Below are 144,179 nucleotides of genomic sequence, written 5' to 3'. Positions count from 1 at the left end.
AACAAAATACGAGGTTACGAGAGTAAGCTTGAGTGGTAAAAGGCTAGAGTGTGAGAACATTTGAGAGTTTGAAAAAGCCTAAAAACGAGTGCAAACACGAGTGGAGTGTTCATCAATATTTCTTTGCGAGTGAAATAGTGAGATTTGTGGTGAGGTACTTGATTTTTTTTTATTTTGTTTTGTAACTAACATTTTCTTTTCAGCAACAAAAATCATGTCACGCGAAGAGTTCACCGAATCAGAATACCAATACTTGGTACAAGAAATGCGAAAAATGATGGAGTCCAACACTAAGAACATACACGAGAGATTAAATCATTTGGAAAAACAAGATCAAAGTGATAGAGTTTCTTCGAGTCGAAAAATGGAGACAAGAACCCCACTGAGATATACCCCTGACTACTACTTAAGAAAAAGTTCCTATCGTGATTCCTTTTCGCCATCTACTTCGAGACAAAGAGATTCATACTATGACTCATATTCATCAGCGAATTCGAGAAGTGACTTCAATCGAAAGTCCTTTTCATCAAGAAATTTGAGAAGACGAGAAGTCGATTACGATTTTGATTTGTTCCAAGATGGCGTTCGGAGAGAAAGACATACTCCTACTAGATCGTCAATGAAATCTTACTCGGAGTATTCTTCACGAAGTTTTGATTGTGAATCATATGCAAATAGTTCTTCATCTTTCGAACAAGATTTGTATTCTCATCGTTCTTTTGTACATCCTTGTAAAGAGAAAACAAAGAAGAGAAAAGAAAAAGAAAAAGAAGAAAAAGAAAAAGAAATAAAAAGAAAAGAGAGGCAAGAGGCAAGTAGGAGAGAAAATGAGCGAATCTTGAGAGAACTTGAAAAAGCCTTTGAAAAGCAAGAAGAAAATGAAAAAGAAAATGAGATTGAAAAAGAGAACGAAAAGAAATTTGAGAGTGAAAAAGAAGATGAAAAAGAAATTGAAACAAAAGAAACGAGTGATTCAGAGGAAAAAGAATCGAGTGAGAAAACAAGTGAGCAAGTGAGATTATTTCTAGTAACCCACATGTTCGATCTTCTTGTGAGTTAACTTTTCAGGTTCCTAGAAGTTTGTGCGACCAATTCCATCTACATTACCTTCCAAACGAGAGGTGTTTTAGGTTGTTCGAAAAAGGTAAGTTCGCGAATGACTACCACCCACTTGCGATTGAAGGTAAGAAAGGTAAGGATTCTTTGTTTATCGGATCAAAGTCACTTGATTTGGATAATTTTTGTTCACTTACTGTTGTTAACGAATTTGTTTTAAAAGGTGCCATATACAGCTTTTCTTATGACAATTACTACATTGGCAAATTTGTTGACAACATTGGATTAGTTTGCTCTAAGCGAATTTTGAACATGTTTGATCAAAGTCTGTCACGTAAAAATTCTGATATGTTTGACCCTGCAAACTTTTTGAACTCATGTGTTAAATCTTTATGTTTAAATATGCCTGCTCAATTTATTTGTGATAAATCTGCTTGTTTGAAAAGTTGCATGTTCGTTAAAAATTCTTTGTTTGGCATCCATGTTAAAAGATCTTCACATGATATGTGCAATTGTGTTCTTCATGAACAATCTTTGAGTTTTTGTGCGAAATTTCCATGTAGTGATTTGCATTCCTGATTAATACTCTTGAAGTATGAATCTTTGCATTTTGGTATGCTCGGTTTTGTCAATTCAACATGTGTGTTTAAACTAGTGAAATATAATTCGTGTGGTGAGTTGATTATATCTTTTTCTAATATGTTGCTTGTTGGAATTCCTAAATAAGTTCGTGTGTTCAAGCCTGGTATTTGCTACATGAATTCATTTTATAGAAACATTAAGCACTTTGCATCATTTGCAATGAAAATATGTTTGCTTGATGTTCAAACTTTTGATAAGAAGGTGAAATTCAATGATTTGGATTTCAATTTTGATTCATTTATTAATCACCTTGTTTGGCCACATCTGAAATTTTCGTTTCATTTCGAGAAGGTAAGGCCAACCTAAGTTTTTGGAATTGAATCAAATTTCCATGGTAACTTTCCTTTTCCATTTAAGTCCATAGTTTTCGATAATACTAACCAGTCTTATTTTTGTGAATTCCACCCCTCGAGGAGCAAGACATGTCATGGTGTGTCACCACCTATTCAAATTTATCGGAGTAGTAGGTTTGTCTTACGTTACCTGTCCAAAGAGAGAAGATTCATTTTGACCGAGAAAGGTAAACCCAATCCTCAATTGTCTTCTCTTCATATTCGTCAAGGTAAGTCATCTGAAAATTTTCAAATATCTTTGCTCAATTCGATTGAAGTTGAAAATTCCATTGATTGGTTGTTTGGAAATTATTTATACTTTGATGTGATGGATTTTCCTTTTGGCATTGTGATGATGTGATTATTACGTTGGAATTTGGAGACTCCCCTCATGTTGTTCAAAAACGAAAGGAAGAGTTAGCATACCTTTGGCCATGGCATACCTTGCATGAGCAAGACAAGGGACCAAATGAGTTACTATATTCGATTAAAGAAATTAAAATGTTTTGGATGAGGAATAATGTGTTTAAGTGCCTACCATCATTTTCAACCAATTATCCCTTGATCCAACTTAGTTTTCATGTTTGTAACGATGGTCTAACGAAACTCTTTGATAAATTTACGTATGCTTGCTTTGTCCAATTGAGATTTTTGGCATATGTTTGATTGAATGAATATTTTACGAACTATCGAACACATTTGAATTTGACTCCTTTGAGTTTCTTTTTATTGGCTGTGGTAAGAATTTTTCAGGTTTGTGTGACATCTTCCATCCCATTTGACTGAGGAAAACCATGCAAGAGTCAAAGTTCTCCCATGGATAAACAGCTCGACTTGAGGACAAGTCGCCTAAAAGAGGGGGGAATGATACGAGCACGCCCCGCGAACTTTATCGAGCAAGTCTATCAAGCCGAGCAATGACATGTTGGCAAGCTGATCCAAGCTTGTTTCCAGCTCCACGAGCTCCGTCCAGCTCAAATCCAGCTTATTCGAGCTCAATCCATCTTGCCTGAGCTAAACCGAGCTCACTCCTAGCTCACTTTCAACTCACGAGCTAAACCTTAGCTCAACTTCAGCTTAGGAGTTTAGCCTCAGCTCAACTTTAGCTCACGAGCTAAAGCTTAGCTCATTTTAGTTTAAACTCAGTTTTGTCTTTAATACATTAAATAAAAATTTGTACATATTCATTTAAGCATTAAACTTGTCTTATATTAATATTTGTTATTAATATTTCATTGTCATTATATAAATTGATTATGTTCACATAGCCGAATTAATGCATGACATTAATGTGTTCACATCATGCCGAATTTATGAGTGTTCATGAGATGTCTTAATGACTTGTTTATTTCATGTAGGTACATTCCTTTGGACGGTACAATGTATGGATGAAGAAACATCTCTTTTGGGCATTCCACACTCATGAATGAAGAAGTATTAAATGCTGGTGCATGTACGGCTAGATTCAATGTTTCTACAAATTCATGCATGTGTCGAATGCATGTATGGACATTAAAGGCTGGTCCATGAATGGATCAAATGCATGGGATGATAGAATGCATGAATGGCTTAAGTGCATGTATGGTGGCTGTCTCCTAACTTTCCAAGGCACTTATTCGGCCAAGAAGTAGCTGCTAACTAATTCTATGTTGACCATAGAGCTCCTTGAACATGTTCACACTTTGAATTGACCTATAGGCTACTACACATGCATGGATGGGTTCAAGAACGTCCAAGGGAAGGAATTAACTCAATAATTCAACACATTGATTGAATTAAGTGCATGCACAAAGGGGAGAACGAATTTACTAGGTTCATGCTGCCATTTATGAACTTACATGCCATTAAAGTGTTTAATTATGAAGATACATGTTCCATACAAGTGCATGAACGTCCCAAGGAGATGAATGCAACCTTTTGGTGCACATACAAGTCACTTGAAGCCTTTCTTTATGACTAAGCATTCATGCACAAACCAAGGGGGAAGAAAGTGTCCATTTAGCTAGTGCATGAATCTGCCGAATTTATGAACTATTTTAATACATTAGTGTGAACGTTTTTATTATTGTGTGAACACCTAGATGCCGAATTTGAATGGTCATCTATGTGCCTATAAATTTGTTTTCTTTCATTTGTAAAGGACTTTTGCCAAATTTGTTAATGAACATTTGTTCTTGTGAGGTTGCTTCCTCTCATATCTCGTACAAGTTTCGAAAGACTTATCTGGCTTGTGCTAGTGGCGTCAATCGTCTTGTTTGAACTTATCACCAATCTTGGTGTGGCGTTCACCTATCCATCTATCCATCTTTTCACCTTAACAATATAGGAACCGGGGTGACACTTCTTAGTGTTGAATCATTCCTGACGTTAAGTTCATTTTCCATTCCCATCCTTCGAATTATTTTCTTGTAACCAAACCGACCCATTTATCCATCTCCCATCTTTGCTACACATAACCAAACCTATTACTAAACTTACCCTTCTTGAAACCTTCCGCTTATTTTAATCCATTATTTTACTTTTATTACTAAAATCCGAGGCACGAACGACTCTCTCGAACTACGATCGGGCAACTACGTGAATTCGACTCATCTACCCGGGCCGAATCACATCAAGAAGTGTCACCTCGGTTCCTGTATTGTTAAGGTGAAAAGATGGATAGATGGATAGATGAATGCCACACCAAGATTGGTGATAAGTTCAAACAATACGATTGACGCCACTAGCACAAGCCAGATAAGTCTTTCGAAACTTGTACGAGATATGAGAGGAAGCAACCTCACAAGAACAAATGTTCATTAACAAATTTGGCAAAAGTCCTTTACAAATAAAGAAAACAAATATTTATAGGCACATAGATGACCATTCAAATTTGGCATCTAGGTGTTCACACAATAATAAAAACGTTCACACTAATGTATTAAAATAGTTCATAAATTCGGCAGATTCATGCACCAGCTGAATGGACACTTTCTTCCCCCTTGGTTTGTGCATGAATGCTTAGTCATAAAGAAAGGCTTCAAGTGACTTGTATGTGCACCAAAAGGTTGCATTCATCTCCTTGGGACGTTCATGCACTTGTATGGAACATGTATCTTCATAATTAAACACTTTAATGGCATGTAAGTTCATAAATGGCAGCATGAACCTAGTAAATTCGTTCTCCCCTTTGTGCATGCACTTAATTCAATCAATGTGTTGAATTATTGAGTTAATTCCTTCCCTTGGACGTTCTTAAACCCATCCATGCATGTGTAGTAGCCTATAGGTCAATTCAAAGTGTGAACATGTTCAAGGAGCTCTATGGTCAACATAGAATTAGTTAGCAGCTACTTCTTGGCCGAATAAGTGCCTTGGAAAGTTAGGAGACAGCCACCATACATGCACTTAAGCCATTCATGCATTCTATCATCCCATGCATTTGATCCATTCATGGACTAGCCTTTAATGTCCATACATGCATTCGACACGTGCATGAATTTGTATAAACATTGCATCTAGCCGTACATGCACCAGCATTTAATACTTCTTCATTCATGAGTGTGGAATGCCCAAAAGAGATGTTTCTTCATCCATACATTGTACCGTCCAAAGGAATGTACCTACATGAAATAAACAAGTCATTAAGACATCTCATGAACACTCATAAATTCGGCATGATGTGAACACATTAATGTCATGCATTAATTCGGCTATGTGAACATAATCAATTTATATAATGACAATGACATATTAATAACAAATATTAATATAAGACAAGTTTAATGCTTAAATGAATATGTGCAAATTTTTATTTAATGTATTAAAGACAAAACCGAGTTTAAAATAAAATGAGCTAAGCTTTAGCTCGTGAGCTAAAGTTGAGCTGAGGCTAAACTCCTAAGCTGAAGTTGAGCTAAGGTTTAGCTCGTGAGCTGAATATGATCTAGGAGTGAGCTCGGTTTAGCTCAGGCAAGTTGGATCGAGCTTGAATAAGCTGGATTTGAGCTGGACGGAGCTCGTGGAGTTGGAAACGAGCTGGGATCAGCTTGCCAACATGTCAATGCTCGGCTTGACAGACTTGTTCGATGAAGTTCGCGGGGCATGCTCGTATCATTCCCCCCCTTTTTTAGGCGACTTGTCCTCAAGTCGAGCCGTTTGTCCATGGGAGAACTTTGACTCTTGCATGGTTTTCCTCAGTCAAATGGGATGGAAGATGTCACACAAACCTGAAAAATTCTTACCACAGCCAATAAAAAGAAACTCAAAGGAGTCAAATTCAAATGTGTTCGATAGTTCATAAAATATTCATTCAATCGAACATATGCCAAAAATCTCAATTGGACAAAGCAAGCATACATAAATTTATTAAAGAGTTTCGTTAGACCATCGTTACAAACATGAAAACTAAGTTGGATCAAGGGATAATTGGTTGAAAATGATGGTAGGCACTTAAACACATTATTCCTCATCCAGAACATTTTAATTTCTTTAATCGAATATAGTAACTCATTTGGTCCTTTGTCTTGCTCATGCAAGGTATGCCATGGCCAAAGGTATGCTAACTCTTCCTTTCGTTTTTGAACAACATGAGGGGAGTCTCCAAATTCCAACGTAATAATCACATCATCACAATGCCAAAAGGAAAAATCCATCACATCAAAGTATAAATAATTTCCAAACAACCAATCAATGGAATTTTCAACTTCAATCTAATTGAGCAAAGATATTTGAAAATTTTCAGATGACTTACCTTGACGAATATGAAGAGAAGACAATTGAGGATTGGGTTTACCTTTCTTAGTCAAAATGAATCATCTCTCTTTGGATAGATAACGTAAGACAAACCTATTACTCTGATAAATTTGAATAGGTGGTGACGCACCATGACATGTCTTGCTCCTCGAGGGGTGGAATTCACAAAAATAAGACTGGTTAGTATTATCGATAACTATGGACTTAAATGGAAAAGGAAAGTTACCATGGAAATTTGATTCAATTCAAAAAACATAGGTTGGCCTTACCTTCTCGAAATAAAACGAAAATTTCAGATGTGGCCAAACAAGGTGATTAATAAATGAATCAAAATTGAAACCCAAATCATTGAATTTCACCTTCTTATCAAAAGTTTGAACATCAAGCAAACATATTTTGATTGCAAATGATGCAAAGTGCTTAATGTTTCCATAAAATGAATTCATGTAGCAAATACCAGGCTTGAACACACGAACTTGTTTAGGAATTCCAACAAGCAACATATTAGAAAAAGATATAATCAACTCACCACACGAATTATATTTCACTAGTTTAAACACATATGTTGATTTGACAAAACCAAGCATACCAAAATGCAAAGGTTTATACTTCACGAGTATTAATCAGGAATGCAAATCACTACATGGAAATTTCGCACAAAAACTCAAAGATTGTTCATGAAGAACACAATTGCACATATCATGTGAAGATCTTTTAACATGGATGCCAAAAAAAGAATTTTTAACGAACATGCAACTTTTCAAACAGGCAGATTTATCACAAATCAATTGAGCAGGCATATTTAAACATAAAGATTTAACACATGAGTTCAAAAAGTTTGCAGGGTCAAACACATCAGAATTTTTACGTGACAGACTTTGATCAAACATGTTCAAAATTCGCTTAGAGAAAACTAATCCAATGTTGTCAACAAATTTTCCAATGTAGTAATCATCATATGAAAAGCTGTATATGGCACCTTTTAAAACAAATTCATTAACAACAGTAAGTGAACAAAAATTATCCAAATCAAGTGACTTTGATTCGATAAACAAAGAATCCTTACCTTCCTTACCTTCGATCGCAAGTGGGTGGTAGTCATTCGTGAACTTACCTTTTTCGAACAACCTAAAACACCTCTCTTTTGGAAGGTAATGTAGATGGAATTGGTCGCACAAACTTCTAGGAACCTGAAAAGTTAATTCACAAGAAGATCGAATAGGTGGGTTAGTAGAAATAATCCTCACTTGCTCACTTGTTTTCTCACTCGATTCTTTTTCTTCTGAATCACTCGTTTCTTTTGTTTCAATTTCTTTTTCAGCTTCTTTTTCACTCTCAAATTTCTTTTCGTTCTCTTTTTCAATCTCATTTTCTTTTTCTTTTTCTTTTTGCTTTTCAAAGGCTTTTTCAAAGGCTTTTTCAAGTTCTCTCAAGATTCGCTCATTTTCTCTCTTACTTGCCTCTTGCCTTTATTTTCTTTTTATTTCATTTTCTTTTTCTTCTTTTGCTTTTTCTTTTCTTTTCTTTGTTTTCTCTTTACAAAAATGTACAAAAGAACGATGAGAATACAAATCTTGTTCGAAAGATGAAGAACTATTTGCGTATGATTCACAATCAAAACTTCGTGAAGAATACTCCGAGTAAGATTTCTTTGAAGATCTAGTAGGAGTATGTCTTTCTCTTCAAACGCCATCTTAGAACGAATCAAAATCGTAATCGGCTTCTCGTCTTCTCGAATTTCTTGAAGAAAAGGACTTTCGATCGAAGTCACTTCTCGAATTCGCTGATGAATATGAGTCATAGTATGAATCTCTTTGTCTCGAAGTAGATGACGAAAAGGAATCACGATTGGAACTTTTTTTCAGGTAGTAGTTGGGGGTATATCTCCGTGGGGTTCTTGGTTCCGTTTTACGACTTGAAGAAACTCGATCACTTTGGTCTTGTTTAGTCGCCATTCTTCGCATTTCTTGAACCAAGTATTGGTATTCCGATTCAGTGAGCTCTTCGCGTGACATGATTTTTGTTGCTAAAAAGAAAATGTTAGATCACAAAACAAAATAATAATAAAAATTAAGTACCTCACCACAAACCTCACAATTTCACTCGGAAAGAAGAAGAAAAAAGGTGTCACTCCCGCTCGTGTTTACACTCGTTTGGCTTTTACCTCCACTCGAATGATCTCACTCGCTCTAGCCTTTTATCACTCAAGCTTACTCTCGTAACCTCGTATTTTGTTTCTTTCGACTTGTCTTGGGGTCGGCTTCAAAATCGGTTACAAGGGATAAGATGTATAGGTTATGGGTAAGCTAAAAGAAAATTTTTCTTTGGTGTAGTGTGGCGTTTTGGAAATGGGGTGCAAAGTTGATGAAAAGAACACTTTGTCGATCGGGACAAAATATAAACAAAAGAAGAACTTAATCACTTCACCTTTTTTTCCCTTTTTTTAAAATAATTTTTGTACCTTTTTTTTTACAACTTCAACATATCACTTTTACAAAGATAAAACGAAAATATAACTTAATAATTTTTTTTCAAATTTTTTTTACTACGAACCTAGTTCGATCTTGATACGAACGTCGACGCCTCTCGATTTACAAGCTCTGATACCAAATGATGTGATCCAGCCCGGGTAGATGAGTCGAATTCACATAGTTGCCCGATCGTAGTTCGAGAGAGTCGTTCGTGCTTCGGGTTTTAGAACTAGAAGTGAATGAAAAGATACGGGTAAGCGGAAGGTTTCAAAGTAGGGTGAATTTAGTAATAGGTTCGATTTAGTAGCAAAGATGGATGATGGTTAAATGGCTCGGTTTGGAATAATAAGAAAATAATTTGAAGGATGGGAATGGAAAACGAACTTAACGTCAGGAATGATTCAACACCAAGAAGTGTCACCTCGGTTCCTGTATTGTTAAGGTGAAAAGCTGGATAGATGGATAGATGAATGCCACACCAAGATTGGTGATAAGTTCAAACAATACGATTGACGCCACTAGCACAAGCCAGATAAGTATTTCGAAACTTGTACGAGATATGAGAGGAAGCAACCTCACAAGAACAAATGTTCATTAACAAATTTGGCAAAAGTCCTTTACAAATGAAAGAAAACAAATATTTATAGGCACATAGATGACCATTCAAATTCGGCATCTAGGTGTTCACACAATAATAAAAACGTTCACACTAATGTATTAAAATAGTTCATAAATTCGGCAGATTCATGCACTAGCTGAATGGACACTTTCTTCCCCCTTGGTTTGTGCATGAATGCTTAGTCATAAAGAAAGGCTTCAAGTGACTTGTATGTGCACCAAAAGGTTGCATTCATCTCCTTGGGACGTTCATGCACTTGTATGGAACATGTATCTTCATAATTAAACACTTTAATGGCATGTAAGATCATAAATGGCAGCATGAACCTAGTAAATTCGTTCTCCCCTTTGTGCATGCACTTAATTCAATCAATGTGTTGAATTATTGAGTTAATTCCTTCCCTTGGACGTTCTTGAACCCATCCATGCATGTGTAGTAGCCTATAGGTCAATTCAAAGTGTGAACATGTTCAAGGAGCTCTATGGTCAACATAGAATTAGTTAGCAGCTACTTCTTGGCCGAATAAGTGCCTTGGAAAGTTAATAGACAGCCACCATACATGCACTTAAGCCATTCATGCATTCTATCATCCCATGCATTTGATCCATTCATGGACTAGCCTTTAATGTCCATACATGCATTCGACACATGCATGAATTTGTAGAAACATTGCATCTAGCCGTACATGCACCAGCATTTAATACTTCTTCATTCATGAGTGTGGAATGCCCAAAAGAGATGTTTCTTCATCCATACATTGTACCGTCCAAAGGAATGTACCTACATGAAATAAACAAGTCATTAAGACATCTCATGAACACTCATAAATTCGGCATGATGTGAACACATTAATGTCATGCATTAATTCGGCTATGTGAACATAATCAATTTATATAATGACAATAACATATTAATAACAAATATTAATATAAGACAAGTTTAATGCTTAAATGAATATGTGCAAATTTTTATTTAATGTATTAAAGACAAAACTGAGTTTAAACTAAAATGAGCTAAGCTTTAGCTCGTGAGCTAAAGTTGAGTTGAGGCTAAACTCCTAAGCTGATGTTGAGCTAAGGTTTAGCTCATGAGCTAAATATGAGCTAGGAGTGAGCTCGGTTTAGCTCAGGCAAGTTGGATTGAGCTTGAATAAGCTAGATTTGAGCTGGACGGAGCTGTGGAGTTGGAAACGAGCTGGGATCAGCTTGCCAACATGTCAATGCTCGGCTTGACAGACTTGTTCGATGAAGTTCGCGCGGCGTGCTCGTATTATATTCTTAGCTCCTCCAACGTTATAGAGCTGGTTATCATCCCAAATGCACATCACAAAGGCTGATATAACATCTTGAAGTTGCTTGGTTCGAGCTCGGGTCATGGGACCTTTTGGTAGCTCAATAGATCCTTGGTGTGCATTCGAGGATGCCCCGGGGTGCTCACATCGAGCTAAACCATCAGCTCACTTGCATTCAAGCTGCCCCATGTATGTAGCTGCACCATTTAATTCAACAAATTAATTTAGCTTATGACACATTAGTCCGGTAGCAGCTAGGACACATTAAAAGCATGTTTTAAGCTAGGACATATTAATAACATGTATTTAAGCTAAGACACATTTAAAACATATATTAAAATAAGACACATTTAATACCAAATTAATAAGTTAAAATTAAGACATTAATTACTTAAAAATAACTAAACTCATTTAAAGTTTATTCTAGCAACTTTTTAATTCAAAAAGAAAATTAAAATTCAGCTCGTAATAAGTTTCATGGGACTCTTATTGAGCTGGTCCATGTGTGATCAATAAGTTCAGCCACTTCCTCTCCCCATGCCCGATCAATGTAACTTGCAAGGGTTTCTTGGAACTTCTTAGAATGTGACTGAGTAATAGATCCTTGGGGAAGCTCTATGGGATCGGCAGCAACTTCCCTAGCTAGGATCACATCAAAGGGTCAAACCAAAGTGAAAGACAGTGAGGTCCAAGGAACCTAGGCCTTAGATTGAGGGCGAGTGGACGACAACTTGAAAAATATTAAACTCTCCATCCCACCTATTCAAGGCAAATCTGATTCAGAAGCTTACTTAGAGTGGGAGAAGAAGATTGAATTTGTTTTTGAATGTCATAACTATTTCGAGACTAAGAAGGTGAAGTTGGCAGACATTGAGGTTTTTGACTACACCATGACTTGGTGGGACCAACTCACCACAAGTCAAAGAAGGAATGGAGAAAGGCCAATATCTACTTGGGCCGAGATGAAGGCGGTGATGTGAAATGATATATTCCATCTTACTACCACCGGGAACTCTACCAAAAACTCCAAAACCTTACCCAAGGTATGAGGAGTGTTAAGGCTACTTCAAAGAAATGGAAATTGCAATGATCTGTGTGGATGTCCAAGAAGATTGTTTATGCGACCACGGCCTCGTTGAGATGTCTGAGTCATTTTTGTGCCTGATCGTCAAATGAAGAAGTATCATTCTAATTTTTAAATAATGTCGAATTTAACTAAGTATGGAGTTTTGGTGAGAAAAAATAGGTTCAAAATGGTTAAGTATAGGATGATATAAGTTCGACTAACAAGGGAAACAAAAGAAAGGAAATAGTTTGTGGTGATGGAACGAAATGGAGTTAAGGTTCAAGAATGAACCAACACTATATATGAGTGTTGTCCCAAGACTTATAGGACTCGTAAGGAGATTTAGGAGGTAGGATAGGACCTTGACCCATTACCTAGGAAGGTAAGAACCGAAGGTATAGTTTTGGTGAATGCCACACTACAAGAGTGATAAGTTCGGATAAAAGAAACAATTTGATTCCACTAACAAATAAGTCAAGCTGAGTCTTAGACAAAATTTGAGAGTCTGAAATGCTTACAAATAACTCAAAGTTCATTAAAAATGGAAAAAGTTTGAAATAAAACTCAATTGGTTCATATTTATAGCTAAATTCCTAGGCTAGCCGAATAGGCATTAAGGTAGCTAAATGGTCATTTGAATTTAGCTTAAATGAGCTGAAACTTCTTGGAAATTTCCTAGCAACTTCCTTGAAGCTTCCAGTAGCCTTGGAGATGCAAATGGGCAGCCTTTTCAATGCCTTCTAGTAGCTTGTTATTTAATGAAATGAAAGGTGAGCTGAAATGAGGTGAATGGTCATGCTTAAATTCGGCCAAGGGGCTGCACTTGATTAATTAAGCTGCCTTGATCAGTTGAATAGTGTTGAGCTAATTAAAGACAGCTTGGGGCACTTCTATAGTCTTTAAATGTTAAAACTGAATGTGAGCAGCCCTCATGTGTGAATACACAAAACCGAACAACCTTGACATGTGAAAGAAATATTAAACTGGTGTGAAGCTTTCAAGGCTGCTTTGGAGACTTAGACAGTCAGCTTGGGAAAATAAATTAGCAGCTCTCTTTGTGCCTTGGCATACACGAAGAGGTGCTTGGAAGAGATGAACCATTAGTAGTCCTTCATTCAAGCCACTCCTTGTATGTAGCTGCACCTAATAATTCAACAAAATTAATTAGTCTTAAGACACATTAATTCAGCAGCAACTAGGACATATTAAACCTGCACATTAATTCGGCTAGAGCTAAAACGTATTAAAATTATGTAATAGGCTAAGTGATGTGATCCGGCCCGGATTAATTGAGTCGATTCACTTGATTGCCCGATCGTCGACGAGGAATAGTTGAGTTATCGGAAATAGGATGAAATACGGCTAAAGATGCGGAAGCTTTCAAATGGTTTTAAAGGTTGGCTAAGGTGATGGTAAATTTATAAGGGTAGTAGGCTCGATTTAAGGATAAAAATAAGAAAAATGGAAGTTGATAAATGAAGGGTCGGTTTAGTAAAAAGATATTATAGTTGGGTAAAATCTAGGATAGTCGGTGGAATGGATAAATGAGCTTAAACACCAGAAACGATTCAACACTAAAAAGTGTCACCCTGATTTCTATTCGGTTCAAGGTGGGATTACGGAATTGTAGAAGGGTTGAACGCCACACCAAAACAAGGTGATAAGTTCAAAAGAGAACGATAGACGCCACTAGCACGCTAGATAAGTCAGATCGAAACTCGTACGAATTTAGAGAGGAGAAAACTCACTCTTTGAACAAAGTTCATTCAAATGATCAAAAGTCAAAAGTCCTTTACAAATGAAATCAACAAACTATTTATACTAGTTTCTTATGCTAACCGAATAGTCCATTCATGAACTTAATGATTAAGTAATGAACCTAAATTAAGACATGAACCTTCTAGAAAAATGACCAATGGTGTCCTTGTCCATGTTCGGCCGAATGGGAGATGAATGGGCAGCTTCATGTATGAGCAAACTTTGGAAGCCAATGGGATTGTCTAGGTTCGGCCATGGGATGCATGAAACTCCCAAAGGGTGTCTCTTGGCCGAATAGGTGCTTAGGAAACTCCAAGGGTCCTCCCACATGCATCGATTGTACATGGAACTTGGAAGGGGCCTTGAACCTAGCCATACATGCACTTGCATTGATTACCCCCCATTAATGCATGTGTGCCGTCCAAGGGAGATGCACCTTTCAATATGCATTAACCTTCCATGTACATGAATGTATGTCCTCCAAACATTGAACCGGTCCATGCATGTATCCTCCCGTTCAATTAACTTTCCCATGGACCTTGCATTAAATGCCATGAATGTATCTTCCAAATTCGGCTAACCTACAAAAGTAAATAACATAATTAAATAACACACAACTATTCATATAATTATAATTTAAAATAATAACTAAATAACTTAATATCACTAACTAAATTTGAACACAATAATTATAAGTCAACTTATAATAAATTCAGCTAGCTCAAAAATAGTCAAAACACTTAATGAGTTGAAATTGAGCTAGGGGTTTCGGCATGAGCTGTAGCAAACTTAATTATAAACTAAATTAAGATTTAGTTTATTGAAAGAAAGAAAGAAGGAGCTGAAAGTAAGCTCAGTTGAGCTCAAACGAGCTGAAACAAGCTCAAACGAGCTGAAACAAGCTCAAATGAGCTGAGTTGAGCTGGACGGTGCTCGAGGAGCTAGAAATGAGCTAGGATCAGCTTGCCAACAATGCACGGGTCCTTTGGATAGTTGCTTCAAGCTGATTTTGTGAGCTTTGGCCCTTGTTTCGAACCAAGGTTTTGCATTAGAAGCTAAAATAGCTTCTAGGAAATGTTTAGCATAAGCTTGAGTTATAGGTCCTTTAGGCAGCTCGTTTAGATCTTGGTTTGCACTCGAGGATGCCCCGGGCGTGCTCACATCATTCCCTCCCTCTTTAAAGCGATTTGTCCCCAAATCGGGCCATTTTCTCGAAAAAAATTTTACATCGTCACCAGCCCTTTTGTCGATGGAATTGGCATAGTTGCTCCCAAAAACCTGCAAATCAGACATGCCTTGAGTAGGACACAATTTATGTTTATACCCTCCCTCTTTAGGAGGGAACCACTTCGAAGTGTCACCTACACAAAAATTAAATAGATTAGTGACACCTTGGTTTATAAGTTCAAAAGGTCTTCTTAAGATCTTATGCATAAATTGAACAAATGAACCAATGCCGGGATCAAAAGTGAAAGTTGATTTTACCTTTCCGCAATGAGTTAAGAATTTCTTCGTTGGAGATATACCAAAAACAAGAAGCATTCGGGAATTATAATTTTGGACAACAAAAATCCATGACTTAAAAACTTTGAACAATGATGTAGAGCCAAAGCTTCGATTTAGCGTTTGCAACTTGTCATAGTTCAACAACTTCGTTTTCAAATTTAAAGTCATAACATCAAGCAAGCACAAATGGTTCACACATCTATTCACACATAGCGATAAGATTCGGAAAAGATGAGAAGATTCAACATATTTATTCCAAACAAAATTAGAGTACTCACCTTTATTTATCAACAACTTAAGATAACTTGCTCCGGGCTTAAACACACGGTTTTGGTCATTCTTTGTTAAAAACAGCAAAGGCTTTTTCAAACATGCAAAATTTATACAACAAGGCAGATTTGAGACACCATCTTCAACTTTAAGTGCACTAACCATTTTACATGTCATCCTCGTATCAAACAAACAAATCAAAGACATGCATGTTTTCAAGCATTCATGCATCTCAAATCTCATACGTACATTCTTGTTTAGACAAAGTAGTTTCTCATAAAAGATCAATGAGTGCACATTTTTACTCAAATCAAGCAGATGGAAAGGCTTATATGTTTTCTTATCTTGCAAATGCCGAATATTTATTATTTCAATAACAAACTCATCAGCATCACAATTTCCAAAAACATTATTCTTCTTGCCATCATTCCACGCAAATATGATATTATCAATCAAAGAATGGCAAGTAACCACATCAAAATTCAGATCATTTTTAAAGGACAAATCATCAACAAGGTTTCCATCAACAATCGAATAAGGCAGAGGTGCTTTAAAATTTTCAACATTCATACCTTGCTCCTCTTTTGGCTTAGGCGAACTACGATCATTAAGAATGTTACCTTTTTCAACCAAGGTGAACCCTCTCTCTTTCGAAAGGTATTGAAGTCGAAACTTGTCAATCGATTCCTTGGAAACCTGGAAAGAAAAAAATTTACACGGCAAACTTGCAAATGGGTTAGTTAGAACATTCCTCACTTTTGCTCGATTACTTTCTCCTTTTTCACTCTTCTCTTTTTCAAACTCTTTTTCAAATTCTTTTTGGCTTTTTCTTTTTCAATTTTCTTTTCTTCATTTTCTTTTTCTCTCACTTTTTTGATTTCTTTTTCTTTTGCAATTTCTTTTTCTTTTTCGTTTTCTTTTTGTTTTCTTTCAATTTCTTTTTCAATCTCTTTCTCCTTTTCTCGCTCAATGGATTGCTTCATTTTGAATTGGTCTTCTTGCACTTGTTCCGGTGTGAGCGGCGCTAAAGTGATTTTCCTTCCTTGATGCTTGAAGGAATACCTATTGGTACGTTCATCGTGAATGACCTTGCGATCCGATTGCCATGGTTCTCCTAGCAACAAATGGCAGACTTGAATAGGCACAACATCAAAAAGGACTTCGTCTTGGTATCTTCCAATGGAAAATGCAACACGCACTTGTTGAGTAACTTCAAATTTGCCTTCAACACCAAGTCCTTGCAGTTGATAGGGTCGTGGATGCTTGGTAGTGGCCAAGCCAAGTTTTTTTTACCGTTCGAATACTAGCCATGTTTGACCTACTTCCACCATCAATAATGAGGCAACAAACTTTATCGTGGACACGGCAACGCGTGTGAAACATATCTTCACATTGTGGTTCATTTTCCAATCTTTGAAGGATTGCACTAATCTTGATGTCAACGATAGTAGATGTCAAATCTTCTTTATCTTTGTCGAATTGTCGAAATTCAGATCGCATTATCCTTTGCATTTCTTGTCTCCACATTTGGAATTCAAATTCAGAAAATTCTTCAGACATGCTTCAACAAAATATTAGAAAACAAAAGTTAAATTAGAAAGAAAAAAAATAATTCTCACCACAAATCTCTCAAGTTCGCTCAAAAAGAAAAATTCACTCACTCTCGTGTTTGAACTCTCTTTTAGGCTTTTTTTCGAATGAACTCACGCTCTCTTGCCTTTTACCACTCGACCTCGTCTCACAAATTCGTAATTCATCTCGATAGACTTAATTTACTGCTTGAGGGTCGGTTTCAAAATGGGTTACAAGGGATAATGTCGGGTGTAGGGTAGGCTAAATAAAGAAGAAAATTGGTTTAAAGTGTGGCGTTGGGATGGGTAAATAATGGTAGGAAGGGAAACTTGATGATCGGAGTAATAAGTGATAATGATAAAAACTCGCAAGACTTTTCACTTTTTTTTTCTTCTTTTTTTTAACTCGATTTTTTTGTCACTTCTTTTTTTTTTCTTTTTTTTCGATTTTTTTGAATTTTTTTTTGAATTTATTCTCTTTTTTTTTAAAATCCAATACAATAGTAAACAAAATACAAGGAAGAGAAAAAAAATTAAATTCCAACTCAAATTTTTTTTGATTTTTTTTGGCTTTTTTTTACATTACGAACCTACTCCGAGCTTGATACGAATGTCGGCACCTCTCGTTTTAGTAGCTCTGATACCAAATGATGTGATCCGGCCCGGATTAATTGAGTCGATTCACTTGATTGCCCGATCGTCGACGAGGAATAGTTGAGTTATCGGAAATAGGATGAAATAAGGCTAAAGATGCGGAAGCTTTCAAATGGTTTTAAAGGTTGGCTAAGGTGATGGTAAATTTATAAGGGTAGTAGGCTCGATTTAAGGATAAAAATAAGAAAAATGGAAGTTGATAAATGAAGGGTCGGTTTAGTAAAAAGATATTATAGTTGGGTAAAATCTAGGATAGTCGGTGGAATGGATAAATGAGCTTAAACACCAGAAACGATTCAACACTAAAAAGTGTCACCCCGATTTCTATTCGGTTCAAGGTGGGATTACGGAATTGTAGAAGGGTTGAACGCCACACCAAAACAAGGTGATAAGTTCAAAAGAGAACGATAGACGCCACTAGCACGCTAGATAAGTCAGATCGAAACTCGTACGAATTTAGAGAGGAGAAAACTCACTCTTTGAACAAAGTTCATTCAAATGATCAAAAGTCAAAAGTCCTTTACAAATGAAATCAACAAACTATTTATACTAGTTTCTTATGCTAACCGAATAGTCCATTCATGAACTTAATGATTAAGTAATGAACCTAAATTAAGACATGAACCTTCTAGAAAAATGACCAATGGTGTCCTTGTCCATGTTCGGCCGAATGGGAGATGAATGGGCAGCTTCATGTATGAGCAAACTTTGGAAGCCAATGGGATTGTCTAGGTTCGGCCATGGGATGCATGAAACTCCCAAAGGGTGTCTCTTGGCCGAATAGGTGCTTAGGAAACTCCAAGGGTCCTCCCACATGCATCGATTGTACATGGAACTTGGAAGGGGCCTTGAACCTAGCCATACATGCACTTGCATTGATTACCCCCCATTCATGCATGTGTGCCGTCCAAGGGAGATGCACCTTTCAATATGCATTAACCTTCCATGTACATGAATGTATGTCCTCCAAACATTGAACCGGTCCATGCATGTATCCTCCCGTTCAATTAACTTTCCCATGGACCTTGCATTAAATGCCATGAATGTATCTTCCAAATTCGGCTAACCTACAAAAGTAAATAACATAATTAAATAACACACAACTATTCATATAATTATAATTTAAAATAATAACTAAATAACTTAATATCACTAACTAAATTTGAACACAATAATTATAAGTCAACTTATAATAAATTCAGCTAGCTCAAAAATAGTCAAAACACTTAATGAGTTGAAATTGAGCTAGGGGTTTCGGCATGAGCTGTAGCAAACTTAATTATAAACTAAATTAAGATTTAGTTTATTGAAAGAAAGAAAGAAGGAGCTGAAAGTAAGCTCAGTTGAGCTCAAACGAGCTGAAACAAGCTCAAACGAGCTGAAACAAGCTCAAATGAGCTGAGTTGAGCTGGACGGTGCTCGAGGAGCTAGAAATGAGCTAGGATCAGCTTGCCAACAATGCACGGGTCCTTTGGATAGTTGCTTCAAGCTGATTTTGTGAGCTTTGGCCCTTGTTTCGAACCAAGGTTTTGCATTAGAAGCTAAAATAGCTTCTAGGAAATGTTTAGCATAAGCTTGAGTTATAGGTCCTTTAGGCAGCTCGTTTAGATCTTGGTTTGCACTCGAGGATGCCCCGGGCGTGCTCACATCACTAAGACAAATTAATAACATGTATTAAAATAAAACACATTTAACACATAATTAAGATGTCTAGATTTTGACAAATTAAAACACATAATAATTATTTGAGCTGAACTAACTAATTTAACTAACAAATTTAGTTTTATTCCAACAACCAATAAAAAGCATAAATTAAAAAAAATGAGCTCAATTAAGCTGAACTAAGCTAAGTTCGGCTTGCTAGAGGTTCCAAGGTGATCTCATTGAGCTAGTCCAAGCTCTCTCAATGTGTTCAACCAATGTCTCTGTAACACCCCTAACTTGTATCCATCGCCGAACTAGGGATAAAGGCATTACTAGACGAGTCAGAACATTTAACTTTCATTTCATAACATTAAAGCATCAGAGATCAACATCAATATAAAGTCCCTTATATAGGTTTTCAAGACCTAAAACATGCATCAGAAAAGAGTTGGGACTAAACCGAAGACATACAAAATTTTCCCAAAACTTAAAAATTTTTCAAACAAGTACAGGTCACACGCCCGTGTAATCAGACCGTGTGCCTTACACGGCATTAGACACGCCCATGTGTCTAGGCTGTGTCAGAATAGGGAAAACATACTACTTGCTCACACAGCCACAAGACACGCTCGTGTGCCTTGGCCGTTGATGCGGCCGCGCCTCATGTCCTACCTAGTTCGAGCAAGGAGCCTTTGGAGCTACCTCAAGGTCCTATCACCCGATCACGAGCCAAACAATTTAAGGAGGCAGTTTCGGCCTTAGTAGATCAAGTTTGGGGCGAGACTTTAGTTGGACACATCGAAGAAGCTTGGACTAATCCGATGAGCTTTTCGTGCACTTTACTACGAGCTGAATTAAATTCCATTTCAGCTCAATGAGCTCGAATCAGCTCAATTTCAGCTCAAATACTTACGATTCAGCTCAATATCAATTGGACATTAATTTAGTAGCTGAATAATTATTTTGAGTCAATTTAATTAGTTTATTACAGCTCAATTAATTTTAGTTGTTTGCATAATTTAAAATCTGGAGAAATTTAATTTTGCATCTTAATTGAGTTATTTTTACATGTCATTAGTTTGTCTTAATTTTTACAGCTTATTAATATGTTTTATGCATTTTTAATGAGTCAAATTTCATTACATGTTTTAATGTGTCTTGTCCAAACTAAATTATATGTGCAGATTTTTAGTGCCGAATTAATGTGTTTAACTTGTCAAAGTTTTATTTTAATTATGTTCAGCTAATATTACATTAATTTGAGCTCATTCATGTTTTATGTAGGTTGGCCGAATGTGGATGGAGCATTTAAGCTTGGTGCATGCACAATAGATTCAATGAACCTGGAGATACATGCATCAAATTGGTGAGCTGAATTTGGCATTCCTAGGTGACTATTCAGTCAAGAGAGCTAATGTTTCCAACTCCAAAGCTGTCAATTAATCCTTTCACATTTGCTGGATGCATATTGGCTTTTCGGTTCCATGTGTTCACACTCCATGACTCTTCAATGTTGAGCTTTCACACTTGAATTGGCTGCTCATTACCCTCTTAATTGCTGGTCACTTTTCAGCCAAAAGTTGCAACATAAATGAGCTAATTTATGCCCATTGGCCGAACCTAGCTATCCATGCATCATCCAAGTTTTTCCAAGTCCAATGCTGCATCTAGAAGGTGTCTAATGGAGTTCCATGTTCAGCCGAATCTAGCTAGTTCATTTAAGTGATTCATTTGCTTAATTTTAAGGAATGTAAGTGACCATTAGGCTAGCTTAGGTGTTGCTTATAAATAGCTGAAATTTTACTTTGTAAAGGACTTTTGACAATTTTAAATAACGAATTGCTGCCAAATTTGTGAGGCATTTTCTCTCAAATTTCGTTCGGGACCCGTAAGACTTATCTAGCTTCTAATGGCGTCTTTCCGAGTCTTTCTTTCGAACTTATCACTCCCTAAACCCGAGTGTGGCGTTCACCTTTGATACCTTTGGTTCATACTTTACTAAGTATCGGGTCAAGGTCCTTATCAACCATTTCCAACTCAATTTGGTCCTATAAGTTTCGGGTCGACACTTTTCTTTAGTGTTGGTTCACTTTGACCTTTTTGAACCATTACCATTTCGTACCAATTCCCAAATACCAAAACGTACCAAAACCAAATACCATTTCTTAATTAATCCTAAACCGAACTCGACCATTCTAGTCATACCATTTCGACTTAAACCAAATGCACGGACTTACTTTACTTCTTTGAACTCAAATATATTCTATCTTCTTCTTGTCTAATATACTTCTTCGTTTACGATCGGGAACTAAACGACTCGGGTTCAACTACTAAACCGAGGTCGTATCATTTGGTATTAGAGCTGGTAAAAACGAGAAGTACGAGCACTCAAAGTCAATTTGAAATAGGTACGTAAAAAAAAGAGTTCGAAAAAAAATTGAAAAAAAAATAAAAAAGAAAAAAATTGCATACGGTTTAGGTGCGGACGAAAAGAACGTGAAAGATCCGTAAAAAAAAAGAGTCTGGAGACACTTCGATAGAAATTTTTCCAAAATCTCATTCTACACTCTTTTATATCCCCCGTAGTGAAATTTCACGCAATTATAAAAAAAAATTTGATATAAAAAAAAAGTGTTTCGAGTTTGTAAGTTTGGCATTCTCTTCTATTCATCTTCTAAGCCACACTTAGCCTAAAGCCTTTCTTGTTTCTTTTAGCTTACCCATAACCTAACATCAATCCCTTGTAAAGCCTTTTGAAGCCGACCCACTGAACTAAGACTAAGTCACTACGAGTTGCTTACGAAATCACGAGAGGAAAGTGAGTGGTAAAAGGCACGAGAGTTACATCAAGTTAAAAGCCGAAATTGAGTGAAACACGAGTGGAGTGTTTATTCTTTCTGTGAGAGATTTTGTGAGGTTTTTGCTGTGAGGTTTTTATTTACATGTCTCAAAGTCCTGAACGAAATATGGCGGAAGGAGGTGGAAGGCAACCAATCTGAAACATTGCGCCTGGAGGAGGTGGAGTGCCGGATTTGGCTCAACAAGCCTTGTTACGAGAAATCCAATGCATGATCCAAGGTGAGTTAGAATCTATTAACGAACGGCTGGATCGAGTTGAATTGGGAAATCAACGAGAGCGTACACCCCAAGGGCCGCAAAGAGGGCGAGACCAATTGGAAATCAATCAAGACGACCTATATGATCCGAATGAAGTCGAAAGTGATCAAGGATCAAACATAAGTGAAGGACAAAGAGGTCGAAGGAACCGAGGTAATCAGAACCAAAGACGTATGGATGACGACTTAAGGAACATTAAACTATCCATTCCATCCTTTCAAGGAAAGTCTGATCCGGAAGCTTACTTGGAGTGGGAAAAGAAGATTGAATTGGTCTTCGATTGTCACAACTATTCTGAGATCAAAAAGGTGAAGTTAGCGGCCATAGAATTCTCCGATTATGCTATGATATGGTGGGATCAACTCACTACGAGCCGAAGAAGGAATGGGGAACGACCAATATCCACTTGGGCCGAGATGAAGGCCGTGATGCGACGTCGTTTCATTCCCTCCTACTATCATCGGGAACTCTATCAAAAGCTTCAAAATCTCACTCAAGGTTCAAAGAGTGTTGAGGATTATTTCAAAGAGATGGAGATCGCAATGATCCGAGCCGACGTCCAAGAAGATCGTGAAGCAACAATGGCGCGATTCCTTGCTGGTCTCAACCGAGATATCGCGAACATTGTGGAACTCCAACATTATGTTGAGATAGTGGACATGGTACACATGGCCATTAAGGTGGAGAAGCAACTCAAGCGAAAGAGTACCACTCGAAGTTTTCCTACCCCAAGCACAACTAGATGGGGGCAAAGTTCGAGTAAAACTAATCCACCAATCCGTGCCAAAGAGCCAATGGTGCCTACCAAAGCAAACAAACCTATGGGCGATACGAGCAAAGGTAAGGCAACCGATTCATTTGCTAATCGTTCAAGAGATATTAAGTGTTTTAAGTGCCTGGGAAGGGGCCATATTGCGAGTCAATGTCCCAACCGCAATGTCATGGTGGTTCGAGCAAATGGAGAAATCGAATTGGAGGAGGAAGAACTTGAAGACGAGCCCAAAATCATTTCTGAAAGCGATGAAGAAGTTGAACACGCTCTTGATGGAGAACTCCTCGTTGTTAAAAGAATTCTAAGCATCCAAAGCATCGACGATGAACAACAACGAGAGAACATCTTCCATACTCGTTGTCAAGTACAAGGAAAGCTATGTAGTGTCATCATCGATGGAGGAAGTTGTACGAACGTAGCAAGCACTCTCATCGTGGAAAAATTAAATCTACCAACCACCAAGCATCCAACTCCGTACAAACTTCAATGGCTCAACGATGGAGGAGAGTTAAAGGTGACAAAGCAAGTTCTAGTCTCCTTTTCCATTGGAAAATATTTCGATGAAGTGCTTTGCGATGTTGTTCCGATGCACGCGGGTCACTTGTTATTGGGCCGTCCATGGCAATTCGATCGTCGAGTTATGCACGATGGTTACTCAAATCGATATTCTTTCAAGCATCTGGGGAGAAATGTAACCTTAGCACCATTGACGCCAAAGCAAGTTTATGAGGATCAACTTAAGTTGAAAAATTCTGTAGAACAAATGAGAGAAAAAGAAAAGAGCAAAAATACAAAAGAAAAGAAAAATGAAAAAAAAAGAAAATTCAAAAAAAGAGAATGAAAAGAGAGCGATAAAAGAAAAAGAAGAAAAAGAAAAAGTGAGTGAAAAATTGAATGTCTTTGCAAAAGCCAATGATGTTCGAAAAGCGTTTTTGGCAAAACAATCGATCCTTGTACTTATGTATAAGGAAAATTTGTTTAATACTAATGACTTATCCGGAGATCCCCCTTCTTCTGTTTTGTCTCTCTTGCAGGATTTCAAAGACGTTTTTCTGGATGAAGTGCCAAGTGGTTTGCCACCACTTCGTGGGATTGAGCACCAAATCGATTTAATGCCCGGAGCTGTTATTCCTAATCGGCCAGCATACCGAACCAATCCCGAAGAAACCAAAGAGCTTCAACGTCAAATCAACGAACTCATGGAAAAGGGCTATATTCGAGAGAGCCTTAGCCTATGCGCTGTACCGGTTTTGTTGTACCAAAGAAGGACGGAACGTGGCGCATGTGCATCGATTTCCGTGCCGTAAATAAAATCACCATCAAGTATAGGCATCCCATACCGCGTTTAGATGATATGCTCGATGAGTTAAGTGGTGCCAAGTTATTCTCAAAAATTGATCTCAAAAGCGGATACCATCAGATTCGAATGCGCGAAGGTGACGAGTGGAAAACCACTTTTAAAACGAAACGTGGTTTGTATGAATGGTTGGTAATGCCATTCGGCTTAACCAACGCCCCTAGCACTTTTATGAGACTTATGAACTATGTTTTACGAAATTTCATTGGTAAGTTTTGCGTTGTGTATTTTGATGATATCCTCATTTATAGCAAATCGATGGATGAGCATGTAATTCATTTGCGAGCTGTTTTGGAAGTTCTTAGAAAAGAGACTTTGTATGCTAATCTTAAAAAGTGTACCTTTTGTTCTGACAAAGTTATCTTTTTAGGTTTCGTGGTTAGCTCGGAGGGCCTCGAAGTAGATAGCGAAAAGATTAAGGCGATTCAAGAATGGCCGAGACCGACGAGCATAAGCCAAGTGCGAAGCTTCCATGGCCTAGCAAGTTTCTATAGGCGATTTGTACCCAACTTTAGCACGTTGGCTGCACCGCTGACAAGCACTATCAAGAAGAATTCGACTTTTCATTGGGGCGAAGAGCAAGAAAATTCTTTTAATATTATTAAAGATTGTCTTACTAAAGCTCCGTTGTTAGCACTGCCTGATTTTTCTAAAACATTTGAAATTGAGTGTGATGCCTCAGGTGTTGGAATAGGTGCCGTGTTAACTCAAGACGGGAGGCCGATCACTTACTTTAGTGAAAAGTTGAATGGTGCCGTGCTAAACTACCCCGTTTATGACAAGGAGATGTATGCACTTATCCGCGCTCTCGAGACTTGGCAACACTATTTGTGGCCGAAGGAGTTCATGATCCATTCGGATCATGAAGCGTTAAAGCACATTAAAGGACAACACAAATTAAACAAACGCCATGCTAAGTGGGTAGAGTATTTGGAGTCATTTCCCTATGTCATTAAGTATAAAAAGGGTAAGGAAAATATTGTAGCTGATGCTCTTTCAAGAAGGTATACCCTTTTGTCGTATTTGGACTCTAAACTGCTTGGTTTTGCATTGTTAAAAGATTTATATCTTGCTGATGATGATTTTGGAGAAATATTTGTTGCTTGTGAAAGTGTTGCTATTGATAAGTTTTATAGGAGCGACGGATTCCTTTTTAGAGAAGGAAAATTATGTGTGCCGCGGAGTTCCATACGAGACCTATTAGTACATGAGGCGCATGGCGGATGCCTTATGGGCCATTTTGGCGTTGGAAAAACCTTAGCAACCCTCCAAGAGCATTTTTATTGGCCGAAAATGAAAAGGGACGTTGAACGAGTGTGTGCGCGATGTGTGACGTGCAAGAAGGCCAAATCCAAGATTAAGCCGCACGGGTTGTATACGCCGCTCCCTATACCCGACGCACCTTGGGAGGACATTTCCATGGATTTTGTCCTTGGATTGCCTAGGACTAAAACGGGGAAGGACTCTATTTTTGTTGTTGTTGATCGTTTTTCCAAACTGTCTCATTTTATTTCTTGTTCAAAAACTGATGATGCCATTCACATTGCTAATCTTTTCTTTAAGGAAATTGTTCGTTTGCATGGCATCCCGAGGACGATTGTTTCTGATCGAGATGCGAAGTTTTTGAGCCATTTTTGGAGATCGCTTTGGGGAAAGCTTGGAACTAAGTTGTTGTTCTCAACCACTTGCCACCCTCAAACAGATGGACAAACGGAAGTGGTCAACCGAGTGCTATCAACTTTGTTACGAGCCATCATACGGAAAAATCTTAAGTCGTGGGAGGAGTGTTTGCCACATGTAGAATTTGCGTATAATCGATCCGTTCACTCGGCAACCAAACACTCTCCTTTTGAAATTGTTTATGGATTTAATCCGTTAACTCCTTTAGATTTAGTATCTTTACCTAACGATCAACTTATTCATGCAGATGCTAAAAAGAAGGCCGAGTATGTAAAGGAGTTACATCGGAAAGTTCGAGCAAACATTGAAGCAAGAACCGAAAGTTATGCTAGGAAAACGAACAAGGGTCGTAAAAGAATTATCTTCGAGCCTGGTGATTGGGTTTGGGTTCACATGAGAAAGGAACATTTTCCCGCCCAACGAAGGTCAAAGCTACTACCGCGTGGTGATGGCCCTTTTCAAGTCTTGGAACGAATCAACGAGAATTCTTATCGACTTGATCTACCAGGTGAGTATAACATAAGTGCAAGTTTTAATGTCTCTGATTTATCCCCTTTTGATGCAGATTCCGATTTGAGGGCAAATCGCTTTGAAGAGGGGGAGGATGATGCGGTCGCGCCTCAAGTCCTACCTAGTTCGAGCAAGGAGCCTTTGGAGCTACCTCAAGGTCCTATCACCCGATCACGAGCCAAACAATTTAAGGAGGCAGTTTCGGCCTTAGTAGATCAAGTTTGGGGCGAGACTTTAGTTGGACACATCGAAGAAGCTTGGACTAATCCGATGAGCTTTCCGTGCACTTTACTACGAGCTGAATTAAATTCCATTTCAGCTCAATGAGCTCGAATCAGCTCAATTTCAGCTCAAATACTTACGATTCAGCTCAATATCAATTGGACATTAATTTAGTAGCTGAATAATTATTTTGAGTCAATTTAATTAGTTTATTACAGCTCAATTAATTTTAGTTGTTTGCATAATTTAAAATCTGGAGAAATTTAATTTTGCATCTTAATTGAGTTATTTTTACATGTCATTAGTTTGTCTTAATTTTTACAGCTTATTAATATGTTTTATGCATTTTTAATGAGTCAAATTTCATTACATGTTTTAATGTGTCTTGTCCAAACTAAATTATATGTGCAGATTTTTAGTGCCGAATTAATGTGTTTAACTTGTCAAAGTTTTATTTTAATTATGTTCAGCTAATATTATATTAATTTGAGCTCATTCATGTTTTATGTAGGTTGGCCGAATGTGGATGGAGCATTTAAGCTTGGTGCATGCACAATAGATTCAATGAACCTGGAGATACATGCATCAAATTGGTGAGCTGAATTTGGCATTCCTAGGTGACTATTCAGTCAAGAGAGCTAATGTTTCCAACTCCAAAGCTGTCAATTAATCCTTTCACATTTGCTGGATGCATATTGGCTTTTCGGTTCCATGTGTTCACACTCCATGACTCTTCAATGTTGAGCTTTCACATTTGAATTGGCTGCTCATTACCCTCTTAATTGCTGGTCACTTTTTAGCCAAAAGTTGCAACATAAATGAGCTAATTTATGCCCATTGGCCGAACCTAGCTATCCATGCATCATCCAAGTTTTTCCAAGTCCAATGCTTCATCTAGAAGGTGTCTAATGGAGTTCCATGTTCAGCCGAATCTAGCTAGTTCATTTAAGTGATTCATTTGCTTAATTTTTAAGGAATGTAAGTGACCATTCGGCTAGCTTAGGTGTTGCTTATAAATAGCTGAAATTTTACTTTGTAAAGGACTTTTGACATTTTTAAGTAACGAATTGCTGCCAAATTTGTGAGGCATTTTCTCTCAAATTTCATTCGGGACCCGTAAGACTTATCTAGCTTCTAGTGGCGTCTTTCCGAGTCTTTCTTTCAAACTTATCACTCCCTAAACCCGAGTGTGGCGTTCACCTTTGATACCTTTGGTTCATACTTTACTAAGTATCGGGTCAAGGTCCTTATCAAGCATTTCCAACTCAATTTGGTCCTATAAGTTTCGGGTCGACACTTTTCTTTAGTGTTGGTTCACTCTTGACCTTTTTGAACCATTACCATTTCGTACCAAATCCCTTACCATTTCGTACCAATTCCCAAATACCAAAACGTACCAAAACCAAATACCATTTCTTAATTAATCCTAAACCGAACTCGACCATTCTAGTCATACCATTTCGACTTAAACCAAATCCATATCCAACTTTGCACGGACTTACTTTACTTCTTTGAACTCAAATATATTCTATCTTCTTCTTGTCTAATATACTTCTTCGTTTACGATCGGAAACTAAACGACTCGGGTTCAACTACTAAACCGAGGTCGTATCAGCCGTGCTCATGCCTGACTTACAATTATAGGGTGCCCCAGGGGACACACGACCGTGCAACATCGCTGTGTGTCGCACATGGCTGAGACATACGCCTATGTCTCTACCATTGTGGACAAAAATAGGCCATTTGAATAGCCAACTTAACACCCCAATTGGGTCAAACCCACAAGCACCAAACCAAACATATTTGTACAACATTTTATAATCAATTCACAAGCAAAATATAATCCATACATGACATAACATTTCCAACCAAATTTCAATCTCCATACATCAGCCAAATCATAAAAAATGTAAAATAAAATCATACCCAGACATATATTTCAATTTCATATCAAAACTTATGAATTACCATATCTAACACATGCCAAAAGTTTACCAATCTTACCATTTCTTATATTCATACATAAACACACCAAATATATCATATTGCCTCATAATTCATATACCAAAACCATATCATAAGCACATCCATACCAATCTATATATCACATGGCTAAATATATATACAATCACAAAACATAATCTAAACACTTCTACCCTATATATGCCATATTTTAATATATACATTTTCAAAGTACCTAAATAAGGTTCGATAGTGTGGTGACGATCCTCAACAATCCCTGAGGTCACAGTAGCTTCGATATCTAAAACAATGCAAACACACACAAAGTAAGCTTTCAAAAGCTCAGTAAGCCATATAGAATTAAACATATCATTTAATGCATATAAACATCATCAATTTACTTATACTTTGGAGCCAAATACCAACACAAACCTCATATTCATATACTTGAATCATAGATCATCATTTACACATATACTTACCTTTCATTTTCAAATGTAATACACAATTCGAACGTACCTGAATCGGATACATATTCACTTATTCATTCATTTTCTCGAAATGCCCTTTGAACCGTTCGGAAATGTAAGGATACGCGGATAGCTCAAAGAACATATACAATGCAAACGTTATAGACCTGGTCTTACATGTAATCAAACATCGATGCCGCTGTGCTAGACAGGGTCTTACACGAAATCAGATATGATGCTGATGTCCCAGACATGGTCTTACACGTAAAATAGAAGTTGATGCCAATGTCCCAGACATGGTCTTACACGAAATCAAAAAACGCAATCCTATGTCATGACATATGTATCCTAACTATTCCTAAGGTTTGTACGTGGCTTTTCAGACGTCGAAACTTTGTTGATACTTTCTCGGGTAGCATATATTTAGCTCGAACATTCATTCATCACAATTCAATATCAAATGAATAATAATAATTCAATTTAAACACATTTATTGTTACAGATTCGAATGAATGAAATCAGTTACTAGACAACTTTCGGATTTTCCTGATCTAACTCCGTTTTCTTTAATTCTTGATCTATCTAAATTCAAATTTAACTTATTCAACCATAAATTCATTCAAAACAATCCATAAACACATATTTAGGGTAATTTGCAAAGTAGCCCTCACATTTTTACATTTTGACATTTTAGTCCCTAATTTACAAAATCACAAAATACACATAATTTTCTTGTACACAAGCTTAGCCGAATTTCCATAGCTCTCATACAAGTCCATACATTTCATTTATTTCACATTTTAGTTCCTCAAAATAACATTTTTACAATTTAGCCCATTTTACTCAGAATCATCAAAAATCCAAAGACAAAACATATAAACCTAACATCAAACTTTCATATTTCATCAATTAACAACATAAATCTCATGAATTCATCCATGGCACATTTCAAAATCATCATCAAAATCAGTAATTAAGACATGGGCTTGATAATATACGAAATAATGATTACAAAAACATAGAAATTATCAAAAACCAAGTTAAAACGGACCTTCAATCAAGCTAGATATTGGCCGAATGCTTCAAACACATAAACCCTAGCTTTTGTTTCTTCAATTTCGGTAAAAAAGATGATAAAATGCACCCTTTCCATGTTTTGTTATAACTAATAAACATTTATATTCATTTTACCATTTTAGCCTTGCTATTTTTATTAGAATTCCACTATCTAATGTTCAACCATGTCATTTAATTCATTGAATGGTCAAATAACATCATAAGGACCTCACAATTATAAAGCCACATCAAATAGGCACTTTTAACATATAGCAAACAACTTTTACATTTTACGCGATTAGGTCCTTTTTCAAAATTAAGCACACAAACATTCAAATTTCCATACGAGATATTCACACATGCTCATTCACATATCATAAGCATAGAAAATAATATTTAACTATTTTTCTGACTCAGATATGTGGTCTCAAAACCACTATTCCAACTAGGGTCAAAACTGAACTGTTACAATTCTCCCCCCTTAGGGATTTTCGTCCCCGAAAATCTTATCGTTAAATAGATTCGGATATTGTCGTCTCATAGAATCTTCAGGCTCCCACGTGGCCTATTCAATACCATGTCGATGCCACATTACTTTTACTAACAAAATTTTCTTATTTCGTAGTTCTTTAACCTCGCGAGCTAAGATACGGATCGACTTTTCTTCATATGTCATATCGAACTGAATTTCAATCTCAGAAGGAGGAATCACAAGTGAAGGATCGGATCTATATCGTCAAAGCATCGATATGTGAAACACATCATGAATCTTTTCCAACTCTGGTGGCAACAACAATCTATATGCTACCGGCCCAATACGCTCGGTAATCTCAGACGACTCGATGAATCTCGGACTCAATTTGCCTTTTCTACCGAACCGAAGTACTTTCTTCCACAGAGATACTTTCAAAAACAGTTTATCGCCGACTTCAAACTCAATGTCTTTTCTTTTCAAATCCGCATAAGATTTTTGATGATTGGAAGCTACTTTCAAACTATCTCAGATCACTTTTACTTTCTATTCTGTTTCTTTTATCAAATCAATTTTGTGAATCTTATTTTCGCTGAGGTCAGTCCAATACAAAGGTGAATGGAATTTGCGACCATATAAAGCTTCGTATGGTTCCATTTTAATGCTCAATTGAAAACTGTTATTATAAGCGAATTCAATCAAAGGCAAATATTGTTCCCACGGACCTTCAAACTCAAGAATGCAACATCTCAACATATCCTCAAGTATCTGAATGATTCGCTCAGACTGACCATCTATTTGCAAATGGAAAGCAGTGCTAAAATGTAACTTAGTACCTAGTGCATCTTGCAATTTCTTCCAAAACTGCGATGTACGTTGGATCTCTATCCGGAACAATAGAAATAGGCACACCGTGTAATCTCACAATCTGAGAAACATATAACTCAACAAGCTTGTCAAGCGAATAATCTGTACGAACCGGAACAAAGTGAGTCGATTTAGTCAATCTATCCACAATAACCCAGATTGCATGTTTCTTGCTCGGTGTCAACAGTAGACCATATACAATATCCATTGTGAATTTGTCCCACTTCCATTCAGGTATCATGATCGGTTGAAGCAACCCAGAAGGTACCTGATGCTCGGCTTTGATGTGCTGATAGACTAAACATTTTGAAACAAAGTTAGAAATGTCTCGTTTCATACCTTGCCACCAATAAAGCTGTTTTAGATCATTATACATTTTCGTACTACTCGGGTGAACAAAAAACCGATTGCTGTGAGCTTCATTCAAAATCATTTGAATTAACTCTGGATTTCTCAAAACACAAATTCTATCTCAGAATCTCAGACAATCATCATTATCAACTCTGAATTCTAAATCAGACTTTAAATCACACTGAGCTCGTTTAGCTAAAATCTCATTATCAATCTTCTGAGCTTCAATAATTTGTTGTAAGAACAAAGGCCTTGCTTTCAATTAAGCTAAAACTAAACCATCATCGGATAGAACCAATTGAGCATTCATCACACGCAAAGCAAATAATGATTTTTGGCTCAAAGCATCAGCAACAACATTTGCTTTACCCGGATGATAATCAATCACAAGGTCACAGTCTTTTAGCAATTGAAGCCACCTTCTCTGCCGTAGATTCAAAGCTTTCTGAGTCATCAAATATTTCAAAATCTTATGATCAAAATATACATGACATTTCTCACCGAATAGATAGTGGCACCAAATCTTTAAAGCAAACACAATCGTGGCTAACTCAAGATCGTGTGTTAGATAGTTCTTTTCGTGTTGCTTTAATTGTCTTGAAGCATAAGCAATGACTTTTCCTTCTTGCATCAAAACACATCCCAGACCGATCAACGAAGCACCACTGTAAATCACAAATTCTTTACCTGATTCGGGTTGTACGAAAATTGGAGCTTCAGTCAACAAAGTTTTCAACTGATCAAAACTATTCTGACACTTTTCAAACAATTCAAACTTCACATCTTTTTGAAGCAGCTATGTCAACAGAATCACAATCATAGAAAAGTCTTTTACGAACCTTCTATAGTAACTGGCAAGTCCTAGAAAACTGCGGACTTCAGAGACATTCCTCAAAGGTTTCTAATCCACAATAGCTAAAATTTTGCTCGGATCAACTCAGATACCAGATACTGATACAATATGACCCAAAAAACCAACTTCTTGCAACCAGAATTCACATTTACTAAACTTTACATATAATTGCTTATCTTGTAGAATCTGTAGCACTAGTCTCAGATGCTCGGCATGTATGGATTCATCATGTGAATAAATCAATTTGTCATCAATGAATACAACAACAAATTGATCTAGATACGGTCTAAAAATTCTATTAATCAAATCCACAAAGATAGTAGGTGCGTTAGTCAATCCGAAAGGCATAACTAAGAATTCAGAGTGGCCATACCTCGTTCTGAAAGTAGTTTTCTAAATGTCTGAGTCTTTTACTTGCAACTGATAATAGCCTAATCTCAAATCTATTTTCGAAAACACAGCAACTTCTTTCAATTGATCAAATAAATCATCAATTCGGGGTAGGAGATATTTATTCTTGATAGTCACTTTGTTCAGCTGACGATAATCTATACACATTCTCATTGTATAGTCATGAAAATAGAACCGGAGCACCCTAAGGTGAGAAACTTGGTCTAGCAAATCCTCTATCAGTCAACTCTTGCAACTGAGATTTTAATTCTTTTAATTTAGTTGGAGCCATTCTGTACGGAGCTATCGAAATCGGAGTACTACTAGATAATAATTCAATGCCAAATTCAATTCTCTAACCGGAGGTAAACCCGAAAGTTCTTCAGGAAACACATCAGAAAACTCGTGTACAATAGACACTGATTCAACTTTTTTTTCTGACACTTTTGAATCAATTACATAAGCAAAGTAGGCTTCATAAACTTTTCTCACAATACTCAAAGCTTTCATCGAAGATATCACAGCAGGCAATCCATTCAAATCACTATATTCAATTCTAACTATTTCATCATTTTTGCATATTAAATCAGTAGTTTTCCGTTTTCAGTTCACAACAGCATCATGCAAAGTTAACCAATCCATGCCCAACATTATATCAAATTCATCAAAAGGTAATAGCATCAGATCATCTGGAAAACAAGTGTCTCAAAACATTAACGGACAATTCTTGTAGACTTTATCAACCAAAATAGATCTGCCTAGGGGGTTCGAAACTCTAATTACAAATTCAGTAGACTCTACAGGCAAAGTCTTATTGTTCACTATGTTCATGCATACATATGAATGTGTTGATCCAGGATTTATCAAAGCAATACATACGAATGTGTTGATCCAGGATCTATCACAGCAATCACAGAAGTATCATAAAGAGTAAATGTACCCATAATCACATTTGGTGACGAAGCTTCCTCACGAGCTCGAATAGCATAGGCTCTAGCAGGTGCACGAGCCTTGGATCTAATAGCTGTATCTTTTGTCCCTCTTTGACTACTCGGGAAGAGTCGAGTCGTATGTAGATTGCCCGATCGTCTACGAGAAGTTACGTTAGGTTTAGTTGAGTTAAAGGAATGGTCGAAGTAGAAAGAGGGGTACGAATGGAATGGTAGGAACGAAAGGGTAGGAACAAAAGGATATGAACAAATTGGTCAGTTTAGGTTCGACTAGGTAAAGAAGAGAATGGGTTTGGAACTACTAAAGGTACTTTCAAGAACCAATACCGAAATGGTATCGATCCGTTGATTAAGCTTTTTGAGTTCGGTTATAAGTTTGGTAAAGGAAACCTCGACCCACTATCTAACAAGATAGGAACCTCGGTATGTTGAACGCCACACTATGAATAGTGATAAGTTCGGGTACGACAAAGAACACGGTTGACACAACTAGAACGCTAGGAATGCCAAACGAATCTTTGAACGAAATATAATAAAAGTATGCCTCATAATTTCGGCAGCATAACATTAACAAAAGTTTCAAAAGTCCTTTACATGGAAATTGAACAAGTATTTATAGGCCTTAGTCTAGGTAGTCGATTGGCCTTTCATGCTTACACATTAATTAAAGAAAATTCTAGAAAAATGACCCTTAATGTGCATGTCTAGATTCAGCTATGGTAATAGGAAATGAATGAATCTTCATGCTTAAGAAAACTCAAAGTGAATGCATGATGTCTAATGGTGATACGAACCGTCTCGGGAAGAGTCGAGTCGTATGTAAATTGCCCGATCGTCTACGAGAAGTTACGTTGGGTTTAGTTGAGTTGAAGGTATGGTCAAAGTAGAAAGAGGGGTACGAATGGAATGGTAGGAATGAAAGGGTAGGAACAAAAGGATATGAACAAATTGGTCGGTTTAGGTTCGATTAGGTAAAGAAGAGAACAGGTTTGAACTACTAAAGGTACTTTCAAGAACTAATACCGAAATGGTATCGACCCGTTGATTAAGCCTTTTGAGTTTGGTTTTAGGTTTGGTAAGGGAAAACCTCGACCCACTATCTAACAAGATAGGAACCTCGGTATGTTGAACGCCACACTATGAATAGTGATAAGTTCGGGTACGACAAAGAACACGGTTGACACAACTAGAATGCTAGGAACGCCAAACGAATCTTTGAACGAAATATAAGAAAAGTTTGCCTCACAATTTCGGGAGCATAACATTAACATAAGTTTCAAAAAGTCCTTTACATGAAAATTGAACAAGTATTTATAGGCCTAAGTCTAGGTAGCCGATTAGCCTTTCATGCTTACATATTAATTAAAGAAAATTCTAGAAAAATGACCCTTAATGTGCATGTCTAGATTCAGCTATGGTAATAGGAAATGAATGAATCTTCATGCTTAAGAAAACTCAAAGTGAATGCATGATGTCCAATGGTCACTTGTAGGTTCGGCCAACCTTGTTAAATGAAGCAATGTTTGGCCAAAAAGTATGAATTAATTGTGGACACTCCAAGGGCCATCATGTGTGTGAAACCGAATGTTGAAGAGTCTTCTAGTGTGAACAAGGTGAACCGAATAGTCTTGCCATGTGAACATAGGTGTGAACGATTTAAGGAGAGTCATGGGGAAGCTAATTGGCCAAGCTATCTTCATACATGTGTGAGTGTCCTTTGGCCGAATGGTCACCTTGGAGAATGAAGAGATAGCACACCATACATGAATGGAAACATTCATGAACCTTAAAGACATTGAATATGGTCATACATGCACTTGGCCAAACATGCACCCAAGAGATTCAAGTCCCCCAACCGTCCATGCACCTTCAAAATTCATGCTTGCTTTTAATCTCCATATGTCCATTGCGTTTCTACAAGAAATGTGAACAGAATTAATTCAAACTAATGTGAACACAAATATCAACATTAAATTCGGTTATGACAAATTTAATTATCATCAATAAACACTTTTAAGACATACTTAATATAACTAATGTGAACTAAATTTAATATGTAGGATATTAATTAACTAATTATTGAACTTATTAATTAAAAAGTCAATAGTAGTCAAATGAATTCAAAGTGAACTCCACGAGCTGATGGTTAATTCATGAGCTAAACTCGAGCTAGGCTTAAACTCGTGAGCTGATAATGAGCTGGTCCCGAGCTAATGAGCTGGTGTGGAGCTACATGGGAGCTAACTTGAACTGAAGGTGAGCTCGGTGAGCTGAACTAAACTTGTAGAAAAGTTCGGCATGGATTTCCAAAATGGCCACTAATTGGTTTGATAGTGATACGGCCACGCCTCGGGCACACTTTTGGACCAGCTCCCTAAGCATTGCTTGCAAATCCATGCAAGCTGAAATAGTTCAATTCCTTTTCGTTGAGCTCCGTTTATCTCGTTTCCAGCTCACTCGAGCTCAAGTCAGCTCAATCGAGCTCAATTTAGCTACAATTCAGCTCATTTATTTTATTGGTTGAATAATTAAAGTATTTATTAACTTAGTTTAAGTTATTACAGCTCATAATTATGTTTTGATTTATTTCATGTTTTTAAAGTTGTCTTAGCCGAATTTAATATGTTTAGCTTAAGACTTTATTAAATTTGTCTATTTTAAATTTATGTGTTAATTAATATATCTATTTTTAATTAATTTGTTCATGTTTCATGTAGGTACAGCCGAATGTGGAGATTCATTCAAGCTAGGTGCATGAACGTCTACTTACAATGCATGATGTGGGAACACAATTAAAGATGATTCATGAATGGGCTGGTTCAATGAACGTAAGGATGATGCATGAATGAGTTAATACAATGAATGGAAGAATGCATGAATATTCACTTACATGCATCGGTTGCTGTCCATTGATCTCCTAAGTACCTATTCGGCCAAAAGGCATCTCTTGGAGTGTCCATTCACACCTTGGCCGAACCTAGACATGTCCATTGCTCTCCCATACATTCACCAAGCCTTCAAGTTTATTTCCTTAGCCATGAAGCTGCCCATTGAAGTTCCATTCAGCCAAATTTGGACATAGCCTTTAAAGATACATTTCTAGATTAGTTTAATTCAATTAAAGCCAAATTTACTTAGTCTATTTGGCTATCTAATGTAATCTATAAATAGTTCTTTTCTCTTTGTAAAAAGGACAGACATTTCTGATTATTAAACTTATTGTGAGGTTACCTCCAATCCGATTTCGTTTGAGTCTCGTCTGACTTATCTAGCTCGCTAGTGGCGTCAACTCGACTTCTTGAACTTATCACCATCCTGGTGTGGCGTTCATCCACCTTTTTATACCTTTGGTTCCTACCTCTCTATAGGTAACGGGTCAAGGTCCATCTTCGACTTCCATTAAACCCACCTTAAGCAATATAAGACTCGGGCAATACTTTTTAGTATTGAACATTCTTGACGTTTAAGTTTTATTTTTCCATCTCCATCAATTACCTTTTTCTAACCTACCTTGTTTCTATTCTAAACCGAATTTATCAACACCAAACCACTCATCTAAACCCCCTCAAAGCTTTCGCAACCCTTAGCCTAAATCACCCAATTTTGACAACTCCAACTACTCCTCGTAGACGATCGGGCAATTACGTGAAACGAATCAATTAATCCGGGCCGAATCACATCATTTAGCTAGCTCTGATACCAACTGATGTGATCCAGCTCTGATACCAAATGATGTGATCCGGCTCGGTTGATTGAGTCGATTCACTTGATTTTTTTTGCTCACTTTTTTTTTCTTTATTTTTTTTGCTCGATTTTTTTCACTTTTTTTTTGAATTTTTTTTTTGAATTTCGATTTTTTTGATACTCCAATACAATAGTAAGCTAAATACAAGGGAAAAAATTAAATTACAACAAAAAAAAATTTTTCATTTTTTTTTCACGTTTCAAACCTACTTGCGGCCTTATTACGAATGTCGGTGCTCCTCGTTTTGCAAGCTCTGATACCAAATGATGTGATCCAGCCCGGATTAATTGAGTCGTTTCACGTAATTGCCCGATCGTCTACGAGGAGTAGTTGGAGTTGTCAAAATTGGGTGATTTAGGCTAAGGGTTGCGGAAGCTTTGAGAGGGTTTAGATGAGTGGTTTGGTGTTGATAAATTCGGTTTAGAATAGAAATAAGGTAGGTTAGAAAAGGTAATTGATGGAGATGGAAAAATAAAACTTAAACGTCAAGAATGTTCAATACTAAAAAGTATTGCCCGAGTCTTATATTGCTTAAGGTGGGTTTAATGGAAGTCGAAGATGGACCTTGACCCGTTACCTATAGAGAGGTAGGAACCAAAGGTATAAAAAGGTGGATGAACGCCACACCAGGATGGTGATAAGTTCAAGAAGTCGAGTTGACGCCACTAGCGAGCTAGATAAGTCAGATGAGACTCAAACGAAATCGGATTGGAGGTAACCTCACAATAAGTTTAATAATCAGAAATGTCTGTCCTTTTTACAAAGAGAAAAGAACTATTTATAGATTACATTAGATAGCCAAATAGACTAAGTAAATTTGGCTTTAATTGAATTAAACTAATCTAGAAATGTATCTTTAAAGGCTATGTCCAAATTCGGTTGAATGGAACTTCAATGGGCAGCTTCATGGCTAAGGAAATAAACTTGAAGGCTTGGTGAATGTATGGGAGAGCAATGGACATGTCTAGGTTCAGCCAAGGTGTGAATGGACACTCCAAGAGATGCCTTTTGGCCGAATAGGTACTTAGGAGATCAATGGACAGCAACCGATGCATGTAAGTGAATATTCATGCATTCTTCCATTCATTGTATTAACTCATTCATGCATCATCCTTACGTTCATTGAACCAGCCCATTCATGAATCATCTTTAATTGTGTTCCCACATCATGCATTGTAAGTAGACGTTCATGCACCTAGCTTGAATGAATCTCCACATTCGGCTGTACCTACATGAAACATGAACAAATTAATTAAAAATAGATATATTAATTAACACATAAATTTAAAATAGACAAATTTAATAAAGTCCTAAGCTAAACATATTAAATTCGGCTAAGACAACTTTAAAAACATGAAATAAATCAAAACATAATTATGAGCTGTAATAACTTAAACTAAGTTAATAAATACTTTAATTATTCAACCAATAAAATAAATGAGCTGAATTGTAGCTAAATTGAGCTCGATTGAGCTGACTTGAGCTCGAATGAGCTGGAAACGAGCTAAACGGAGCTCAACGAAAAGGAATTGAACTATTTCAGCTTGCATGGATTTGCAAGCAATGCTTAGGGAGCTGGTCCAAAAGTGTGCCCGAGGCGTGGCCGTATCAGATAGGTCTAGCATTGACATCATCCCACAATGCTGAACTAAAGCTATAACAGATTCTTTAAATTGTTTTGCACGAGCCCTTGTGATCGGCCCTTGAGGTAGCACCATCGGATCTCGGCTTGGACTTGACTTATGGGAAGCCGTGATCGTATCACCCAACATTATATCAAATTCATCAAAAGGTAATAGCATCAGATCAGCTGGAAAACAAGTGTCTCAAAACATTAACGGATAATTCTTGCAGACTTTATCAACCAAAATAGATCTGCCTAGGGGGTTCGAAACTCTAATTACAAATTCAGTAGACTCTACAGGCAAAGTCTTACTGTTCACTATGTTCATGCATACATATGAATGTGTTGATCCAGGATTTATCAAAGCAATACATACGAATGTGTTGATCCAGGATCTATCACAACAATCACAGAAGTATCATAATGAGTAAATGTACCCATAATCACATTTGGTGACAAGCTTCCTCACGAGCTCGAATAGCATAGGCTCTAGCAGGTGCACGAGCCTTGGATCTAACAGTTGTATCTTTTGTCCCTCTCTGACTGCCACTTACATTTCTCATATTTCTAGGAGGTCTACCATGAGAAGCGTTGCCACTCGGTCTCAAATTTTGTACACTTTCTTGGTCAACAGATTTAGGGAAATCATGAATAAAATGGTCTTAATCCACATCTGAAACAAGCCCGATCATAGAGTCTACAATTACCAGGATGTCTTTTACCACAATGCTTGCATTCAAGGCGATCAGATTTAGCATTTCCAACACTGGCAATAGATGTAGCTGGAGCTTTGAAGTTCGACTGTGATCTAGTACGATCTCTATTCGAATGCCCATATTAATCTTTAAGCGGCTATTATCATCTCTGGATTTCTTTGATACAGACTGAAATGATTTGCCCGATGATCTCTTTCGTACTTTTCTAGCTTCTAAATCAGCTTTTCTTTTGTCTTTCCTGAGATCTTTATCTTTACATGCTCGTTCAACAAGCACAACAAATTCTTTGATTTCCAGAATCCCAACTAATAGATGAATATAGTCGTTTAAGCCATCCTCAAATCTTTTGCACATTATTACTTCTGTAGATACACATTCACGAGCATACTGACTTAATCTTATGAATTCTTGTTCGTATTCTATAACAAACATACGACCTTGTTTAAGCTCAAGAAACTCTTGACATTTCTGATCGATGAATCTCTGACTGATATATTTCTTCCAAAACTCAGCTTCGAAGAAATCCCAAGTAACCTATTCACTCGAAACAACAAATGTCAAAGTCTTCCACCAATGGTACGCCATATCTCTCAGAAGGGAAACAACACATTTTATGCATTCCTCAGGATTCAAAGACAATTCATCAAACACTCTAATCGTGTTCTTTAACCAGAACTCGGCTTTTTTAGCATTATCATTTGTTGTAGCTCGAAACTCTTCAGCCTCATACGTTCTAATCTTATCTACTGGAGGCTTACTTAACTAAATATCAGTCACTGATGGCATAGAAGGAGTTTGTGCAGGATTTACCGGGGGTGGAGGTTGTTGAACAGCCGGATTGGTTCTAATATATTGGCTAAAGCAATCGTTCATCATCTAATAGAAGGCTTGTCTAGCCTCACCATCACGGCTACTTGTAGCCAATCTAGAATCGGATGGCGCTGTCCCTTGCACAGGAGCAGGCGCATTACTTTCGACATCATTTGCTATGGCTCGATTGGGATCCATTTGCTATATAAAAGCACATTTCAGTGTTAGGATTCATCACACTATCACAGTTCACAAATATGGCATCTATAGCTAGACTCACATACGCTACGGTAGTCCTAGAACCGACTAAACCATAGCTCTGATACTAATCAAATGTAACACCTGATGTGATCCGGCCCGGGTGATGAGTCAAATTCACGTAGTTGCCCGATCATAGTTTGAGAGAGTCGTTCGTGCCTCAGATTTTAGAAATAAAAGTAAAATAATGGATTCAAGAAGGGTAAGTTTAGTAATAGGTTCGGTTATGTGTAGCAAAGATGGTGATACGATCCGCCTCGGAAGAGTCGAGTCGTATTAGTGTGCCCGATCGTCAACAAAAAGTTACGTTAGGTTTAATTGAAAAGGTCGGATGAAGGAAAGAAGGATATTGGTTTTGGGTTCGAATTAGAATAGGTAAGAAGAATTTGAAAGTTCAGGTTTGGAGTCCGAATAGGTATGGATGAAGGAATTGGTTCAATTAGGTAAGGGGGAATTGAAGAAATGGACGTAATGGTATGAAGGGTAAGAACGAAATGGTATTATGAAATGGTTCGAATGGAATAGTCGGTTTAGGTACAATTGGTAAATGGAGAAATGGGGTTGAACAAAAAGTGCAAACAAGAACCAATACCTATTTGGTATCGACCCGTTGTTTATAAGCTCTTTTAGTTCGGTTTGGAATTGGTAAATGAAAACCTCGACCCACTATCTAACAAGATAGGAACCTCGGTATGTTTGAACGCCACACTACGAGTAGTGATAAGTTCGGTTTCGACAAAGAACAACGGTTGACACACTAGACGCTAGGAAGCCAATCGAATCTTTGAACGAAATTTGAGAAAAAGTTTGCCTAACAAATTCGGCAGCATAACATTAACAAAAGTCTCAAAAGTTCTTTTCAAAGTAACACAAGCCACAATTTATAGTGAATGCAAGGGATAGCCGAATAGGCTCTTGAGGTAGCTAAATGGTTGCTGAAAATTCTAGAATTTTTGATGAAGCTTCCTTGAAGTTTCTTGTGCATGGAGAACGGTAAGGGGCAGCTTCTAGATGCCTTGATTCAATAGAAAAATTGAATGAATTGTTTGGGAGCTGAAATGCCATCAATAGGTTCGGCCAAATGCTTGAATTTGGAATTAATGCTGCTGCTTGATTCAGCCGAATGTTCATGTGATTAAGGAGCTATCTAGAGCACTTCAATAGTCTTAGAATGTGAACAAACCGATTTGAACAGACACACATGTGTGAACAAACAACACCGAACAGCCCTTGGTGTGAAAGGAATAATTGGGTGGGTGTGAACAGCCTTAATTTTGTCTTGGGCAGCCAATCGGTCTTCTTGAAGAGTTGTAAGGTTTGGCTGAATGGTCACTTAGGGGACACCAAAGATCAGCACACCAATTTTAAATCATCCATGCACCTATGCCATCCAAGGGGTAATGTACCTACAACATTTAATTCAGCAAATTAAATCCCTTTTAGACACATTAAATTCGGCAACATAGACAAATAAATCTTGCACCATAAATTAGGCTGGACATAATTAATCTTTGTAATAGTTAAGACATATTTAATTGGTCCTAATTAATTAAGTACTTAATTTAGAACATAATTAAAACATGTCCAGATTATGACAAATTAATATTAAAACAAATAACTAATAAAACTAACAGCAACTTAAATGATTTATTCTAGCATAATTAATGCAATAATGAAATGAGCTGAAACGAGCTCGTTGAGCTAAGTTAAGTTGAAGTTGAGCTGATTTGAGCTTGAAGGAGTATGCATGGTTTGCTTGGCTTGCTGGTCCTGATACGCCCCGGCCTCGTTGATGAATCCGAGTCGTTTTCGTTGCCCGATCGTCCAAACGATGAAGTTTTGTTCGTCTTGAATCAAAGAGTTATATTTGTTCAATGAAGATGTTTATGGTTCATTTAAGGTTAAAAAGGAATTGGTTGGTAAGGTATTTCGGCTAAGAAGAAGGAAAAACAAATATTAAAGGTAGGGAATTTTTCGGTTTAAGGTGAAATGGAAAGAAAGGCTTAAAAACAAGAATGAACCAACACTAAGGAAAATGTTGACCCGAATCTTATATGTCTTTAAGGTGGATGAAACGGATGAAAAAAAGGACCTCGACCCACTATCTATCAAAGATAGGAACCTCGGTATCAAATGAACGCCACACTTTGGGTTGAAAGTGATAAGTTCGAGTTTTGCAAAGAGCAAGGTTGACGCCACTAACTAGTAGATAAGCCAACGAGTCTTTGACGAAATTGAGAGAAGAAAATCTCACAAATCTTCAATATATTATCAAAATGGCAAAAAAGTCCCTTTACAAGAAATTCAGCAACTATTTATAGCTTGAGTGACTAGTAGCCGAATAGACAAGTTCAAGACTTAATATCTAAGCAAACATTGAAATAAATTCAGCTTAAATCCATGTATATTGGCCAATGTAGATTCGGCTGAATGGTGACCAAAAATTAAAGCTTCCAAATTGATCAAATGAATTTCGGAGATTCATGTAGCAGCCAAGTTCACCTAATGAGTTCAATTGACTCATTCATTAGGCAACTCTTGATGAAAAACGACCAGCATTAAAAGAGGACTTGAGCAGCCTTTTTGGGGTGTGAATGGAAGGTTTTGAAGAGTCCCCATGGTGTGAACATGGCTGAACCGAACAGCCATGGTGTGAATAGCCTTTATGCTCCCTTGAGAAGAGAATCGGCCAAGCTTGGAGGGATGAACAACTTGGACACTTTTGGCCGAATAGTTGCCTTGAAAAACACTAAAATTAATCAACTTTAATGCATTAAACCAGCTGCACATGCACCTTCACATTCATTGAATCTACATGCATGAATCTGCCCAATGTATCTTCAAATTCGGGTGCACCTACATAAGACAAATGAACTTAATTAAAAACATAATGTGAACATCCTAATTAACATTGTGACAACTTGAATATTAATAAACATGACACATAAATTCGGCTGGACAGATTTAATGCATGTATAAATTTAGACAAACTAAATAAAATCAAGACATCTTTAATTTAACTAGATCAAGACAAATTAATTAACTCAACTTATTAATGCCGAAAATAATAAGACACATTAAATGACTTAAAGGCACAATTAACACCTAGTTAAATTAGTTAATTAGCTTAAACTAAATTAACTAAAATTTATTCCAGCAAAATAAAAAAATGCAAAACTAAAGGAAACTAAAATGAGTTTATTGAGCTAGTTCGAGCTCATTGAGGTTGTAAAGAGCTGGAAACAAGCTAATTGAAGCTCCACAAAATAAAATTGAGCTACGTAGAGCTTGCAAACACGATGAGCCTCGCTTGTAGGCTGAAACAATAGCCGTTCCCGGGGGCGGGTCGTATCAGGTCCAAGAGCTTTCAAGAAGTCCAGCAACGGTTTCACCCCAAACTCTATCAACTAAGGCTGTTGTTGCGTCTTTGAATCTCTTTGCTCGAGCTGAGTGATCGGTCCTACGGGCAATTCGGGAGGATCTTCATTGGCAGCCGACAACTCGGGAGGTGTGGTTGTATCATTCCCCCTCTCTTCGAAGCGATTTGCCCCCAAATCATCACCTATATCATAGAAAGAGAGATCAGCTACATTAAAGGTAACACTTACATTGTACTCACCTAGGAGATCAAGTTTATAAGAATTATCGTTTATTCGTTCCAAAATTTGAAACGACCCATCTCTTCTCGGCAATAACTTCGACTTTCGCTGAGCCGGAAACATTTCTTTTCGCATATGAACCCACACCCAATCTCCGGGTTCAAAAACTACTCATTTTCGGCCTTTGTTCGCATTACAAACATAGGACTCAGCCCTAACCTCGGTATTGGGCCGCACCTTGCTATGTGAATCCTTGACAAAATCTGCCTTTTTCTTCGTATCTACATGGACAAACTGATCAATAGATAAAGGCAATAGATCTAAAGGAGTCAAGTGATTAAAACCGTAAACAATTTCAAAAGGGGAGAATTTAGTCGCAGAATGGACAGAATGATTATACGCAAACTCAATATGGGGTAGACAATCCTCCCACGTCTTCAAATTCTTCCGAACGATGGCCCGAAGCAAAGTAGATAGAACTCTATTGACAACTTCCGTTTGGCCATCGGTTTGGGGGTGGCAGGTGGTCGAAAACAGAAGTTTGGTCCCTAATTTACCCTACAAAGACCTCCAAAAGTGACTTAAAAATTTTGCATCTCGGTCCGACACGATCGTACAAGGAATGCCATGTAGTCTAACGATATCCCTGAAAAATAAGTTTGCAACATGAACGGCATCTTCAGTCTTAGTACAGGCAATAAAATGAGACATTTTTGAAAATTTATCAACAACAGCGAAATTAGAATCCTTCTGATGTGATCCGGCCCGAGTAGATGAGTCGAATTCACGTAGTTGCTCGATCGTAGTTCGAGAGAGTCGTTCGTGTCTCAGATTTTAGTTATAAAAGTAAAATAATGGATTAGAATAAGCGGAAGGTTTCAAGAAGGGTCAGTTTAGTAATAGGTTCGGTTATGTGTAGCAAAGACGGGTGATGGATAAATGGGTCGGTTTGGTTACAAGAAGGAAAGTTGAAAGATGGGGGATGGGAAAACGAACTCAACGTCAGGAATGATTCAACACTAAGAAGTGTCACCCCGGTTCCTATATTGTTAAGGTGAAAAGATGGATAGATGGATAGGTGAACGCCACACCAAGATTGGTGATAAGTTCAAACAAGACGATTGACGCCACTAGCACAAGCCAGATAAGTCTTTTGAAACTTGTACGAGATATGAGAGGAAGCAACCTCACAAGAACAAATGTTCATTAACAATTTTGGCAAAAGTCCCTTACAATTGAAAGAAAACAAATACTTATAGGCACATAGATGACCATTCAAATTTGGCATCTAGGTGTTCACACAATAATAAAAACGTTCACACTAATGTATTAAAATAGTTCATAAATTCGACAGATTCATGCACTAGCTGAATGGACACTTTCTTCCCCTTGGTTTGTGCATGAATGCTTAGTCATAAAGAAAGGCTTCAAGTGACTTGTATGTGCACCAAATGGTTGCATTCATCTCCTTGGGACGTTCATGCACTTGTATGGAACATGTATCTTCATAATTAAACACTTTAATGGCTTGTAAGTTCATAAATGGCAGCATGAACCTAGTAAATTCGTTCTCCCCTTTGTGCATGCACTTAATTCAATCAATGTGTTGAATTATTGAGTTAATTCCTTCCCTTGGACGTTCTTGAACCCATCCATGCATGTGTAGTAGCCTATAGGTCAATTCAAAGTGTGAACATGTTCAAGGAGCTCTATGGTCAACATAGAATTAGTTAGCAGCTACTTCTTGGCCGAATAAGTGCCTTGGAAAGTTAAGAGACAGCCACCATACATGCACTTAAGCCATTCATGCATTCTATCATCCCATGCATTTGATCCATTCATGGACTAGCCTTTAATGTCCATACATGCATTCGACACATGCATGAATTTGTAGAAACATTGCATCTAGCCGTACATGCACCAGCATTTAGTACTTCTTCATTCATGAGTGTGGAATGCCCAAAAGAGATGTTTCTTCATCCATACATTGTACCGTCCAAAGGAATATACCTACATGAAATAAACAAGTCATTAAGACATCTCATGAACACTCATAAATTCGGCATGATGTGAACACATTAATGTCATGCATTAATTCGGCTATGTGAACATAATCAATTTATATAATGACAATGACATATTAATAACAAATATTAATATAAGACAAGTTTAATGCTTAAATGAATATGTGCAAATTTTTATTTAATGAATTAAAGACAAAACCGAGTTTAAACTAAAATGAGCTAAGCTTTAGCTCGTGAGCTAAAGTTGAGCTGAGGCTAAACTCCTAAGCTAAAGTTGAGCTAAAGTTTAGCTCGTGAGCTGAATATGAGCTAGGAGTGAGCTCGATTTAGCTCAGGCAAGTTGGATCAAGCTTGAATAAGCTGGATTTGAGCTGGACGGAGCTCGTGGAGCTGGAAACGAGCTGGGATCAGCTTGCGAACATGTCAATGCTCAGCTTGACAGACTTGTTTGATGAAGTTCGCGGGGCGTGCTTGTATCACCTTCCCCATTTTTGTGCGCAGAAGTCCGAGAACAAAGTCCATGGAGATGTCAATCCACAGTGCTTCAGGAATGGGCAATGGTGTGTACAAGCCATGGGGTTGAACCTTTGATTTAGCCTTTTTGCAGGCTATACACCTTTCGCAAACTCGCTCCACGTCTTTTCGCATCCGCGGCCAATAAAAATGTTCGTGGAGAGTGGCTAGCGTCTTATTGACCCCGAAGTGTCCCATAAGCCCGCCACTATGCGCCTCATGCACTAATAGGTCTCGAACAGATCCACAAGGAGTGCATAATTTACCTTCTCGGAAAAGATAACCCTCGTACCTATAAAAATTTTCAAAAGGACCTTTCTCACAAGAAACAAATATCTCTCCAAAATCAGAATCGTTTACATAGGAATCTTTTAATAATGTAAAACCAAGAATCTTAGAATCCAAATATGATAACGGAGTATACCTTCTTGAAAGCGCATCAGCCACGATATTATCTTTACCTTTCTTATATTTGATGACATACGGAAACGACTCAAGGTATTCAACCCACTTCGCGTGGCATCGGTTCAACTTATGATACGAGCCACAAAGGCCCAACCCAAGCTTAAGAAGGTGATGGGCTCAAATCAAGAAAATCAAGATTCACTTTCTTGTTTTCAAGAAAATCAAGAAATCGAATCTTGGCCCAATTTTGCTGTTCGGAGCGATTTTAAGAATCAAGAAAATCAAGATTTCAAATCTTGGAAATCTTGGTCCAAGAAACCGAATCTTGCAGCCAAAGCGCGTTGGATCTCCATTACGAGCGTCAACGACCCAATTTCGGTAGGAGATGGATCACAAGCCCAAATTTTTGAAGGCGAGGCCCAATAACCAAATTCCAGCCCAATCAAGAAATTCCTTCATACTTAGTTAAAAATCAGGCCAAAATGTCAAAGGGCCCAATTTGTAAACATCTTACTTGTTTAATTTAATTTTTTAATCTTTAGGAGCATTACATGTAAAATTCGGCCCAAAACAGCCCATATAAGTGCATGGCCGAATTTACCTTGTTATTTTATTAATTAGGTTTAATTTTTTAGTTACTTGTGAGATTAGGATTTGTTGGAAGCCTATATAAGCATTGGCCAGCCATCCTTTGTAAAACACATCTTATTATTATTTTTTCTATCAAATTTCAGATTTGTTGAGTGCAGAATTTTCTTTGGGGTTTTCTCCAAGAATTCTCTCTTGAGTTTGCTTTAGAAGTTGTTTTAACAATCTTTGGATTGTGGGAGCCATCTTCAACCTTCTTCTTGCCACCGATATTCGTTGGAGGGGAGATTAGAGCCGTTTGAAGAGATTTATGAAATCTTTCGGGATTTCAAGGATCTTTAGGACTTCAATTTACTTTCTTGCTGTTCATTCTTTTCTTTTAAATTCTGTTTATGCCGATTCTTTTGATCTAACTTGTTTATTCTTCTTGTGAATTTCCAGCCATCTTTATTACTCAAAAAGATCGATCGGTACTCATTCTTGGTAGCCAAATTCCACTAAACTTATCTTTTCCAATTAATCTTGTCGAATTCTTCTTGTCAAAACTGACTGTTTTAGGTTGCTGGAATTTTGGGAAAAATCAAGTTGCTGGAATTTGGGGCTTTATTCATCGATTTAGTTCTTTGACAGATCAGTTTAGAAATCAACCAAGAACACCCAAAATGCCCAAAATCTGATACCAAATGATACGGGGGTTGGTTGCGGACCAAGATCGAGTTGCCAAGTCACGAGAAACTCCTACGAAAGCTCTAAACGAACAGATCTGAAAATTAAAACAAAGAACAAGATTAAAAGCAAATCTGAATTGAATTGAAATTCCCCAAATTCAATTAAATGAGCAGCAAGGAACAAAGAACGAATGAATAAATGTATTCGGAGTTCAAGAAGATGAAGTCGAACTCCAATAGTGAAATCCCACCAGCCGAATCTGCCCAAGAACAAACCGACAATAAAACCCCCAAATTCCAGCAACTTGATTTCCCCAAAATCAGAATGTATTAATCGACAAGAACCCTAGGATTTAGGGATTTTGGTTCGAAACTTTACTGCCCAAAAGTAGACCGATTAAATGGAAGGATCTTAGAGTTAAACAAAGCTGAAACACAAGCAAGAACAGCAAAAAGATTAGATAATGAATCGGCACAAGTAGGAATAAAGAAACAAATTGAAACAGCAAGAAATAAAGAAAAGTCCTAAGAACCCTTGAATTTCCGAAAGAATTCACAAATTCCTTCAAACGGCTCTAATCTCCCCTCCAAAGAATATCGATGGCAAGAAGAAGGTTGAAGATGGCTCCCACAATCAAAAGATTGTTAAAACAACTTCTAAAAAAAACTCAAGAGAGAATTCTTGGAGAAAACCCCAAAGAAAATTCTGCACTCAACAAATCTGAAATTTGATAGAAAAAATAATAATAAGATGTTTTCACAAAGGGTGGCTGGCCAATGCTTATATAGGCCTCCAACAAATCCTAATCTCACAAGTAACTAAAAAAATTAAACCTAATTAATAAAATAACAATGTAAATTCGGCCATGCACTTATATGGGCTGTTTTGGGCCGAATTTTACATGTAATGCTCCTAAAGATTAAAAAATTAAATTAAACAAGCAAGATGTTTACAAATTGGGCCCTTTGACATTTTGGCCTGATTTTCAACTAAGTATGAAGAAATTCTTGATTGGGCTGGGAATTTGCTTATTGGGCCTCGCCTTTAAGAATTTGGGCTTGTGATCCATCTACCGAAATTGGGTCGTTGACGCTCGTAATGGAGATCCAACGCGCTTTGGCTGCAAGATTCGGTTTCTTGGACCAAGATTTCCAAGATTTGAAATCTTAATTTTCTTGATTCTTGAAATCGCTCCGAACAGCAAAATTGGGCCAAGATTCGATTTCTTGATTTTCTTGAAAACAAGAAAGTGAATCTTGATTTTCTTGATTTGAGCCCATCACCTTCTTAAGCTTGGGTTGGGCCTTTGTGACTCGTATCATTCCCCCCTTCCTCAAAAAGATTCGTCCTCGAATCTAAAAAATCAAATGAACTCGACTTTCCTCGATTGAACGGGACTAATGGCAATTGAGTCCACTGAAAAGAATAGCCATGAAATAGTAAATAGCAACGCAAACAAGCTTGTAGTCCATTTATAAGCATAATAGAACAAGTATAACGCATGTGAATGGACAGATTCAGATTACCATGCCTTAATCGACGGTCTATAGATTCACTCACACATTCATTATCAAAAACAAGAATCTTTTTATCAACCATCAAAATAGATTTATCATCAATAAATAAAATAGGACAGTCAAGCACGTTTCGATCTAAGTGTTCATCAACACGATCTTTGTCGCTATCCGAGGAGTACAAAAGTGTTTCAAAGGTTTCAAGCATCTTACCTTGATAAGCAAAAGAATAAGGGTCGATTTTACCTTTTTCATTTAAAACAAACCTTCGCTCATCGGGGGGATAGTGTAGTCGAATCTCCGTTGTTGAGTTAACCTTTGTCAAATGGAACTCAAACTTCATGTACAACCACATAAACTGTTTAAGGCACGAATATAAATTGAAAACAAATTTGGAAAATTTTGTTACCTTATTCTCCAAAATAGATTTGGACAAATTCGAGGATTTTACACAAGGTAAATCAAGAGAATAACAAGTCACGCTTCTTTTCGTAATGACTTTATCAACCACAATCGAAGAGTAACAATTAATCGGATCAAAATGAGGGGATCTTTTAAGAACTAAGTCACCAAAAGTTTGATCAATAATTTTTAAATCTGCACTGGACTCGGTTTCTAAAATTTCCTTACCTCGCTTACCTTCGGGATCATGTAGTGTGATTTCATCTTTGCCTAAGTTGATCGTATGAAAGCATCTTTCATTTGAGAGGTATTGAAGTTGAAAGTTATCTTTCGATCTTTCGGGAACCTGAAAAGTAGCAACACAAGAAAAATTCATATCTTGGTTAGTGGAAACATTCCTCACTACCCTTTCCACGTCTTTTTCTTTTGTTTCTTTTTCTAATTCATTTTCTCTTCTTTCTTCAATTTCTTTTTCACTCTCAATCTCTTTTTGCTCTTTTTCATTCTCTTTTTCTTTTTCCTCTCTTGTTTTAACAGAATTTTTCAGTTTGATTTGGTCCTCATGGACTTGTTCCGGAGTGAGCGGCACTAAGGTGAGTTTCTTTCCTTGATGCTTGAAAGAATACCTATTGGTACGACCATCGTGAGTGACTTTTCGATTCAGTTGCCATGGTTCTCCTAGCAACAAATGGCAGGCTTGAATAGGCATTACGTCGCACACAACTTCGTCTTGATACTTACCGATAGAAAAGGCAATGCGCACTTGTTGAGTGACCCTAAATTGTCCTTCGTTGCTAAGCCATTGTAGTTGATAAGGTTGTGGATGCTTGGTAGTGGTTAAGCAAAGCTTTTCCACTATCGTCGTGCAGACTATGTTTGAGCAACTTTCACCATCAATAATAACTCTACAAAGCTTACCTTGTACATGGCAGCGAGTATGAAAGAGATGTTCTCGTTGCTGCTCGCTCTTTGGTTTTGCCAAAGATGATTGTCCACGATCATGAAAATCATCATCCATTCTAGGGACACGTTGAGGGCTGCACCTATAGGGCTGGTTATCCCTATCTTCCTTAATTGGATCTCGATATTGATGTTTTTGATTCACTCGTACCTCATTCAAAGTAGTATTCAATGCTTGAAGTGTAGCATTTATTTGTGTGATTGCAGCAGTATGTTCGTCTAACTGTTGTTGGACTTTCATAAGTGCATCATTATTATCACCTTTAGACATCTTCAAAACCTATAAAAAAATAAACACTCAACACTCAAAAATAAAAGTTATCAAACCTCACCGTTAATCACTCAAAAAGAAAAATCAAATTCTCAATGAGGTCGAATTCAATCTTGTGAGTTCTTTATCAGAGTTTATATCAACCAATTAGAGAGTGTGAACCAAACTACCAAAGAATCCTAATTTGCACTAGGATGCCAAAAACTGACGAGACACCAATTGATTCGTGTCGCATCGAGGAAGAAGTTGTGCACACGTTTAAATCCTACTAACACAAGAAACAATAAGGTGTTAGATAACGTAAAGGAAGAATAAAGGTAAACAAATGAAAACCTACAGCTAAGGATCAATAAAAATTGCTGAAAACAGAAAACCCGAAAAACTGCGGAGTAACTTGACAACTTTGTTCGAGGTGTTCCCGATCTCCAAAAATCACGAAATTAAATCTGGAGTGTCCTTATATATTGAATTTTTGATCTGGAAATTTTGGGCACAAAATTCAACCCTCTGCACCTTTTTTTAAATTTTTATTGAATTTTGTATTTTTTGATTTTTTGACTTTTTTGACTGATTTTTTTTGCTGGAATAATTTTTTTATATTCAATCACAGTGCGAAAAACATGTATGTAAAATTTCAGATCAATCGGATAACGTTTACCCACTCAAATGAATTTTTTTTAACAATTTTTCTGGGTAAAACTGCTGTTTATGCTTTAAAAAATAGAGATCAGTTTAGAAATCAACCAAGAACACCCAAAACGCCCAAAATCTGATACCAAATGATACGGGGTGATACGAGTCACAAAAGCCCAAATTCTTGAAGGCGAGGCCCAATAAGCAAAATCCCAGCCCAATCAAGAAATCCATCCATACTTAGTTGAAAATCAGGCCAAATTGTCAAAGTGGCCCAAGTTGTAAAGTTTTATTTTTATTTATTTATTTATTTATTTATTTTACTTAGTTTAAATTTTTATATTCAGTCCAAGAGTCCCAAATAAAAGACCCTTGGCCGAATTTCCATATTAAAATAATTAGGAGTTTTTTTTTAGTTTTAGTTTTAGTGTTCTAATTAAATTAGGAAAACATTTGAAAGGCCTATTTATATGGCTTGGCCAGCCACCCTACATTACATTACAATTATATTGAAAATTTCAGATTTGATTTGAGTGAAAATTCTCTTTGAGTTCTTCAAGGATTTTCTCTTGAGTTTTCTTTAGAAGTTGTTTTAACAATCTTTTTGATTGTGGGAGCCATCTTCAACCTTCTTCTTGCCATTGATATTCTTTGGAGGGGAGATTAGAGCCGTTTGAAGGGAGTTGTGAGATCTTTCGAGATTTCAAGGCTTCTTAGGACTTATCTTTTAATTTCTTACTGTCAATTCTTTCTTTATTTCTACTTGTGCTGAATCATTATCTAATCTATTTTCTGTTCTTATTGTGTTTTCAGCCTTTTTCTATCTTAAGAAATCAGCCCAAAAAATCCCCAATTTCTAGGGTTTTTCCATACTCTTTTTGGGTGAAATTAGATTGTCAAAATTTGGGGAAAACTATCTGGGTGTTCAATTGGGCAGAATCGCAATCTCTTCTAGGGTATCAAGATTCCTTATTAACACTTATTTCTATTCTCTATTTGATTCTTTACTGTTTTGGGGATTTTATTTCAGATCTAAAAATTTAAAAATCTAATCTTTTAATTTTCTGTTTCGTTTCAGATCTAATTGTTTAGGGTTTTCGTAGGAGTTTCTCGTGACTTGGCAACTCGATCTTGGTCCGCGCGCATTCCTATATCATTTGGTATCAGATTTTGGGCGTTTTGGGTGTTCTTGGTTGATTTCTAAACTGATCTCTATTTTTTAAATTACAAACAGCAGTTTTACCCAGAAAAATTTTCGAAAAAAAATTCATTTGAGTGGGTAAACGTTTTCTGATTGATCTGAAATTTTACATACATATTTTTGGCACTGTTATTGAATATAAAAAAATATTTCCCGCAAAAAAATAAGTCGAAAAAGTCAAAAAATTGAAAAAATACGAAATCAAATTAAAAATTAAAAAAATATTCAGCGGGTTGAATTTGGTGCCCAAATTTTCCAGATCAAAAATTCAATATTTTAAGACACTCCAGATTTAATTTCGTGATTTTTGGAGATCGGGAACACCTCGAACGAAGTTGTCAAGTTACTCCGCAGTTTTTCGGGTTTTCTGTTTTCAGCAATTTTTATTGATTCTTAGCTGTAGGTTTTCATTTGTTTACCTTTATTCTTCCTTTACGTTATCTAACACCTTCTTGTTTCTTGTGTTAGTAGGATTTAAACGTGTGCACAACTTCTTCCTCGGTGCAACACGAATCAATTGGTGTCTCGTCAGTTTTTGGCATCCTAGTGCAAATTAGGATTCTTTGGTAGTTTGGTTCACACTCTCTAATTGGTTGATATAAACTCTGATAAAGAACTCACAAGATTGAATTCGACCTCATTGAGAATTTGATTTTTCTTTTTGAGTGATTAATGGTGAGGTTTGCTAACTTTTATTTTTGAGTGTTGAGTGTTTATTTTTTACAGGTTTTGAAGATGTCTAAAGGTGATAATAATGATGAACTTATGAAAGTCCAACAACAGTTAGACAGACATACTGCTGCAATCACACAAATAAATGCTACACTTCAAGCATTGAATACTACTTTGAATGAGGTACGAGTGAATCAAAAACATCAATATCGAGATCCAAATAAGGAAGATAGGTATAACCAGCCCCATAGGTGCAACCCTCAACGTGTCCCTAGAATGGATGATTGTCATGATCATGGACAATCATCTTTGGCAAAACCAAAGAGCGAGCAGCAACGAGAACATCTCTTTCATACTCGCTGCCACGTACAAGGAAAGCTTTGTAGAGTTATTATTGATGGTGAAAGTTGCTCGAACGTAGCCAGCACGACGATGGTGGAAAAGCTTTGCTTAACCACTACCAAGCATCCACAACCTTATCAACTACAAGGGCTTAGCAACGAAGGCCAATTTAGGGTCACTCAACAAGTGCGCATCGCCTTTTCTATCGGTAAGTATCAAGACGAAGTTGTGTGCGACGTAATGCCTATTCAAGCCTGCCATTTGTTGCTAGGAGAACCGTGGCAACTGGATCGAAAAGTCACTCACGATGGTCGTACCAATAGGTATTCTTTCAAGCATCAAGGAAAGAAACTCACCTTAGTGCCGCTCACTCTGGAACAAGTCCATGAGGACCAAATCAAACTGAAAAATTCTGTTAAAACAAGTGAGGAAAAAGAAATTGAAGAAAGAAGAGAAAATGAATTAGAAAAAGAAACAAAAGAAAAAGACGTGGAAAGGGTAGTGAGGAATGTTTCCACTAACCAAGATATGAATTTTTCTTGTGTTGCTACTTTTCAGGTTCCCGAAAGATCGAAAGATAACTTTCAACTTCAATACCTCTCAAATGAAAGACGCTTTCATACGATCAACTTAAGCAAAGATGAAATCACACTACATGATCCCGAAGGTAAGCGAGGTAAGGAAATTTTAGAAACCGAGTCCAGTGCAGATTTGAAAATTATTAATAAAACTTTTGGTGACTTAGTTCTTAAAAGATCCCCTCATTTTGATCCGATTAATTGTTACTCTTCGATTGTGGTTGATAAAGTCATTACGAAAAGAAGCGTGATTTGTTATTCTCTTGATTTACCTTGTGTAAAATCCTTGAATTTGTCCAAATCTATTTTGGAGAATAAGGTAACAAAATTTTCCAAATTTGTTTTCAATTTATATTCGTGCCTTAAACAGTTTATGTGGTTGTACATGAAGTTTGAGTTCCATTTGACAAACGTTAACTCAACAACGAAGATTCGACTACACTATGCCCCCGATGAGCGAAGGTTTGTTTTAAATGAAAAAGGTAAAATCGACCCTTATTCTTCTGTTTATCGAGGTAAGATGCTTGAAACCTTTGAAACACTTTTGTACTCCTCGGATAGTGATAAAGATTGTGTTGATGAACACTTAGATCGAAACGTGCTTGACTGTCCTATTTTATTTATTGATGATCTATCTATTTTGATGGTTGATAAAAAGATTCTTGTTTTTGATAATGCATATGTGAGTGAATCTATAGACCGTCGATTAATGCATGGTATGATTATGCAACTCTGTGACCATGTGAATCTTTTCAAATACCTACTTGTGACGATTATGTTTACCATTTGATTTATTACTCGCAATTTATTCATGGTTTGTGGGAACAATGTGAGACGACTGAATGCCTTAAAACATGTCCATCTTTGTTTCAAATATTTGACGAGGCAGTGGTGAGTAAATTAGATTGTTTGCATGGTAATCTGAATCTGTCCATTCACATGCGTTATACCTGTTCTATTATGCTTATGATTGGACTACAAGCTTATTTCCGTTGCTATTTACTATCTCATGGCTATTCTTCTCAGTGGACTCAATTGCCATAGTCCCGTTCGATAGAGGAAAGTCGAGTTCATTTGATTTTTCAGATTCGAGGACGAATCTTTTTGAGGAAGGGGGGAATGATACGAGTCACAAAAGCCCAAATTCTTGAAGGCGAGGCCCAATAAGCAAAATCCCATCCCAATCAAGAAATCCATCCATACTTAGTTGAAAATCAGGCCAAATTGTCAAAGTGGCCCAAGTTGTAAAGTTTTATTTTTATTTATTTATTTATTTATTTATTTTACTTAGTTTAAATTTTTATATTCAGTCCAAGAGTCCCAAATAAAAGACCCTTGGCCGAATTTCCATATTAAAATAATTAGGAGTTTTTTTTAGTTTTAGTTTTAGTGTTCTAATTAAATTAGGAAAACATTTGAAAGGCCTATTTATATGGCTTGGCCAGCCACCCTACATTACATTACAATTACATTGAAAATTTCAGATTTGATTTGAGTGAAAATTCTCTTTGAGTTCTTCAAGGATTTTCTCTTGAGTTTTCTTTAGAAGTTGTTTTAACAATCTTTTTGATTGTGGGAGCCATCTTCAACCTTCTTCTTGCCATTGATATTCTTTGGAGGGGAGATTAGAGCCGTTTGAAGGGAGTTGTGAGATCTTTTGATACGACCCGCCCCCGGGAACGGCTATTGTTTCAGCCTACAAGCGAGGCTCATCATGTTTGCAAGCTGGACGTAGCTCAATTTTATTTTGTGGAGCTTCAATTACCTTGTTTCCAGCTCTTTACAACCTCAATGAGCTCGAACTAGCTCAATAAACTCATTTTAGTTTCTTTTAGTTTTGCATTTTTTTTATTTTGCTGGAATAAATTTTAGTTAATTTAGTTTAAGCTAATTAACTAATTTAACTAGGTGTTAATTGTGCCTTTAAGTCATTTAATGTGTCTTATTATTTTCGGCATTAATAAGTTGAGTTAATTAATTTGTCTTGATCTAGTTAAATTAAAGATGTCTTGATTTTATTTAGTTTGTCTAAATTTATACATGCATTAAATCTGTCCAGCCGAATTTATGTGTCATGTTTATTAATATTCAAGTTGTCACAATGATAATTAGGATGTTCACATTATGTTTTTAATTAAGTTCATTTGTGTTATGTAGGTGCACCCGAATTTGAAGATACATTGGGCAGATTCATGCATGTAGATTCAATGAATGTGAAGGTGCATGTGCAGCTGGTTTAATGCATTAAAGTTGATTAATTTTAGTGTTTTTCAAGGCAACTATTCGGCCAAAAGTGTCCAAGTTGTTCATCCCTCCAAGCTTGGCCGATTCTCTTCTCAAGGGAGCATAAAGGCTATTCACACCATGGCTGTTCGGTTCAGCCATGTTCACACCATGGGGACTCTTCAAAACCTTCCATTCACACCCCAAAAAGGCTGCTCAATTCCTCTTTTAATGCTGGTCGTTTTTTCATCAAGAGTTGCCTAATGAATGAGTCAATTAAACTCATTAGGTGAACTTGGCTGCTACATGAATCTCCGAAATTCATTTGATCAATTTGGAAGCTTTAATTTTTGGTCACCATTCAGCCGAATCTACATTGGCCAATATACATGGATTTAAGCTGAATTTATTTCAATGTTTGCTTAGATATTAAGTCTTGAACTTGTCTATTCGGCTACTAGTCACTCAAGCTATAAATAGTTGCTGAATTTCTTGTAAAAGGACTTTTTGCCAAATTTCTGAATGAAATATAATTTTAGTGAGAAATTCACTCTCTTTATTCTCCAAAGCTCAAATTGACTTATCTTCAACGAGTGGCGTCAATCTGACTTTGTTCGAACTTATCACCCATTGGTGTGGCGTTCTTCATACCGTAGGTTCCTATTTTGCTAAATAGAGGGTCTCGATTTTTATCCTATTTCCATTTCTTTCTTTGAAACCTTAAGCCCGGGTCCTTATTTGATAATAAGGGTTCGATCTTGTTTCATCGAATTACCCAGCAAACAACAACCCATCAAACTCCTTTATTCCTAAAGCCATCCAACTTCAAACACCAAGACTTGAATTTGATTCAATTCCAACACTACCTAATTTCGATCAGGAAAGATTACGACTCGTCTTTACCTTCGAAACGAGGTCGTATCAGTTGGTATCAGAGCTAGTTAAATTAGGTACGTAAATCGTAGCTTCGAAAAAAAAAGTTAAAAAAAAGTTTCGAAAAAAAAAGAAGGAAAAAAAATTGCATACGGTCTAGGTGCGTACGAAAAGAACGTGAAATATCCGTAAAAAAAAAAAAAAAAAAAAAGAGTCTGGAAACACTTCAACAAAAATTTTTCCAAAATCATATTATACACCCTTTTATACCCCTTTGAGTGAAATTTCACACTATTAAAAAAAATTTCAATTCGTGAATTCATTTTATACGCCACATCTTTAAACCTTTCTTTCTTTCGAGCCTACCCTAAACCATACGATTTTCCCTTGTTTAGCCTTTGAAGCCAACCCACAAGTGGGATAAGTCTAAGGTAGCTTTTTAGAATATTGAGAGTTGGATTTGAGAGGTAAAAGGCAAGAGAGTACATCAAGAAAAAAGCCATTAAAGAGTGTAAACACGAGTGGAGTGCCGAATTATTTTTTTCTTTTTGAGTGACTTGTGAGTTTTTGTTGAGAGGTTATAATTTCATATATCAAGAAATCCTACAATAAACATGGCAGAAAGGCAACCTGTTCGAAATGTGCCGGACTTGAATTTGCAAGCATTGCTACGCGAGGTGGAACGATTGTTCGATCAAAAGTTAGAACCGATTCAAGATAGACTTGATCGTGTGGAAGGAAGAGCCCAACGAAGGAGAACTCCCTTAAGCCCTCCAAGAAATCGAGGACGACAATCTGATTTAGATGATGAATCTTTCGAGTCGATTGAACACGAAAGTGATCAAGGGTCCAATGCGAATGTTCAACGAAGAGGCCAACGCAACCGAGGCCAACGAAATCGAGGGAGGTTCGATGATGACTTGAAAAGCATTAAGTTGTCAATCCCTTCATTCCAAGGCCGATCGGATCCCGAAGCTTATCTCGAGTGGGAGAAAAAGATCGAGCTTATATTTGAATGCCATAACTATTCTGAGGCCAAGAAAGTTAAGTTGGCTGCTATCGAATTTTCGGACTACGCAATGGTGTGGTGGGACCAACTTACAACTAGCCGAAGGCGAAATGGCGAGCGTCCTATCCAAACATGGTCCGAGATGAAGGCTGTAATGCGACGACGTTTCATCCCTTCGTACTACCATCGGGAGTTGTACCAAAAACTTCAAAATCTTACACAAGGGACGAGAAGCGTGGAGGATTACTTCAAGGAGATGGAAGTGGCCATGATTCGAGCGGATGTGGAGGAAGATCGAGAGGCAACTATGGCTCGTTTCTTAGCCGGACTTAACCGTGAAATTGCCAACATAGTTGAGTTGCAACACTACGTAGAGATCGTCGATATGGTTCACATGGCGATCAAGGTCGAAAAGCAACTCAAAATGAAAGGAGCCGTACGTGGTTATTCCTCTTCGAATGCATCTAAGTGGAACCAAGGGGCAAGTAAGAATGTTTCAACAAATCAATCAAAAGAAACTGTGGTGCCCATGAAGTCCAACAAGTCTGTGGCTGAATCTAGCAAAGGTAAGGCCATTGAAAATACTCAATCCCGAACACGTGATATTAAGTGTTTTAAGTGCCAAGGGAGAGGGCACATCGCAAGCCAATGCCCAAATCGTAACACAATGATCATGCTTCCCAATGGTGAGATTGAATCGGAGGATGAAGTAGACAAAAACGAAGAAGAAGTTCAACATCCATCCGAAAATGAAGATGAATTAGAATTTGCTGTTGAAGGTGAAATGCTCATTGTTAAAAGAAGTCTTAGTGCACAAAGCTCTATAGGTGAACCGCAACGCGAGAATTTGTTTCATACCCGATGTTATGTTAATGGAAGGGTTTGTAGCGTTGTGATCGATGGCGGGAGTTGCACAAATGTTGCAAGCACACTTATGATCAAGAAGTTGTCTTTGCCGACCCTTAAGCACCCAAGTCCCTATAAGATGCAATGGCTCAATGAAGGAGTCGAACTTAAGGTAACCAAACAAGCCTTGATTTCCTTTTCAATTGGAAAGTACCAAGACGAGATTTTGTGCGACGTTGTGCCCATGCATGCGGGCCATTTACTGCTTGGGAGGCCGTGGCAATTTGATCGGCGAGTCAAGCACGATGGGTTTTCTAACCAATATTCGTTCAAGCACAAGGGCAAAAATATCACTTTGGCCCCATTGTCTCCACAACAAGTGATGGAAGATCAACAACGATTACAGCAATCCTTGGAAGATTTGAATGAACAAAAAAAGAAATTGAGAGAGAGTGAAAAAGAAAAGAAAAATGATTCAAAAGAAAAGAATCTAGATTGTGAGAAAAACAAGATCAAAGAAAAAGAAAGTGAAAGAAATTTGAGTGAGAGAAAGAAAAATGTTTTGATTAATCGTTGTCTTCCTATCTCTTCATTTTTTCAGGTTAAACCAAGCAAGGAATTACGATTACATTATATTCCTGAGAAGAGAAGGTTCATATTGCGAGAGAATGGTAAAACCGATCTTCAAATCCCTAATTTCAAGGATAAACAAGGTTTGATTTCTGAAAAACTAAAAACATCTCTGTTTTGCTCAAGAAGTGATGATGTTCGTGACTATGATGAGTTTGATGAAGAAGTGAAAGGTTGTTGGCCATTGTTAAATTTAAATGTGCAAAACTTGATTCTATTTAGTGATCTTGTTTGTTTGGGCCGACTAATACTTGTCCTACATATTGGCTCAAATGAATTATTGTCGACTTGTGGTTACTCTTTAAAATCATTTTCTTCATTGGATTAGACTTTGCATGGTAAAGGTGTGATAAATCAATTTAATTGTTTGAATCACGAGTGTTTGAATCCTTTTGATCAAGTGTGGGTTGGGATATGTGTTTATTTGAATGAACTGTTCATATTTGAAGAATTATTTCCCATGACTAGGTCATTGATGAAATTGGAAAATCCATTTGGAAAGGTAAGGCTTATCTATATTCTTGAATTCGACAATAGCTTATCTGCTCCAATTGTGATTGAAAATTTGGTAAGAGTTTGCAAGTTTTTAGTTCATCGTGTCATTCATAATTTTCTTTATTGTGTAGGTGACACCTTGAAGTGGCTTTGCCCTAAAGAGGGAGGGCAAGTAACTAATCGGTGTTATTTTCAATCTATTCATGAATTTCAGGTTGTTGGGCATAAGTTTGTTAAATTTAACAACCAAGGGGGCTTTGTTAAGGAAGGATACTTCGCGAGCAAATGGCCCGATTTGGGGACAAATCGCTTTAAAGAGGGAGGGATGATACGACCCGCCCCGGGAACGGCTATTGTTTCAGCCTACAAGCGAGGCTCATCATGTTTGCAAGCTGGACGTAGCTCAATTTTATTTGTGGAGCTTCAATTACCTTGTTTCCAGCTCTTTACAACCTCAATGAGCTCGAACTAGCTCAATAAACTCATTTTAGTTTCTTTTAGTTTTGCATTTTTTTATTTTGCTGGAATAAATTTTAGTTAATTTAGTTTAAGCTAATTAACTAATTTAACTAGGTGTTAATTGTGCCTTTAAGTCATTTAATGTGTCTTATTATTTTCGGCATTAATAAGTTGAGTTAATTAATTTGTCTTGATCTAGTTAAATTAAAGATGTCTTGATTTTATTTAGTTTGTCTAAATTTATACATGCATTAAATCTGTCCAGCCGAATTTATGTGTCATGTTTATTAATATTCAAGTTGTCACAATGATAATTAGGATGTTCACATTATGTTTTTAATTAAGTTCATTTGTGTTATGTAGGTGCACCCGAATTTGAAGATACATTGGGCAGATTCATGCATGTAGATTCAATGAATGTGAAGGTGCATGTGCAGCTGGTTTAATGCATTAAAGTTGATTAATTTTAGTGTTTTTCAAGGCAACTATTCGGCCAAAAGTGTCCAAGTTGTTCATCCCTCCAAGCTTGGCCGATTCTCTTCTCAAGGGAGCATAAAGGCTATTCACACCATGGCTGTTCGGTTCAGCCATGTTCACACCATGGGGACTCTTCAAAACCTTCCATTCACACCCCAAAAAGGCTGCTCAATTCCTCTTTTAATGCTGGTCGTTTTTTCATCAAGAGTTGCCTAATGAATGAGTCAATTAAACTCATTAGGTGAACTTGGCTGCTACATGAATCTCCGAAATTCATTTGATCAATTTGGAAGCTTTAATTTTTGGTCACCATTCAGCCGAATCTACATTGGCCAATATACATGGATTTAAGCTGAATTTATTTCAATGTTTGCTTAGATATTAAGTCTTGAACTTGTCTATTCGGCTACTAGTCACTCAAGCTATAAATAGTTGCTGAATTTCTTGTAAAAGGACTTTTTGCCAAATTTCTGAATGAAATATAATTTTAGTGAGAAATTCACTCTCTTTATTCTCCAAAGCTCAAATTGACTTATCTTCAACGAGTGGCGTCAATCTGACTTTGTTCGAACTTATCACCCATTGGTGTGGCGTTCTTCATACCGTAGGTTCCTATTTTGCTAAATAGAGGGTCTCGGTTTTTATCCTATTTCCATTTCTTTCTTTGAAACCTTAAGCCCGGGTCCTTATTTGATAATAAGGGTTCGATCTTGTTTCATCGAATTACCCAGCAAACAACAACCCATCAAACTCCTTTGTTCCTAAAGCCATCCAACTTCAAACACCAAGACTTGAATTTGATTCAATTCCAACACTACCTAATTTCGATCGGGAAAGATTACGACTCGTCTTTACCTCCGAAACGAGGTCGTATCATCTTTCGAGATTTCAAGGCTTCTTAGGACTTATCTTTTAATTTCTTACTGTCAATTCTTTCTTTATTTCTACTTGTGCTGAATCATTATCTAATCTATTTTCTGTTCTTATTGTGTTTTCAGCCTTTTTCTATCTTAAGGAATCAGCCCAAAAATCCCTAATTTCTAGGGTTTTTCCATACTCTCTTTGGGTGAAATTAGATTGTCGAAATTTGGGGAAAACTATCTGGGTGTTCAATTGGGCAGAATCGCAATCTCTTCTAGGGTTTCAAGATTCCTTATTAACACTTATTTCTATTCTCTATTTGATTCTTTACTGTTTTGGGGATTTTATTTCAGATCTGAAAATTCAAAAATCTAATCTTTTAATTTTCTGTTTCGTTTCAGATCTAATTGTTTAGGGTTTTAGTAGGAGTTTCTCGTGACTTGGCAACTCGATCTTGGTCCGCGCGTATTCCTATATCACGGGGGTTGGTTACGGACCAAGATCGAGTTGCCAAGTCACGAGAAACTCCTACGAAAGCTCTAAACGAACAGATCTAAAAATTAAAACAAAGAACAAGATTAAAAGCAAATCTGAATTGAATTGAAATTCCCCAAATTCAATTAAATGAGCAGCAAGGAACAAAGAACAAATGAATAAATGTATTCGGAGTTCAAGAAGATGAAGTCGAACTCTAATAGTGAAATCCCACCAGCCGAATCTGCCCAAGAACAAACCGACAATAAAACCCCAAATTCCAGCAACTTGATTTCCCCAAAATCAGAATGTATTAATCGACAAGAACCCAAGGATTTAGGGATTTTGGTTCGAAACTTTACTGCCCAAAAGTAGACCGATTAAATGGAAGGATCTTGGAGTTAAACAAAGCTGAAACACAAGCAAGAACAGCAAAAAGATTAGATAATGAATCGGCACAAGTAGGAATAAAGAAACAAATCGAAACAGCAAGAAATAAAGAAAAGTCCTAAGAACCCTTGAATTCCTGAAAGAATTCACAAATTCCTTCAAACGGCTCTAATCTCCCCTCCAAAGAATATCGATGGCAAGAAGAAGGTTGAAGATGGCTCCTACAATCAAAAGATTGTTAAAACAACTTCTAAAGAAAACTCAAGAGAGAATTCTTGGAGAAAACCCCAAAGAAAATTCTGCACTCAACAAATCTGAAATTTGATAGAAAAAATAATAATAAGATGTTTTCACAAAGGGTGGCTGGCCAATGCTTATATAGGCCTCCAACAAATCCTAATCTCACAAGTAACTAAAAAAATTAAACCTAATTAATAAAATAACAAGGTAAATTCGGCCATGCACTTATATGGGCTATTTTGGGCCGAATTTTACATGTAATGCTCCTAAAGATTAAAAAATTAAATTAAACAAGTAAGATGTTTACAAATTGGGCCCTTTGACATTTTGGCCTGATTTTCAACTAAGTATGAAGAAATTCTTGATTGGGCTGGGAATTTATTTATTGGGCCTCGCCTTTAAGAATTTGGGCTTGTGATCCATCTCCTACCGAAATTGGGTCGTTGACGCTCGTAATGGAGATCCAACGCGCTTTGGCTGCAAGATTCGGTTTCTTGGACCAAGATTTCCAAGATTTGAAATCTTGATTTTCTTGATTCTTGAAATCACTCCGAACAGCAAAATTGGGCCAAGATTCGATTTCTTGATTTTCTTGAAAACAAGAAAGTGAATCTTGATTTTCTTGATTTGAGCCCATCACCTTCTTAAGCTTGGGTTGGGCCTTTGTGACTCGTATCATTTTGGCATCCTAGTGCAAATTAGGATTCTTTGGTAGTTTGGTTCACACTCTCTAATTGGTTGATATAAACTCTGATAAAGAACTCACAAGATTGAATTCGACCTCATTGAGAATTTGATTTTTTCTTTTTGAGTGATTAACGGTGAGGTTTGATAACTTTTATTTTTGAGTGTTGAGTGTTTTGCAGGTTTAAAAAAAATGTCTACAGGTGATAATAATAGTGACATATTTAAAAAATTCCAACAATAGTTGGATGAACAGGCTGCTGCTCTTCGAGCTTTGACTGCTACCATCAATGAGGTGCGATTGAATCAAGAACCTCAATATCGAGATCCAATCAAAGAAGATAGGGATAACCAACCCCAGAGGCGCGGCCCTCGACGTGTCACTAGAATGGATGATGATTTTCATGATCGTGGACAATCATCTTTGGCAAAACCAAAGAACGAGCAGCAATGAGAACATCTCTTTCATACTCGCTGCCATGTACAAGGTAAGCTTTGTAGAGTTATTATTGATGGTGAAAGTTGCTCGAACATAGCCAGCACGACGATGGTGGAAAAGCTTTGCTTAACCACTACCAAGCATCCACAACCTTATCAACTACAAGGGCTTAGCAACGAAGGCCAATTTAGGGTCACTCAACAAGTGCGCATTGCCTTTTCTATCGGTAAGTATCAAGACAAAGTTGTGTGCGATGTAATGCCTATTCAAGCCTGCCATTTGTTGCTAGGAGAACCATGGCAACTGGATCGAAAAGTCACTCACGATGGTCGTACCAATAGGTATTCTTTCAAGCATCAAGGAAAGAAACTCACCTTAGTGCCGCTCACTCTGGAACAAGTCCATAAGGACTAAATCAAACTGAGAAATTCTGTTAAAACAAGTGAGGAAAAAGAAAAAGAGAATGAAAAAGAGCAAAAAGAGATTGAGAGTGAAAAGGAATGTGAAACAGAAAAGAAAATTGAAAAAGAAGTTGAAGAAAGAAGAGAAAATGACTTAGAAAAAGAAACAAAAGAAAAAGACGAGGAAAGGCTAGTGAGGAATGTTTTCATTAACCAAGATATGAATTTTTCTTGTGTTGCTACTTTTCAGGTTCCCGAAGGATCGAAACATAACTTCCAACTTCAATACCTCTCAAATGAAAGACGCTTTCATACGATCAACTTAGGCAAAGATGAAATCACACTACATGATCCCAAAGGTAAGCGAGGTAAGGAAATTTTAGAAACCGAGTCCAGTGCAGATTTGAAAATTATTGATAAAACTTTTGGTGACTTAGTTCTTAAAAGATCCCCTCATTTTGATCCGAATAATTGTTACTCTTCAATTGTGGTTGATAAAGTCATTACGAAAAGAAGCGTGATTTGTTATTCTCTTGATTTACCTTGTGTAAAATCCTCGAATTTGTCCAAATCTGTTTTGGAGAATAAGGTAACGAAATTTTCCAAATTTGTTTTCAATTTATATTCGTGCCTTAAACAGTTTATGTGGTTGTACATGAAGTTTGAGTTCCATTTGACAAAGGTTAACTCAACAACGGAGATTCGACTACACTATGCCCCCGATGAGTGAAGGTTTGTTTTAAATGAAAAAGGTAAAATCGACCCTTATTCTTTTGCTTATCAAGGTAAGATGCTTGAAACCTTTGAAACACTTTTGTACTCCTCGGATAGTGACAAAGATCGTGTTGATGAACACTTAGATCGAAACGTGCTTGACTGTCCTATTTTATTTATTGATGATAAATCTATTTTGATGGTTGATAAAAAGATTCTTGTTTTTGATAATGCATGTGTGAGTGAATCTATAGACCGTCGATTAATGCATGGTAATTTGAATCTATCCATTCACATGCGTTATACCTGTTCTATTATGCTTATAATTGGACTACAAGCTTGTTTGCGTTGCTATTTACTATCTCATGGCTATTCTTTTCAGTGGACTCAATTGCCATTAGTCCCGTTCGATTGAGGAAAGTCGAGTTCATTTGATTTTTAGATTCGAGGACGAATCTTTTTGAGGAAGGGGGAATGATACGAGTCACAAAGGCCCAACCCAAGCTTAAGAAGGTGATGGGCTCAAATCAAGAAAATCAAGATTCACTTTCTTGTTTTCAAGAAAATCAAGAAATCGAATCTTGGCCCAATTTTGCTGTTCGGAGCGATTTCAAGAATCAAGAAAATCAAGATTTCAAATCTTGGAAATCTTGGTCCAAGAAATCGAATCTTGCAGCCAAAGCGCGTTGGATATCCATTACGAGCGTCAACGACCCAATTTCGGTAGGAGATGGATCACAAGCCCAAATTCTTGAAGGCGAGGCCCAATAACCAAATTCCAGCCCAATCAAGAAATTCCTTCATACTTAGTTGAAAATCAGGCCAAAATGTCAAAGGGCCCAATTTGTAAACATCTTACTTGTTTAATTTAATTTTTTAATCTTTAGGAGCATTACATGTAAAATTCGGCCCAAAACAGCCCATATAAGTGCATGGCCGAATTTACCTTGTTATTTTATTAATTAGGTTTAATTTTTTAGTTACTTGTGAGATTAGGATTTGTTGGAAGCCTATATAAGCATTGGCCAGCCATCCTTTGTAAAACACATCTTATTATTATTATTTCTATCAAATTTTAGATTTGTTAAGTGCAAAATTTTCTTTGGGGTTTTCTCCAAGAATTCTCTCTTGAGTTTTCTTTAGAAGTTGTTTTAACAATCTTTGGATTGTGGGAGCCATCTTCAACCTTCTTCTTGCCACCGATATTCGTTGGAGGGGAGATTAGAGCTGTTTGAAGAGATTTGTGAAATCTTTCGGGATTTCAAGGATCTTTAGGACTTCAATTTACTTTCTTGCTGTTCATTCTTTTCTTTTAAATTCTGTTTATGCCGATTCTTTTGATCTAACTTGTTTATTCTTCTTGTGAATTTCCAGCCATCTTTATTACTCAAAAAGATCGATCGGTACTCATTCTTGGTAGCCAAATTCGACTAAACTTATCTTTTCCAATTAATCTTGTCGAATTCTTCTTGTCAAAACTGACTGTTTTAGGTTGTTGGAATTTTGGGAAAAATCAAGTTGCTGGAATTTGGGGCTTTATTCATCGGTTTAGTTCTTGGACAGATTCGGCTTGTTGAAAATCAATCTTGGAGATCGATTTCGTGTTTTTGCATTCCGAAAACATCTATTCATAAGATCTTTGATTCTTGGCTGTTCTTGATTGTTTTGGGGATCTTAATTTCCAGATCTGATTTGTTTTTAATCTTGTTCTTTGTTTTGATTTCAGATCTGATTCATCTAGAGCTTTCATAGGAGTTTCTCGTGACTTGGCAACTCGATCTTGGTCTGCGCGCATTCCTCTATCAATTTATGTTGGCCTTTGATGTGCTTCAAGGCTTCGTGATCAGAGTGAATAACGAATTCCTTAGGCCACAAGTAATGTTGCCATGTCTCAAGGGCTCGTATGAGCGCGTACATCTCTTTATCATACACCGGATAGTTGAGTACGGCCCCATTGAGTTTTTCACTAAAGTAAGCCACAGAACGTCCGTCTTGTGTCAACACAGCCTCGATTCCAAGGCCCGAAGCATCGCACTCGATCTCAAAAGTCTTCGAGAAATCTGGAAGGGCAAGCAAAGGAGCGTTAGTGAGACAATCTTTGATTTTTATAAATGATTTCTCTTGTTCATCGTTCCAAATAAAAGAAGAATTTTTCTTAATAACACTCGTAAGTGGAGCAGCAATAGTGCTAAAATTTGAAACGAATCATCTGTAAAAACTTGCTAGGCCATGGAAACTTCGAACTTGCGTAACGCTCGTAGGCCTTGGCTAATCTCGTATGGCCTTAATCTTTTCTTGGTCCACCTCGAGACCATCCGCACTAACTACAAATCCTAGAAAAACAGTTTTGTTAGAACAAAAAGAACATTTCTTTAAATTAGCATATAAGGTCTCTTTTCGCAAAACTTCTAAAATAGATTTGAGATGACTTACATGTTCTTCCATAGATTTGCTGTAAATCAATATATCGTCGAAATATACCACACAAAACTTACCGATGAAAGGCCTTAAGACATGGTTCATTAGTCTCATGAACGTACTTGGAGCGTTGGTAAGGCCAAAAGGCATAACCAACCATTCGTATAGTCTGTGCTTGGTCTTGAATGCTGTTTTCCATTCGTCTCCTTCTCGCATCCGAATTTGGTGGTAGCCACTCTTCAAATCGATTTTTGAGAACACTTTGGCCCCACTAAGCTCATCTAACATGTCATCTAAGCGAGGAATCGGATGACGGTATTTGGTTGTTATCTTGTTAACGGCTCGGCAATCCACGCACATGCGCCATGTTCCGTCCTTTTTTGGTACCAATAATACGGGAACAGTACAGGGACTTAGGCTCTCGCAAATGTAGCCTTTTTCCATCAGTTCATTGACTTGTCTTTGCAACTCCTTGGTCTCCTTCGAATTGGCTCGGTAAGCAGGTTGATTTGGAATAACCGCTCCCGGTACGAAATCAATTTGATGCTCGATTCCATGAAGTGGTGGAAGACCACTTAGGGTTTCTTCCCGAAAAACGTCTTGGAAATCTTGCAACAAAGACAAAATAGGAGGGGGCAGGGTATCAGGTAAATCGTTAGTAGAAATTAATGCTTCCTTGTACAAAAGTACAAGAACAGTTCGATTCATCACCAAAGCCTTCCTCACATCACTAACTCTTGCAAAAACACTCATTTTCTCGATTTTCTTTTCTTTTTCTTCTTTTTCTTGGATATTTTTCTTGTCACTCTCTTTTGTTTTTTTCTTATTTTTCTCTTCCTTTATTTTTTTACAACTTTCTTTTTCTTTTTCTCTCATTTGCTCAACAGAAGCTTTTAGCTTGATTTGGTCTTCATACACTTGTTTGGGAGTCAACGGCACCAACGTCACATTCTTTCCCATGAATTTGAATGTATACCGGTTGGTATACCCTTCGTGTTGAACTCGTCTATCAAATTGCCACGGTCGGCCAAGTAACAAATGCCCCGCATGCATCGATACAACGTCACAAAGAACTTCATCCGAATACTTGCCGATGTTAAAAGAGACAAGTACTTGTTTCGTTACCTTAAGCTCTCCTCCGTCATTGAGCCATTGAAGTTTGTAGGGGCTCGGATGCTTGGTAGTAGGCAAACCAAGTCTTTCAACCATCATGGTACTTGCTACATTGGTACGCTGCCTCGTCGATAATGACGCTACAGACTTTGCCTCCGACTTGGCACCGAGTGTGGAAGATATTCTCTCGTTGGAGATTATTCTCCGTGCCTTGGAGACTTAGATTTCGTTTTACAACAAGTAGTTCTCCTTCCATGGGTTGTTCCATGTCCTCATCGACTTCGAAAGCCGATTCAGATTCTTTCTCCTCCTCATCCTCCGTTTCGATCTCGCCATCTGCTCGCAATACCATGGTCCTTCAATTTGGGCATTGGCTTGCTATGTGGCCTCTTCCGAGACACTTAAAACACTTAATATCTCGATTTCGATTGTATGACGATTCGGGTGCCTTGCCTTTGTTTACTTCGGCGATGGGCTTGTTGGTTTTTGGAGGTACCGTGGTCTCCTTCCCTCGAGGATTGGCAGGTCCTTTACTTGATCCTTGGCTCCACTTTGAAGGGTTGGAAGTGGGAAACCCTCGACTTGGGCCTTTTATCTTGAGTTGTCTTTCCACCTTGATGGCCATATGGACCATATCAACCACTTCAATGTAGTGTTGTAATTCCACTACGTTTGCTATATCTCGATTTAGACTAGCCAGGAATCGCGCCATCGTTGCTTCGGGATCTTCTTGGACATCTGCTCAAATCATTGCGATTTCCATCTCTTTGTAGTAATCCTCGACACTTTTGGACCCTTGCATGAGATTTTGGAGTTTTTGGTGCAACTCCCGGTGATAGTACACAGGAATAAATCGTCGCCTCATCACCGCCTTCATTTCAATCCATGTAGAGATAAGACGTTCACCGTTACGCCTTCGACTAGTGGTTAGTTGTTCCCACCAAGTCATGGCGTAGTCCGAAAACTCTATTGCAGGTGACTTTTCAATTCACAAAGGCTGTTACGCATTCAATAAAGGAGACTTTTCAAGTTATTTTGGTTACAAAAGAGGGGGCTGTTATAAAGGAAGCATTAAGCATCATTAAAAGAGAGTTTAAAGGAGCATTTCATGTCCTTTAAAATCTGGTAGTAGCTTGTTCAAATACCCCAACGTTTTTTTTGCTACTTAATGGACAATTTATGCATTGCAAATTTTATTAAAGTGGCTGGAGTCTATTCAACTAGCCAAAGGGAAAATCAAGAGTCATTTTTCAAGCCTTTAAGGACATTAATTCAACTAGTTGAAGAGAGGAGTTATTGACTCTAGAATTTCAAAAGTCTTTAATTTATAATTAGCCCTTTAATAGCACTTTACTATGTGACCATTCGGCTAGCTCATTTTAGCCTTATAAATTCTTGTAACCAAGCCTTTTGGGAGACTAGTTTTTGGAATATTTTTGTTAATGATATTCTGCCAAATTTGTGAGGCAAACTTTTCTCTGTTTTCGTTCAAAGATTTGTTGGCTACCTAGTGTTCTAGTTGTGTCATCCATTTTCTTTGTTGAAAACCGAACTTATCACTACTCGTAGTGTGGCGTTCAAACATACCAAGGTTCCTACTTTGCTAAGTAGTGGGTCGAGGTTCTCATATTCTTCATCCGACCACCTTGAAAACTTATAAACATTTGGGTCAATATTTTCTAATATTGGTTCGTGTTTGTTTTTGAGATCATTTTCATTTCCATTCCATTCCATCTTTTCGTTTCATTATAACCAAACCTACAAAAACTTTATATCCATAAACCCATCTACATAAACTTCATATCCATAAACCCATCTTTGAATCCTTTTACATAGCTTCTGCCATTATTTACAAAACATCCTTTTGAACAAATCGAACGCTACTTCTTCGTAGACGATCGGGCAAACTCACATACGACTCGACTCACCCCGAGGCGGATCGTATCATTTGGTATCAAAGCTACAAAAACGAGGAGTACGAACATTCAAAATTACTCCAGGAATAGTCTGTGACTCATCAAGTAAGTTTAAAAAAAAATCGAAAAAAAAATTAAAAAAAAAATCTGAAAATTTGAACATAGTTTTACTCCTTCTCCATTTTTCAATCCTGAAACTTTTACCCTCTCATCCACTTCCATCCTTGACCTTTTCGCCACACTGTACCCGAATTATTCTCTTTCTTGTAAGCCTACCCAATTGTAAATCACATCATCCCTTGTTACCCATTTGAAATCGACCACCTAGACTAAGGTTAAGCCTTGGCGAATCTGCTTACGAAATCACGAGAAAGGTTGATCGAGGAATGCGCGCGGACCAAGATCGAGTCGTCAAGTCACGGGAAACTCCTACGAAAGCTCTAAACGAACAGATCTGAAAATTAAAACAAATAACAAGATTAAACTAATCAGACCTGAAATTAAATCCCCAAATTCAATTAAATGAGAAGCAAGAAACAAAGAAATAGAATAAGCGAATCAAACGGAATTGAAAGAATGGAAAGGATGCGAATCTGCCAAGGGATTGATTCGGCCAAGAATGCCTAATTTCCAGCAATCAATTGATCCCCAAATTGAAAGAGATTCAATCGGCCAAACCCTAGGAATTGGGGATTTTTGAGAACGACTCTTTGCTGCCAATGAATGATGATTTAATTCGATTCTTTGAGTTGAATATGGCTGGAAAAGCAAAAGAAGAACAGCAAACAAATGAGATAAAGAATCGGCACAAGTAGGAATAAAGAAATAAAACGAAACAGCAAGAAATAAAGAAAAGAAATTGAACAGCAAGAATAAAAGATAAGTCCTAAGAACCCTTGAAATCCCGAAAGAATTCACAAATTCCTTCAAACGGCTCTAATCTCCCCTCCAAAGAATATCGATGGCAAGAAGAAGGTTGAAGATGGCTCCCACAATCAAAAGATTGTTAAAACAACTTCTAAAGAAAACTCAAGAGAGAATTCTTGGAGAAAACCCCAAAGAAAATTCTGCACTCAACAAATCTGAAATTTGATAGAAAAAAATAATAATAAGATGTTTACAAAGGGTGGCTGGCCAATGCTTATATAGGCCTCCAACAAATCCTAATCTAATTAGAAAACTTAAAAAATTTAAACTTAATTAAAAAAAACAAAGGAAAATTCGGCCATGCATCCTATTGGGCTGTTTTGGGCCGAATTTAACATGTGATATTCCTAAAACTTAAAAATTAACTTAAACAACTCAAAAGTTTACAAATTGGGCCCTTTGACATTTTGGCCTGATTTTCAACTAAATATGTATGGATTTCTTGATTGGGCTGAGAATTTGCTTATTGGGCCTCGCCTTTAAGAATTTGGGCTTGTGATCCATCTCCTACTGAAATTGGGTCGTTAACGCTCGTAATGGAGATCCAACGCGCTTTGGCTGCAAGATTCGGTTTCTTGGACCAAGATTTCCAAGATTTGAAATCTTGATTTTCTTGATTCTTGAAATTGCTCCGAACAGCAAAATTGGGCCAAGATTCGATTTCTTGATTTTCTTGAAAACAAGAAAGTGAATCTTGATTTTCTTGATTTGAGCCCATCACCTTCTTAAGCTTGGGTTGGGCCTTTGTGACTCGTATCATTCCCCCCTTCCTCAAAAAGATTCGTCCTCGAATCTAAAAAATCAAATGAACTCGACTTTCCTCGATCGAACGGGACTAATGGCAATTGAGTCCACTGAAAAGAATAGCCATGAAATAGTAAATAGCAACGCAAACAAGCTTGTAGTCCAATTATAAGCATAATAGAACAGGTATAACGCATGTGAATGGACAGATTCAGATTACCATGCCTTAATCGACAGTCTATAGATTCACTCACACATGCATTATCAAAAACAAGAATCTTTTTATCAACCATCAAAATAGATTTATCATCAATAAATAAAATAGGACAGTCAAGCACGTTTCGATCTAAGTGTTCATCAACACGATCTTTGTCGCTATCCGAGGAGTACAAAAGTGTTTCAAAGGTTTCAAGCATCTTACCTTGATAAGCAAAAGAATAAGGGTCGATTTTACCTTTTTCATTTAAAACAAACCTTTGTTCATCGGGGGCATAGTGTAGTCGAATCTCTGTTGTTGAGTTAACCTTTGTCAAATGGAACTCAAACTTCATGTACAACCACATAAACTGTTTAAGGCACGAATATAAATTGAAAACAAATTTGGAAAATTTCGTTACCTTATTCTCCAAAACAGATTTGGAAAAATTCGAGGATTTTACACAAGGTAGATGATGTGACCACGCCCCAAGCCCCATCAAGTCCTCGTCTTGATTCCCTCGAGCTTCCAAAGGGACAAATGAACCGAGCTAGGTCCAAGCGATTTCATGAACTTGTTTCAGCTTTATTGTTCAAGTTTTGGAAGGAGAATCAGCTCGTTGAAGATGGGGAAGCTCGATCCAACTCCTTGAAGAAACCATGCACCTTAGTGCAAGCTAATTTCAACTCAATTCCAGCTCCCTTAGCTCAATTCGACTTTAATCAGCTCACTTGAACTCAATTCCACCTATTTGAGCTCAATTTAGCTTCTTTCCAGCTCGTTAATTTTATTATTTGAATAATTTGAGTGATAGTTTTATTTTAATTATTTTTACTACAGCTCATAACCAAATTTTCTAGCTCAATTTAGCTCATCAAGAATTTCAACTATCATTAAGCTAGCCGAATTTATTATTAAATATATTTTATTTATGTCTTTATTTTAATTTGTTAAATATGTCTTGATATTATTTAATTTAAGCTGAATGTACCTTGAATCTAATTTGTTTATATCTTTTGTAGGTACATCCACATGTGGGAACACAATTAATGAGGATTCATGAACATTTCTGGTTCAATGTATGTTCGGGTACATGCATGACTACCTACAACGAATGGTTGCCTTAAAGATGATGCATGAATGATTTAATACAATGAATGGAAGAATGCATGAATATTCACTTACATGCATCGGTTGTTGTCCATTGATCTCCTAAGTACCTATTCGACCAAAAGGCATCTATTGGAGTGTCCATTCACACCTTGGCCGAACCTAGACATGTCCATTGCTCTCCCATACATTCACCAAGCCTTCAAGTTCATTTCCTTAGCCATGAAGCTGCCCATTGAAGTACCATTCAGCCGAATTTGGACATAGCCTTTAAAGATACATTTCTAGATTAGTTTAATTCAATTAAAGCCGAATTTACTTAGTCTATTTGGCTATCTAATGTAATCTATAAATAGTTCTTTTCTCTTTGTAAAAAGGTTAGACAATTCTGATTATTAAACTTGATTGTGAGGTTTCCTCCTATCCTATTTCGTACGAGTCTCGTTCTGACTTATCTAGCTCGCTAGTGGCGTCAACCCGACTCCTTGAACTTATCACCATCCTGGTGTGGCGTTCATCCACCTTTTTATACCTTTGGTTCCTACCTCTCTATAGGTAACGGGTCAAGGTCCATCTTCGACTTCCATTAAACCCACCTTAAGCAATATAAGTCCCAGGGCAATACTTTACATAGTATTGAATCGTTCTTCGCTTGAGTTCAATTTCCATTCCATTTTATCTATCTACTTAAACTTTATTTTCTTTGTTAAATCGAACCATCAATTCTCCAAACCAAGCCATTTTTGAACCCTTTTAATTACTTCCGCTTAAAACAACTCCATAAAGTTATCTCCATTCGACATCAGCCAATACTTCTCGTCGACGATCGGGCAACTTAAGTGAACTCGACTCCATCAACCGAGCCGGATCACATCAGTAAATCAAGAGAATAACAAATCACGCTTCTTTTCGTAATGACTTTATCAACCACAATCGAAGAGTAACAATTAATCGGATCAAAATGAGGGAATCTTTTAAGAACTAAGTCACCAAAAGTTTTATCAATAATTTTCAAATCTGCACTGGACTCGGTTTCTAAAATTTCCTTACCTCGCTTACCTTCGGGATCATGTAGTGTGATTTCATCTTTGCCTAAGTTGATCGTATGAAAGCGTCTTTCATTTGAGAGGTATTGAAGTTGAAAGTTATCTTTCGATCTTTCGGGAACCTGAAAAGTAGCAACACAAGAAAAATTCATATCTTGGTTAGTGGAAACATTCCTCACTACCCTTTCCACGTCTTTTTCTTTTGTTTCTTTTTCTAATTCATTTTCTCTTCTTTCTTCAATTTCTTTTTCACTCTCAATCTCTTTTTGCTCTTTTTCATTCTCTTTTTCTTTTTCCTCACTTTTTTTAATAGAATTTTTCAGTTTGATTTGGTCCTCATGGACTTGTTCCGGAGTGAGCGGCACTAAGGTGAGTTTCTTTCCTTGATGCTTGAAAGAATACCTATTGGTACGACCATCGTGAGTGACTTTTCGATCCAGTTGCCACGGTTCTCCTAGCAACAAATGGCAGGCTTGAATAGGCATTACGTCGCACACAACTTCGTCTTGATACTTACCGATAGAAAAGGCGATGCGCACTTGTTGAGTGACCCTAAATTGGCCTTTGTTGCTAAGCCCTTGTAGTTGATAAGGTTGTGGATGCTTGGTAGTGGTTAAGCAAAGCTTTTCCACCATCGTCGTGCTGGCTATGTTCGAGCAACTTTCACCATCAATAATAACTCTACAAAGCTTACCTTGTACATGGCAGTGAGTATGAAAGAGATGTTCTCGTTGCTGCTCGCTCTTTGGTTTTGCCAAAGATGATTGTCCACGATCATGAAAATCATCATCCATTCTAGGGACACGTTGAGGGCTGCACCTATAGGGCTGGTTATCCCTATCTTCCTTAATTGGATCTCAATATTGATGTTTTTGATTCACTCGTACCTCATTCAAAGTAGTATTCAATGCTTGAAGTGTAGCATTTGTTTGTGTGATTGCAGCAGTATGTTCGTCTAACTGTTGTTGGACTTTCATAAGTGCATCATTATTATCACCTTTAGACATCTTCAAAACCTGTAAAAAATAAACACTCAACACTCAAAAATAAAAGTTAGCAAACCTCACCATTAATCACTCAAAAAGAAAAATCAAATTCTCAATGAGGTCGAATTCAATCTTGTGAGTTCTTTATCAGAGTTTATATCAACCAATTAGAGAGTGTGAACCAAACTACCAAAGAATCCTAATTTGCACTAGGATGCCAAAAACTGACGAGACACCAAGTGATTCGTGTTGCACCGAGGAAGGAGTTGTGCACACGTGTAAATCCTACTAACACAAGAAACAAGAAGGTGTTAGATAACGTAATGGAAGAATAAAAGCAAACAAATGAAAACCTACAACTAAGAATCAATAAAAATTGCTGAAAATAGAAAACTCGAAAAACTGCGGAGTAACTTGACAACTTCGTTTGAGGTGTTCCCGATCTCTAAAAATCACGAAATTAAATCTTGAATGTCCTTAAATATTGAATTTTTGATCTGGAAATTTTGGGCACCAAATTCAACCCGCTGAATCTTTTTTAAAATTTTTATTGAATTTCTTCTTTTTTGATTTTTTTGACTTTTTTGACTGATTTTTTTGTGGGAATAAATTTTTTTATATTCAATCACAGTTCCAAAAACATGTATGTAAAATTTAAGATCAATCGGACAACGTTTACCCACTCAAATGAATTTTTTTTGAATAATTTTTCTGGGTAAAACTGCTGTTTGTGCTTTAAAAAATAGAGATCAGTTTAGAAATCAACCAAGAACACCCAAAACGCCCAAAATCTGATACCAAATGATCGAGGAATGCGCGCGGACCAAGATCGAGTCGTCAAGTCACGGGAAACTCCTACGAAAGCTCTAAACGAACAGATCTGAAAATTAAAACAAATAACAAGATTAAACTAATCAGACCTGAAATTAAATCCCCAAATTCAATTAAATGAGCAGCAAGAAACAAAGAAATAGAATAAGCGAATCAAACGGAATTGAAAGAATGGAAAGGATGCGAATCTGAAATTGATCCCCAAATTGAAAGAGATTCAATCGGCCAAACCCTAGGAATTGGGGATTTTTGAGAACGACTCTTTGCTGCCAATGAATGATGATTTAATTCGATTCTTTGAGTTGAATATGGCTGGAAAAGCAAAAGAAGAACAGCAAACAAATGAGATAAAGAATCGGCACAAGTAGGAATAAAGAAATAAAATGAAACAGCAAGAAATAAAGAAAAGAAATTGAACAGCAAGAATAAAAGATAAGTCCTAAGAACCCTTGAAATCCCGAAAGAATTCACAAATTCCTTCAAACGGCTCTAATCTCCCCTCCAAAGAATATCGATGGCAAGAAGAAGGTTGAAGATGGCTCCCACAATCAAAAGATTGTTAAAACAACTTCTAAAGAAAACTCAAGAGAGAATTCTTGGAGAAAACCCCAAAGAAAATTCTGCACTCAACAAATCTGAAATTTGATAGAAAAAAATAATAATAAGATGTTTACAAAGGGTGGCTGGCCAATGCTTATATAGGCCTCCAACAAATCCTAATCTAATTAGAAAACTTAAAAAATTTAAACTTAATTAAAAAAAACAAAGGAAAATTCGGCCATGCATCCTATTGGGCTGTTTTGGGCCGAATTTAACATGTGATATTCCTAAAACTTAAAAATTAACTTAAACAACTAAAATGTTTACAAATTGGGCCCTTTGACATTTTGGCTTGATTTTCAACTAAATATGTATGGATTTCTTGATTGGGCTGAGAATTTGCTTATTGGGCCTCGCCTTTAAGAATTTGGGCTTGTGATCCATCTCCTATTGAAATTGGGTCGTTAATGCTCGTAATGGAGATCCAACGCGCTTTGGCTGCAAGATTCGGTTTCTTGGACCAAGATTTCCAAGATTTGAAATCTTGATTTTCTTGATTCTTGAAATTGCTCCGAACAGCAAAATTGGGCCAAGATTCGATTTCTTGATTTTATTGAAAACAAGAAAGTGAATCTTGATTTTCTTGATTTGAGCCCATCACCTTCTTAAGCTTGGGTTGGGCCTTTGTGACTCGTATCAAAGGTAAAGAGAGGTAAAAGGCACGAGTGTTGTGAGAGCATTAGAGTGTTGAAAAAGCCGATCTTGAGTGCAAACACGAGTGTGAGTGCCATTCAAATTTTATTGTGAGTGACTAGTGAGGTTTGTGGTAAGGTATTCATTTTCTGTTTTGTTTTATTCATTTTTCTTTTCATCTATTAATCATGTCTCGAGAAGAGTTTTCAGCCTTTGAATTTCAATATTTGTTGAAAGAGATGGAGTGCATGCTCGATCGAAAAATCAAGCCTGTCCAAGAAAAGCTAGACCATCGAGCAAGAGTTCAACGAAAGCAAATTGTTCCAAGTCAGAAAAAGGAGTCAAGAACATCATGGAGACACACATCTGATGACTACTCGAGAAGAGATTTCTATCGTGATACCTATTCGACAAGAAATTCGAGTAGAAAGAAAGAAAGCTTTGAGTCTAAGGTCTTTCGAGATAACGAATGAGGGAGCCCAAGTAACTCTTCGTATGCATCCACGAAGACTCATTCTCAAAGAATTGATCGTGAATTCTATCTAAATGATTTCACATCTTTCGAACAAAATACTTATCATGCTGATTCACTTGTATTATCTTCAAGTTGTAAAGAAAAAATGAGAGAAAAAGAAATGAAAGAGAGGCAAGAGGCGAGTAAGAGAGAAAATGAGAGATTCTTGAAAGAGATTGAGAAAGTCATTGAAAAAGCCGTTGAAAAAGAAAAAGAACAAAAAGAGATCAAAAGAAAAGAGAGGCAAGAAAAGATTATGAGAGAAAATGAGAGAATCTTGAATGAAATCGAGAAAAGAAACAAAGAAATGAAAGAAAAAGAAAAAGAGATTGAGAGTGAAAAAGAAAATGAGATTGAAAAAGAGAATGAAAAAGAGTTTGAGAGAGAGAAAGAATGTGAACAAGAAAAAAGAGTGGAAAAAGAAATTGAGATAAAAGAAACGAGTGATTCAGAAGAAATAGAATCGAGTGAAAACGATGTTAGTGAGCAAGCGAGGATTCTTTCTACAACACTTCTGCTCGATCTTTTTGTGATCTTTCTTTTCAGGTTCCTAAAAGTCCGTGCGACCAAATTCAACTCCAATACCTTCAAAATGAGAGGCGTTTTCAGTTGTTTGAAAAAGGTAAGTTCGTGGACGACCGCCACCCATTGGAAATCGAAGGTAAGGAAGGTAAGTAATCTTTGTTTATCGAGTCAAGGCCGCCTGATTTAAAAATTACTCATAAAGGTTTTGATGGCATAATTTTTGAAAAATTTCCATCTTTTGATTTGGCTAATTGTTGTTCATATATTAATGTTAACGATGTTGATTCAAAAGATGCCATGAAGATTCCGTCTTATGACATGTTTTATAACGACAATTCTGTTGATTCTGTTGGATTGGTTCATCCTGTGCAAATTGTAAATGTGTGTGATAGTAGTTTTTCACGTTTTGATTTGTTTGATTATAAAAATTCTTTGAATTCATCTTTCTGTTTAAACGTGCCTATTCAAATGATTTGTGATGGATTTGAATTTTTGAAAGGTCGCATGATCACAACTTCTTTACTCGATATATGCGTTAAAAGTTTTTTGCATGAAATAATTGATCTATTTGACTTTGTTCTTCAAGATAAATCTCTGAAATTTTGTGCGAGATTTCCATGCTTTGATCTATCTGTTCGAGTAGAAATTACGATGCAAGATTGTTCGAGTATTTGCATGTTTAAGTTTCCTTTGATTTACTTCCATGATAACATGTTGCATCGTTTCTTTGGTGATAAAATGAATATGCTTGGTTGTGCCAATTTTTCAAGTCTAATTGAACGAGTGAAATTTGAATCATGCGATGAGTTGATTATATTTTCTTTATTTAACATGTTGCCTGCTAAATCAAATGACCAAGTTCGTGTGTTCAAGCCTGGTATTTGCTACATGAATTCATTTTATGGAAACATTAAGCACTTTGCATCATTTGCATTCAAATTATGTTTTCTTGATGTTCGAACTTTTGATAAGAAGGTGAAATTCAATGATTTGGGTTTCAATTTTGATTCGTTTACTAATTACTTTGTTTGGCCACATCTAAAATTTTCGTTCCATTTTGAGAAGGTAAGATCGACTTATGCTTTGGGACTTGAATCAAATTTCAATGATGATTTATTTTTTTCTTTTCAGGCCATACCTCCTATTGAAACTAACCTTTTACATTTTTGTGAATGTAACCCTTTAAAAAGCACGAGCTGTCATGGTGCTTCGTCACCCACCCAAGTTGATCGAGATAAAAGGTTTGTTTTACATTATCTGTCTGAAGAGAGAAGATTCATCTTGTTTGAAAAAGGTAAAACCAAACATAAATTTTCTTCTCTTCAAGATCGACAAGGTAAAGTTTACGAAAATTTTCAAATACCTTTACTCTATTCGAATGTTGTTGAAAATCTTTTTGATGGTTTGATGTTTGGAAATTGTTTGTACCTTGTTGTGATTGATTGTTGTCTTTGGCCTAGTAGTGATCCGTTTGTGTTGGAAAGTGATTACACAAATCATGTTGTTAATAAGAGAAAGAGTGATTTAGTTTCCAATTGGCCATGGTACACTTTGCGTGTACATTCCCATGAATTGTTATTTTTGAATAAACATATTGAAATGTTTTGGATGAGGAATAATGTGTTTAAGTGCGTGCCATCTTTTACAACTAATTATACCTTGATCCAACTTAGTCTTCATGTTTGCAACGTTGGTCTAACGAAACTCTTTGATAAATTTACGTATGCTTGCTTTGACCAATTGAGATTTTTGGCATATGTTCGATTGAATGAATTTTTTATGAACTATCGAACACATTTGAATCTGACTCCTTTGAGTTTCTTTTTATTGGCTGTGGTAAGAATTTTTCAGGTTTGTGTGACATCTTCCATCCCATTTGACCGAGGAAAACCATGCATGAGTCAAAGTTCTCCCATGGACAAACGGCTCGACTTCAGGACAAGTCGCCTAAAAGAGGGGGGGAATGATACGATTGCGACCTGGAGTGCATCAAGTTCGAGCAAGGACTCAATGGTGCTGCCTCAAGGACCAATTACGCGAGCTCGAGCTAAGCAATTCAAGGAGGCCATTTCGGACTTAGTTAATCAAGTGTGGGGCGAGGCTTTGGTTGGAGAAATAGATCGAGTTGGGACCAGCTTAATAAAGTGTCCTTGCAACATTTTGCAAACTAATTTCAGCTCAATTTCCGCTCCTTGAACCTGTTCCAACTAAATTGAACTTTTATTTATTTCTTTTAGCTTTGCATTTAGTTTTCATTTTAATACTTGCATTTAAGCCTCTTAGTTTAATAAATGAGTTGCTGGTCATTAATACAACTCATCTTAGTTTAATTAAATGAGTTTATTCGATGAATTTAATTTAATGAGTTGCTTCTTTAATTAATCTAGTTACTAGGTTAATTTATTGGTGCATGAGTTAAAGTTCATTAAATACTTCTTTTAATTAACTAGTTGTTGGAATAAATGATGCATAAGTGTGTGTTCATTTATTTACGTAGTTGTTAATTTGTTTAAAGCTTAATAATTGAATAAATGTGACTGTTACATATGTTTTAATTGCAGGTGACTTTTCAATTCACCAAGGCTGTTACGCATTCAATAAAGGAGACTTTTCAAGTTATTTTGGTTACAAAAGAGGGGGCTGTTATAAAGGAAGCATTAAGCATCATTAAAAGAGAGTTTAAAGGAGCATTTCATGTCCTTTAAAATCTGGTAGCAGCTTGTTCAAATACCCCAACGTTTTTTTTTGCTACTTAATGGACAATTTATGCATTGCAAATTTTATTAAAGTGGCTGGAGTCTATTCAACTAGCCAAAGGGAAAATCAAGAGTCATTTTTCAAGCCTTTAAGGACATTAATTCAGCTAGTTAAAGAGAGAAGTTATTGACTCTAGAATTTCAAAAGTCTTTAATTTATAATTAGCCCTTTAATAGCACTTTACTATGTGACCATTCGGCTAGCTCATTTTAGCCTTATAAATTCTTGTAACCAAGCCTTTTGGGAGACTAGTTTTTGGAATATTTTTGTTAATGATATTCTGCCAAATTTGTGAGGCAAACTTTTCTCTGTTTTCGTTCAAAGATTTGTTGGCTACCTAGTGTTCTAGTTGTGTCATCCATTTTCTTTGTTGAAAACTGAACTTATCACTACTCGTAGTGTGGCGTTCAAACATACCAAGGTTCCTACTTTGCTAAGTAGTGGGTCGAGGTTCTCATATTCTTCATCCGACCACCTTGAAAACTTATAAACATTTGGGTCAATATTTTCTAATATTGGTTCGTGTTTGTTTTTTAGATCATTTTCATTTCCATTCCATTTCATCTTTTCGTTTCATTATAACCAAACCTACAAAAACTTTATATCCATAAACCCATCTACATAAACTTCATATCCATAAACCCATCTTTGAATCCTTTTACATAGCTTCCGCCATTATTTACAAAACATCCTTTTGAACAAATCGAACGCTACTTCTTCGTAGACGATTGGGCAAACTCACATACGACTCGACTCACCCCGAGGCGGATCGTATCATTGGTCTAACCCCCTCGGGTGTTCTTTCACGTTGGCCATTCGTTTCAACTTGGAACAAACAGTCTTCGATGGGATTGAGCCTTCGATCTAAGAGTTGCTCCATTTCTCGTAGTAAGGCTTGCATGTTTAAGTCGGGGACGTTGCGAATGGGTTGTCTTGCCGGACGACCTTCCATGTTGTGATCTGACTCTTGTGACATTAAAACGTTGTTAAAGTAAACCTCACCACAAAACCTCACAATCTCTCGAAAAGGAAAAGAAGATGTTTCTCTCACACTCGTGTTTACACTCGAGATTAGGCTTTTACCTCCACTCTATTGCACTTACAACTCTCGTGCCTTTTACCTCTCTTAACCTTTTCTCGTGATTTCGAAAGCAGATTCATTAAGGCTTAGTCCTTGGTCTAGGTGGTCGGTTCAAAAGGGGTAACAAGTGATTGATGTATTCGGTTTCGGGTAGGCTGAAAGAATAGGGAATTGGGTTAAAAAGTGTGGCGTATTAGGAAGAGTAGGATAGAAGATGGATCGAAAACTATATCAAATCAAAGCTTGACGATCAACTAACAATTGAATTGCATAAATCACTTTTTTTTTAATTTTTTTTCAGAAATTTTTTTTTCAAACTTGTATAACTTTTTTTTGTACTATATCAACAAACTAAATAAAATAGAAGCACTTTTGTACACGATTTTTTTTCTTCAGCTACGTAGATTTTTGCTTTTATAATAACAGCAACAAGCCAATCAAAATGAGAAAACTTCGGTATACGATATTTTTTTTTCTATACTCTTTTTTTTCGGATCCTACTTACTTGCGTACACTTGGACTAGCTTGTGAATGATTTTGTCGCACGAACTTCTCGTTTTAGTAGCTCTGATACCAGATGATACGATCCACCTCAGAAGAGTCGAGTCGTATTAGTGTGCCCAATCGTCAACAAGAAGTTACGTTAGGTTTAATTGAAAAGGTCGGATAAAGGAAAGAAGGATATTGGTTTTGGGTTCGAATTAGAATAGGTAAGAAGAATTTGAAAGTTCGGGTTTGGAGTCTGAATAGGTATGGATGAAGGAATTGGTTCAATTAGGTAAGGGGGAATTGAAGAAATGGACGTAATGGTATGAAGGGTAAGAACGAAATGGTATTATGAAATGGTTCGAATGGAATAGTCGGTTTAGGTACAATTGGTAAATGGAGAAATGGGGTTCAACAAAAAGTGCAAACAAGAACCAATATCGATTTGGTATCGACCCGTTGTTTATAAGCTCTTTCAGTTCGGTTTGGAATTGGTAAATGAAAACCTCGACCCACTATCTAACAAGATAGGAACCTCATTATGTTTGAATGCCACACTACGAGTAGTGATAAGTTCAGTTTCGACAAAGAACAACGGCTGACACACTAGACGCTAGGAATCCAATCGAATCTTTGAACGAAATTTGAGAAAAAGTTTTGCCTAACAAATTCGGCAGCATAGCATTAACAAAATTCTCAAAAGTTCTTTTCAAAGTAACACAAGCCACAATTTATAGTGAATGCAAGGGATAGCCGAATAGGCTCTTGAGGTAGCTAAATGGTTGCTGAAAATTCCAGAATTTTTGATGAAGCTTCCTTGAAGTTTCTTGTGCATGGAGAATGGTAAGGGGCAGCTTCTAGATGCCTTGATTCAATAGAAAAATTGAATGAATTGTTTGGGAGCTGAAATGCCATCAATAGGTTCGGCCAAATGCTTGAATTTGGAATTAATGCTGCTGCTTGATTCAGCCGAATGTTCATGTGATTAAGGAGCTATATTGATGTGATCTCAATCGCATCATGTTGTGGCACCACTCGTTGCTATCATGATTGGCCTAAACACGAGGGCCCCAAGTGCAAGATGAAGCTCAATCTCAACTCAACAAGCTCAATCTTAGTTTTTCCCAGCTCGATTTAGCTCACATGAGCTTAATTTAGCTCGTTTGAGCTCAATTTAGCTTACTTTAGCTCGTTTGAGCTTGGCTTAAGTTTATTTCAACTCATTTATTTTAATGTCTGAATAAATTAAGTAATTTATTAATTTAGTTTAAATTACTACAGCTCATAATTATGTTTTGACTTATTACATGTTTTAAATGTGTCTTGGCCAAATTTAATATGTCTTGTTAAGACTTTATTAAATTTGTCTAATTTAATTTATGTTTAATTAGTGTGTCTAAATTATATTAATGTTTGCTCAGCTGAATTTTATGTGATTTAATTTTGGTTCATGTGTTTTTGTAGGTGAGCTGAATTTGGAGAGTAATTAAACAAGGTTCATGCATGATAGGTTCAATGTATGGGACGGTGCATGTAAGGCCTCTTTCAATGAATGGTGGCTTATCCATTTGGCTCCCCAAGGCACCTATTTGGCCAAAAGGTGTCCAGCAATTTAAAGCACAAGCTTGGCCGATCGTATTCCCAAGGCAGCATCTAAGCCATTCACACCTCAATTTGACCAATCAGCTCCTATACATGTATGGGTGGATTCATGAACGTCCAAAGGGAGGAAATATTACCTTAATTCATCACATTGAATGTATAATGTGCATGTACAAAGGGGAGAACGAATTTAGAAGGTACATGCTTCCATTCATGAACCAGCCCATCATTAAAGCTTTAATTAAGAGAGATACATGACCCATGCACCTAGCATTTGTCCAAGAGGGGTTGGATATGAATTGAAGATGCACATTCATGGAACAAGGAAGCTTTCTTATTGGTTAAGCATGCATGAACGGGTTTTGGGAAGAAACATGATTATTCAACCATGCATGAACTTACACTATCCATGAACAGAGATTTAATGCTTGAAGTGTGAACATTTTTAATTGTTGTGTGAACACATTAGTAGCTGAATTTTAATAGGCATTAGAGAGCCTATAAATAGTTTATTTTGTTTATTGTAAAAGGTTACAGAATTTGATCAATTAAACTTAATAGAACTTTTGTTCTTGTGAGGTTACCTCCTCTCTTCTTTCGTTCGAGTCTCGAAGCGACTTATCTAGCTTGCTAGTGGTGTCAATCCGAACTCCATTGAACTTATCACCGAATCGGTGTGGCGTTCAACCATCTTCCTATACCTTTGGTTCTTACCTCCATATAGGTAACGGGTCAAGGTCTTCATCACATTGAATGTATAATGTGCATGTACAAAGGGGAGAACGAATTTAGAAGGTACATGCTTCCATTCATGAACCAGCCCATCATTAAAGCTTTAATTAAGAGAGATACATGACCCATGCACCTAGCATTTGTCCAAGAGGGGTTGGATATGAATTGAAGATGCACATTCATGGAACAAGGAAGCTTTCTTATTGGTTAAGCATGCATGAACGGGTTTTGGGAAGAAACATGATTATTCAACCATGCATGAACTTACACTATCCATGAACAGAGATTTAATGCTTGAAGTGTGAACATTTTTAATTGTTGTGTGAACACATTAGTAGCTGAATTTTAATAGGCATTAGAGAGCCTATAAATAGTTTATTTTGTTTATTGTAAAAGGTTACAGAATTTGATCAATTAAACTTAATAGAACTTTTGTTCTTGTGAGGTTACCTCCTCTCTTCTTTCGTTCGAGTCTCGAAGCGACTTATCTAGCTTGCTAGTGGTGTCAATCCGAACTCCATTGAACTTATCACCGAATCGGTGTGGCGTTCAACCATCTTCCTATACCTTTGGTTCTTACCTCCATATAGGTAACGGGTCAAGGTCCGCTTCTATCCTTCATCAAAATTCACCTTAAGCAATATAAGACTCGGGGCAATACTTTTTTAGTATTGAACATTCTTGACGTTTAAGTTTTATTTTCCATCTCCATCAATTACCTTTTTCTAACCTACCTTGTTTCTATTCTAAACCGAATTTATCAACACCAAACCACTCATCTAAACCCTCTCAAAGCTTCCGCAACCCTTAGCCTAAATCACCCAATTTTGACAACTCCAACTACTCCTCGTAGACGATCGGGCAACTTTGTGAAATGACTCGGTTAACCTGGGCCGGATCACATCATTTGGTATCAGAGCTTGCAAAACGAGGAGCACCGACATTCGTAATAAGGCCGTAAGTAGGTTCGAAACGTGAAAAAAAAATCAAAAAAAAAAAGTTTGAGTTGTAATTAAAATTTTTTTTTTCCCTTGTATTTAGCTTACTATTGTATTGGAGTAACAAAAAAAAATCAAAAAAAAATTCGAAAAAAAAAATTGATTGAAAAAAAAAATCAAGTTAAAAAAAGTGAAAAGTCTTGCGAGTTTTTATTTTTATTTTTTTTTCTCTCTCTTATTTGCTCCGATCATCAAGTTTCCCTTCCTACCATTATTTACCCATCCCAACGCCACACTTAGCCTTGATTTTATTTTGTTTAGCCTACCCTACACCCACATCATTCCTTTGTAACCTATTTTGAAACCGACCCTCAAGTAGCAAATTAAGTCTATCGAGACGAATTACGAAATTGTGAGACGAGGTCGAGAGGTAAAAGGCACGTGTGTTTTACATCAAAGAAAAAGCCATTAAAGAGTGTAAACACGAGTGGAGTGTTATCCAATTTTCATTGTGAAGTGAAACGTGAGATTTTTGTGGTGAGGTATTTACTTTCTATTTTATTTTAATCATTTTTTTTAAAAAAAAACATGTCACAAGAATTTTCCGAATCAGATTTCCAATATTTGAAGCAAGAGATACGTAGAATTGTGAAATCAAATTTTGATAAATTGCATGATAGATTGGATCGAATAGAGACAAGAGCCCAACAAAAGCAAATTTCATCGAGTCATGAGACGGAGTTAAGATCATCCCGACGACGCTACTCGACAAGAAACTCTTATCAAGACGTTTATTCAACAAGGCGTACGAGACCAAGAGTAGCAAACTCCGAGTTTGAGTCCTTCCGAGATGATAAACGAAAAAGTAAATGTGTCTCTACAAGTGCCTCAATTTATTCATCTACAAAGGATTATTTACGAAGAGGCGAACGTGCTTCAAGAGTGTCAAAGTACTCGGCTACGGAAGATCTATCACAAAGAGAAGATTGCCATTTGTGTGAAGAACCCTTTTCTTATTCTCAACAAAAGGTTTCTCTTTTTGATGATTTATACTTTTGTAATGAAATCGAAACATCATGTGAAAAAGAAAAAGAGTGTGAGCGAGAAAATGAAAAAGAAAAAGAAATGAAAGAAAAAGAAGATGAGTGTGAGATAGAAAAGAAAATTGAAAATGAGATTGAAAATAAAAACGAGTGCGAAAAAGAAAAGGAAACCGAAAAAGAGAGTGAGATTGAAGGAAGAAACGAGAGTGAAGAAGAAAGGAGTGTTGTTACTAACCATCCTATGAATTTTCCTTGTTTTGTTTCTACTTTTCAGGTTTCTCAAAATCCCATCGATCAATTTCAACTTCAATATTTTTCTAAGGAGAAACGATTTCGATTAGTCGAGAAAGGTAAGATCGTAGATGACCCTAGTCCACAAGTGCTTAAAGGTAAGCCATGTAAGGGATCTACTGTATTTGAGTCTTCCCAATCTTACTTGATTCTTGATGACGAGATTAGCAAAGACTTAGTTTGTGAGAAAGTTTTTCATCTTGATCTGATTGGAAATCATAATTTGATTGTTGATAAATGTGTTTTACATAGTAATGTGAAATATCTTTCTGCTCATGAGCCTATCATTGTCAAGATTGATCAAGAAGTAAGTCCAGGTAAGCCCAAACAAAATTTGGGATTGTGTGATGAAAAGTTGACATCTAATCTGTGTGCTTGTGATGATCATGTGAATTATCTAAATTGTGGTGTGAACTTTTCTTGTTTACGTGTGCGAATGAAATATGAAGGGTTTGATTGCTCAAATGTATGTATGCCTAACTCCTATTTGCTTGACATGTGTGAAGTCTTGGTGAAGAAGAAATTTTTGTTGCGTTGCGAAACGATCAATGAAAATCGCGTTTTTAAACCCGGGATATACATTCCTAAGTTAACGTCAAGCCAAGCAAGAGGAAGCTTTGTTTTTGACCCCGGAGATTATTATTCTTTGTTCTTGTTAAAAGGGTTTGGATTTTGCAATTTTGATTTTCGAGATTATGCTTTTCGACTGACTTGTGATTTAGGTTTGTGTCCATTGGAGAAAAAGGTAAGAACGGTTTTTATTTTTGATCCCGGCACTGGTTCATTGGTGCAATTTTTGCATAAGATCTTAAGAAGACCTTTTGAACTTATAAACCATGGTGTCACTAATCTATTTAATTTTTGTGTAGGTGACACTTCGAAGTGGTTCCCTCCTAAAGAGGGAGGGTATAAACATAAATTGTGTCCTACTCAAGGCATGTCTGATTTGCAGGTTTTTGGGAGCAACTATGTCAACTCCATCGACAAAGGGGCTGGTGACGATGTAAAATTTTTTTTGAGAAAATGGCTCGATTTGAGGACAAATCGTCTTCAAGAGGGAGGGTATGATGTGATCTCAATCGCATCATGTTGTGGCACCACTCGTTGCTATCATGATTGGCCTAAACACGAGGGCCCCAAGTGCAAGATGAAGCTCAATCTCAACTCAACAAGCTCAATCTTAGTTTTTCCCAGCTCGATTTAGCTCACATGAGCTTAATTTAGCTCGTTTGAGCTCAATTTAGCTTACTTTAGCTCGTTTGAGCTTGGCTTAAGTTTATTTCAACTCATTTATTTTAATGTCTGAATAAATTAAGTAATTTATTAATTTAGTTTAAATTACTACAGCTCATAATTATGTTTTGACTTATTACATGTTTTAAATGTGTCTTGGCCAAATTTAATATGTCTTGTTAAGACTTTATTAAATTTGTCTAATTTAATTTATGTTTAATTAGTGTGTCTAAATTATATTAATGTTTGTTCAGCTGAATTTTATGTGATTTAATTTTGGTTCATGTGTTTTTGTAGGTGAGCTGAATTTGGAGAGTAATTAAACAAGGTTCATGCATGATAGGTTCAATGTATGGGACGGTGCATGTAAGGCCTCTTTCAATGAATGGTGGCTTATCCATTTGGCTCCCCAAGGCACCTATTTGGCCAAAAGGTGTCCAGCAATTTAAAGCACAAGCTTGGCCGATCGTATTCCCAAGGCAGCATCTAAGCCATTCACACCTCAATTTGACCAATCAGCTCCTATACATGTATGGGTGGATTCATGAACGTCCAAAGGGAGGAAATATTACCTTAATTCATCACATTGAATGTATAATGTGCATGTACAAAGGGGAGAACGAATTTAGAAGGTACATGCTTCCATTCATGAACCAGCCCATCATTAAAGCTTTAATTAAGAGAGATACATGACCCATGCACCTAGCATTTGTCCAAGAGGGGTTGGATATGAATTGAAGATGCACATTCATGGAACAAGGAAGCTTTCTTATTGGTTAAGCATGCATGAACGGGTTTTGGGAAGAAACATGATTATTCAACCATGCATGAACTTACACTATCCATGAACAGAGATTTAATGCTTGAAGTGTGAACATTTTTAATTGTTGTGTGAACACATTAGTAGCTGAATTTTAATAGGCATTAGAGAGCCTATAAATAGTTTATTTTGTTTATTGTAAAAGGTTACAGAATTTGATCAATTAAACTTAATAGAACTTTTGTTCTTGTGAGGTTACCTCCTCTCTTCTTTCGTTCGAGTCTCGAAGCGACTTATCTAGCTTGCTAGTGGTGTCAATCCGAACTCCATTGAACTTATCACCGAATCGGTGTGGCGTTCAACCATCTTCCTATACCTTTGGTTCTTACCTCCATATAGGTAACGGGTCAAGGTCCGCTTCTATCCTTCATCAAAATTCACCTTAAGCAATATAAGACTCGGGGCAATACTTTTTTAGTATTGAACATTCTTGACGTTTAAGTTTTATTTTCCATCTCCATCAATTACCTTTTTCTAACCTACCTTGTTTCTATTCTAAACCGAATTTATCAACACCAAACCACTCATCTAAACCCTCTCAAAGCTTCCACAACCCTTAGCCTAAATCACCCAATTTTGACAACTCCAACTACTCCTCGTAGACGATCGGGCAACTTTGTGAAACGACTCGGTTAACCTGGGCCGGATCACATCATATATATAGCACTTCAACAGTCTTAGAATGTGAACAAACCGATTTGAACAAACACACATGTGTGAACAAACAAAACTGAACAGCCCTTTGTGTGAAAGGAATAATCGGGTGGGTGTGAACAGCCTTAATTTTGTCTTGGGCAGCCAATCGATCTTCTTGAAGAGTTGTAAGGTTTGGCTGAATGGTCACTTAGGGGACACCAAAGATCAGCACACCAATTTTAAATCATCCATGCACCTATGCCGTCCAAGGGGTAATGTACCTACAACATTTAATTCAGCAAATTAAATCCCTTTTAGACACATTAAATTCGGCAACATAGACAAATAAATCTTGCACCATAAATTAGGCTGGACATAATTAATCTTTGTAATAGTTAAGACATATTTAATTGGTCCTAATTAATTAAGTACTTAATTTAGAACATAATTAAAACATGTCTAGATTATGACAAATTAATTATTAAAACAAATAACTAATAAAACTAACAGCAACTTAAATGATTTATTCTAGCATAATAAACGCAATAATGAAATGAGCTGAAACGAGCTCGTTGAGCTAAGTTAAGTTGAAGTTGAGCTGATTTGAGCTTGAAGGAGTATGCATGGTTTGCTTGGCTTGCTGGTCCAAGAGCTTTCAAGAAGTCCAGCAACGGTTTCACCCCAAACTCTATCAACTAAGGCTATTGTTGTGACTTTGAATCTCTTTGCTCGAGCTCGAGTGATCGGTCCTACGGGCAATTCAGGAGGATCTTCATTGGCAGTCGACAACTTGGGAGGTGTGGTTGTATCATTCCCCCTCTCTACGAAGCGATTTGTAGCAAAGATGGGTGATGGATAAATGGGTTGGTTTGGTTACAAGAAGGAAAGTTGAAAGATGGGGGATGGAAAAACGAACTCAATGTCAGGAATGATTCAACACTAAGAAGTGTCACCCTGGTTCCTATATTGTTAAGGTGAAGAATGGATAGATGGATAGGTGAACGCCACACCAAGATTGGTGATAAGTTCAAACAAGACGATAGCACAAGCCAGATAAGTCTTTCGAAAGTTGTACGAGATATGAGAGGAAGCAACCTCACAAGAACAAATGTTCATTAACAAATTTGGCAAAAGTCCTTTACAAATGAAATCAACAAACTATTTATACTAGTTTCTTATGCTAACCGAATAGTCCATTCATGAACTTAATGATTAAGTAATGAACCTAAATTAAGACATGAACCTTCTAGAAAAATGACCAATGGTGTCCTTGTCCATGTTCTGCCGATGATACGAGCACGCCCCACGAACTTTATCGAACAAGTCTGTCAAGCCAAGCAATGACATGTTGGCAAGCTGATCCAAGCTCGTTTCCAGCTCCACGAGCTCCGTCCAGCTCAAATCCAGCTTATTCGAGCTCAATCCATCTTGCCTGAGCTAAACCGAGCTCACTCCTAGCTCACTTTCAACTCACGAGCTAAACCTTAGCTCAACTTCAGCTTAGGAGTTTAGCCTCAGCTCAACTTTAGCTCACGAGCTAAAGCTTAGCTCATTTTAGTTTAAACTCGGTTTTGTCTTTAATGCATTAAATAAAAATTTGCACATATTTATTTAAGCATTAAACTTGTCTTATATTAATATTTGTTATTAATATGCAATAGTCATTACATAAATTGATTATGTTCACATAGCTGAATTAATGCATGACATTAATGTGTTCACATCATGCCGAATTTATGAGTGTTCATGAGATATCTTAATGACTTGTTTATTTCATGTAGGTACATCCCTTTGGACGGTACAATGTATGGATGAAGAAACATCTCTTTTGGGCATTCCACACTCATGAATGAAGAAGTATTAAATGCTGGTGCATGTACGGCTAGATGCAAGGTTTCTACAAATTCATGCATGTGTCGAATGCATGTATGGACATTAAAGGCTGGTCCATGAATGGATCAAATGCATGGGATGATAGAATGCATGAATGGCTTAAGTGCATGTATGGTGGCTGTCTCCTAACTTTCCAAGGCACTTATTCGGCCAAGAAGTAGCTGTTCACACTTTGAATTGACCTATAAGCTACTACACATGCATGGATGGGTTCAAGAACGTCCAAAGGAAGGAATTAATTCAATAATTCAACACATTGATTGAATTAAGTGTATGCACAAAGGGGAGAACGAATTTACTAGGTTCATGCTGCCATTTATGAACTTACATGCCATTAAAGTGTTTAATTATGAAGATACATGTTCCATACAAGTGCATGAACGTCCCAAGGAGATGAATGCAACCTTTTGGTGCACATACAAGTCACTTGAAGCCTTTCTTTATGACTAAGCATTCATGCACAAACCAAGGGGGAAGAAAGTGTCCATTCAGCTAGTGCATGAATCTGCCGAATTTATGAACTATTTTAATACATTAGTGTGAACGTTTTTATTATTGTGTGAACACCTAGATGCCGAATTTGAATGGTCATCTATGTGCCTATAAATATTTGTTTTCTTTCATTTGTAAAGGACTTTTGCTAAAATTGTTAATGAACATTTGTTCTTGTGAGGTTGCTTCCTCTCATATCTCGTACAAGTTTCGAAAGACTTATCTGGCTTGTGCCAGTGGCGTCAATCGTCTTGTTTGAACTTATCACCAATCTTGGTGTGGCGTTCACCTATCCATCTATCCATCTTTTCACCTTAACAATATAGGAACCGGGTGACACTTCTTAGTGTTGAATCATTCCTGACGTTAAGTTCGTTTTCCATTCCCATCTTTGCTACTAAATCGAACCTATTACTAAATTCACCCTACTTTGAAACCTTCCGCTTACCCGTATCTTTTCATTCACTTCTAGTTCTAAAACTCAAAGCACGAACGACTCTCTTGAATGACGATCGGGCAACTAAGTGAATTCGACTCATCATCCCGAGCCGGATCACATCAGTCGAATGGGAGGTGAATGGGCAGCTTCATGTATGAGCAAGCTTTGGAAGCCAATGGGATTGTCTAGGTTCGGCCATGGGATGCATGAAACTCCCAAAGGGTGTCTCTTGGCCGAATAGGTGCTTAGGAAACTCCAAGGGTCCTCCCACATGCATCGGTTGTACATGGAACTTGGAAGGGGCCTTGAACCTAGCCGTACATGCACTTGCATTGATTACCCCCATTCATGCATGTGTGCCGTCCAAGGGAGATGCACCTTTCAATATGCATTAACCTTCCATGTACATGAATGTATGTCCTCCAAACATTGAACCGGTCCATGCATGTATCCTCCTGTTCAATGAACATTCCCGTTCATGCACCTTGCATTAGATGCCATGAATGTATCTTCCAAATTCGGCTAACCTACATAATTAAATAACATAATTAAATAACACACAACTATTCATATAATTATAATTTACAATAATAACTAAATGACTTAATATCACTAACTAAATTTGAACACAATAATTATAAGTCAACTTATAATAAATTCAGCCAGCTCAAATAGTCAAAAACACTTAGTGAGCTAAATTGAGCTAGGGAATTTGGTATGAGCTGTAACAAACTTAGTTATAAGCTAGATTAATACTTAATTTATTGAAATGAAAAAGGAATGAGCTGAAACAAGCTAAAACAAGCTCAAGTGAGCTGATGGGAACTGAATGGCGCATGGGGGAGCTGAAAAGGAGCTGAGGTCGGATTGCAAAATGGTGCATGGAGTCTTCAAGGAGTTATTCTTAGCTCCTCCAACGTTATAGAGCTGGTTATCATCCCAAATGCGCATCACAAAGGCTGATATAGCATCTTGAAGTTGCTTGGTTCAAGCTCGGGTCATGGGACCTTTTGGCAGCTCAATAGATCCTTGGTGTGCATTCGAGGATGCCCCGGGTGTGCTCACAATCATTCCCCCCGTCTTCAAAGTGACTTGTCCTCAAGTCGAGCTGACGGTTTATTTTGAAACAGGGATGCCTACTCGATCGTTCTTGGATGGATGTGTTTAGTGGACGCATCATGCCTTGCTGCAAAAACGTTTCATAACTTGCAACCAATTGAGAATCATTACAAAGAAGAAACTTATTCAAACGGTCATGGACGCAAGTCTCCTCACACTTAAGACCATCACAACAGAATAATATCAATATCCCATGTTCACTATCAAATAAACATATCTCATTCAAAAACTTAATGAACAAGGATTTTGAGAATATAATGTCCATACTTCGCTTGTTCATTTCAAATTGTACTTGCGAAGTATTAGAACTTTGACAAGAATTCATTTGACATTTCAAAACCTGTATACGTCCATCATAGGCAAACAATGGAAAAGAAAAATTTATCTCTTGTTTTTGTGCTCTTAAACTACGCAATTTGGACAGCAAGAATTCATCAAACTTATCAACTTTATGCTTATCAAATGTCTTGTGTCCATCAACCAAAACAGTTATATCTTCATCATTAATGTTTTCTTCATCAATCAAGTTGGGCAAAAATGTAATAGAAATTCCAGAAACCTTACCTTGTTCACAAAAACAAGAATTAACTTTACCTTTTCCAATCATTACAAACCTTCTCTCTTCGGGAATGTATCGTAACCGCATCATAGGGCTTGAGTCAACCTGAAAAGAATTAGAACGAAGAAAACTTTGGTTAATCAAAACTCTTTTCTTTTCTTCACTCATGTTTCTTTGAATTTTTTTTCTCTCATTTTTTTATCACAACTCGTTTTCTTTTCTCTTTCAATTTCTTTTTCCTCTCGCATTCGTTCCAAAGATTGCTTTAACCATTGTTGATCCTCCACAACTTGTTTCAGTGTCAAAGGTGCCAAAGTAAAATTTTAGCCTTGATACTTGAAAGTATATTGATTTGCAAACCCATCATGCTTCACTCTTCGGTCGAATTGCCAGGGCCTCCCAAGCAGTATATGTCCCGCATGCATGGGCACCACATCACAAAGAACTTCATCTTCATACTTTCCAATTGAAAATGGAACAAGAACTTGCTTGGTTACCTTTAGCTCAATTCCATCATTAAGCCATTGTAGCTTGTATGGACTCGGATACAAGAAGTTGAACATGGGTTTTCTAAATTATAGTGTGTTTCTACGTTTCTGCAATTAAATTCTTAAATATTAAGTTTTCTTAAATCAAATGTTTTAAACAAGGTTTTCACAACTGAAAGGTATTTTTTTTCCTAAAAGTTAATCAGGGATTCTTTCAATTTAAGAAGGGTTTTCAATGGAAACACGGTTTTCACTAAAACACTTCAATGTGACACACTAGATTCAGCCATAGCGTCTGGGCCGGGTTTGGGGTGTTACAAACTCCTTGACATACTCGACCTTTTTCTTTACATCTACATGAATAAATTGATCGTTAAGTAAAGGAACTAATGCCAACAGAGTCAAAGGATTAAATCCATAAACAATTTTAAAAGGAGAAAATTTAGTCATCGAAAAATTGATCGATTGTATATAAACTCGATATGAGGTAAGCACTCCTCCCACGACTTTAAGTTTTTTGGGATAATGGGTTGCAACAAAGTAGGCAACACTTGATTAACCACCTTTGTTTGTCCATCCGTTTGGGAGTGACAAGTGGTTGAAAATAGCAATTTGGTCCCGAGCTTCCCCCACAATGATCTCCAAATATGACTCAAAAACTTCGCATCCCGATCAGACGCGATCGTACTTGGAATTCCATGTAGTCAAACGATTTTCGAAAAGAAAAGATTAGCAATATGAACAGCATCGTCAGTTTTTGTACATGTAATAAAATGTGACATCTTTGAAAATTGATCAACTACAACATAAATAGAATCCTTCCCCGTTTTTGTTCAAGGTAATCCAAGGACAAAGTCCATGGATATATCCATCCAAGGAGCTTCGGGTATAGGTGATGCAAACCCGGTCGCATCATGTTATGACCCAACTCAACAACATTGAGAATGGCCTAAGCTCGAGGGCCCCAAGTGCAAGATGAAGCTTAATTTCAGCTCAATAAGCTGAACTTTAATGTTCTTCAGCTCATATAGCTCAAATTCTAGCTCTTTGAGCTTAATTCAGCTCAACTTAAGCTCAATTGAGCTCATGTCTATTTTTAATGCTTGCGTCTCTAGTTGCTTGAATAATTTCTAGTTTTAGCTAAATTTAGTTCAGCTCGTTTGAGCTCATACTTAGTTCTTTTAGCTCATACGCATAATTGCTGGAACAAAATAAATGTGTTAGTTAAATTAGTTAATTAGCTTAGCTCATAATTATGTTTAGCTTAATACATGGTTTTAATTTGTTCCAGCCGAATTTAAATGTGTCTCATTTAGAACATGTTTTTAATTTGTTTAGCTACAACAGCATTTAATAAATATCTTAATTTATTACTTGTGTTTAATATGTCTTAGTTACTAATTATTTTAATGTGTCCTAGCTGAATGCATGATTTTTAATGTATTCTAAGCTGCCGAATTAATTTGCTGAATTAATTTAGGTGCAGGTACATTGCTTGGGACAGCATAAATGAGTCGATGGTTCAACTTTTCAAAGCACCACTTTGTGGACTTCAATGACCAAAGCCACGCTGCTATTCATTTTCCCAAAATGGCCGATTAGCTCCCCAAAACTCCCTTGAAGGCTTTCACACTAGCTGTATATTCCGTTCACATTACAATGCTGTCTAGATTTTTGTTTTCACACACAAGACTGTTTGCATTTGGTTTCATACTTGGGTGACCATTACAATACTCAAGCTACAATTTAAAGTTCCCAAACTATTTATCTGAACAAGGAACTTCAATTAAAGCCATTCAAGCACCTTGGCCGAATCTTTCCAAGACCTTTTCAGCTCACCATTCACTTCCATTAATGTCCAGCTGAATGTAGGCTTCTAGATGTTGTCCATTGGTGCCTCCCATGCTACGAAACTTCAAGGAAGCTTCCAAGGACGTTCAAGAAACTTCAACAAAATTTCCAGCCCCTTTTAGGTTTTATTTGCTGTCCATTCAGCTTACTAAAGTGCCTATTCGGCTCACCCATGTAAAGGCTATAAATATTTCGCTTCTTTGATGTATTTTAGACTTTTTGCTCATTGTTGAATGTTTATAACATTTGTGATTTTTTCAACTCTATTATTTCATTTTAGACTTAGAGTGACTTATCTAGCTTGCTAGTGGCATCATTCTATTTCTTTAAAACTTATCACTCATTCTGAGTGTGGCGTTTTACCAAATTTATACCTTTGGTTCCTACCTTTTTAGGTAACGAGTCAAGGTCCGCCTTAAGCGACTTATAAGTCTCAGGTTAATACTTTACATAGTAGTGGTTCATTCTTGTCCTTAAGTTCATCTATCCATCCTATCCAACACCTTAACTACTTTGTTTCTTTGTTAACAACTTTCACCATCATTTATTTAGCCCTTTGAACCCTTTTTGTTTCCCAAAAACACTTACTTAGCTGAATCCATCCATTGCTTAAACTAAAGAACAATACTTCTCCATTTTACGATTGGGCAACATAAATGACTCAAACCATCACTGAGGTGAGTTCATATCAATAGGGAGTGGTATGTACAACCCATGTGGTTGAATCTTTGATTTGGCCTTCTTGCACGTCACACAATGCTCACAAACATGTTCGGCGTCCCTTTTCATTCTAGGCCAATAAAAGTGTTCTTGTAGCATCGACAATGTCTTGCCTACACTGAAGTGTCCCATGAGGCCTCCGCTATGTGCCTGATACGATCTCGGTTTAGTAGTTGAGTCCGAGTCGTTTAGTTCCCGATCGTAAACGAAGAAGTAGATTAGTCGAGAAGGAGTTAGAATATATTTGTGTACAAAGAAGTAAGATAAGTTCGTGCAAAGTTGGATGTGGATTTGGTTTAAGTCGAAATGGTATGAATAGAATGGAAGAGTTCGGTTTAGGATAATTAAGAAATGGTATTTGGTTTTGGTACGTTTTGGTATTTGGGAATTGGTACGAAATGGTATGGAATTGGTATGAAATAGTATGGTATTTGGTACGAATTGGTTATGGTTCAAAGAGGTCAAGAATGAACCAACACTAAAGAAAAGTGTCGACCCGAAACTTATAGGACCTAAATGAATTGGAAATGGTTGAAAAGGACCTTGACCCGATACTTAGGAAAGTATGAACCAAAGGTATCAAAGGTGAACGCCACACTCGGGTTTAAGGAGTGATAAGTTCGGAAAAGACTCGGAAAGACGCCACTAAAAGCTTAGATAAGTCTTACGGGTCTCGAACGAAATTTGAGAGAAAATGCCTCACAAATTTGGCAGCAATTCGCTAATTAAAATGTCAAAAGTCCCTTTTACAAATGAACAAACAAATATTTATAGTTCTTCAAAGGCTAGCCGAATAGACAAACTTAAAAGCTAAGAAAAATCAAGAAAATTCTAGAATTAATTCCTCCATAAGATTCGGCTGAATGGGCATTCAAATGGGCAGCTTAAGCATGAAGCAAATGCACCTTGCAAAGATGAATGCATCGGTAGATCAATGGTCTTGTCCAGGTTCGGCCTTGCTCTTAAATTACTCCTTAAATTGGCACTTGTTGGCTGAAAAGATAGGAACATTAAAGATAGTTGTTGAACAGCCACACAAGTGTGAAAAGTCAGTTTTGAAGAGTCAAATATGTGAACATATAGAACCGAACAGCCAAGATGAATCCAGCAATGTGAAAAGAATTAAAAGTCGGCTGAATGGTCAACTTGGGAGTAGGAAACAATAGCTTCTTTGGCCGAATGGTCACCTAGGATACTTCAAACAGCAGCCAAATTTAATTCCCCAAACATGCATGTGCCGTCCCCTTACATGTATCTTCTTTTAATTCATTCATGCACCAAGGACGTCCAAATGGGATGTACCTACAGCAAAATTTATTCAATAAATCAAATACATTTTTAAACACATTAATTTGGCAGCAAATGACACAAAAATTATGCACATTAAATTCGGCCACCTTAGGACATAATTAAAACATGTAATAAAATTGACACATTAAAACATGCATAAAAAAACATATTAATGAGCTGTAGAAATTAAGACAAATTAATAACATATAATTATAACTCAATTATCATGCATAATTAAATTTGTCCAGATTTTAAACTAAATAAATAATGAATATTAATTGAGCTGCAATAAACTAATTAAATGACTCAAATAATTATTTCAGCTACTATAATAAGGTCTTAATGAAATTGAGCTAGTTCGAGCTCATTGAGCTTGAAATGGAAGTTAATTCAGCTCGTATTAAAGTGCAAGGAAGGCTCATCGAGTTTGTCCAAGCTTCGTCAATGCGTCCAACCAAAGTCTCGCCCCAAACTTGATCTACTAAGGCTGAAACAGCCTCCTTGAATTGTTTAGCTCGTGATCGGGTGATTGGACCTTGAGGAAGCTCCAAAGGCTCCTTGCTCGAGCTAGGTTGGACTTGAAGCGTGGCTGTATCATCCTCCCCCTCTTCAAAGCGATTTGCCCTCAAATCGAAATCTGCATCAAAAGGGGATAAGTCAGAGACATTAAAACTTGCACTTATGTTATACTCACCTGGTAGATCAAGTCGATAAGAATTCTCATTGATTCGTTCCAAGACTTGAAAAGGGCCATCACCACGCGGTAGTAGCTTTGACCTTCGTTGGGCGGGAAAACGTTCCTTTCTCATGTGAACCCAAACCCAATCACCAGGTTCGAAGATAATTCTTTTACGACCCTTGTTCGCTTTCCTAGCATAACTTTCGGTTCTTGCTTCAATGTTGGCTCGAACTTTCCGATGTAACTCCTTTACATACTCGGCCTTCTTTTTAGCATCTGCATGAATAAGTTGATCGTTAGGTAAAGATACTAAATCTAAAGGAGTTAACGGATTAAATCCATAAACAATTTCAAAAGGAGAATGTTTGGTTGCCGAGTGAACGGATCGATTATACGCAAATTCTACATGTGGCAAACACTCCTCCCACGACTTAAGATTTTTCCGTATGATGGCTCGTAACAAAGTTGATAGCACCCGGTTGACCACTTCCGTTTGTCCATCTGTTTGGGGATGGCAAGTGGTTGAAAACAACAACTTAGTTCCAAGCTTTCCCCAAAGCGATCTCCAAAAATGGCTCAAAAACTTCGCATCTCGATCAGAAACAATCGTCCTCGGGATGCCATATAAACGAACAATTTCCTTAAAGAAAAGATTAGCAATGCGAATGGCATCATCAGTTTTTGAACAAGGAATAAAATGAGACATTTTGGAAAAGCGATCAACAACAACAAAAATAGAGTCCTTCCCCGTTTTAGTCCTAGGCAATCCAAGGATAAAATCCATGGAAATGTCCTCCCAAGGTGCATCGGGTATAGGGAGCGGCGTATACAACCCGTGCGGCTTAATCTTGGATTTGGCCTTCTTGCACGTCACACATCACGCACACACTCGTTCAACGTCCCTTTTCATTTTCGGCCAATAAAAATGCTCTTGGAGGGTTGCTAAGGTTTTCCCAACGCCAAAATGGCCCATAAGGCCTCCACCATGCGCCTCATGTACTAATAGGTCTCGTATGGAACTCCGCGGCACACATAATTTTCCTTCTCTAAAAAGGAATCCGTCGCTCCTATAAAACTTATCAATAGCAACACTTTCACAAGCAACAAATATTTCTCCAAAATCATCATCAGCAGGATATAAGTCTTTTAACAATGCAAAACCAAGCAGTTTAGAGTCCAAGTACGACAAAAGGGTATACCTTCTTGAAAGAGCATCAGCTACGATATTTTCCTTACCCTTTTTATACTTAATGACATAGGGAAATGACTCCAAATACTCTACCCACTTAGCATGGCGTTTGTTTAATTTGTGTTGTCCTTTAATGTGCTTTAACGCTTCATGATCCGAATGGATCACGAACTCCTTCGGCCACAAATAGTGTTGCCAAGTCTCGAGAGCGCGGATAAGTGCATACATCTCCTTGTCATAAACGGGGTAGTTTAGCACGGCACCATTCAACTTTTCACTAAAGTAAGCGATCGGCCTCCCGTCTTGAGTTAACACGGCACCTATTCCAACACCTGAGGCATCACACTCAATTTCAAATGTTTTAGAAAAATCAGGCAGTGCTAACAACGGAGCTTTAGTAAGACAATCTTTAATAATATTAAAAGAATTTTCTTACTCTTCGCCCCAATGAAAAGTCGAATTCTTCTTGATAGTGCTTGTCAACGGTGCAGCCAACGTGCTAAAGTTGGGTACAAATCGCCTATAGAAACTTGCTAGGCCATGGAAGCTTCGCACTTGGCTTATGCTCGTCGGTCTCGGCCATTCTTGAATCGCCTTAATCTTTTCGCTATCTACTTCGAGGCCCTCCGAGCTAACCACGAAACCTAAAAAGATAACTTTGTCAGAACAAAATGTACACTTTTTAAGATTAGCATACAAAGTCTCTTTTCTAAGAACTTCCAAAACAGCTCGCAAATGAATTACATGCTCATCCATCGATTTGCTATAAATGAGGATATCATCAAAATACACAACGCAAAACTTACCAATGAAATTTCGTAAAACATAGTTCATAAGTCTCATAAAAGTGCTAGGGGCGTTGGTTAAGCCGAATGGCATTACCAACCATTCATACAAACCATGTTTCGTTTTAAAAGCGGTTTTCCACTCGTCACCTTCGCGCATTCGAATCTGATGGTATCCGCTTTTGAGATCAATTTTTGAGAATAACTTGGCACCACTTAACTCATCGAGCATATCATCTAAACGCGGTATGGGATGCCTATACTTGATGGTGATTTTATTTACGGCACGGCAATCGACGCACATGCGCCATGTTCCGTCCTTCTTTGGTACCAACAAAACCGGTACAGTGCATGGGCTAAGGCTCTCTCGAATATAGCCCTTTTCCATGAGTTCGTTGATTTGACGTTGAAGCTCTTTGGTTTCTTCGGGATTGGTTCGGTATGCTGGCCGATTAGGAATAACAGCTCCGGGCATTAAATCGATTTGGTGCTCAATCCCACGAAGTGGTGGCAAACCACTTGGCACTTCATCCAGAAAAACGTCTTTGAAATCCTGCAAGAGAGACAAAACAGAAGAAGGGGGATCTCCGGATAAGTCGTTAGTATTAAACAAATTTTCCTTATACATAAGTACAAGGATCGATTGTTTTGCCAAAAACGCTTTTCGAACATCACTTGCTTTTGCAAAGACATTCAATTTTTCACTCACTTTTTCTTTTTCTTCTTTTTCTTTTATCGCTCTCTTTTCATTCTCTTTTTTTGAATTTTCTTTTTTTTTATCATTTTTCTTTTCTTTTGTATTTTCGCTCTTTTCTTTTTCTCTCATTTGATCTACAGAATTTTTCAACTTAAGTTGATCCTCATAAACTTGCTTTGGCGTCAATGGTGCTAAGGTTACATTTCTCCCCAGATGCTTGAAAGAATATCGATTTGAGTAACCATCGTGCATAACTCGACGATCGAATTGCCATGGACGGTCCAATAACAAGTGACCCGCGTGCATCGGAACAACATCGCAAAGCACTTCATCAGAATATTTTCCAATGGAAAAGGAGACTAGAACTTGCTTTGTCACCTTTAACTCTCCTCCATCGTTGAGCCATTGAAGTTTGTACGGAGTTGGATGCTTGGTGGTTGGTAGATTTAATTTTTCCACCATGAGAGTGCTCGCGACGTTCGTACAACTTCCTCCATCGATGATGACACTACATAGCTTTCCTTGTACTTGACAACGAGTATGGAAGATGTTCTCTCGTTGTTGTTCATCGTCGATGCTTTGGATGCTTAGACTTCTTTTAACAACGAGGAGTTCTCCATCAAGAGCGTGTTCAACTTCTTCATCGCTTTCAGAAATGATTTTGGGCTCGTCTTCAAGATCTTCCTCCTCCGATTCGATTTCTCCATTTGCTCGAACCACCATGACATTGCGGTTGGGACATTGACTTGCAATATGGCCCCTTCCCAGGCACTTAAAACACTTAATATCTCTTGAACGATTAGCAAATGAATCGGTTGCCTTACTTTTGCTCGTATCGCCCATAGGTTTGTTTGCTTTGGTAGGCACCATTGGCTCCTTGGCACGGATTGGTGGATTAGTTTTACTCGAACTTTGCCCCCATCTAGTTGTGCTTGGGGTAGGAAAACTTCGAGTGGTACTCTTTCGCTTGAGTTGTTTCTCCACCTTAATGGCCATGTGTACCATGTCCACTACCTCAACATAATGTTGGAGTTCCACAATGTTAGCGATATCTCGGTTGAGACCAGCAAGGAATCGCGCCATTGTTGCTTCACGATCTTCTTGGACATCGGCTCGGATCATTGCGATCTCCATCTCTTTGAAATAATCCTCAACACTCTTTGAACCTTGAGTAAGGTTTTGAAGCTTTTGATAGAGTTCCCGATGGTAGTAGGAGGGAATGAAACGACGTCGCATCACGGCCTTCATCTCGGCCCAAGTGGATATTGGTCGTTCCCCATTCCTTCTTCGGCTCGTAGTGAGTTGATCCCACCATATCATAGCATAATCGGAGAATTCTATGGCCGCCAACTTCACCTTTTTGATCTCGGAATAGTTGTGACAATCGAAGACCAATTCAATCTTCTTTTCCCACTCCAAGTAAGCTTCCGAATCAGACTTTCCTTGAAAGGATGGAATGGATAGTTTAATGTTCCTTAAGTCGTCATCCATACGTCTTTGATTCCGATTACCTCGGTTCCTTCGACCTCTTCGTCCTTCACTTATGTTTGATCCTTGATCACTTTCGACTTCATTCGGATCATATAGGTCATCTTGATTGATTTCCATTTGGTCTCGCCCTCTTTGCGGCCCTTGGGGTGTACGCTCTCGTTGATTTCCCAATTCAACTCGATCCAACCGTTCGTTAATAGATTCTAACTCACCTCGGATCATGCGTTGGATTTCTCGTAACAAAGCTTGTTGAGCCAAATCCGGCACTCCACCTCCTCCAGGCGCAATGTTTCGGATTGGTTGCCTTCCACCTCCTTCCGCCATATTTCGTTCAGGACTTTGAGACATGTAAATAAAACCTCACAGCACAATCCTCACAAAATCTCTCACAGAAAGAATTAAACACTCCACTCGTGTTTCACTCAATTTCGGCTTTTAACTTGATGTACCTCTCGTGCCTTTTACCACTCACTTTCCTCTCGTGATTTCGTAAGCGACTCGTAGTGACTTAGTCTTAGTTCAGCGGGTCGGCTTCAAATGGCTTTACAAGGGATTGATGTTAGGTTACGGGTAGGCTAAAAGAAACAAGAAAGGTTTTAGGCTAAGTGTGGCTTAGAAGATGAATGGAAGAAAATGCCAAACTTACAAACTCGAAACACTTTTTTTTTTATATCGAATTTTTTTTTTAATTGCGTGAAATTTCACTACGGGGGATATAAAAGGGTGTAAAATGAGATTTTGGAAAATTTCTATTGAAGTGTCTCCAGACTCTTTTTTTTTTTTACGGATCTTTCACGTTCTTTTCGTCCGCACCTAAACCGTATGCAATTTTTTTTTTTTCAATTTTTTTTTTCAATTTTTTTCGAACTTTTTTTTTACGCACCTATTTCAAATTGACTTCGAGGGCTCGTACTTCTCGTTTTTACCAGCTCTGATACCAAATGATACGATCTCGGTTTAGTAGTTGAGTCCGAGTCGTTTAGTTCCCGATCGTAAACGAAGAAGTAGATTAGTCGAGAAGGAGTTAGAATATATTTGTGTACAAAGAAGTAAGATAAGTTCGTGCAAAGTTGGATGTGGATTTGGTTTAAGTCGAAATGGTATGAATAGAATGGAAGAGTTCGGTTTAGGATAATTAAGAAATGGTATTTGGTTTTGGTACGTTTTGGTATTTGGGAATTGGTACGAAATGGTATGGAATTGGTATGAAATAGTATGGTATTTGGTACGAATTGGTTATGGTTCAAAGAGGTCAAGAATGAACCAACACTAAAGAAAAGTGTCGACCCGAAACTTATAGGACCTAAATGAATTGGAAATGGTTGAAAAGGACCTTGACCCGATACTTAGGAAAGTATGAACCAAAGGTATCAAAGGTGAACGCCACACTCGGGTTTAAGGAGTGATAAGTTTGGAAAAGACTCGGAAAGACGCCACTAAAAGCTTAGATAAGTCTTACGGGTCTCGAACGAAATTTGAGAGAAAATGCCTCACAAATTTGGCAGCAATTCGCTAATTAAAATGTCAAAAGTCCCTTTTACAAATGAACAAACAAATATTTATAGTTCTTCAAAGGCTAGCCGAATAGACAAACTTAAAAGCTAAGAAAAATCAAGAAAATTCCAGAATTAATTCCTCCATAAGATTCGGCTGAATGGGCATTCAAATGGGCAGCTTAAGCATGAAGCAAATGCACCTTGCAAAGATGAATGCATCGGTAGATCAATGGTCTTGTCCAGGTTCGGCCTTGCTCTTAAATTACTCCTTAAATTGGCACTTGTTGGCTGAAAAGATAGGAACATTAAAGATAGTTGTTGAACAGCCACACAAGTGTGAAAAGTCAGTTTTGAAGAGTCAAATATGTGAACATATAGAACCGAACAGCCAAGATGAATCCAGCAATGTGAAAAGAATTAAAAGTCGGCTGAATGGTCAACTTGGGAGTAGGAAACAATAGCTTCTTTGGCCGAATGGTCACCTAGGATACTTCAAACAGCAGCCAAATTTAATTCCCCAAACATGCATGTGCCGTCCCCTTACATGTATCTTCTTTTAATTCATTCATGCACCAAGGACGTCCAAATGGGATGTACCTACAGCAAAATTTATTCAATAAATCAAATACATTTTTAAACACATTAATTTGGCAGCAAATGACACAAAAATTATGCACATTAAATTCGGCCACCTTAGGACATAATTAAAACATGTAATAAAATTGACACATTAAAACATGCATAAAAAAACATATTAATGAGCTGTAGAAATTAAGACAAATTAATAACATATAATTATAACTCAATTATCATGCATAATTAAATTTGTCCAGATTTTAAACCAAATAAATAATGAATATTAATTGAGCTGTAATAAACTAATTAAATGACTCAAATAATTATTTCAGCTACTATAATAAGGTCTTAATGAAATTGAGCTAGTTCGAGCTCATTGAGCTTGAAATGGAAGTTAATTCAGCTCGTATTAAAGTGCAAGGAAGGCTCATCGAGTTTGTCCAAGCTTCGTCAATGCGTCCAACCAAAGTCTCGCCCCAAACTTGATCTACTAAGGCTGAAACAGCCTCCTTGAATTGTTTAGCTCGTGATCGGGTGATTGGACCTTGAGGAAGCTCCAAAGGCTCCTTGCTCGAGCTAGGTTGGACTTGAAGCGTGGCTGTATCAGTGCCTCATTAACCAGCAAGTCCTGAATGGAACTTCTCTTGGTCCACCTTGAGTCCCTCCGAGCTGACCATGAAACCTAGAAAAAGGACCTTGTCAGAGAAAAATGTACACTTTTTAAGTTTAGCATATAAGGTCTCCTTTTGAAGAACCTCCAAAACAGATTTAAGGTGTACTACATGCTCTTTCAAGGATTTACTATAAATAAGTATATCATCAAAGTACACAACACAAAACTTACCAATGAATGATCTTAATACATAATTCATAAGTCTCATTAGGAGCGTTCGTTAGGCCAAATGGCATGACCAACCACTCATACAAACTGATGTGAGCACGCCTGGGGCATCCTCGAATGCAATTCAAGATCTAATCGAGCTTCCAAAAGGCCCGATGACTTGAGCTCGAACCAAGCGAATTCAAGATGCCTTATCAGCTTTGGTGTTGCGCATTTGGAATGACAACAAGGCCTATGACGTTGGAGGAGCTAAGGATAACTCCTTGAAGACTCCATGCACCATAGTGCAATCCGATCTCAGCTCCATTTCAGCTCCCCATGCGCCATTCAGCTCCCATCAGCTTACTTGAGCTCGATTCAGCTCATTTCTTTTTCATTCTAATAAATTAAGTTTTAATTCAGTTTATAATTAAGTTTGCTACAGCTCATGCCAAAACCCCTAGCTCAATTTCAGCTCATTAAGTGTTTTGACTAATTTTGAGCTAGCCGAATTTACTTTATAAGTTGACTTATAATTATTATGTCTAAATTTAATTATTGCTTTTAAATTGTTTAGTTATTAATTTAAATTATGATTTTTTATGAATAGTTATCTTTTAATTAATTGTGTGTTAATTCATTTAGGTTAGCCGGATGTGGACCATTCATGAAGAGATGCATGAACGGGAAAGTTCAACGAATAAGAAGATTCATGCATGGCCTAGTTCAATGCTTGGAGGGAATTAAGTTCATGTACATGGGAGGTTAATTACATGCATGTGGATTAAGAAGATACATTCACTTTGGAAGGTACACATGCATGAATGAAGGCATTTATTGCATGTTCATGTATGGCCAGATTCAAGCTCCCTTCTAGTTCATGCATGGCCAAATGTATGTGGGTGAAATACATGAATTGTTTACTATCCAAATGACTTCCCTAAGCACCTATTCAGCCAAGAGACACTTTTTGATTGATTCATTCCTTCCATGGCCGAAGCTATACAAGCTATTGAGTTCCCAAGACTACACATTCATCCAAGATGCTTTGCTTACACATGAAGCTGTCCAATGGAGTTCCCATCAGCCGAATTTAGTCCTAGCACATTAAAGACTTGTTCTAGATTATTCTAGTGCATTCATAGCTGAATTTAATTAGTCTTTAAGTTATTAGTTTGTCCATTCGGCTACTACTTATTAGCCTATAAATAGTTTGCACATTTCATTGTAAAGGGACTTTTGCCAAAATTGTTAATGAACATTTGTTCCTGTGAGGTTGCTTCCTCTCATATCTCGTACAAGTTTCGAAAGACTTATCTGGCTTGTGCTAGTGGCGTCAATCGTCTTGTTTGAACTTATCACCAATCTTGGTGTGGCGTTCACCTATCCATCTATCCATCTTTTCACCTTAACAATATAGGAACCGGGGTGACACTTCTTAGTGTTGAATCATTCCTGACATTAAGTTCGTTTTCCATTCCCATCCTTCGAATTATTTTCTTGTTATTCCAAACCGAGCCATTTAACATCATCCATCTTTGCTACTAAATCGAACCTATTACTAAATTCACCCTACTTTGAAACCTTCCGCTTACCCATATCTTTTCATTCACTTCTAGTTCTAAAACCCGAAGCACGAACGACTCTCTCGAATGATGATCGGGCAACTAAGTGAATTCGACTCATCATCCCGAGCTGGATCACATCATTTGGTATCAGAGCTTGTAAATCGAGAGGCACCGACGTTCGTATCAAGATCGAACTAGGTTCGTTGTGAAAAAAATTTTCAAGTTGTAATTTTCGTTCTCCCTCTTGTAATAGTGATATTATGAAGTATTAAAAAAAAAGACAAAAAAATGAAATTATAAAAAAAAAGTGAAGTGATCAAGTTTTTCTTTTGTTTATATTTTAACCCGATCGACAAAGTGTTCTTTTCATCAACTTTGCACCCCATTTCCAAAACGCCACACTACACCAAAGAAAAAATTTCTTTTAGCCTACCCATATGATACGAGCTCGTTTCGTATGAAATAACGAGTCGTAATATTTCCCGATCGAAATTAGGTAGTGTCAGCCTTGAAATAAATTCAAGTCTTGGTGTTTAAAATTAAAAGGCTTTGGGAAACAAGGGAGTTTGATGGAGTGTTGTTTGCTGGATATTTCAATGAAAACAAGTCGAACCCTTATTAGCAAATAAGGACCCGGGGCTTAAGGTTTCAAAGAAAGAAAGGATTTGGGATAAAACCGAGACCCTCTATTTAGCAAAATAGGAACCTACGGTATGAAGAACGCCACACCAATGGTGATAAGTTCGAAACAAAGTCAGATTGACGCCACTTGTTGAAGATAAGTCAATTAGAGCTTTGGAGAATAAAGAGAGTGAATTGCCTCACTAAAATGATATTTCATTCAGAAATTTGTCAAAAGTCCTTTTACAAGAAATTGAGCAACTATTTATAGTCTAATGTCTAGTAGCCGAATGGACATATTCTAGACTTAATTTCTAAGCAAAAATTGAACAAAAATTCAGCTTAAATTCATGTATATGCTTGCATCAAGGTTCGGCTGAATAGAGACCAAGGAAGAGCTTTCAATGAACTTGGAAAAAAATGGCAGCAGCTATATTCGGCCAATGGAGTTTAATGAGGTCATTCATGAAGCAACTATTGATGAAAAATTACCAGCATTAATTGGCAACTTGAACAGCCATTTAGAAGTGTGAATGGACGGTTTTGAAGAGCCTTGAAGTGTGAACATGGCTGAACCGAATAGACATAGTGTGAACAGCTTTTATACGCCCTTGGGAAGAGAATCGGCCAAGCTTGAAAGGATGAAAAACTTGATCACTCTTGGCCGAATAGTTGCCTTGAAGAACACCAAAATTAATTAGCTTTTAATGCATTAGTTCAGCTGCACATGCATCTTCAAATTCATTGAATCTCCATGCATGAATCTGTCCAATTCATCTCCAAATTCGGCTGCACCTAAAATAAACATGAACTTAATTAATTTCAAGCAAATTCATCTGAACTAAATTAAAATATAATGTGAACATCCTAAATAACATTGAGACAACTTAAATATTAACAAATTATAACACATAAATTTGGCTAGACAAATTTAAAACATGTAATAATTTAGACAAACTAAATGAATCAAGACATCTTTAATTTAACTAAATCAAGACATATTAAACACTTAAATTAATTAAGACATATTTAAAAGTTGTAATGAAACTTATTTAAATGTTTATTTAAATGGTCTAAATTCCAGTCATCAAATTAATTAGCTAGAACGAAATTCAGCTTCAAAGAAGTTGGATATGTTCAGCTCGTTTTTAAACTCCTTGCTATCATTTTCCTCAACCCGTTCCACCATTGCTAAAATAGCATCTTTGAATCGTTTAGCTCTAGCTCGCGTTATTGGACCAATGGGCAGCTTAATGGCTTCTTGTTCGTTCTCCATTTGGTTCGTAGGCAAGCTCACATCACCATAACCTATACATCTTATCCCTTGTAACCGATTTTTGAAGCCGACCCCAGGGCACCTAGACGAGTCAAAAGAAACAAAATACGAGGTTACGAGAGTAAGCTTGAGTGGTAAAAGGCTAGAGTGTATGAGATCATTCGAGAGTTTAAAAAAAAGCCTAAAAACGAGTGCAAACACGAGTGGAGTGTTCATCAATTTTCTTTGCGAGTGATTAGTGAGATTTGTGGTGAGGATTTGAAAATTATTTGAAAATTATTATGGAACGAAATGTGGAGGAAAGGCAACCCGTTCGGAATGTGCCAGATTTGAATATGCAAGCCTTACTTCAAGAAGTTGAACGGTTGTTTGATCGAAAGTTGGAACCGATACAAGACCGACTCGATCAAGTGGAGGGAAGAGGCCGACGAGAAAGGACCCCAATAAGTCCACCTCGAGACCGTGATCGAAGGCATGTTCGAGATGATAAAGTTTCTGAGCCAAGTGAAGCCGAAAGCGAGGCTGGTTCGAATGTTAGTGCCCGGCAGAGAGGCCAACGTCATCGTGGACAACGAGAGCGAGAAAGGTTCAATGATGACTTGAAAAGTATTAGGTTATCAATTCCCTCGTTCCAAGGCTGTTCGGATCCCAAAGCATATTTCGAGTTGGAGAAAAAGATCAAACTCATTTCGAGTGCCATAACTACTCGGAGGTAAAGAAAGTTAAGTTGGCTGCCATAGAATTCACTGATTATGCAATGATTTGGTGGGACCAACTTACGACAACCCAAAGGCGAAATGGCGAGCATCCCATTAACACTTGGGCCGAAATGAAGGCTGTCATACGCCAAAGGTTCATTCCAACACACTACCACCTAGAACTTTACCAAAAACTCCAAAATCTCTCCCAAGGTACGAGGAGTGTTGAGGACTACTACAAGGAAATGGAAGTTGCTATGATCCGCGCAAATGTGGACGAGGATCGAGAAGTGACTATGGCTAGATTTTTGTCTGGACTTAACCGAGAGATTGCCAATATAGTGTGATACGATCACGGCTTCCCATAAGCCAAGTCCAAGCCGAGATCTGATGGTGCTACCTCAAGGGCCGATCACAAGGGCTCGTGCAAAACAATTTAAAGAAGCTGCTATAGCTTTAGTTCAGCATGTGTGGGATGATGTCAATGCTAGACCTATCGAACCAGTTAGTGGCCATTTTGGAAATCCATGCCAAACTTTTCTACAAGTTCATTTCAGCTCACCAAGTTCACCTTCAGTTCAAGTTAGCTCCCATGTAGATCCACACCAGCTCATTAGCTCGGTACCAGCTCATTATCAGCTCACGAGTTTAGGCCCAGCTCGGGTTTAACTCATGAATTAACCATCAGCTCATGGAGTTCACTTTGAATTCATTTGACTACTATTGGCTTTTTAATTAATAAGTTCAATAATTAGTTAATTAACATCCTACATATTAAATTTAGTTCACATTAGTTATATTAAGTATGTCTTAAAAGTGTTTATTGATGATAATTAAATTTGTCATAACTGAATTTAATGTTGATATTTGTGTTCACATTAGTTTGAATTAATTATGTTCACATTTCTTGTAGGAACGCAATGGACATATGGAGATTAAAAGCAAGCATGAATTTTGAAGGTGCATGGACGGTTGGGGGGCTTGAATCTCTTAGGTGCATGTTCGGCCAAGTGCATGTATGACCATATTCAATGTCTTTAAGGTTCATGAATGTTTCCATTCATGTATGGTGTGCTATCTCTTCATTCTCCAAGGTGACCATTCGGCCAAAGGGCACTCACACATGCATGAAGATAGCTTGGCCAATTAGCTTCCCCATGACTCTCCTTAATTCGTTCACACCTATGTTCACATGGCAAGACCATTCGGTTCACCTTGCTCACACTAGAAGACTCTTCAACATTCGGTTTCACACACATGATGGCCCTTGGAGTGTCCACAATTAATTCATACTTTTTGGCCAAACATTGCTTCATTTAACAAGGTTGGCCGAATCTACAAGTGACCATTGGATATCATGCATTCACTTTGAGTTTTCTTAAGCATGAAGATGCATTCATCCACCATTCTCAAAACCAAATCTGGTCATGCATATTAAGAGTTATTTTTCTAGAATTTTCTTTTAATTAATGTGTAAGTATGAAAGGCCAATCGGCTACCTAGACTTAGGCTTATAAATACTTGTTCAATTTCCATGTAAAGGACTTTTGAAACTTTTGTTAATGTTATGCTGCCGAAATTGTGAGGCATACTTTTCTTATATTTCATTCAAAGATTCGTTTGGCGCTCCTAGCGTTCTAGTTGTGCCAACCGTGTTCTTTGTCGTACCCGAACTTATCACTATTCGTAGTGTGGCGTTCAACATACCGAGGTTCCTATCTTGTTAGATAGTGGGTCGAGGTTTTCCCTTACCAAACCTATAACCGAACTCAAAAGGCTTAATCAACGGGTCGAAACCATTTCGGTATTGGTTCTTGAAAGTACCTTTAGTAGTTCAAACCTGTTCTCTTCTTTACCTAATAGAACCTAAACCGACCAATTTGTTCATATCTTTTTGTTCCTACCCTTTCATTCCTACCATTCCATTCGTACCCCTCTTTCTACTTTGACCATACCTTCAACTCAACTAAACCTAACGTAACTTCTCATAGACGATCGGGCAATTTACATACTACTTGATACGAGTCACAAAGGCCCAACCCAAGCTTAAGAAGGTGATGGGCTCAAATCAAGAAAATCAAGATTCACTTTCTTGTTTTCAAGAAAATCAAGAAATCGAATCTGGGCCCAATTTTGCTGTTCGGAGCGATTTCAAGAATCAAGAAAATCAAGATTTCAAATCTTGGAAATCTTGGTCCAAGAAACCGAATCTTGCAGCCAAAGCGCGTTGGATCTCCATTACGAGCGTCAACGACCCAATTTCGGTAGGAGATGGATCACAAGCCCAAATTCTTGAAGGCGAGGCCCAATAACCAAAATCCAGCCCAATCAAGAAATTTCTTCATACTTAGTTGAAAATCAGGCCAAAATGTCAAAGTGCCCAATTTGTAAACATCTTACTTGTTTAATTTAATTTTTTAATCTTTAGGAGCATTACATGTAAAATTCGGCCCAAAACAGCCCATATAAGTGCATGGCTGAATTTACCTTGTTATTTTATTAATTAGGTTTAATTTTTTATTAGTTACTTGTGAGATTAGGATTTGTTGGAGGCCTATATAAGCATTGACCAGCCACCCTTTGTAAAAACATCTTATTATTATTTTTTCTATCAAATTTTAGATTTGTTGAGTGCAGAATTTTCTTTGGGGTTTTCTCCAAGAATTCTCTCTTGAGTTTTCTTTAGAAGTTGTTTTAACAATCTTTTGATTGTGGGAGCCATCTTCAACCTTCTTCTTGCCATCGATATTCTTTGGAGGGGAGATTAGAGCCGTTTGAAGAGATTTGTGAAATCTTTCGGGATTTCAAGGATCTTTAGGACTTATCCTTTAATTCTTGCTGTTTTTGATTTCTTTCTTTACTTTTCTTTGCTTATACTTGTGCCGATTTCTCATCTAATATTTTGCTGTTCTTGTTTGTTTTCCAGCATTGATTAAACTCAAGATCTCATCGTTTAAGTTGTTCTCCTATTGGCAGCACCCATTCGAACCCAAAAATCCCCAATTCCTAGGGTTTGGTCGATTGGATTTCTTTCAATTTGGGAATCAATTGATTGCTGGAAATTGGGCATTCTTGGCCGAATCAATTCCTTGGCAGATTCGCATCCTTTCTTTCTTCTCAATTTCGTTTGATTCATCGATTCTATTTCTTTTCTTCTTGCTGCTCTTTTAATTGAATTTGGGAATTTTAAATTCAAATCTGATTCGGTTTAATCTTAATCTTTGTTTTTGATTTCAGATCTGTTCGTCTAGGATCTTTCGTAGGAGTTTCTCGTGACTTGGCAACTCGATCTTGGTCCGCGCGCAATCCGTATCACTACTCGACTCTTCCCGAGATGGTTCGTATCATAGTTGATACGATCTCGGTTTAGTAGTTGAGTCCGAGTCGTTTAGTTCCCGATCGTAAACGAAGAAGTAGAATAGACGAGAAGGAGATAGAATATATTTGTGTTCAAAGAAGTAAGATAAGTTCGTGCAAAGTTGGATGTGGATTTGGTTTAAGTCGAAAAGGTATGAATAGAATGGACGAGTTCGGTTTAGGATAATTAAGAAATGGTATTTGGTTTTGGTACGTTTTGGTATTTGGGAATTGGTTCAAAATAGTATGGAATTGGTACGAAATGGTATGGTATTTGGTACGAATTGGTAATGGTTCAAAGAGGTCAAGAATGAACCAACACTAAAGAAAAGTGTCGACCCGAAACTTATAGGACCTAAATGAATTGGAAATGGTTGAAAAGGACCTTGACCCGATACTTAGGAAAGTATGAACCAAAGGTATCAAAGGTGAACGCCACACTCGGGTTTAAGGAGTGATAAGTTCGGAAAAGACTCGGAAAGACGCCACTAAAAAGCTTAGATAAGTCTTATGGGTCTCGAACGAAATTTGAGAGAAAATGCCTCACAAATTTGGCAGCAATTCGCTAATTAAAATGTCAAAAGTCCCTTTACAAATTGAATTTAACAACTATTTATAGACAAAAACTAGGCTAGCCGAATAGTCATATGAATGCTTAAGAATTAAGCAAATGAATTCCTTTAATGTGCTTAACTAAATTCGGCTGAATGGAGCTCCAATGGTCATCTTCTAGAAAGAGCAATGAACTTAGAAGCTCGGAAAGATGCATGGCAGCAGCTAGGTTCAGTTAATGGACTTAAACAAACTCAATTAATTGGCAACTTTTGTTGAAAAGTGATCAGCAATTAAAGGAGGTAATGAGCAGCCACCAAGGTGTGAAAACTCAGCTTTGAAGAGTCATGGCATGTGAACATATAGAACCGAACAGCCAAGATGAATCCAGCAATGTGAAAAGAATTAAAAGTCGGCTGAATGGTCAACTTGGAAGTAGGAAACAATAGCTTCTTTGGTCGAATGGTCACCTAGGATACTTCAAACAGCAGCCAAATTTAATTCCCCAAACATGCATGTGCCGTCCCCTTACATGTATCTTCTTTTAATTCATTCATGCACCAAGGACGTCCAAATGGGATGTACCTACAACAAAATTTATTCAATAAATCAAATACATTTTTAAACACATTAATTTGGCAGCAAATGACACAAAAATTATGCACATTAAATTCGGCCACCTTAGGACATAATTAAAACATGTAATAAAATTGACACATTAAAACATGCATAAAAACATATTAATGAGCTGTAGAAATTAAGACAAATTAATAACATATAATTATAACTCAATTATCATGCATAATTAAATTTGTCTAGATTTTAAACCAAATAAATAATGAATATTAATTGAGCTGTAATAAACTAATTAAATGACTCAAATAATTATTTCAGCTACTATAATAAGGTCTTAATGAAATTGAGCTAGTTCGAGCTCATTGAGCTTGAAAGGAGCTGGAAACGAGCTAAATGAAGCTCCACAAAATAAGATTGAGCTACGTCCAGCTTGCAAACACGACGAGCCTCGCTTGTAGACTGAAACAATAGCCATTCCCGGGGGCGGGTCGTATCAATAGTGGAGCTACAACACTTTGTGGAGATAGTTGATATGGTCCACATGGCCATCAAGATAGAAAAGCAACTCAAGAAGAAAGGTGCTGCCTGAGGTTATTCAACCACCAACGTATCCTGATGGAACCAAGGCTCTAGCAAAAGTGCTACGCCCAACCAAATGAAAGATCCCATGGTACCTGCCAAAGCTACTAAGCCTATGGGTGAAAATAGCAAAGGCAAGGCTGTTGAAGGAGCCCAAAATCGGACGAGGGACATCAAATGTTTCAAATGCCTTGGAAGAGGGCATATAGCAAGTCAATGTCTGAATCGGAGTGCCATGGTGATTCGATCCAATGGTGAAATTGAATCGGAAGAGGAGGAAACGAAAAGGTTGAGAATGATACCGAAAACCCTTCTGATGCCGAGGAAGAGTTGGAGTATGCGGTTGAAGGTGAGATGCTTGTTATTAAGAGGAGTTTAGGTGCACAAGGTACCAAAATCGATCCACAAAAAGAGAACCTTTTTCATACTCGTTGCTTCATTCGTGGAAAGGTATGTAGCTTAGTGATTGATGGAGGAAGTTGTACAAATGTTGCGAGTACCCTCCTAGTCGAAAAGCTTGATCTGCCAATAAGCGTTCATCTGAGTCCATATAAGCTACAATGGCTTAATGAAGGAGTTAAGCTAAAGGTAACCAAGCAAGACCTTGTTCCATTCTCGATTGGGAAGTATGAAGATGAAGTCCTTTGCGACGTGGTGCCCATGCATGCGGGCCATATTCTGCTTGGAAGGCCTTGGCAATTCGACTGAAGAGTGAAGCACGACGGGTTCGCAAATCAATACATCTTCAGGCACCATGGACGAAATTATACTTTAGCACCATTAACACCAAAACAAGTTGTGGAGGATCAACACTGGTTGAAACAATCTTTGGAGCGAATGAGAGTGGAAAAAGAAAGGCAAGAAAATGAAAAAGAGAGAAAAGAAATTGAAAGAGAAAAGAAAAAGAGTTGTGATAAAACCAAAGTGAGAGAAAAGGAAATACAAAGAAACATGAGTGAAGAAAAGAAAAGAGTTTTGCTTAACCAAAAATTACTTGTTTCTAATTCTTTTCAGGTTGACTCAAGTTATAAGATGTGGCTGCGATATATTTTCGAAGAGCGAAGGTTTGTAATGGAAGGCAAAGGTAAAACCAATTTTAGTTTACTTGCTCAAGGTATGGTTTCTAGAATTCCTAACACATTTTCGCCTAATTTGATTGATGAAGAAGACATTAACGATGATGATATAACTGTTTTGGTTGATGGACAAAAGACTCTTGGTGATGTGATCCTGATCGCATCATGTAATGTCACAACCCAACGCCGTCGAGATTGGCCTAAACACGAGGGCCCCAAGTGCAAGATGAAGCTAATTTTTAGCTCATTTGAATTTCTTTTCGTGTGGTTCAACTCATTCGAGCTCAAGTTAGCTCATTTGTGCTCAAGTCAGCTCATTCAAGCTCAATTTAACTCATTGAGCTCGTTATTAGCTCTTTAGCTCTTTTAATTTAATTTGCCGGAATAAATTAATTAGTTGAGTTAGTTATTTTAGCTCAAATAATTACTAAGTGTTTAATTAAGAAATCTAGACATTTTAATTATGTTTGTTTATTGCATGTTTAATTTGTTTTAATTATTACCTAGCATAAATGTGTTTGCCTTATTACAATTATTTAATGTGTCTTATTGCTGATTTATTATGCCTAAGCTGTTATTTAATGTTCAGCCAAATTTAATTAACTTGTCTAGGATGCTGAATTAAATGTGTCTTAGTTGCCGAATTTATTGATGTTTTTCATTAGTTTCAGCCGAATTTATGAGCATATTTATTGATCAAATTGCTGCCAATTTAATTTGTCTTAAGATGCTGATTTTTAATGAGCAGATATTAATGACCGAATTTAATTATTTGGCTGCAGGTTTAATGGCTTGGACGGCAATTTAAGGAAGTGGATGTTGGCCGAATTTAATGTACAGCAAGACATGCATTAAAGATGCTGTTCTTCATGCAAGGAACAGCATTAAAGGAGTTGTTTGTGCTTTTTCATGTGGCCATTTAATGGACGAAATTAAAGAAGCTGCTTGCTGATTTAATGTGCAGCAAAGACATGAATTAAATGAGATGTTCCCATGTATGGAACGGCATTTAAAGGGAAGCAAAACATGAATTAAATGAGATATTCACCATGCATGGACGGCATTAATGAAAGCATGCAAGGGGGGACATTATTGAACAGCATTAAAGCTGGTATTGCTTCGGGTACAGCAAAGAGCTGTTGTTTGGGGAATTTCCAAGTGACCATTCGGCCAAAGCATGTCTGTTGCTTAATTAACCAAGGTTGACGTTTCATACTCCCAAGAAGCATTTAGGAGCTGTTTTGTGTGCCCAAAACGTCAATAAAAATGGTCAAGCTGTTCAACTCACAAGGAGGCTTCATTAAGGTGCATTCAACTTCATTGGCCGAACCAAGACCCCTTATTCAGCTCACCAATACTTCCATTAATCTCCAGCTGAATGGATTACATCTAGAAGCTGTCCAATTGACTTCTTCATGCATGAAGCGTCCCAAAAATATCTTAGGAAGGTTGCTGGAAATTTCTAGTCTCTTTTGTTTTAATTTTGGCTGACCATTCAGCATCTTATTAGTCCATTCGGCTACCTTAGGAATTTAGCTATAAATAGCTTGCTTTGTATTCGTTTTAAGGTTAGACAATATACTTTTAAACTTTATATGAAATCTGATTACTTTGTGAGTTTGTTTTCAACTCTCATTGTTCTCCAAAGACTCGTCTGACTTATCAAGTAACCCTTGTGGCGTCAACCCGTCTTTCTATCCGAACTGATCACTTTAATCCCGAAAGTGTGGCGTTCGATTCGTACTGAGGTTCCTATCATTTTTTATAGCGGGTCGAAGTTTCTATCCACTTAACAAACCTTCCATTGACACCTTACCAAACTAAGCATTCTCATAAGTTACGGGTTAACACACTACTATTGTGTTAGTTCGGCTTTTGAATCCTTAGCCAAATTACATCCATTGTCTTCTAATTCATTTCCTAAATTAACAAAACTCTTTTGAGCCTAAATAATTCCTTTTCTTCTAGCCTATTTTGTAAAGCTTTCAAATTACTCCAATTCACGATCGGGCACATCTACGACTCGACTCTGCTTCCCGAGCCGGGGCGTATCATTTGGTATCAGAGCTAGCTGAATCGGAGTAAGAATCGAAGTTATCGGCATTTCGATATTGTAAAAAAAAGGAAAAAAAATTCAAAAAAAAAAAAATTCAAAAAAAAAATTTGTATTCAATTTTTTTTCTTTTCCTTGTCTTCTTTTGTATTCAGTATTGGAAAAAAAAGAGAAATTAAAAAAAAGAAGAAAAAAAATGTTTCAGAAGTAAAAAAAAAAGGTGATTGAAATTCATTTTGAGTTTGTAAAGCATTGTTTGCTGCCCGAAGTACTCAAAATTCATTTCTAGCCACACTTAACCTTTCTATTTTGTTTGATAGCCTACCTTTAATCCCGACATCAGCCCCACCAAAGCCACATCAATTTTGTAAGCCGACCCCAAACGGTATTGATTTGTCGACTTAGTTTGCGAAGAACTTTGAGGGGTGAAAATCGAGTGGAAAAAGGCAAGAGCGATTGGTGAGACCATTCGAGAGAAGTAAAAGCCAAATAGTGTGAATTTTTTTTGTGAGAGAAGTGTGAGTTTTGTTGTGTGATTAAAAAAAAGATGTCAAGAAGTTTTGAAGGGATTGATGATGAAGAATATGACGATGTTTTGATCGACCCAACATATCAAACGATTATTCACGAGGTGGGTCAAATGCTTTAAAGAAAATTGGAACCAATTAAAGAACGATTGAAGAAGTTGGATGAACGATTCCAACGGGAGCAAATTTCTTCAAGTCAAGAGACGAAGAAAAGATCGTCACGACGACACTACTCGACAAGAGACTCTTATCAAGACTTCTATTCAACAAGGCATTCGAGACCAAGAGAAGCAAACTCCGAGTTTGAGTCCTTCCGAGATGATAAACGAAAAAGGAAACGTGTCTCTACAAGTGCCTCAATTTATTCATCTACAAAGGATTATTTACGAAGAGGTGCACGTGTTTCAAGAGTGTCAAAGTACTCGGCTACGGAAGATTTATTACAAAGAGATGATTGTCATTTGTATGAAGAATCCTTTTCTTATTCTCAACAAAAGGTTTCTCATTTTGATGATTTCTACTTTTGTAATGGAATTGAAATAGCATGTGAAAAAGAAAAAGAGCGCGAGCGAGAAAATGAAAATGAAAAAGAAATGAAAGAAAAAGAAGATGAGTGTGAGATAGAAAAGAAAATTGAAAATGAGATTGAGAATAAAAACGAGTGTGAAAAAGAAAAGAAAACTGAAAAAGAGAGTAAGATTGAAGAAAGAAACGAGAGTGCAAAAGAAATGAGTGATATGGTAAAGGAAAGAGGATTTGAAAATGAGTTGGAAAAAGAAATAAGCGAAAAAGATGAAAGTGAACAAGAAAGGAGTGTTGTTACTAACCATCCTATGAATTTTCCTTGTTTTGTTTCTACTTTTCAGGTTTCTCGAAATCCCATCGATCAATTTCAACTTCAATACTTTTCTGAGGAGAGACGATTTCGATTAGTCGAGAAAGGTAAAATCATAGATGACTCTATTCCACCAGCGCCTAAAGGTAAGCATGGTAAGGGTTCTATGTTAGTCGAACTTCAACAAATTCATATGCATGATAATGTTGAAATTGCTGAAGAATTAGTTAGTAGAAGACTTTCCTATCCTGATTTGTCTAAGTATCAATTTTTGATTGGTGATGACTTTGATTGGGATGATGGATTGAAAAGTTTTCCTCATGATATTTCTGATGTTTACAAGTTTGATGATGAAGCAAGATTAAAACAACACAAACAAAATTTGGGATTGTGTTATGAAAAGTTGACATCTAATCTGTTTGCTTGTGTTGATCATGTGAATTATCTAATTTGTGATTCTGAAAATTGCTCCATGTTGTGGTTTAAAAGGTTTGAACATGTTTTGCATAATCATTACTTAAAATTACATCATTTCCTTTTTATGATACCGATTTTGAAATTGTCATATCAAATTGGAATGGCAAGAGGAAACTTTGTTTTTGACCCCGGTGCATATCATTTTAAATTGTTGTCAAAAGGATTCGAACTATGGGAAGTTGACTTCAAAAATTATAGCTATCAAGTGCCTTGTGACCCAGGTTTGTTGCAATCAATGAATTTTTTAATTCATTTTGATAAGGTAAGACCAACTTCTACTTTTGATCCCAGTATTGACTCATATGTTCACTTGTTGAATAAGATCTTTAAAAATTCTTTTGAGTTTATGATTTCTAGTGTCACTAACCTATCTCTTTCTTGTGTAGGTGACACTTCAGAATGGTTCCCTCCAAAAGAGGGAGGGCGTGGAAATAATTCAAAATTTTCTCGAACCATTCGTGATTTTCAAAGTTTTGGAAATGATTCTATTCGGGTCATGAACAAAAGGGTTCGAGATCTTGAAAATTTTTTTTCGAGCAAGTGGCCCGATTTGAGGACAATTCGTCTTCAAGAGGGAGGGTATGATGTGATCCTGATCGCATCATGTAATGTCACAACCCAACGCCGTCGAGATTGGCCTAAACACAAGGGCCCCAAGTGCAAGATGAAGCTAATTTTTAGCCTATTTGAATTTCCTTTCGTGTGGTTCAACTCATTCGAGCTCAAGTTAGCTCATTCATGCTCAAGTCAGCTCATTCAAGCTCAATTTAACTCGTTGAGCTCGTTATTAGCTCTTTATCTCTTTTAATTTAATTTGCCGGAATAAATTAATTAGTTGAGTTAGTTATTTTAGCTCAAATAATTACTAAGTGTTTAATTAAGAAATCTGGACATTTTAATTATGTTTGTTTATTGCATGTTTAATTTGTTTTAATTATTACCTAGCATAAATGTGTTTGCCTTATTACAATTATTTAATGTGTCTTATTGCTGATTTATTATGCCTAAGCTGTTATTTAATGTTCAGCCAAATTTAATTAACTTGTCTAGGATGCTGAATTAAATGTGTCTTAGTTGCCGAATTTATTGATGTTTTTCATTAGTTTCAGCCGAATTTATGAGCATATTTATTGATCAAATTGCTGCCAATTTAATTTGTCTTAAGATGCTGATTTTTAATGAGCAGATATTAATGATCGAATTTAATTATTTGGCTGCAGGTTTAATGGCTTGGACGGCAATTTAAGGAAGTGGATGTTGGCCGAATTTAATGTACAGCAAGACATGCATTAAAGATGCTGTTCTACATGCAAGGAACGGCATTAAAGGAGTTGTTTGTGCTTTTTCATGTGGCCATTTAATGGACGAAATTAAAGAAGCTGCTTGCTGATTTAATGTGCAGCAAAGACATGAATTAAATGAGATGTTCCCATGTATGGAACGGCATTTAAAGGGAAGCAAAACATGAATTAAATGAGATATTCACCATGCATGGACGACATTAATGAAAGCATGCAAGGGGGGACGTTATTGAACAGCATTAAAGCTAGTATTGCTTCGGGTACAGCAAAGAGCTGTTGTTTGGGGAATTTCCAAGTGACCATTCGGCCAAAGCATGTCTGTTGCTTAATTAACCAAGGTTGACGTTTCATACTCCCAAGAAGCATTTAGGAGCTGTTTTGTGTGCCCAAAACGTCAATAAAAATGGTCAAGCTGTTCAACTCACAAGGAGGCTTCATTAAGGTGCATTCAACTTCATTGGCCGAAGCAAGACCCCTTATTCAGCTCACCAATACTTCCATTAATGTCCAGCTGAATGGATTACATCTAGAAGCTGTCCAATTGACTTCTTCATGCATGGAGCGTCCCAAAAATGTCTTAGGAAGGTTGCTGGAAATTTCTAGTCTCTTTTGTTTTAAATTTGGCTGACCATTCAGCATCTTATTAGTCCATTCGGCTACCTTAGGAATTTAGCTATAAATAGCTTGCTTTGTATTCGTTTTAAGGTTAGACAATATACTTTTAAACTTTATATGAAATCTGATTACTTTGTGAGTTTGTTTTCAACTCTCATTGTTCTCCAAAGACTCGTCTGACTTATCAAGTAACCCTTGTGCGTCAACCCGTCTTTCTATCTGAACTTATCACTTTAATCCCGAAAGTGTGGCGTTCGATTCGTACTGAGGTTCCTATCATTTTTTATAGCGGGTCGAAGTTTCTATCCACTTAACAAACCTTCCATTGACACCTTACCAACCTAAGCATTCTCATAAGTTACGGGTTAACACACTACTATTGTGTTAGTTCGGCTTTTGAATCAGAGCCAAATTACATCCATTGTCTTCTAATTCATTTCCTAAACCAACAAAACTCTTTTGAGCCTAAATAATTCCTTTTCTTCTAGCCTATTTTGTAAAGCTTTCAAATTACTCCAATTCACGATCGGGCACATCTACGACTCGACTCTCCTTCCCGAGCCGGGGCGTATCACTTGGTATGTGTTACTTTGTTGAATTTGATGAATGTTTACAGTTTTTGAGCTGTTGCATGAATTTCTGTCGAAATCACTATGCTTTGCAAAAGCAACTTGAGATGCCCGAGCGAACTATTGGTGTTATGTGTTTAAAAGCTTTGCTTGATAATTTCTTTGGTTGCAATGAAACATGTCTATTTGGTAGTAAAAATAAGATATTTCCAATGTCTTGTTGTGAATGTCTTAAGTGTAAGATGATTTGTTTCAATGACTATTTGGATTCGTTTGTGCTCTATACTGATTCTAAATTGATTGCAAGTTTTAAGAAATTTTTGCAGCAAGATGTGATGCGGCAATTGAACATATTTATACAAGAACGAACAAGTAGACATCCCTGTTTCAAAATTAATCGTCGACTCGACTTGAGGACAAGTCGCTTTGAAGACGGGGGGAATGATGTGAGCATGCCTGGGGCATCCTCGAATGCAATTCAAGATCTAATCGAGCTTCCAAAAGGCCCGATGACTCGAGCTCAAACCAAGTGAATTCAAGATGCCTTATCAGCTTTGGTGTTGCACATTTGGAATAACAACAAGGCCTATGACGTTGGAGGAGCTAAGGATAACTCCTTGAAGACTCCATGCACCATAGTGCAATCTGATCTCAGCTCCTTTTCAGCTCCCCATGCGCCATTCAGCTCCCATCAGCTCACTTGAGCTTGATTCAGCTCATTTCTTTTTCATTCTAATAAATTAAGTTTTAATTCAGTTTATAATTAAGTTTGCTACAGCTCATGCCGAAACCCCTAGCTCAATTTCAGCTCATTAAGTGTTTTGACTAATTTTGAGCTAGCCGAATTTACTTTATAAGTTGACTTATAATTATTATGTCTAAATTTAATTATTGCTTTTAAATTGTTTAGTTATTAATTTAAATTATGATTTTTTATGAATAGTTATCTTTTAATTAATTGTGTGTTAATTCATGTAGGTTAGCCGAATGTGGAAGGTACATTCATGAAGAGATGCATGAACGGGAAAGTTCAACGAATGAGAAGATTCATGCATGGCCTAGTTCAATGCTTGGAGGGAATTAAGTTCATGTACATGGGAGGTTAATTACATGCATGTGGATTAAGAAGATACATTCACTTTGGATGGTACACATGCATGAATGAAGGCATTTATTGCATGTTCATGTACGGCTAGATTCAAGCTCCCTTCTAGTTCATGCATGGCCGAATGTATGTGGGTGAAATACATGAATTGTTTGCTGTCCAAATGACTTCCCTAAGCACCTATTCGGCCAAGAGACACTTTTTGATTGATTCATTCCTTCCATGGCCTAATCTAGACAAGCTATTGAGTTCCTAAGACTACACATTCATCCAAGATGCTTTGCTTACACATGAAGCTGTCCAATGGAGTTCCCATCAGCCAAATTTAGTCCTAGCACATTAAAGACTTGTTCTAGATTATTCTAGTGCATTCATAGCTGAATTTAATTAGTCTTTAAGTTATTAGTTTGTCCATTCGGCTACTACTTATTAGCCTATAAATAGTTTGCACATTTCATTGTAAAGGGACTTTTGCCAAAATTGTTAATGAACATTTGTTCTTGTGAGGTTGCTTCCTCTCATATCTCGTACAAGTTTCGAAAGACCTATCTGGCTTGTGCTAGTGGCGTCAATCATCTTGTTTAAACTTATCACCAATCTTGGTGTGGCGTTCACCTATCCATCTATCCATTTTTTCACCTTAACAATATAGGAACCGGGGTGACACTTCTTAGTGTTGAATCATTCCTGACGTTAAGTTCGTTTTCCATTCCCATCCTTCGAATTATTTTCTTGTTATTCCAAACTGAGCCATTTAACCATCATCCATCTTTGCTACTAAATCGAACCTATTACTAAATTCACCCTACTTTGAAACCTTTCACTTACCCGTGTCTTTTCATTCACTTCTAGTTCTAAAACCCGAAGCACGAACAACTCTCTCGAACGATGATCGGGCAACTAAGTGAATTCGACTCATCATTCCGAGCCGAATCACATCACAAACCATGTTTAGTTTAAAGGCAATCTTCCATTCATCACCTTCTCGCATGTGAATCTGATGGTACCCGTTTTTAAGGTCGATATTCGAAAATAACTTGGCACCACTTAGTTCATTGAGCATGTCGTCTAAGCGTGGTATTGGATGCCGATATTTTATGGTGATTTTGTTCATAGCTCGGAAATCAACACACATGCACCACGTTCTGTCCTTCTTTGGCACCAACAAAATGGGCACGGTGCATGGACTAAGGCTCTCATAAATGTAGCCTTTTTTCATAAGCTCATTGACTTGCCGCTGGAGTTCTTGGTCTCTTTGGGATTATTCCGATATGCTAGTCAGTTCGAAATGACAGCTTTGAGCACAAAATCAATTTAATGCTCAATTCCACAAAAGGGCGGCAACCCATTTGGAGTTTCTTCCGAAAATACGTCTTGGAAATCCTGCAAAAGAGACACAATAGAAGAGGTGATACGAGCATGCCCCGTGAACTTTATCGAGCAAGTCTGTCAAGCCGAGCAATGACATGTTGGCAAGCTGATCCCAGCTCGTTTCCAGCTCCATGAGCTCCGTCCAGCTCAAATCCAGCTTATTCGAGCTCAATCCATCTTGCCTGAGCTAAACCGAGCTCACTCCTAGCTCACTTTCAACTCACGAGCTAAACCTTAGCTCAACTTTAGCTTAGGAGTTTAGCCTCAGCTCAGCTTTAGCTCACGAGCTAAAGCTTAGCTCATTTTAGTTTAAACTCGGTTTTTTCTTTAATGCATTAAATAAAAATTTGTACATATTTATTTAAGCATTAAACTTGTCTTATATTAATATTTGTTATTAATATGTCATAGTCATTACATAAATTGATTATGTTCACATAGCTGAATTAATGCATGACATTAATGTGTTCACATCATGCCGAATTTATGAGTGTTCATGAGATATCTTAATGACTTGTGATGTGAGCTTGCCTACGAACCAAATGGAGAACGAACAAGAAGCTATTAAGCTGCCCATTGGTCCAATAACGCGAGCTAGAGCTAAACGATTTAAAGTTGCTATTTTAGCATTGGTGGAACGGATTGAGGAAAATGAAAGCAAAGAGCTTAAAGACGAGCTGAATATTTTCAACTTCTTTGAAGTTGAAATTCGTTCTAGCTAATTAAATTGCTGCTGGATTTTAAACCATTTAAATAAGCATTTAATTAAGTCTTATTACAGCTTATTAATATGTTTTTATTTAATATAAGTGTTTAATATGTCTTAATTTAGTTACATTAAAGATGTCTTGATTTCATTTAGTTTGTCTAAATTATTACATGTCTTAAATCTGTTCAACCGAATTTGTGTCATGCTTTATTAATATTTAAGTTGTTTCAATGTTAAATTAGGATGTTCACATTATGTATTTACTTAGTTCAGCTTAATTTGATTGAAATTAATTAAGTTCATGTGTGTTTTTAGGTACAGCCGAATTTGAAGATTCATTGGGCAGATTCATGCATGAAGATTCAATGGATGTGAAGATGCATGCATGTTGGGTTCAATGCACCAAATGATACATGCATGGACTATATTAAAGATGGTGTGCTGATTGTTGAAGTTCTCTAAGTGACCATTCGGTCAAAAGAGATGATTTTCCATTCTCCAAAGCTGCCATTTATTTCCTTCACATTGCTGGGTACATTGTGGCTATTCGGTTCATGATGTTCACACCTTATGGTCATTCAAAACCGTCCATTCACACTTCCAAATGACTGTTCAAGTTGCTAATTAATGATGGTAATTTTTCAGCAAGAGTTGCTTCATTATTGACCTTATTAAACTCCATTGGCCGAATGTAGCTGCTGCCAATTTTCCAAGTTCGTTGAAGCTCTTCCTTGGTCTATATTCAGCCGAACATTGATTCAAGACCATTCATGGATCTTAGCTCAAAATTAGTTCAATGTTTACTTAGTTTTTAAGTATTGAACTTGACTATTCGGCTACTAGTCACTTAAGCTATAAATAGTTCTTGAATTTCTTGTAAAAGGACTTTTTGCCAAATTTCTGAATGAAATATAATTTTAGTGAGAAATTCACTCTCTTTATTCTCCAAAGCTCAAATTGACTTATCTTCAACGAGTGGCGTCAATCTGACTTTGTTCGAACTTATCACCCATTGGTGTGGCATTCTTCATACCGTAGGTTCCTATTTTGCTAAATAGAGGGTCTCGGTTTTTATCCTATTTCCATTTCTTTCTTTGAAACCTTAAGCCCGGGTCCTTATTTGATAATAAGGGTTCGATCTTGTTTCATCGAATTACCCAGCAAACAACAACCCATCAAACTCCTTTGTTCCTAAAGCCATCCAACTTCAAACACCAAGACTTGAATTTGATTCAATTCTGACACTACCTAATTTCGATCGGGAAAGATTACGACTCGTCTTTACATCCGAAACGAGCTCGTATCAACTTGTTTATTTCATGTAGGTACATCCCTTTGGACGGTACAATGTATGGATGAAGAAACATCTCTTTTGGGCATTCCACACTCATGAATGAAGAAGTATTAAATGCTGGTACATGTACGGCTAGATGCAAGGTTTCTACAAATTCATGCATGTGTCGAATGCATGTATGGACATTAAAGGCTAGTCCATGAATGGATCAAATGCATGGGATGATAGAATGCATGAATGGCTTAAGTGCATGTATGGTGGCTGTCTCCTAACTTTCCAAGGCACTTATTCGGCCAAGAAGTAGCTGTTCACACTTTGAATTGACCTATAAGCTACTACACATGCATGGATGGGTTCAAGAACGTCCAAAGGAAGGAATTAACTCAATAATTCAACACATTGATTGAATTAAGTGTATGCACAAAGGGGAGAACGAATTTACTAGGTTCATGCTGCCATTTATGAACCTACATGCTATTAAAGAGTTTAATTATGAGGATACATGTTCCATACAAGTGCATGAACGTCCCAAGGAGATGAATGCAACCTTTGGTGCACATACAAGTCACTTGAAGCCTTTCTTTATGATTAAGCATTCATGCACACACTTAGTGATACGAATCGCCTCGGGGAGAGTTGAGTCGTATGCGAGTTTGCCCGATCGTCTATGAGAAAGTATCGTTCGGTTTGTTCAAAAAAGATGTTTCTAAATAAATTATGCGGAAGCTATTCAAGGGGTTCAAATGAAGGGTTTAAAATATGAATATTAAGGTTCGGTTTAAAGTAAATGAAAGAATGGAAAGAAGGAACTCAAAAGCAAGCACGAACCAATATTAGAAAATATCGACCCAAATGCTTATAGGCTTTCAAGGCGAAAATGAAAATGATAGAACCTCGACCCACTACTTAACAAAGTAGGAACCTCAGTATATGGGTGAACGAAACAGGGTTGACGCCACTACTAGGTAGATAAGTCAACAAAGTCTCAAACAAAGTTTAGAGAAGAAAATTCTCACAAGATTAAATTCAATAAAAATTTTGGCAAAAAGTCCATTACAATTGAAAGAAAACAAATACTTATAGGCACATAGATGACCATTCAAATTCGGCATCTATGTGTTCACACAATAATAAAAACGTTCACACTAATGTATTAAAATAGTTCATAAATTTGGCAGATTCATGAACTAGTTGAATGGACACTTTCTTCCCCCTAAGTTTGTGATGAATGCTTAATCATAAAGAAAGGCTTCAAGTGACTTGTATGTGCACCAAAGGTTGCATTCATCTCCTTGGGACGTTCATGCACTTGTATGGAACATGTATCCTCATAATTAAACTCTTTAATAGCATGTAGGTTCATAAATGGCAGCATGAACCTAGTAAATTCGTTCTCCCCTTTGTGCATACACTTAATTCAATCAATGTGTTGAATTATTGAGTTAATTCCTTCCTTTGGACGTTCTTGAACCCATCCATGCATGTGTAGTAGCTTATAGGTCAATTCAAAGTGTGAACAGCTACTTCTTGGCCGAATAAGGGCCTTGGAAAATTAGGAGACAGCCACCATACATGCACTTAAGCCATTCATGCATTCTATCATCCCATGCATTTGATCCATTCATGGACTAGCCTTTAATGTCCATACATGCATTCAACACATGCATGAATTTGTAGAAACCTTGCATCTAGCCGTACATGCACCAACATTTAATACTTCTTCATTCATGAGTGTGGAATGCCCAAAAGAGATGTTTCTTCATCCATACATTGTACCGTCCAAAGGGATGTACCTACATGAAATAAACAAGTCATTAAGATATCTCATGAACACTCATAAATTCGGCATGATGTGAACACATTAATGTCATGCATTAATTCGGCTATGTGAACATAATCAATTTATGTAATGACTATGACATATTAATAACAAATATTAATATAAGACAAGTTTAATGCTTAAATAAATATGTGCAAATTTTTATTTAATGCATTAAAGATAAAACCGAGTTTAAACTAAAATGAGCTAAGCTTTAGCTCGTGAGCTAAAGTTGAGCTGAGGCTAAACTCCTAAGCTGAAGTTGAGCTGAGGTTTAGCTCGTGAGTTGAAAGTGAGCTAGGAGTGAGCTCGGTTTAGCTCAGACAAGATGGATTGAGCTCGAATAAGCTGGATTTGAGCTGGACGGAGCTCATGGAGTGATACGATCACGGTTTCCCATAAGTCAAGTCCAAGTCGAGATCCGATGGTGCTACCTCAAGGGCCGATCATAAGGGCTTATGCAAAACAATTTAATGAAGCCGTTATAGCTTTAGTTCAGTATGTGTGGGATGATGTCAATGCTAGACCTATCGAACCAGTTAGTGGCCATTTTGGAAATCCATGCCGAAAGTTCAGTTCAGCTCACCGAACTCACCTTCAGTTCAAGTTAGCTCCCATGTAGCTCCACACCAGCTCATTAGCTCGGGACCAGCTCATTATCAGCTCACGAGTTTAAGCCCAGCTCGAGTTTAACTCATGAATTAACCATCAGCTCATGGAGTTCACTTTGAATTCATTTGACTACTATTGACTTTTTAATTAATAAGTTCAATAATTAGTTAATTAATATCCTACATATTAAATTTAGTTCACATTAGTTATATTAAGTATGTCTTAAAAGTGTTTATTGATGATAATTAAATTTGTCATAACCGAATTTAATTGTGTTCACATTAGTTTGAATTAATTATGTTCACATTTCTTGTAGGAACGCAATGGACATATGGAGATTAAAAGCAAGCATGAATTTTGAAGGTGCATGGATGGTTGGGGGGCTTGAATCTCTTAGGTGCATGTTTGGCCAAGTGCATGTATGACCATATTCAATGTCTTTAAGGTTCATGAATGTTTCCATTCATGTATGGTGTGCTATCTCTTCATTCTCCAAGGTGACCATTCGGCCAAAGGGCACTCACACATGCATGAAGATAGCTTGGCCAATTAGCTTCCCCATGACTCTCCTTAATTCGTTCACACCTATGTTCACATGGCAAGACCATTCGGTTCACCTTGTTCACACTAGAAGACTCTTCAACATTCGGTTTCACACACATGATGGCCCTTGGAGTGTCCACAATTAATTCATACTTTTTGGCCAAACATTGCTTCATTTAACAAGGTTGGCCGAATCTACAAGTGACCATTGGATATCATGCATTCACTTTGAGTTTTCTTAAGCATGAAGATGCATTCATCCACCATTCCCAAAACCGAATCTGGTCATGCATATTAAGAGTTATTTTTCTAGAATTTTCTTTAATTAATGTGTAAGCATGAAAGGCCAACCGGCTACCTAGACTTAGGCCTATAAATATTTGTTCAATTTCCATGTAAAGGACTTTTGAAACTTTTGTTAATGTTATGCTGCCAAAATCGTGAGGCAAACTTTTCTTATATTTCGTTCAAAGATTCGTTTGGCGTTCCTAGCATTCTAGTTGTGTCAACCGTGTTCTTTGTCGTACCCGAACTTATCACTATTCGTAGTGTGGCGTTCAACATACCGAGGTTCCTATCTTGTTAGATAATGGGTCGAGGTTTCCCTTACCAAACCTATAACCGAACTCAAAAGGTTAAATCAACGGGTCGATACCATTTCGGTATTTGGTTCTTGAAAGTACCTTTAGTAGTTCAAACCCGTTCTTTCTTCTTTACCTACTCGAACCTAAACCGACCAATTTGTTCATACCATTTTGTTCCTACCCTTTCGTTCCTACCATTCCATTCGTACCCCTCTTTCTACTCTGACTATACCTTCCCTTACCTAACGTAACTTCTCGTAGACGATCGGGCAATCTACATACGACTTGACTCTTCCCGAGACGGTTCGTATCATGGAGCTAGAAACGAGCTGGGATCAGCTTGCCAACATGTCATTGCTCGGCTTGACAGAATTGCTATATAAAGTTCGCGGGGCGTGCTCATATCATTCCCCCCCTCTTTTAGGCGACTTGTCCTCAAGTCGAGCTGTTTATCCATGGGAGAACTTTGACTCGTGCATGGTTTTCCTCGATCAAATGGGAGGGAAGATGTCACACTGATACAACCACACCTCCCGAGTTGTCGGCTGCCAATGAAGATCCTCTCGAATTGCCCGTCGGACCGATCACCCGAGCTCGAGCAAAGAGATTCAAAGACGCAACAACAACCTTAGTTGATAGAGTTTGGGGTGAAACCGTTGCTGGACTTCTTGGAAGCTCTTGGACCAGCAAGCCAAGCAAACCATGCATACTCCTTCAAGCTCAAATCAGCTCAAATCAGCTCAACTTCAACTTAACTTAGCTCAACGAGCTCGTTTCAGCTCATTTCATTATTGCGTTTATTATGCTGGAATAAATCATTTAAGTTGCTGTTAGTTTTATTAGTTATTTGTTTTAATAATTAATTTGTCATAATCTGGACATGTTTTAATTATGTTCTAAATTAAGTACTTAATTAATTAGGACCAATAAAATATGTCTTAACTATTACAAAGATTAATTATGTCCAGCCTAATTTATGGTGCAAGATTTATTTGTCTATGTTGCCGAATTTAATGTGTCTAAAAGGGATTTAATTTGCTGAATTAAATGTTGTAGGTACATTACCCCTTGGACGGCATAGGTGCATGGATGATTTAAAATTGGTGTGCTGATCTTTGGTGTTCCCTAAGTGACCATTCAGCCAAACCTTACAACTCTTCAAGAAGACCGATTGGCTGCCCAAGACAAATTAAGGCTGTTCACACCCACCCGATTATTCCTTTCACACCAAGGGCTGTTCGGTTTTGTTTGTTCACACATGTGTGGCTGTTCAAATCGGTTTGTTCACATTCTAAGACTATTGAAGTGCTCTAGACAGCTCCTTAATCACATGAACATTCGGCTGAATCAAGCAGCAGCATTAATTCCAAATTCAAGCATTTGGCCGAACCTATTGATGGCATTTCAGCTCCCAAACAATTCATTCAATTTTTCTATTGAATCAAGGCATCTAGAAGCTGCCCCTTACCGTTCTCCATGCACAAGAAACTTCAAGGAAGCTTCATCAAAAATTCTGGAATTTTTAGAAACCATTTAGCTACCTCAAGAGCCTATTCGGCTATCCCTTGCATTCACTATAAATTGTGGCTTGTGTTACTTTGTAAAGGACTTTTTGGACTTTTGTTAATGATATGCTGCCAAATTTGTTAGGCAAAAACTTTTCTCAAATTTCGTTCAAAGATTCGATTGGCTTCCTAGCGTTCTAGTGTGTCAGCCGTTGCTCTTATCACTACTCGTAGTGTGGCGTTCAAACATACCGAGGTTCCTATCTTGTTAGATAGTGGGTCGAGGTCTTTCCTTTACCAATTCCAAACCGAACTAAAAGAGCTTATAAACAACGGGTCGATACCAAATCGGTATTGGTTCTTGTTTGCACTTTTTGTTCAACCCCATTTCTCCATTTACCTAATTGAACCAATTCCTTCATCCATACCTATTCGGAATCCAAACCCGAATTTTCAAACTCTTCTTACCTATTCTAATCCGAACCCAAAACCAATACCCTTCTTTCCTTCATCTGACCTTTTCAATTAAACCTAACGTAACTTATTGTTGACGATCGGGCACACTAATACGACTCGACTCTTTCGAGGCCGATCGTATCATCTGGTATCAGAGCTACTTAAAACGAGAAGCTTAGACGTTCGAAGCGGAGCATTCCCGAGGTAGGGTCAGAAAAAAAAACAAACAAAAAAAAACAAACAAAAATTTTTGTATACCGAAGTTTTCTCATTTTGATTGGTTTGTTGCTGTTATTATAAAAACAAAAATTCACGCAGCCGGAGAAAAAAAAATCGTGTACAAAAGTGCTTCTATTGTATTTAGTTTGCTGATATAGTACAAAAAAAGTTATACAAGTTTGAAAAAAAATTCGAAAAAAAAAATAAAAAAAAAAAAGAAAAGTGATTTATGCAATTCAATTGTTAGTTGATCGTCAAGCTTTGATTTGATATAGTTTCCGATCCATCTTCTATCCTACTCTTCCTAATACGCCACACTTTTAACCCAATTCCCTATTCTTTCAGCCTACCCGAAACCGAATACATCAATCACTTGTTACCCCTTTTGAACCGACCACCTAGACCAAGGACTAAGCCTTAACGAATCTGCTTATGAAATCACGAGAAAAGGTTAAGAGAGGTAAAAGGCACGAGAGTTGTAAGTGCAATAGAGTGGAGGTAAAAGCCTAATTTTGAGTGTAAACACGAGTGTGAGAGAAACAACTTCTTTTCCTTTTCGAGAGATTGTGAGCTTTTGTGGTGAGGTTTACTTTAACAACGTTTTAATGTCACAAGAGTCAGATCACAACGTGGAAGATCGTCCGGCAAGATAACCCATTCGCAACGTCCCCGACTTAAACATGCAAGCCTTATTACGAGAAATGGAGCGACTCCTAGATCGAAGGCTCAATCCCATCGGAGACCGTTTGTTCCAAGTTGAAGTGAATGGCCAACGTGAAAGAGCACCCGAGGGGGTTAGACCAAGACGGGAGAGACCAAATCAGAACCGGGGAAGACGAAGGGTCCAAGACGATGAAGCAAATGACCTTAGTGATCTTGAAAGTGAACAAGAGTCTAATGCTAGTGATCGACGTAGGCAACACCGACAACGAGATCGAAGACGCGAAGATGATGATCTCAAGAACATTAAACTGACTATTCCATCGTTTCAAGGTAGATCGGATCCGGAGGCCTATCTTGAGTGGGAAAAAAATATAGAGTTGGTGTTCGATTGTCACAATTACTCCGAGAATAAAAAGGTGAAACTAGCAGCAATAGAGTTTTCGGACTACGCCATGATTTGGTGGGAACAACTAACCACTAGTCGGAGGCGTAACTGTGAACGTCCTATCTCTACATGGACCGAAATGAAGGCGGTGATGAGGCGACGATTTATCCCTGCGTACTACCACCGGGAGTTGCACCAAAAACTCCAAAATCTCACACAAGGGTCCAAAAGTGTCGAGGATTACTACAAAGAGATGGAAATCGCGATGATTCGAGCGGATGTCCAAGAAGATCCCGAAGCAACGATGGCACGATTCCTAGCTGGTCTAAATCGAGATATAGCAAACGTAGTGGAATTACAACACTACATTGAAGTGGTTGATATGGTCTATATGGCCATCAAGGTGGAAAGACAACTCAAGAGAAAAGGCCCAAGTCAAGGGTTTCCCACTTCCAACCCTTCAAGGTGGAGCCAAGGATCAAGTAAAGGTGATACGGGGTTGCGCGCGGACCAAGATCGAGTTGCCAAGTCACGAGAAACTCCTACGAAAACCCTAAACAATTAGATCTGAAACGAAACAGAAAATTAAAAGATTAGATTTTTGAATTTTCAGATCTGAAATAAAATCCCCAAAACAGTAAAGAATCAAATAGAGAATAGAAATAAGTGTTAATAAGGAATCTTGAAACCCTAGAAGAGATTGCGATTCTGCCCAATTGAACACCCAGATAGTTTTCCCCAAATTTCGGCAATCTAATTTCTCCCAAAAAGAGTATGGATGAATTGGCAAGAACCCTAGAAATTGGGGATTTTTGGGCTAATTCCTTAAGATAGAAAAAGGCTGAAAACACAATAAGAACAGAAAATAAATTAGATAAAGATTCGGCACAAGCAGAAATAAAGAAAGAATTGACAGTAAGAAATTAAAAGATAAGTCCTAAGAAGCCTTGAAATCTCGAAAGATCTCACAACTCCCTTCAAACGGCTCTAATCTCCCCTCCAAAGAATATCAATGGCAAGAAGAAGGTTGAAGATGGCTCCCACAATCACAAGATTGTTAAAACAACTTCTAAAGAAAACTCAAGAGAGAAATCTTGGAGAAAACTCAAAGAAAATTCTGCTCTCAACAAATCTGAAATTTTAATAATAATGATAAGTGTTTAACAAGGTGGACAGCCATGCCTTTAAATAGGCCTTATAACTTGATGTGATCCGGCTCGGTTGATTGAGTCGATTCACTTGATTGCCCGATCGTCGACGAGGAATAGTTGAGTTATCGGAAATAGGATGAGATAAGGCTAAAGATGCGGAAGCTTTTCAAATGGTTTTAAAGGTTGGCTAAGGTGATGGTAAATTTATAAGGGTAGTAGGCTCGATTTAAGGATAAAAATAAGAAAAAAAATGGAAGTTGGTAAATGAAGACTCGGTTTTGTAAAAAGATATTATAGTTGGGTAAAATCTAGGATAGACGGTGGAATGGATAAATGAGCTTAAACACCAGAAACGATTCAACACTAAAAAGTGTCACCCCGATTTCTATTCGGTTCAAGGTGGGATTACGGAATTGTAGAAGGGTTGAACGCCACACCAAAGCAAGGTGATAAGTTCAAAAGAGAACGATAGACGCCACTAGCACGCTAGATAAGTCAGATCGAAACTCGTACGAATTTAGAGAGGAGAAAACTCACTCTTTGAACAAAGTTCATTCAAATGATCAAAAGTCAAAAGTCAAAAGTCCTTTACAAATGAAAGAAAACAAATATTTATAGGCACATAGATGACCATTCAAATTCGGCATCTAGGTGTTCACACAATAATAAAAACGTTCACACTAATGTATTAAAATAGTTCATAAATTCGGCAGATTCATGCACTAGCTGAATGGACACTTTCTTCCCCCTTAGTTTGTGCATGAATGCTTAGTCATAAAGAAAGGCTTCAAGTGACTTGTATGTGCACCAAAAGGTTGCATTCATCTCCTTGGGACGTTCATGCACTTGTATGGACCATGTATCTTCATAATTAAACACTTTAATGGCATGTAAGTTCATAAATGGTAGCATGAACCTAGTAAATTCGTTCTCCCCTTTGTGCATGCACTTAATTCAATCAATGTGTTGAATTATTGAGTTAATTCCTTCCCTTGGACGTTCTTGAACCCATCCATGCATGTGTAGTAGCCTATAGGTCAATTCAAAGTGTGAACATGTTCAAGGAGCTCTATGGTCAACATAGAATTAGTTAGCAGCTACTTCTTGGCCGAATAAGTGCCTTGGAAAGTTAAGAGACAGCCACCATACATGCACTTAAGCCATTCATGCATTCTATCATCCCATGCATTTGATCCATTCATGGACTAGCCTTTAATGTCCATACATGCATTCGACACATGCATGAATTTGTAGAAACATTGCATCTAGCCGTACATGCACCAGCATTTAATACTTTTTCATTCATGAGTGTGGAATGCCCAAAAGAGATGTTTCTTCATTCATACATTGTACCGTCCAAAGGAATGTACCTACATGAAATAAACAAGTCATTAAGACATCTCATGAACACTCATAAATTCGGCATGATGTGAACACATTAATGTCATGCATTAATTCGGCTATGTGAACATAATCAATTTATATAATGACAATGATATATTAATAAGAAATATTAATATAAGACAAGTTTAATGCTTAAATGAATATGTGCAAATTTTATTTAATGTATTAAAGACAAAACCGAGTTTAAACTAAAATGAGCTAAGTTTTAGCTCGTGAGCTAAAGTTGAGCTGAGGCTAAACTCCTAAGCTGAAGTTGAGCTAAGGTTTAGCTCGTGAGCTAAATATGAGCTAGGAGTGAGCTCGGTTTAGCTCAGGCAAGTTGGATCGAGCTTGAATAAGCTGGATTTGAGCTAGACGGAGCTCGTGGAGCTGGAAACGAGCTGGGATCAGCTTGCCAACATGTCAATGCTCGGCGTGACAGACTTGCTCGATGAAGTTCGCGGGGCGTGCTCGTATCATTCCCCCCCTCTTTTAGGCGACTTTTCCTCAAGTCGAGCCATTTGTGTAACACCCCGAACCCGAGACCGACACCGGAGTCGGACACGAGATGTTAACAAACTTTGAAAAATTTTTCCAGACACTGCCCAGTCTGAGTACTAGTCGCTTCAAAAATCATATCTTGAGTTTCACAACTCGAAAATCAGTTTTGTGATTTTTCCCTGAAACTAGACTCATGTCCCCACCTATGTATTTTTTTCTAGAATTTTTGGTCGGGCCAATTAGTACAGTTTATTAGTCAAAGTCTCCCATGTTACAGGAGTCGGCTACACTGACCTTTTCCCATTACGACTTGGATATCTCTCTGTACAGAGCTTCAATACTGATGCCGTTTGTTTCTATGGAAACTAGACTCAGATAGGAATCCATACATATATGGTATGACCCCTAATTATCTCTGGTCAATTTATAGTGAATTTCCAAAGTCGGAACAGGGAATCCAGAAACTGTTCTGGCCCTGTTCCACAAGAACCCGAATATCTCTTACTATACTGTTCCTATGATTGTTTCGTTACTTCCATATGAAAGTAGATTCATCAAGGTTCGATTACATAATTTATTCACTATTTAATTCCACTCCTACGAATTCTTGTGATTTTTCCAATCCACACCACTGCTGCTATCAGCTTCTGTTTTCAAAGTAAACCTTACCTAATTTGGGGTTTCATGGACCAACTAGGGCCTTGTCATACATAAGCCCACATATGATCATACTTAGCCATTCCAGTGGCTGATCATTTGCTCAACACTTCCACTCCAACTATAGTTACATCATGAAACCATCTATACATTCATAAACACGAATGGTCTAATGCCATACTCCACTTTTACAAGCCATTTTCGCATGGCTGTACACTTATACATTTCATAAAGTACTCGAAAAACAACAATGGGTAGTCCTATACATGCCATATCAAGATTCAACCAAAATAGTACCCAAAAGAGCCTTTGATAGTGTGGGCGACTTCGACTTCAAGATCCCGAGTCCGATAGCTGGAGAACCAAAAATCTATAAAACAGAGGAGCAATGTAACGAGTAAGCAATTTATGCTTAGTAAGTTGAGCAAGGAATTCCAGCATAAACAAAGAATATCACACATTTAGCTAAACGGAATATTTCATAATACGCAATTTATCGATATTAAACTTGCTTCACAACATTAACAACCCTTATGCACATACACAATAGACTAACTTAGCCGAAGGCCGATAGCTCGTTTATCAACTGAGCGAACATTTATTTGCAAGGGCTCGATTAAATTCAACACATACGTAACATATCCCCATATTGGGATGTTTTTCGAGTATTCGCTGGAATTTTACAGCAAGCTCATTCATTACCAAATCACGTACCTTCGGGATTTAACCGGATATAGCTCCTCGTTCAAATGCCTTCGGGACATAGCCCGGATTTAGTAACTCACACAATGCCTTCGGGACATAACCCGGATTTAACAATTCGCACGAATGCCTTCGGGACTTAACCCGGATTTAACAACTCGCACGAATGCCTTCGGGACTTAACCCGGATTTAGTATCTCGCACAAAGGCCTTCGGATCTTAATCCGGATATATTCACTTAGCACAAAGCCTTCGGGACTTAGCCCGGACAGCATTCAATTAATCATGCACATCTAACAATAATTCATGGCGCATTCATATTTCATTTTCGTTTACGAAACTCAAACACAAGGCACATATTGTCCTTGCACATTCGGCTCAATAGCCACACATAGAGCATGATTTAATCACATCGAAATTTAAGCTCTCTTACTCAAGAACTTACCTCGGGTGTTGTCGAACGATTCCGCTAGCTATTCAACCACTTTTTCCTTCCCTTTATCGGTTTTATTTCCCCTTTGCTCTTGAGCTTAATCAAACAAATAAATTGATTTCATCATTTAGGCATCAAAAGATGAACACAAGGCACTTAGCCCATATTTATACATTAGACATTAAAGTCTCATACATGCAAAAATCATGCATCAACACAACATATTAGCTAATTTCTTTCCCCTTGGCCGAATATGCATGTCCATTTTTGGGGTCGATTTCAACACTTAATACACACATATACACACTAGTAAAGCATCCTCCCCCTTTTCATCAATTTAACACATGCATTGCTCATTAACATGCAAAGTTACATTCGGCCTTAGCACACATCTTGCTAGCCGATTCTTCTCCATTTAGCAACCAATGCACATATGTGCTCACACAAAAATGCTAAAAAGGAGGTTCAAGAATCATCAAGCCATCATCACATGCATCATTAACAAGCTTCATATTTGCATGCAATGGCATTAACACAACCTCCACCTAGGCCGAATCTTAACTCATCCTCATGCCTCATCACCACAACATCAAACATCAACCAAGAATGATGCATCCATGGTCAAGTGCCATTTCCATCACATAGCAAGATTTAGACCATGGGTTAGGTAGAACTCAAGCTAACAACTAAAACATGCATGCCTCTCATGGAACATCATCAAACATACCTTAGCCTAGCTACATGCATGGCCGAATCTCTTCACCTTTCTTCTTCTTTCCTCCTTAAAATTTTTTGCCAAGGATGAACCAAAGGATGAGAAAATTTTTCTTTGTTTTTCTTTCTAGTTTTGGCAAGCATGAAGATGAGAAAAGGATGAACAAAATTCCCCCTTTCTCTTCTTTAGCTCACGGCAATGGGGGGGGACAAACACTACACACACATTTTTTTCTTTTGTTTTCCATTTCTTTATTACCCATACTCCTTATTTTATTCTTCCATTAACAAAACATGTTTCATGACATGTTTTGCCCATCATTCCTTGTCATGGCCGGCCACTACTCATTAGGGGGGAAATTTGACATGCAAGTCCCCCCTTTGTCCACATGCACTAATAGGTCCTCACACATTGACCTATCACATTTTTGAATTTTCTCACATAAGTCCTATTGACTAAATTCACATGCAATCAACCAAATCGAAGCTTGAAATTTCACACATTCATAATTACATATTCTACACAATAAGTATCACATTCAAACATTTCGGTGACTCGGTTTAGCGGTCCCGAAACCACTTCCCGACTAGGGTCAACTTTGGGCTGTCACAACTCTCCCCCACTTAAGAAATTTTCGTCCCCGAAAATCTTACCGGTACATAGGTTTGGGTATCGTTCTTTCATCGAGCTCTCGGTCTCCCAAGTAGCTTCCTCAATCCCGTGTTTGAGCCATAACACCTTTACTAGCGGAACTCTTTTGTTTCGCAACTCCTTCACTTCACGAGCTAGGATACGCATCGGTTCTTCTTCATAGCTCATGTCGACTTGAATTTCAACTTCCGATGGGCTAATTATGTGCGATGGATCAGATCGATAGCGTCGAAGCATCGAAACATGAAAGACGTCATGAATCTTTTCAAGCTCCGGGGGCAAAATCAATCTATACGCAACCGGACCAACTCGTTCGGAGATTTTGTACGGCCCAATGAATCTTGGGCTCAACTTGCCCTTACGGCCGAACCTGAGTATCTTTTTCCAAGGTGAAACCTTAAGGAACACTTTGTCTCCCACCTGATACTCGATGTCTTTTCGTTTCAAATCTGCGTACGATTTCTGACGATCCGTGGCTACCTTCAGACTTTCACGGATTACCTTTACTTTCTATTCAACATCTCTAATCAAATCAACTCCGAAAATTTTGCTTTCACCGAGCTCGGTCCAAAACAATGGTGTACGGCATTTACGACCGTACAAAGCCTCGTAAGGTGCCATCTTAATACTTGATTGAAACTATTGTTGTAAGCGAATTCAATCAAAGGTAAATACCGTTCCCATGAACTACTGAACTCGAGGATGCAACATCTCAACATATCCTCAAGTATCTGAATTATCCTCTCGGATTGACCATCGGTTTGGGGGTGAAAAGCAGTGCTAAAATGCAGCTTGGTACCCAGAGCTTCTTGCAATTTCTTCCAAAATCGTGAGGTGAATCTCGGATCTCTATCCGACACGATAGAAACAGGTACCCCGTGTAATCTCACAATTTGA

Source organism: Gossypium hirsutum, chromosome A01 (assembly GCF_007990345.1).
Source record: "Gossypium hirsutum isolate 1008001.06 chromosome A01, Gossypium_hirsutum_v2.1, whole genome shotgun sequence".
Classification (NCBI taxonomy): Eukaryota; Viridiplantae; Streptophyta; class Magnoliopsida; order Malvales; family Malvaceae; genus Gossypium; species Gossypium hirsutum.
This window is presented reverse-complemented; position numbering follows the sequence as displayed.